Source organism: Callorhinchus milii, unplaced genomic scaffold (assembly GCF_018977255.1).
Source record: "Callorhinchus milii isolate IMCB2004 unplaced genomic scaffold, IMCB_Cmil_1.0 Scaffold28, whole genome shotgun sequence".
Lineage (NCBI taxonomy): Eukaryota > Metazoa > Chordata > Chondrichthyes > Chimaeriformes > Callorhinchidae > Callorhinchus > Callorhinchus milii.
In genome coordinates this window covers 438,992-582,554 of record NW_024704769.1, presented here as the reverse complement: position 1 = coordinate 582,554, position 143,563 = coordinate 438,992, and the positions used below count along the sequence as shown (strand labels likewise).

General features: G+C 48.7%; 5 protein-coding genes across 5 annotated transcripts in view; 4 read left to right on the top strand and 1 right to left on the bottom strand.

The window, feature by feature from the left end:
* Positions 1-1,607: 1,607 nt before the first annotated feature.
* LOC103191301 (deoxycytidine kinase 2) lies at positions 1,608-9,703 on the top strand. Its single transcript, XM_007912288.2, has 7 exons — positions 1,608-1,953; positions 4,489-4,601; positions 5,020-5,216; positions 6,192-6,339; positions 6,901-7,016; positions 7,511-7,610; positions 8,140-9,703. Exons 1-7 carry the CDS (start codon positions 1,683-1,685, stop codon positions 8,185-8,187), a joined length of 993 nt encoding a protein of 330 aa, XP_007910479.1. The 5' UTR covers positions 1,608-1,682; the 3' UTR covers positions 8,188-9,703.
* Positions 9,704-34,981: 25,278 nt separating this feature from the next.
* Positions 34,982-96,817, top strand: LOC103191015 (methylcytosine dioxygenase TET3). Its single transcript, XM_042344413.1, has 12 exons — positions 34,982-35,195; positions 35,713-35,769; positions 71,510-73,237; positions 73,380-73,917; positions 79,624-79,714; positions 85,093-85,186; positions 88,745-88,953; positions 89,828-89,978; positions 90,327-90,416; positions 92,621-92,758; positions 93,372-93,705; positions 95,069-96,817. The coding sequence occupies exons 3-12, from the start codon at positions 71,555-71,557 to the stop codon at positions 96,763-96,765; spliced, it is 5,025 nt and encodes a 1,674-aa protein (XP_042200347.1). The 5' UTR covers positions 34,982-35,195; positions 35,713-35,769; positions 71,510-71,554; the 3' UTR covers positions 96,766-96,817.
* Positions 96,818-107,793: 10,976 nt separating this feature from the next.
* On the bottom strand, positions 107,794-124,411 carry LOC103191014 (MOB kinase activator 1A). The gene is made up of 6 exons (XM_042344480.1): positions 124,178-124,411; positions 118,806-118,972; positions 116,878-116,971; positions 115,265-115,398; positions 114,737-114,900; positions 107,794-110,848 (listed from the first exon to the last, which is right to left on the bottom strand). Exons 1-6 carry the CDS (start codon positions 124,189-124,191, stop codon positions 110,771-110,773), a joined length of 651 nt encoding a protein of 216 aa, XP_042200414.1. The 5' UTR covers positions 124,192-124,411; the 3' UTR covers positions 107,794-110,770.
* A 716-nt stretch (positions 124,412-125,127) lies between these two features.
* Positions 125,128-138,784, top strand: LOC103191013 (heterogeneous nuclear ribonucleoprotein H3-like). The gene is made up of 12 exons (XM_007911943.2): positions 125,128-125,478; positions 127,834-127,944; positions 128,374-128,529; positions 128,741-128,884; positions 132,070-132,208; positions 134,827-135,011; positions 135,409-135,504; positions 135,787-135,908; positions 136,038-136,173; positions 136,706-136,801; positions 136,907-137,008; positions 137,364-138,784. The coding sequence occupies exons 2-12, from the start codon at positions 127,866-127,868 to the stop codon at positions 137,465-137,467; spliced, it is 1,359 nt and encodes a 452-aa protein (XP_007910134.1). The 5' UTR covers positions 125,128-125,478; positions 127,834-127,865; the 3' UTR covers positions 137,468-138,784.
* Positions 138,785-141,933: 3,149 nt separating this feature from the next.
* Positions 141,934-143,563, top strand: part of mthfd2 (methylenetetrahydrofolate dehydrogenase (NADP+ dependent) 2, methenyltetrahydrofolate cyclohydrolase) — a 9,821-nt gene continuing 8,191 nt past the window's right edge. Inside the window, exon 1 of the mRNA XM_042344591.1 lies at positions 141,934-142,108. Coding sequence (XP_042200525.1) covers positions 142,038-142,108 — 71 coding nt within the window. The 5' untranslated portion in view covers positions 141,934-142,037. The remainder of the gene's footprint in view (positions 142,109-143,563) is intronic.

Genomic DNA, 143,563 nt, shown 5'->3' with positions numbered 1-143,563 from the left:
AGCTTCAAAGTCTGGTCTTGTGTTTCTTTAGCTGTGTCTGTGTGCGTGAGGGGGATGTGGGGTGGGCATTACTTATGAAGGAATCCCTGTAGCTCAGTGGTTAGAGCACTCGCTTTGCAAGTGAGAGACCTGAGTTCAATTCCAGGCAGAGGGCGAAACCTCGGGCAAGTTTCCTTACTCCACACAGAGCCTAATAATAATCCCTCCAAAACCAAAACAATAATAAATTGGTCATTTTCAATCCACGACTGTTTGTGGGACATTGCTGTGCGCAATTGGCTGCCGCGTTCGCCCACAAATATACAGTCAATTCACTTTACAGTGTGTTCTGTGAAGCGCTTTGGGACGTCCTCCCGACGTGAAAAGCGCTGTATCAAATGCAAGGATTATTATTATTATTATTATTATTAGTGCTGGCTGCCGAATTCTTAACAAAGAGACCAAATAGTGCAGAACCAAGGTCAGAATTGCTGGTATGAGCACCACCAGCCACTGTTACTGTCAACCAGAGTCTGGCTTGACTGGAAAATACCAGCCGGCGTAGTGGTTAGAGCGCTCGCCTCACAAGCGAGTGGACCCAGGTTTGATTCCCGGGCGGGCGAAACCTTAGGCAAGTTTCCTTACTCCACAAACATGCCTCTGTTTACCAAGCAGTAAGTTGCTGGTTGCTGGTCGATTGGTGGATCACTTTCTGGAGGTAATAATCCCCTAATAATAATTATCCACAACTTTCGTGGGACATTGCTATGCGTAATTGGCTGCTATACTTTACACTCTATTCTGTGAAGTGCTCTGAGACATCTCGAAGATGTGATAAGGTGCTATACCGAATGCAAGGATTATTATTATTATAATTTTCTTCCTGCTTTTACTCCCAAGTTCTTAATCAAAATAATCAAAGGCGAAACCTGATTTTCTTGTTTAATAATAATAATAATCCTTGCATTTGCTATAGCGCTTTTCACGTCTTCTCGACGTCCCAAAGTGCTTCACAGAATACACTGTAAAGTGAATTGACTGTATATTTGTGGGCGAACGCGACAGCCAATTGCGCACAGCAATGTCCCACAAACAGTCGTGGATTGAAAATGACCAATTTATTATTGTTTTGTTTGTCTGGAATCCAATTTTCATCAGCTTTTGAATATAAATGTAACGGAGATCATTTTGACCTCTCGCCCCAAAAAACAACTCTCTTCGAAATTTATTGTCGCTTTTTTTTAAAAAAGATATTTAAAATATATATTTTAAAAAATTGCAAATGTCATTCATCCTGAAATGCTTCATTATAAAGTTTAAATCCAACGAGTGGTACTTCTCTTAATATATATTTATCCTACATTTTAAGACTTGTGCTTTACAGTAAAGTGGTAAAGAGATCTTAACCCGGAACGGGTTGGGCCGATTCTCAGGGGTTTGGCTTCCACACCGCACACACACACACACACACACACATGCGGTTCAGCAGAGCGCGGAGCGGTGTGTCTGTGCGGGGGTCCGTTTAACCGCGTGTACCTGTGTGTGTGTGTGTGTGTGTGTGTGACCGTTTAACCGCGTGTACCTGTGTGTGTGTGTGTGTGACCGTGTAACCGCGTGTACCTGTGTGTGTGACCGTGTAACCGCGTGTACCTGTGTGTGTGTAGTGAAGCTGTTGCTGTGACTATGTCGGAGGCTCTGTGGCGATGGGACCCCCTCTCTGCGGTGTGACGCCGCCTTCCCTCCCGCACCACCTCCCGCAGATGCTGAAGACGGTTCGCTTTCTGGTGCGCGGCTCCGCAGACGTGCGGCCGACCCGCACTCCGAGCCGCAGCGGGTGTGCGGCGGTCCCCTGGGCCCGGGGGGTGGGGATGGGGTCTCGGCCGAGACCCAAACGCCTGTGTCCAGCCGCCGCCTCTGTGCAGAACCCCCTCCACACCCCCAGACTGACCCGAGTGGCCATCGAAGGAAATATCGGTACGGATTTCAGGTGATGGTTAATCGCTGCGATTTCTCGGGACAGCGACTGATCCTCACAGCGCTTCACCGAATAATAATAATAATTCGATATAGTGCTTTTCACGTCGGGAGGACGTTCCAAAGCGCTTCACGGAACACACTGTAAAGTGAATTGACTGTATATTTTGTGGGCGAACGCGGCCGCCGATTGCGCACAGCAATGTCCCCACGAACGGCCGTGGGACTGAGGGACCGAAAGACAAAAATAAGTCTTTTTTAAAAAAGGGGCTGATGGACGGTGTCTTTTTGAGACGTCTCAAAGCGATTCACAGAATATACCGTAAAGTTATAGGAATTGACGGTATTTTGGGGGTGAAAAAAATACATTGATCAGTTTGTGAGAGAGAAATTTGTGTGTGTGTGAACCTGCGTTTGCAAATAATGCCTAATAATATATATATATATACAATATATATAAAACAACTCTGTTTTATTTATTTTGCTGTTAATGCGTCTGTTATAGAGTGTTAGCTAAGATTCCAGCACAGCGTGCGAGCCTTGTTTGTGGCATAAGGTGTTGGCTGAAATAATAATAATAATAATAATCCTCGCATTTGATATAGCGCTTTTCACGTCGGGAGGACGTCCCAAAGCGCTTCACAGAACACACTGTAAAGTGAATTGACTGTATATATTTGTGGGCGAACGCGGCAGCCAATTGCGCACAGCAATGTCCCACAAACAGTCGTGGATTGAAAATGACCAATTTATTATTGTTTTTGGTTTGGAGGATTATTATTAGGCTCTGTGTGGAGTAAGGAAACTTGCCCGAGGTTTCGCCCTCTGCCTGGGATTGAACTCAGGTCTCTCACTTGCAAAGCGAGTGCTCTAACCACTGAGCTACAGGACTCCACGGTTTACAAGGTGCTTTTATTTTTTCCAAACCCATTTCAGAGTTAGGGCGAACCCTGGATTAAATTAATAATTTCTTTGCGGAGTGTCCATTATCTTTGCGCCTGGGTAATTAGTTAACTCACTCTCCCTCCCTGACCAGAGTGTGTGTGTCTGTGTGTGAATCCATCAGTGGTTGAAGCTGGAGTCTTGAGCAAAGCCAAGAGTTGTGGCGAACACGTGTTACTAACGCTACTTCTGGGGCAGAGTGTTTATTGTTAATCATTGTTAATCGCGGAGCAAAGGTGGGATACCAATAGCAAAGGGTTGGATTCTGGGGAATGATATTTGGGTAAGCGAATGCCATTCAAATACTTTTTGCATTTGATCCTAGAAGTTCCAAAGCGCTTCACAGGGAATTACCGCAAAGTGGAGTGGCTCTGTTTGTGGGTGAACACAACAGCCAGTTTGAGCACAAACCCACTTAAGGGAAATCCTCCCGACGTGAAAGGCCCTATACAAATGTAATTTGTTGTTGCGAAGGATTGCGGAAAACCGGTTTCTAATTCAAGGCAAAGTGATGCTACGGGGTGTGTGGGTTCAACTTTACAGACCCCGTAAATACTACCTTACGTTTGTGGAAGGGAAACAAAAACATTGCTTGTGCAGCCCCCTGGACATTTTTCTGAAATAGAGCATCCGGCCCTCAGCAAATAAAACTTTGGACCCCCTGCAATAGGGTAATAAGGATCTTTATTGGTTGCACAGTGTGGGGCTGTTAGCATTGCTATTGTCATGCCAACTCTGCCAACGGAACCTCACAGGTGCTTCCTGTCACCGGTAACTCAGGAAATTCTGGGGAATCGCTCAGCCCTTCGTATCACAGTGTTAGATCATAACAGGCCATTACAAAGCAACAATAACTGGCATTTATATAGCCGCCCTTCACACGGGCAGCGACCCGGAGCTTAACAGAGCTTGGCGAAGCCTAACGCCGAGCTGTGGGGAGGCAGGAGGTGACTGTAAGCACGGTCGAAGAGGAAGATCTTCAGTTGGGATGTAAAAGAGAGGAAGGAGAGAGCAAGATGAAGGGATTGGGGGAGAGAGTTCCAAAGTTTGGGGAAGTAGTGGCATTACAATAGAGAAGGAGTGTCACTGAGACAAAGGCCTGTGCTCACACTTTCACTGGAGCCAACAGTGCCTTTAGCCACAGTCTCCCTTACCCTCTGTAGATCCCTCCCTAAATGCCCTGCACCCCCACCTTTGAAACCTCCTAAGACTTTCCCTCTTGATGATGTCTGGAGTCACCTCCCCCTCTCCATGCTCGGGGTTTGGTACGTTTTCTATAGTGCATTTCCTGCCCTCTCCCCATAAGCCTCTCTTTTCACATGCCTGGCAACCTCCCGGCAATGGACTCCACCTGTACCACCCTACTTAGCAGAGCATTCCACATCCCAACAATTATCTGGGTGTAAAAAAAAATTCTCCCACGCTCCTTTGGCTGTTCTTGTGGCTATCTTATAACTATGTCAGTGCTTTGGGGCGTCCTTCTGATGTGAAAAGCGCTGTACAAATATAATTAGTTGTTTGCCGTTATGTCCCCTAGTTGTTGTCTCCCCCAGCCAATGGAAATAATGCCTCCCTACTTACTCTTTCTTTCAGCTGTTGGTAAGTCCACGTTTGCTAAAATGCTGGAGATGTCTACCGCCGCGTGCGAGGTGGTCCATGAGCCCATCGCCAAGTGGCAGAACATCAGGGCTTCCAACCACAGTGAGGTGAGTGTCAGCGCGCTCCAATGTATGTAACCAAATCTGCCCGGAAGTGCTAAATCCTCACTTCATAGAAAAGTGTGATGAAATGGGCCCAACAACAACAAATGACATTTACGCAGCGCCTTTCATGTCGGGAGGACGTCCCAAGGCGCTGGACAGTCAGGGATTTGGACCCGAGCTGGGATCAGGAGGGGTGGAGGGCAGGGAGGGTGGAGGTAGCAGGATGACCGAAGGTGCAGTTGGTCGAAGAGGAGGGTCTTGATATGTACCTTGAAGGAGGCAAGAGAGGGGGCGAGGCAAAGGGACTGTGGGATGGAGTTCCAAAGGGTGGGAGAGGTTGAAGGGAGCTGAAGGTCGATATTGCAAACAGGGAATAATGGTCACGGGGGCTTGTTTCTCTTTCCCTCCCCTCCCCCTGCAGGACTCTTCGTCCTCCGCACTGAAAAGCACGGGCAACTTGCTTCAGATGATGTATGAAGATCCCCAACGATGGTCCTACACATTCCAGTCCTACTCTTGCATGAGCCGGATAGAGGCACAGCTAAAGCCAGTCTCCGCCAGGCTGCTGAACACTGAGAACTCGGTGCAGATATTCGAGAGATCGGTGTACAGTGATAGGTAACTTTAGGCATGGGCTTTGTGGGCTCCAGCCAACATGGTCATACGGGCAAAGACAGCAGCAGCTTAAAACTGTACTGGGAGCTTTTTGCATCTCACCCACACTGTATGTATCACTCTCAGTGTCTCTCACATACATAGTGTGTCTCGTGGGGTCGTGTAGCATATTGGTTAGACCACTGACCTCGCAAGAGCGGGAGAACCTGGTTCGATTCTTGGATAGGGCAAAACCGTAGGCAAGTTACCTTACGCCACATGCAACAATTATTATTTTATTAAACTCAGAGCTGAACAGCTAAGTGGGTGATGTAAGTTTGTCACAAAGATGTTGGCCAAAGGCATGATCATGGGTGGTTTCGGATGGTCAAAGGGGTTTATTCTGACAGATAATTGAGTCATCGGTGGAGCAAAGCAAGTTGGTCCTAAGCAGCAATAACAATAACAACAAAATTGCATGTGTTTAGCACCTTTCACGTCGGGAGGACAACCCAAGGCGCTGGACAATCAGTGTTTCGGATCTGAGCTGGAGGTCGGGATCAGGGAGGGTGGAGAGCAGTGGGGGAACAACAACAACAAGATTCCATTTATAGAGCGCCTTTCACGTCGGAAGGTGACTGAAGGCACAGTGGAAGAGGAGGATCTTCAGACTGATCTTGAAGGAGGCAATGGAGGGGGCGAGGTGGAGGGACTGCGGAATGGAGTTCCAGAGGGTGGGGGCAGAGTGGCTGAATGGTGGAATAATAATCAAAGTACTGCAAATAATAATAAACAAAATACTGTAGGTGCTGGAAATCTGAATAAAAACAGAAGTCGCTAGGCACACTCAGCAGGTCAGGTAGCATCTATGGAGAGAGGAAAGTGGGTTAATGCTTCAGGTCGAGGACCTTCAGAATTATAATTAGAATCCTTACGTTTGATGTTGGGCCAATCACACTGTCGTGGGAAGTGGATTAATGGCAATAATTCTCATTCTAGGTATATCTTTGCCTCTAACATGTATGATCTGGGCTACTTGAATGAAACCGAATGGACTATCTACCAGGATTGGCACACTTATCTGATCAACCAGTTTGGCAACAGAATAGCACTGGAAGGAATTATCTACCTTCAAGCATCTCCGGAGGTGATTGTGTGTGTGTGTGGGGGTGGGGAAGGGCATTCAGTAAAACTGGTTAGGCTTTGTTGTTAAATAACACACCACCTGACCCTCTTTCCCCTTCCTCCCCACCATTTCGATCTGGGAATTAAAGCTTGACTTTGCCCTTTCCCCGCACCAAACTCCGCTCCCCGACCCCCCCAGTCCTGGCCAGACTGCACTGGCTGCCTGTCCCAGAGAGGATCGATTTCAAGATCCTCACCCTTGTCTTCAAATCCCTCTACTCCTCTGCCTCTACCTCTCTGACCTCTCTCCTCAAAACAGTACCCGTTGCCTTCGTTCCTCCAGGTCTGGCCTCCTCCTTGTCCCCCAAATCCTCCGCTCCACCCTCGGCGGCTGTGCCTTCAGCCACTATGCCCCGAGGCTCTGGAACTCCCTTCCTCACTCCCTTCACCTCGCTCCCTCTTCTTATTTTCAGGTCTCTGCTGAAGACCTTTTTTTTCGACCGCACCTTTGGTCATCTTCCTCCCCCTCCCCCCGGACCTTGGTTGTGGATGTGAAGGAAGCCTTTTTTTTTGTCCCACTTAGAAATGCCTGGAGCGCATCCAGCAGAGAGCCAGGGTTGAGGAGAAGGAGATTCAGGTTAACTACTTACAGCAGCTGCATGACAAACATGAAGACTGGCTGGTCAAACGCACCATGGAGTAAGTCACATTGTGTGTGCTTGTGGTGGAGAGTGGGGTGGGGGGGTGTGCATGTGGGGTTGGGGGGAGGGGTCAAGATTCTGTGCTGTTTCTTAATGAAGAAACCTGCACTTGGTTGACACCAACTTGTATGTTTGGACGATGGATATGTTTTGGATCGGTGTGATGTTGTATTATAGTGACATTCTTATCCCCACCCCCCATGCGAGGTGGGGAGGGTGTGGGGTGGAGAAGGGGGAGGGATGGAGGTGTGGTGAGGTGGCTCAGAAACACACTCCCTCTATCCCTCCGCCTTGCCCCCTCCTTCCCGATCCTCAGGCCGTGACTGAAGACTTGCCTCTTCAACCATGCCTACGGTCACCTCCCCCCGGCTCGGGGTCATGCTCACCCACTGTCAAACGCTCTGGGGCGCTGCCCTGCGTGAGGCGTGCAAGAAAGAAAGATAATTGTTGGGCTGTTTTGCCTCCTTTTGACTTCTTTCTCTTTTTGATTAGAGTCCACTTTGACCATCTGAAGAATGTTCCCATGTTGGTGCTGGATATGAACGAAGATTTTGAAGAGGACAAGTTGAAACAGAACAAGCTCCTGGAGCAGGTGGGGTGTGCTGTGCTTGCTATGCAAATGTAATTGTTGTTGTTGTTTATCGCCGTCACACACGCGCGCATGGCCTCCTGAATGACAGAACCTGTGAGCCTCACAATACGCACAGGGAACCTGCCACACAGAACAACAAACACATGGCAACTTATGTTTGCACAGCTCAGCTGGCCTTTCAAGTCGGGAGGACATCTCAAAGCACTTCATTTTTAGACTGCTAACCAGGGATCCGAGCTGGGGATGGGTGAGGGGAGGGGAAAGGGCCGAAAGCGCAGTCAAAGGAAATAATATTGTGATACGCTGTATAGTTTGGCCTGTGCAAGCGACGGCCAGGATGGTGGAAGGCGAACTGGGTGGTCTTTTGTTTAGCGATTGTTATACTCTTAAAAGGGTCAATCTTAAACTGGGCTTTAAAAGTGGGCAGGCAGAGAGGGAGTAAGAGGTGAAGAAATGTGCGTGTGCATGTGTGTATATATATTTTCTTGATTAAAGCACCTTAATGCTTACACTGTCTCTCCCCTCCCAGGTGAAGAACTTCATGCACAGTCTGCGTTTGGATGGACGAAGCCTTTAGTTGATTTATGTTCAGCCTTATAATTTATTCGTCCTCCAAAGAAGTGTAGTTGCAGAGTCTAACCTAGGAGCTGTGCTGAGAGCACGAGAAAGAGAGAAAGAGAGAGCTAATGCAGAATCACTGGAATTCCCTGTGACCAGGTGGGCTGTGTCCAATTCAGTTGCGAGTAAGTAGAGCTTAGTATAGACACAGTGACTTAGGTGAGTCAGGCTGATAGTTCTCAGAGTTTATCTTTAATCTGTTATGTTGCTATAACATATTCTGTGTGTGTGTGTGAGAGTTGTGTGGCATCTTATTTAACACAAAAGCGTTGAGTGTCTAACAGCCTTGAAGTCTGAGCTTGTGTTGGGTAACTTACCTTGTGTGCGGTCCTTGTTGCGTGTCTGGCTGGTGGGCACAAAAAGCGCTGTGACCGAGTGCCTCACCTTGTGTTCTGTAAGTGAAGTAATTGCCTCTCTGTTAATGTGAAGAGCGTTATTTATGACTAGGAGATTAAATGTAATGTATTCTTCACTGTCGCGAGTTGTTTGCGTTGTGTACCCACCACTCGCTCCAGTGGGACTGGGGCGCCATTGTGACGCCAAATGTTATGAAGGGTACGATGACATAATAATAATAATAATCCTTACATTAGATACAGTGCCTTTCACTTAGGGAGAACATCCCAAAGAGCTTCATAGGACACAACTGTAAAATGCAGTGACTGAGTGTTTTACGGGTGAAACACGGTTGCACTTTTACAGTGATGCCCCCGCAAACATTTGTGAAGTTGGGGAGAGTTTGGTCTGGTGAGCAGCTTCATGAGTGAGGTTCCTGGGCACTGTAGGACTGTTCAAGTAACCTCAGAAAATGTTTGAAACTGAGTGAAAAATAAGGACCTTTCAGTGTTTTTGTGGCCCTTGTTGTTGGGGCATTGCTAGCTGTTTTTCTGTGTGCCCTTGACTGTCTTTGACTTGTATAATGTTGGGTTTGGTTTCAAATGTAGGAAATGTCTTCAGTGTCTCTCGCGCTCTCTCTCCAGCAGAAGTTGCGACTCAAGAGCAAGTTCAAAAGCTGCTGCCTCATTGCCTCCCAGGTTGAAGCGCTCCGAGACGCTGCCCCATATGAAGGCCGCTATATAAAGGTGTTGTCATAGGGAAATGAGTGTGTGGCTGCCAGACCAGGAGAGAACAACTTCACAGTGTGTTTCTCCCTCAATGCCACCAGAGGGTGCGATCTCTCTCCTCCTTGTAATAATGTTTGACAATGATGGCGATGGTAGAAACTATGGCCATTCTGAATTAAATTATTCATGTCTCTAATTATTCTGTGATACAATTAGCAAATCTTCAGCTTTTTTAAAAAAAAATTAATGTATTTTCCTGAACTTTCTATGATCAATATTTGGAAAAAGGAGCGAGGAGTTGCACGTGAAGGGGGGGAGTTTGTTGATGAATTGAGTCAATTGAAGCAATTGTACAATTGAAATCATTGGGAATAAATGGTTGGAAATGAGGTTTCTTTTATAAAATAAAAATGGAAAGATCTTGAGTGGGATTTCAACCCAGAAACCTCTGATTCCTAGTCAGTGACTCTCCCTCTGAGCCACCAGCCAGCGCTGGGTTGGGCCCTCTCCATATAGATTTGTCCTGGATATTACATGCCCCTGGAATTGAAGGATAAGTATAATAATTATAATAATAATCCTTGCATTTCATATACCACCTTAAGTTCCACATTGTCCGAGCATGAATCCTCTGGTGGCACAGTGTGTACAATGCAATGCATTCTGTGGGTTCAAATCCCCAGTTGCCTATCTATCACTCTGTGCCTATCTGGAAGAGGTTTTAATTTGCCATTTTTTTTCCTTGTTGGAAAAAGTAATAAAACCCCCACCTCTCTCTCTCTCTCTCTCTTGTGGCACTCTTTATCAAACTTGGACTCAGCCACCATTACCTCTCCTATTTCTGTCCTAACTCTTGCCTTGCTTGGGTTTGAACCCAGTACCTTTCCTCTCCAGGACATATTCTCTAACCATTAGAGAAACTAGAGAAACAGGTTCTCAAAAGTCAAAAGCTGAGCAGGATTTGAACCCTGGTATCTGGGCGCCAAGCCAAGTGCTCTAACCAATTGGTCACCATGTACCACAGGGTTGAAGAGTTTTTTTGGGGACTCTTGTCTTTTACAATTGGAAGCCAAAGTCAAAAGAATCAGACAATTTCTCTCTGTTGGAAAGAGCAGGATTTGAGCCCAAGCTCCTGGTCCAGCGCTCTAATCACTGGGCCACCAGCTCCTACAGGTAACCAGTGACCTTCTGTTCTCACTCTTATTCTCCAGAGTCTCACCATCAAATCTATTCTGACATCACGTCAACTAATGCAAAGACTTGACTCAATCCAAGTCCATTCACATCAGCAGCTTCTCAAACAGTAACCAAAACACACTCTGCCCCTGATCCTTTCACGCCTTTACCTTTTGCACCTTTATTCCAGGCTCGTCTAACGCCAGCTCCCTGCTTTTCAGCCTTCCCAACTCTTCCCTCCACAAGCTGCAGATCATCCAGAACTCTGCAGCTCGTGTCCTCTCCCGCACCAGACTCCGTGACCCTATCGTGCTCACTGTCGCCCGGCTCCATTGGCTCCCCATCCACCAGAGGATAGAGTTGCAGGCCCTCCACAACCTTGCTCCTTCCTATCTCTGTGACCCATATCAACCTGTCTGCTTCTTCCTCTACGCTCCAGCCTGCTCCACCATCGGCAGTCAGGTTTTCAGACTCTCTGTCCCCATCCTTTGGAACTCCATCCCACATTCCCTTCGCCTTGCTCTCCACCCCCCCAACCCCCCCCCCCCTTACCCCATTGCCTCTTTGACCACACCCTTGGTCACTCTCCTATCCCAGCCATCCTTGATCCCAACCCCAAGCTCGGGTCGAAATCCCTGACTGTTCAGCGCCTTAGGACGTCCTCCCGAAATGAAAGGTGCTGTACAAATATAATTTTGTATTGTATTTATTCACAGCTACTCCTGTCCAGTCTCTTCTTTTACCCCATCTCTCATTTACAAAGTCAAAGCCTTGATCTATATACAGTAAATATGGGACCAGAAATTCCAGACACAAAACGTGATTGGCAGCTTGGCTCAGTTGGTAACTCGCTCTCCTCCGAGAGAGGGGTTGTGAGTTTAAATCCCCGCTGGGGGATTTAAAGGGCCAGGCTGATGCTCCAATACACAGATGAATTGCCACAGCAAAGGACAGTTCCACCTGGTTGAGTGGACGGTAAAGATGCCATGACACTGACTGACCCTCAAGAGAGCGAACACAAGCTCAGTGTCATGGTAGCCATTTCCCCGGCCAAACCACAAGTTGCCTGTGACACCTGCTGTGTGTAAAATGGATCCTAATGAATTTTCAGCCATTTCCTGGGAAATACTTTTTTTTACATTTGTAGGCACAATAACAAATATTGTGACTGTGTGTATTTAAGCGTTCCGAGACACCGTCCAGCATGGAGGGCACTATATAAATGCAAGTTTTGTGTTTGAGTGTGTACAACATGTCAAGAGGATGTTCCAAGGCGCAGGTCAGTCAGGGATTTGGACCCGAGCTAGGGTTTGGGAACAGAAGAGGTGGAGGGCAGTGAGGGTGGGGATAGCAGGGTGACCGAAGGTGCGGATGGTCGATGAGAGGGTTTTGAGACGGGCATGGAATGAGGTGAGAGAGGGAGTAATGCAAAGAGACTGTGGATTGAAGTTTCAAAAGGGTGGGAGCAGAGGCTGAAGGTGGGGTGGGGTGGTCTGGGTGTGGGACATGGATGGAGGAGGGAGTAAACAGTTTGATATGGGGTTAGTAGGTCACAGAGGTAGGAAGGAGCAAGGCCTTGGAGAGCTTTGAAGGTGAGGACAAGCATTTTGAACTCTATCCTCTGGGGGATGTGGAGCCAGTGGGGTGAGGAGAGGGGTGATCGGATCACGGAGCCTGGTCAGCATAATGATATTGATTAGTAAGGAGTTACTGATGGTCATGAGATTTTATAACTAAACACAAATTATTGTAGATGGTAATATTTTATTAACACTTAATATTAGGCATTGTATGTACCTCACTACATGGGGACATGTTCCCCCATCCTTGGGGAGGACAAGTTTGCAGGACTATGGGGAGAGAGCAGGGAAGCGGGGTTGATTTGGACACCTCTTTTCAAAGAGTTGGCACAGTCACGATGAGCCGAATGATCTCCTTCTGTGCTGGATAATTCTATGATTCTATGATCCACAGAATCACCAGCACGTCATTGTGAGTAACTGTGGTCTTATATAGTGCCCAGTAGATGAATAACAGCCAGCTGGTAAAGAGAGAGCGTAAGACATCCATCTAACGCAGAATTTAGTGTAAATAACTAGAAAAAAAAGTATAATGATAATTCACCGGGTTAATAAATCTCATAAGGTGTTCAAAATTATGAGGGGTTTTTATAGAGTGAATAGGAAGAAACTGTTTCCTCTGGTGGGCTTGATTTAAGATAATTGGCAAAAGAACCGGAGGGGAGACGATGAGATTTTTTTTACCCAGAGAGTTGTTATGGTCCTGAACGCACGGCCTGAAAAGCTGGCGGAAGCAGATTTGATAGCTTTCAAAGCAAATTGGATAGGTACTTGAAAAGGGAGTATGTGTAGGGTCTATGGGGTAAGAGTGGGGGAGTGGGACTAGTTGGTAGCTCTTTGCGTGACACGGGACCTGAGGGTGGGAGCTGAGGAGAGGAAAGATGACTGAAAAGGTGGTCAAAGACATACGATGTGTGGCTTTAAGAGTGGAGGGAGGGGAGGGAGGGAGGAAGCAAGTCAGAGGGACCTGGGAACGCAATAATAATCACAATAATAATCCATGCGTTTGATGTCACGTCTCAAAACGCGCTCTGCTGTAAAGTGTAGTGACTGTGTTGCATAGGCAGATTGCCAGTGTTTGATGCGGAGTGCAAAAGTCCTGAGATGTTTGCAACAGAAACAAATCCCAGCTGGGCTGTGGTTTTACACACATCAGTGAATAGGAACAATATAAATGATCTCCTCATTCTGACAGAGAGAGAGAGAGAGGACTCAAAGGGCATTTACTGCAACACCCCTCAAGATGTTCCAAATGTTATTTGAATATAATAATAATCCTTGCATTTGATATAGCGCCTTACCATATTGTTATACGTCTCAAAGCTCTTTACTGTAAAGTGAATTGACTATATTTTGTGGGCGAAATGTGGAAGCCAATTGCACACCGCAGTGTCCCACAAACAGTCGTGGATTGAGTGACGAAATTTTTATTATAATCTTGTTTGTAATCTTTTCCCCCAAAACAAAGTGGGAAGAGTTTCAACAACAACAGCTTGAGTTTATGTAGCAATCTTCATAGCAATCTTCATAATCTTCATAAAAATATATCAGAGACTCCCGAGAGAACATAGTTTTACTAATTTTATGTCAGTTTGTATTAAACAATGGTGAACATCTAGAGGGATTTAGAGAGAAAGACTGTGCAGTTGTTATCATACCATCACATAATGCAACCAACATTTATTTTAGTTAAACCTGTCCGGCCTGTTTATGTATCTCTCTCTCTACTTCTCTGGCACTATTTTGGTTTCAAGGTTCGTTCTTCCCCTCGTTCAAGATCCGTCTCAAGACCTTATCTCTTTGACCGCGCTTTTGGTCACCTTTCCTCTCCCCGCCCTAACTCGGGCCCCACCCCCAGCTCAGGTGCCAAGAGCCAGCACTGTTAAGAAGAGCCTTGGGATGTCTGCCGGCATTAATAATAATAATAGCCCTTGCATTTGATTATAGAACCTTATCCCATCTTTGAAAGCGTCTCAAATGGCTTCACAGAATATACTGTAAAGTGAATTGACTGTGTTTTGTGAGCGAAACTGTATATAAATGTCAATTTATAGTGGATTAAAATGGTATTTTGTTCAGTAATTATGAAGATGCTGTGGGAAATAAGGGATTGTTCTACACAAAGCTAAAAGAAAGTCCTAATTTAGTGGCTGGTTTGAGCTGGAAATGTCCTGTGCTTTATGCAACACAACCTCAACGTCCAAAGTGTGTTTCACCACATGGAGCCCTCAACCTTGGGAAGACTTCTCTGCTAAGCTGCCCTTGCCGGCCTTCTCCGTATGACTCAATATGCATATACACATCTTGTTAATTTTTTTTAGCAGTCAAAAAGCTTGCGATTGTCTTCCGCTTATCTACAGTTCCTATTGTTTTCACTAACTGACTGAAGATTACATTGTGAGTTCAGATTGAATATTAGTTTCTAAACTGTGTTCCTCTGATTTGATCCTGGGAAAGCCAGGATCAAATCATGTATGATTTCACTTTTTATGGAGGCGAGTGGAGGAACACAGGAACCAACCTGACATGGCGAGGCTGGAAAATTCTAAGCCAGCTCCCCACTTAACGCAGCCACGCCAATGTGTTTAACCTTGTATCTCCCTACCCAATTTTTCATCCAATTTAGCTCCGATCAGTGCTTTGGGCCTCCTGAAGTGAAAGGCACTATACAAATGTAATTTGTTGTCGTAGTTCCTTGTTCCTGCTTCTTTAACCCTTTCCTATACCTGTTCAATGCCATCCTTCCCCTTTCTTCACCCCTCTCCCACTCTCTCCAACTCCTCTCCATCCCTTCCCCCTCCCTGCGCTCTCCTCTCTGCAGAGGGTAAGCTCGACAGACAAGGGGATGAAAAGGACCAAGCCTTGAAGACCTGCTCAAACTGTAGCACTGACTCCAGAGAGTGTTTCTTTGCACAGAGAACAGGCAGCTAGAACTGAGTACTCCATGGAGGACAGGACACTGGATTCCTTTAAGAAACAACAGCACACTTCAATGCTAAGATAGTAAGGTGGGTACATGAGAAATGGGGGAACAAATGGGAAAAGGCTTTTCTTCACCTGAACCTCTCTTGTGATCCCAGGGACTGGACAATAATAATCCTCGCCATGGATACAGTGCCTTATCGCATCGAGAGGACGTCTCAAAGCGCTTCATATTTCCGCACCGTGTCACTACGTAATCATATTAATAATAATACTTGCATTTGATATAGCACTTTTCACGTCTTCAAGACGTCTCAAAGAGCTTCACAGAATGCGCTGTAAAGTGAATTGACTGTATATTTGTGGGCGAAACGCGGCAGCCAATTGCACACAGCAATGTCCCACAAACAGTCGTGGATTGAAGTGACCAATTTATTACTTTTTTTCTTGAGGGATTATTATCGGGTGTAAGGAAACTTGCCCAAGGTTTTGCCAGGTGGGATCTTTGGTGACCTACATTATGTAACTTCAGAAATAAACTCTTGGGGGATGGGGGGGGGGGAGTTGTCTAGCCTCAGGGCAGTGGAAGACATAATAAGAATAATCCTTGCATTTGATATACCATCTTATCACGTCGTTGAAATGTCTCAAAGCTCTTTACAGGATATACTGTAAAGTGAATTGCCATGGTTTAACAAAATTAACAATGAAGAACAGCTGGGATGATTTACACTATCATCCAGCAATAGTGACACAAAATTACATGGCAGTGTGTATGTGCGCGGGTGAGAAAGAAAGTGTGTGTGTATGTGTGAGAGAGAGAGGGAGAGGGAGCCTGTGTGTGTGTGCATGCACGCGAGCGAGGGAGCGCGCGCATTGTGTGAGTATGTCATGTGCCTTTGACTACTGTACACACACAATATTGCCTGGAGCTACAGAGTGAAATAGCAATGATGTTCCCCTCCCCCACCATCTGTCTGTCTGTCTGTCAGTCACACACTGATGTTACGGTTGCTTGGTTCATCGGTCCTGCCTTTGTCTGCCCAGAGGAAGCTCAGCACTAGGTGCACCCAAATGCCTTTAAAATGCCGTTCGACCCCCTTTTCCCCCTTAAAACGAATACAGCCGCGTGTTCAGGAAGGCTGGAGGGAGAATGTCCTGCTCATTACTGAATGCAAGATAAAGAACTAGCAGGAATCTTGTTTGTGATGTGATTATTATTCTGTCAAGAACCAGGTTACAAGAACAGCTGTGTTCCTGACAGCAGAGGTCGGGAGGTGTGTATATATACACACACACATATAATAAAATGATATAGTCTCTTTCTGTGCTGTATAGTTCTATGATTCTAGTGATTCTCTAGTCATCACATCATTGAGATGTCTCAAGGCGCTTCACAGGATACATTGTAAAGTGTAGTGACTGTGTATTTTGTGGGAAAACCGCGGCAGCCAATTGCGCACCGCAGCGTCCCCACAAACAGTCATGGGTGGAGCAACCAAATTCTTTTTTTTGGGGGGTGGGGAGGGATTATTATCCCCTCTCCCCCCAGGAAAACAATCACCAATCAACTAACAACCGGTTTGCTACCTGCCGCTAGTTAAACAGAGGTGTGCGGAGTAAGGAAACCTCCCTAAGGTTTCTCCCCACCCAGGAATCAAACCCAGGTCCTCTCGCTTGGGAGGCGAGAGCTCTAACCACAAAACTGCCGGACTCCTATGTTTCAAGGGGAGGGGAAAGCTCAGCCAATTTAGCTCTTAAGTGAAATAAGTAACTATGTATTTCTAGCCAGTGTTTCCTGTAAAAGTTGCACATAGTGTAAGATTTGGTTACTGCGTAGCTGTTGGAGATAACTATGTGTAACTCACTGACAAGGTTAACTCCGAAAAACGTCCTATACAATGTGTCACACCAGATAAAACACAGACCACAATTTTAGCTGCAAGATTCATTGTCCATCTCAGTGTCAGAAAAGGTCTTGAGGACAACAACTTGCATTTACAGTAAAAATTCCTGATAACTCAACCCTCCAGGGAAAAGAGCTCAGTGAAGAGTTATCAGGCGGGCTGAGTTAGTCATGTGTATAAACACGTGAATAAATAATAATAATAATAATCCTTGCATTTGATATAGCGCTTTTCACGTCGGGAGGACGTCCCAAAGCGCTTCACAGAACACACTGTAAAGTGAATTGACTGTATATTTGTGGGCGAACGTGGCGGCCGATTGCGCACAGCAATGTCCCACAAACAGTCGTAGATTGAAAATGACCAATTTATTATTGTTTTGTTTTGGAGGGATTATTATTAGGCTCTGTGTGGAGTAAGGAAACTTGCCCGAGGTTTCGCCCTCTGCCTGGGATTGAACTCAGGTCTCTCACTTGCAAAGCGAGTGCTCTAACCACTGAGCTACAGGACTCCCAACTGCGGTCAACTGGGATATTGCGGAGTCTTGTAGCTCAGTGGTTAGGGCGCTCGCCTTGCAAGCGAGAGGACCTGGGTTCAATTCCCGGCAGAGGGCGAAATGTTGAGCAAGTTTCCTTACTCCACACGCCTCTGTGTATCCAGCAGTTGGCAGCTGAGTGACAGATAGGGATAACAGTTCCTTCAAAAATAATAATAATAAATTGGAAACCTCAGTCCAGGACTGTTTGTGGAATGCTGCTGTGCGCAATTAATTGGCTTTTCGCTCACAAAATATACAGTCAGTTCATTTTACAGTGTATCCTATGAAGCTGCTGTATCAAATGCAAGGATTATTTTTATATTGATATTGACAGCACGATGACTTAAGAGGTAACAAGTTAAGCCAGGGTTGAGTTATCAGGAGTTTCCTATATATATATATACATATATAGTGCCCTTCAGGTTGGGTGAGCTCAGAGCATTTATATGGACATACGTGCACTGTTTACAAAAGTATATACTCTTCTTACAAAAAATGAAATAACATTTAATTTGAAATCCAATTATTTGAATTATATATACACTCAATTCCCTTTACACTATATTCTTTAGGGTTTTTTTTTAACCAAGAAATATTTTCAAAAAAAGTATTAATATCTAATCCAATTATCTGAAATTTATATTACATATATATATATATATGCACTTTACAGTATATCCTGTGAAGCGCTTTGAGACGTCTCAATGACATAAGGTACTATATCAAATGCAAGAAATATATATATGTGTGTGTGTGTGTGAGAGAGAGGTAGAAATGTACTGAATCAATGAAAAGGGCGGTTTATATACAGATATATATATCTATATATAAACATTGGTTTATGTGTTCCAGAAGCCAAAGTAAACAGGGGATGATTTGTCAGCACTATGGAGTGGGGTTGGCAGGACATGGAGGTGAGCAGCTCCTACTCCCTCTAACTCACTGACTCACTCCTACAACTAACTCTCTGGACAGAAGTCTACTCCATGTCACAGTTTCCCAGTGACGGGTTAACCTCCACATACACTTTGCTTTGCTCACACCGGTCATGGGGGGGGGGGGGGGGGGGGGGGGGGGACATGGGGGGGGGGGGGAGTGAGGGGGGGGACATGGGGGGGGGGGAGTGAGGGGCGGGAGCGGGAGCGTGCCTACCCTCACATACACAGCCACACACACCCACACACCCCCCCTCATACACACTCACCCCCCCCCCACAACACACCCCCTCACATACACACTCACACCCCCACACACCCCCCCTCATACACACTCACACACCCCCCCTCACATACACACTCACACACCCCCTCACACCCCCCCACACATACACCCCCCACACCCCCCCCACATACACACTCACACACACCCCCCACACACCCCCCCTCATACACACTCACACCCCCCACACACCCCCCCTCATACACACTCACACCCCCCATACACACTCACACACACCCCCCCATACACACTCACACTCCCCCATACACACTCACACCCCCCATACACACTCACACACACCCCCCCTTACACACTCACCCCCCCCTTACACACTCACACCCCCCCATACACACTCACACACACCCCCCCATACACACTCACACCCCCCCATACACACTCACACCCCCCCATACACACTCACACACACCCCCCCATACACACTCACACCCCCCCATACACACTCACACCCCCCCATACACACTCACCCCCCCATACACACTCACACCCCACCATACGCACTCACACACACCCCCCCATACACACTCACATCCCCCCATACACACTACCACCCCCCCATACACACTCACACCCCCCACATACACACTCACACCCCCCCATACACACTCACACCCCCCCATACACACTCACACCCCCCACATACACACTCACACCCATACACACTCACTCCCCCCCCATACACACTCACATCCCCCCATACACACTACCACCCCCCCATACACACTCACACCCCCCCACATACACACTCACACCCCCCCATACACACTCACACCCCCCCATACACACTCACACCCCCCCACATACACACTCACACCCCCCCACACACACTCACACCCCCCCATACACACTCACACCCCCCCACATACACACTCACACCCCCCCACATACACACTCACACCCCCCCCATACACACTCACACCCCCCCATACACACTCACACCCCCCCACATACACACTCACACCCCCCCATACACACTCACACCCCCCCACATACACACTCACACCCCCCCACATACACACTCACACCCATACACACTCACTCCCCCCATACACACTCACACCCCCCCACATACACACTCACACCCCCCCCATACACACTCACACACCCCCATACACACTCACACCCCCCACACATACACACTCACACCCATACACACTCACCCCCCCCATACACACTCACACCCCCCCACATACACACTCACACCCCCCATACACACTCACACCCCCCCCACATACACACTCACACCCCCCCATACACACTCACACCCCCCCCCATACACACTCACACCCCCCATACACACTCACACCCCCACATACACACTCACACCCCCACATACACTCACACCCCCCACATACACCCCCACACCCCCCCCCATACACCCCCCAATACCCCCCCCCACATACACACAATCTGTTTCACTCTTTTTCACGTTTCACACGTCCCCTTCTCCCCATTTCTTTGCTCTCTCCCTCTCTTCGCGTTTCTATTTAAAAAAACCCTCTTTATGTCCATCCTCCACTCACACTCCCCATCAGTCTCTCTCCATCCCTTTCGTTCTCAGTTGCACATTCACAAGTGATCTGTAAACCCCCAAAAATTCGAAATGTGAAGTGTGTGTGGATTTAGTTACCAGAATATTACACACATTTATATAATCCACACAGTGGACGTGTCGCAGCTCTGGTAAGTCCCAAAGCTTTGTTACCTTCAAACTTCCAATCCCCCCCAAAAAACCTTCATTTCTTTCTCAGTGATATGAGCCCTCCTTCTCCCCATCTATTCTAAAAGACTTAAAACATCTTAACAGGAAAACCGACCATCCAGGAGTCAACTCTGCCCAATGCTTCCAACCCTCTCCCCTCTGCAAACACAGTGCGCTGTGGGTTTGGCACATTGGGAGTGTGTGGTGTTGGTTTATCTGCATTTACATTTGCGAAGATGTCTATTTTGTGTGTGTGGGAGAGAGAGAGAGAGAGAGACTAAGAGTCTCTTATAGCCGTTGGTTTGGTGTCTGTGTTTGGGGTCTTGTGTTTAGGGTTTGTTGTCTCTCTCTCTCTCTCTCTCTCACACACTGACCTCTTATCCGCACATCTCACTGGAGTTTCAGGGCTGTGGACTCGGGTTGTGTTTTCTAAGAAGCTGAGGTTTAAAGTTTAAAAGGCTTCACTCTCTCTCCCCCACAACCCCCTTCCCCTTCCCCCCCCCCCCCACCCCATCACACAAACCCCGGGCCACGTGCCCTGTTTGAATGAAGGCTTAGGATCTTTGTAAAGCAAATCATTGCAACTTTCCTCTCTCTCTCTCCTTTCCCTACCGGTGAGCAGTGATCAGGGGATGCGGTGCTGGTGAGAAATTTTACTTTTTTTTTAATCTTAAATGACTCCCTCTCTTCCCCCAAACTCCCCAAAAAGCAACAACATATGGTGCAGAATCCTCTCTGCAGTAAAACTCTTTGAGACTGAAGTGAGTGAGTTCAGGGAATCAATCGTTGGGTCGATTGGGATTTGGGATCATACGTTGGTTTTGGGGCTTTGTTACTCCTACACCTTGTGTTGGCTCGTGAGAGAGGGTGGAGGAGGTGTCTGTGTCAGGGGGGAGATGTGTGGTGAGGGGCTGTGTGAGTGGGGGTGTGGGGGGTGTGTGTAGGGTGTGTGTAGGAGGGGGAGATATGAGTGTGTGTGGGGGGTGTGGGCTGTATGATTGTGTGTGTGTGTCGGGGGGAGATGTGTTTGGAGGGGTGTATGTGTGTGTGTATGGTGTGATGGGGTAGGAGATGTGTGTGTGTGTAGAGTGTGTGTTGGGGAGATATCAAGAGTGTGTATAGGGTGTGTGTGAAGGTATAACAATGTAATATACTACACACGTGTTGATGGGAAGGAACAAAGACAGTTGTTAGCTTTGTTGCTGCTGTTGTTGTTTAGTTTGGCTATTTGCTAGTGGGCAGATGTTCTTAGGAGAGAGTGCGGTGAGGACCCGGGACTCGGGCCACCAGCTTTTATTTGCATTTCGGGAGGAGTTGGCGAGTTCTCCACGCACACACACACACACCACACACACATACACACCATACACATACACAACATACACATAGACACTACACAAACACTACACACAAACAAAGAAAACCTATGAAAACTATAAGAGAGAGAAGGAATTGTTCAGAAAATATCTGGCCGGGCTGTTATAATATATAATAATACTCCTTGCATTTGATAGAGCGCATTTCACGTCTTATCGACGTCTCAAAGCGCTTCACAGAATAGACTGTAAAGTGAATTGACTGTATATTTGTGGGCGAAACGCGGCAGCCAATTGTGCACCGCAGCGTCCCACAAACAGTCGTGGGTTGAAAATGACCGATTTATTATTGTTTTTGTTTTTTGGAGGGATTTTTTTGGAATAAGGAAACTTGCCCAAGGTTTCGCTCTGCCTGGAATTGAACCCAGTGACTCGCTTGCAAGGCGAGTGCTCTAACCACTGAGCGACAGGACTGTTGTGCCTTAATAATAATACTTGCATTTGATACAGCGCCTTATCACTTCTTTGAGACGTCTCAAAGCGCTTCACAGGATATGCTGTAAACTGTAGTACCTCTTATTTTGCGAGCGAAGCACGGCAGCCACTTGCACACGATAGTGACCCATGAACCTTCGTGGATTGAGGGACCAAATTATTATTATTTTAAGGGTTTATTACTCCTAGGAAGAGCGATCTGCCAATCGACTAACAACCAAGTTCCTACTCACTGCTGGGAAAACCAAGGCATGTGGAGTAAGGAAACTTGCCACACATTTTGTCCCGCCCAGGAATCAAACCCGGGTCCTCTTGTTTGCACGGAGCGCACTAACCACTTCACACCTTGGATTTGAGGAGGACGACCTCACATTTTGTGACTGTTTGCGGAACAGCCTGAAATAGGATTGAACTGATACCTGGCTGTTCAGCATGCCACGTTACAAACGCTTTATGACATTACTGGTGTCGCAGAGTGCATGACGGCAGTTATTGTCAGGTGTAGTGACTTTTTTTTCGCGAACGCAACAGTCATTTGGGCCAGCAAGGTTCCCACAAACAGCTGTATCTGTCAGCCAACTCTGCTCCGTCAGAAGGCTGTGGGTGTGAGCTCCACCTCAGTCAAGACTTTGAACTCACAGAGTCTGGGCTGAGGCTGTGAGGCACAGCTGGGTTGTAAACTCTCCTGAGGTGCAATCGGTAAAGACGAGGGAGTTTCTCCTGGTCAGTATCCTGGCTGACTATCCACCACCACTGCTCCAGATAAAATCAGTCACTTGCTTGCTTCACAGTTGTTGTGAGGGGCTGTGGCTGTTTGCAAATTAGCTCCTGCTTTTCTCTACACGAAACCACAGTCATTATTACACTTTACAGATTATTCCTGTGAAGCACTTTGGGGCTTCTTTACAACATGACATGAAAGACGCTGTTAGGATTATTATTATTAATATTTTTTTATTTCTTTCAGAGTTTCATGACTCTGCATTTAATGAGGCCGTTGGTAAAGTCCGGAGTGACTATGGTCAGGGAGAGTATTGGCTGCGGAGATCGGAGGCATATCTAACCCCGGGTGATTTCTGAGGTGGTTCAGATGATGAAAAGAGTCTCCGAACATGTCGAATCCAACAGAATCCCCTAGAGGTCCAGTGGCCAAGGCAGAGGGTGCTGAGCGGGCAGAGACAGAGTCACTGACCCTTCCCCGCACAAACCAGGGCAAATCCTCCCACGCCAGGTTTGACAGACTGAACGGGAAGCCAGCGCGCGGGCGCGGGCGGGTCAGCCAGACCTCACTGCTGTTACACTCTCTGCTGGGTCAGCCCGAAGGTCCGCTCAGCACCAAGCCCGGCCGAGGGCGTGCTGCGGACCGCCATAACCAGCGCCGGAGGCACGGGGGCAAGCCAGGGAGAAAGCGGCCGCTCACCCCCTCCCTGGCTCTGCTCTTCCCCAAGGCCAAGAAGGCGGTCATGAAGAAGCTAAGACACGGTGAGCGCCGTGAGGGACAGACCGACGGCATCTGCAAGTCCGGTTGCCAGTGGTTTGAGGCCGGCACGGTGGATCAGCCACAGGCACTGGTGCTCTGCCAGAAGAAGAAGCGCAGACGGTGTGGGGAGTGCGTGCCCTGCACCAGAAGAGAGAACTGCGGGCAGTGCAGCAACTGCCGTAATCGCAAGACAGGACACCAGATCTGCAAGCAGAGGAAGTGTGAGGTGCTCAAGACTAAATCCTGGCTGTGTGCCGAGGTCAGTGAGTGAGTGAGGGAGGGGAGGGAGGGAGGGACTATAATAAGAACCTAGGAATTTGTTAAGCAAAAGAAGACCGAGGTCCATCTAGTTCACCTTCCACCAACGTGGGAGTTGATTGACATGTCGTGGCCCAAACTATATACTATTTCCCCAGATATTATTTCCTAACAGAAATCAATCTCAATTTTTCTTGAAAGTAATAAAAATCCTTGCATTTGAGATGTCTCAAAGTGCTTCACAGAACATATTGTAAAGTGCAGTGACTGTGTATTTTGTGGACGAAACATGGCAGCCAATGGCGCACAGCAGTGTCGTGGATTGAGTGATCAAATAATTATTATTTTAAAAAAAATTTGAGGGATTATTACGCTCTGCCAATTGACTAACCACCAGGTTCCTGGGTAAACAGAGGTATGTGGAGTAACAAAACTTGCCTAATGTTTCGCCAAGGCTAGCGTGCGACCCACTACACAAAGTGTAGTGACTGCATGTCTTTCGGGAAGGAAAGGAGGTGCAGAAAGCGGGGCGGTGGAATTGAATGGGCTCCGAGAGCTCCATGCCCACTCATTGGGCCGAATGGCCTCCTTCCATTCTGTAGATTTCAATACCGAAGGGAATCGGGTAATTCAATTCTGTGCGATAATAGCAACAAGAAATACCGCAAACTGGAGCCCAGAGTTTCATTCTCAAAGTTTCTGGTGAAGCAATAAAAAGGTGTGTGTGTGTGTGTGTGTGTGTGAGAGAGAGAGAGAGAGAGAAAGAGACGCACAATCCATGGAAGATTCTATTATTATTTTATTGAATCAACAATCTCCCACCTTAGTTATGCTGAAACCCCCCACAGCCCCACAGCCCCACAGCCCCTTGCCGTTAAAATGACAGTTACTGTGGCCTCTTTGTAGCTTTGCAACTCTTGGTCACAATGATATAAATCCTTGTGGTGCTTTCAGAATCAGCCCTCATTCCTTCCTGGTCCCAAATGCTTGTGAGGTTATTCTAAAAGGGACTCGCTTCCCTCTCTCTCTCTCCCTCCCTCCCTCTCTCTCTCTCTCCCTCCATCCATCCATCCCTCCCTCTTTGAATTCAGGAATTTACCTAAGTTCTGGTCGCTATGAAATGTTGTGTCAACAGAATGAAAGTAGACCTGGTAATGGGATCAAAGACGTGAAAAGGCACTACAGTATATCAAATACAAGGATTATTATTATTACTTTACGGTGAAAACTCCTATGAAGAGCTTTGAGGTATGCAGCACAATGGCAGCTGTATTGAAAGCAAAAATGATTATAATTATCAGTAATTATTGTTTAGCCTTTCCTAGTCACTCTGAGACACTGCCCAAGGGATGGCGCTGTATAAATGTATGTTGTTGTTGTTGTAGCTAACTACACTGGACCTTCATCCTACCTGGCAGAATGCACACCGTGCTATCGAATCTTTAGCCCACCTGAGGGTTAATCCCCACATTGTGTGCTCTCTCTCTCTCTCTCTCCCCACAGCTTTGATCCATGGCTTTTTGGTGAAAATTCCCTGTTGAGAGCTGGCCTCTTGTGCAATAATAATAGTCCTCGCATTTGATATGGCGCCTTATCACATCTTTGAGACCTCTCAAAATGCTTCACACTGTAAAGTGAATTGACTGTATATTTTGTACATGCTGTATGTGTGTATATATATATATATTGATTGTATATACAACAACAACTTGCATTTATACAGCGCCTTTCATGTGGGGTAAAGTCTGCGAGAGCTTAACAGTAGCAGAGCCTGATGCAGAGTCAGGGGGGAGGATGTGATCCTGCCTCAGAATCGCCCGCAGTCCCCCAGCTGATCGCACACTGATCTCGCTCACTCGCTCGTGGCACGGATTTTCATTCCAGATCCTGAGTGTGGCCTTCACACTGCAGCTCAGTCGGTGTCAGCTTCCTGACTGCGGACTCGAAGTGTATTTACAAGAACAACAAATTAGATTTTAAAGCGCCTTTCATGTCAGGAGGACATCCCAGAAACCCACATCCTGTCCCTCACATCACATGGTCACAGGACACAACGGACGGACAGTCTGTGTCCATTAGTAAACTCAGTTTCAGTAAATTCAATTGTAGATAATTATTTGGGGAGGGCAAGTTTGCAGCGCTACGGGGAGAGAGCGAGGGAGTGGGGTTGATCCGGGTAATTGGGGAGAGAGCGCGGGGGAGTGGGGTTGATTTGGAAGCTCTTTTCAAAGAGCCGACACAGACACGATGGGCCAAATGACCTCCTTTTGTGCTGTATGATTCTATGTGTGTGCATGCAGGGGGGTGTATGTGTGTGCTCATGTGTGTTATGCGTGTGCATGTGTGTCTGTGAATGTTTGTGTGTGTGGTAGTGTGTCTACATGAGTGAGTGACACAAAAAGTCAACCATGGTTTGTTTAAAGCTGAGGTCAGAGTAGTGCAATGGTGTAGGCGTCAGCTTGTGTGACAAAGTTTATGTATAATACTGCTTCCCCTCTTGCCAGACTGAGCCAGCTATTAGCAGTACCGACCGGGCTGAGAAACGAGACTGTCCCACCCCTTTACAACCGAGCACAGCCCATAATAAACTCCAGATGGTGCATCAATCATAATGGTTTATTACTTCTGCGTTTAGGAACTACACTATATACCATTTTCCAGCCTCAGTCTGTACAGACATCATAAAGCACCTAACCTGGTCGTTTGGCTTGTCAGAGACTGTATATTCTCTCTCCGCCGAGTCTGACTAACTCACTTACACACGGCTCACACTCCGGCAGCTAGACTGGTCCTGGCTAACCAACACTCCAGCCAGAACCCACCGGGTCATTATATGAGTCCTGTAGCACAGTGGTTAAAGCACTCTCCTCACAAGCGAGAGGACCTGGGTTTGATTCCCGGGCGGGTCGGGGCGAAACATTAGGCAAGTTTCCTTACTCCACACATTTCCGTCTCTGCACACGGGTGTTAGTCAATTGTGGGCTCACTGCTGTGTCCAGTTGCCTGCTGCGATTTGCCCACAAAATGTACAGTCAATTCACTTTACAGTATATTCTGTGAAGAGCTTTGTGACGTCTCGAAGACTTGATAAGGTGCTGTATCAAATGCGAGGATTATTATCATCAGTTGTACAAGCTGTTAGTCCCACCGCAATCCTGTCTCCCCGCACCCCCCAAACACACGCCCTACCTCCGCCACATCCTTCAACCTCGCCCACCATGAGGGTGTGGAGTCCTGTAGCTCAGTGGTTAGAGCACTCGCTTTGCAAGCGAGAGACCTGAGTTCAATTCCAGGCAGAGGGCGAAACCTTGGGCAAGTTTCCTTACTCCACACAGAGCCTAATAATAATCCCTCCAAAACCAAAACAATAATAAATTGGTCATTTTCAATCCACGACTGTTTGTGGGACATTGCTGTGCGCAATTGGCTGCCGCGTTCGCCCACAAATATACAGTCAATTCACTTTACAGCATATTCTGTGAAGCGCTTTGGGACGTCCTCCCGACGTGAAAAGCGCTATATCAAATGCAAGGATTATTATTATTATTATTATTATTATGGCTCAGACCCTAGCGGCACGCTTCATGTCATTTTCCTCCCCTCCCTCTCCGCTGCCTAATCCAGCCCAACATTGGGAGGCGGGGGGGTGGTCTCCATCCATTCTGCCCCCACACTCTCTCTGGGATTCCATCGGACTGGGACTCCATCCGACTTGAACTCCCATCTTCCTTCTTCCCTCCCTTCAAGGCCAGTACCTCTCAACATGTACCTCTTTTGACCTCACTTTTGGTCATCATCCCCCAACCCCCACCCAACCCTTCCAACGGTTCCTACCATCTCAAACCATCTCTGGTGCACAGTCAGGGGTCTAAGAGTCTCAAGCCCCTCAAGGCATCCTCTGGATGTGAAAGGTGCTGTGTGAATGACAATCGCGTTGTGTGTTCTACAATACCTGTTATTTCGGATGGCGTTGTGATCATAAACATCTCACAAGGTACAGAAGTGCAGAGAGAAAGAGACAGACAGAGAGGCAGACAGAGAGTAAAGATTCAGTGGCGAGGAGTTCTATTCTTAACCTGTGCCTCTTAACTTTTTAAAGCTTGTTAAGTCTAAAGAAAAGAGGCTTGTGTTTTTACGTTTTTTTCACACAATGAGACGACTCGCAGTTAATTACCATCCAGGGTAATAATGATCCTTGCCTTTAGTTCAGTATCTCGTTCATCATGTCGTCAAGACGTCTCAAAGCACCTCACACCGAACGCACTGTAAAGTGGTGTGACTGTGTTGTAATAATAATAATCCTTGCATTTAATATAGCGCCTTATCAGTTGTTTCCAACCTGTATAGTCTTTGAAAATCTTTGCAAACCCTCCCCTCTTGAACCTCGTAACAGGTAACAAGGACGTCAGCAAGGTGGTGAGTGCACGGGGAAAATCACTTTATATATATATATATATATATATATATACGCACACAGAGTAAATGAACAAGGCACTTCTGATAAAGGCCGGACATTAAACCCAATCAGATGTGTTCAGGCACAGGATCGAAACAGGGCAGACCTCCTGTATGTAGAGAGCTTACTTCCCTTCCCATCTGTAATACTCTAGCAACCTTCTGAACAACACGCAGACTAGACTGTGCGTCTGCACTTCCCAGCTTTAGGAATGCCAGCAGCTAGGTGGCAGGAGAAGGCGGGTAATTCGGCACGAGTTGCTCAGCGCAATATCAAATCCACCCGTGTGGAGCTGTCAGCAAAGGCTAACAATCCTGCTGTTTGTTATGACTGAGAGACTGTGTAGTTTATCAACAATAAAACTCGCATAAATCTGATCTATGTAAAATGTATAATCTGCCCAAATTCCGTTGAATTTCGTATGAACTTGTGCAAGTTTCACATAACTCATACATTGCATAAGTCATATTAAATGTATGGTGATCCGACTTAAGTGAGGTTTACTTTATATAGAGGTCTCACTGTTAATATCAGATTATATAGAGTTGTCACTATTAATATCAGACTATATATCTGCTGTGTGCAATTGGCTGCTGCGTTTCGCCCACAAATATACAGTCAATTCACTCTACAGCATATTCTGTGAAGCGCTTTGAGATGTCTAGATGACGTGAAAAGCGCTATATCAAATGCAAGGATTATTATACAGAGGTGTCATTGTTAATATCAGATTAAATAGAGGTGTCACTGTTAATATCGGACTATATAGAGGAGAAACTATTAATATCAGACTATATACAGGTATCAATGTTAATATCAGACTATATAGAGGTGACACTGTTAATATCAGACTATATAGAGGTGACACTGTTAATATCAGACTATATAGAGGTGACACTGTTAATATCAGACTAAATGGAAGGAAATTCCATTGTGTAGGCAGTATATATAAGTGGAAACTTTCATTCTGGATTGGATACTCTTAAGCATGGCAATGGGTTTCCGCTTGTGTCAGACTCCTGCTGGGTTTCCAGGTGATGAATAAAGATTTCTCTGAGGTGCCTAATCTGCCCCCTGCATAGCTCTGTGTAAACAAGGCTTTTATTTTACACCAATTAACAATGTGAAGATAACAAGCACTTTGCACTTGAGAGGGAAGGGAAGCAACTGAGAAGTGAAGGTGAGAAGGAGTGAACAAGGGGGAGATGGCTGACCAACCCCGGTGATGATCTGGGCTCTAATCACTGGGATAAGCAGTAATGAGGCATTCCTGGCGGGGGAAGGGGAGCTTGCATGGTAATACACGTCCATCCACTCTCCAAGGTTTCCTTGTGCTTAGCTTGCTCAGTCAACAGGCATGCTTTTTCCCAGCTTTCTCCTCACTCCGAATTCCAAGGAGAACATGGTGCAGATCCTCCTGGGGGGTGGGGGGAGAGGTAAGCGAGGTCTACTTTGAGCTGAACTGACTCCAAGGTGACTTGCCTGGCATCAGAATGTCAAAATTGAGCCCTCTCCTCTGTGGTTCCTGAGCCAGGAGGGTCCGCAGTATCCAGGGCACTCACTGATGGCAGCACAGCCTGGCCCGGACATCGCAGGAAGGGCTGACCAGTCACTGGGGGCAGAGAATCCTCCCACTCAGCTCCTGTTAACCCTCAGCCAAACCCCTATGCGTAGGGTGGTCCAGGCTAGACAAGCAGCGGTAAAGATTGTCAGGCAGAGATATCAATGGCCAAGCTATGTAGTTTTAGCTGGTTAGGCTCCAGCAGTTACCCCCAACACACATCTCCCTAAGCCTTGGCTCTTGCACCTAATACTTCCTGAATTAGGTAAGCAAGATATGTTCCTCCAGAGAGAGCGAGAGAGAGAGACCATTCCGTTCCAACAATCTATCTCTGAGTTTTCCATGGGTGGAACTCTTAAGCATCATGATGGGTGCTGACCCCAAACAATTACAAGAAACTCTTGATTATGTCCCTCATGCCCTCGGTCCACCTTCCTCTTCGACAGTGCCTGCGGTCACCTCCCCTTCCCCCCCGGCTAGGTGTCGTGCTCCGCTCCGCCACTGCTGCTTGATGGCTTATTATTTATTATTATCGCTCTGCTTCTGAACTGGTGAAAAGCAAGGTTCAGCTGACTCTGCCCTGAGTGCAACCTGCTGTCTGTCCTATTTACTAAATGCTGGGACCAAAAATCAGTTCCCATCAATCACCGGCTGGACAATTAAACTCTTCCCTTTTTTATTCATGAGGTTTTTTTCTTTCTGCTGCCGGGGGCTCTGGTGGTGGGGGCACACAGGATGAACTGCGGGGAATGGGGAGGGGGAGCTCTGACCTAAGAACAAAAACTGTTTGTGACCAGTCATTAAGGAGTCTGATTACTGTTTAGGTAAAGGCAGATTAACAACCTGCTGAGGAAGGCTGACACGTCTGTGTGGGGGCGGGGGGCTGGGGGCGGGGGTGGGCAGGGTGCCATTTCGAGCAGGATAACCCCGACCATTTAATATTAATTGTTGCACTTGTTACAGCGCCTTATCATGTCGTTCAGACGTCTCACAGCGCTTCACAGAATACATTGTAAAGTGGAGTGACTGTATTTTGTGGGCAGCCAGTTGTGCCCAACACAGTGTTCCACAAACAGTCATGGATTGAGTCACCAAATTATTTTTTTTGGAGGGATTATTACTCCCGGAAAGCGATCCAACAATCAAATAACATCCGTGTTCCTTACTTACATTCTGATAGTAAACAGAGGCAAGTGTGAAGTTAGAAAGGTTGCTTAGGTTTCGCTCTGACCGCCCGGGAATTGAACCCGGGTCCTCTCGCTTGTGAATCGGGTGGTGTAACCATGAAGGTACAGGACTCTGAAATATCCACATTTTACTGCTGGGTTTAACTGCCGAGACAGACGCTGTGTTGAGTTGTCTCGGTGCAGTACCAATGCTGGGGCGTTGGGACAAGCCCCACTGTGGATCTCACACTGACTGATGGCTGACTGACTGGCCGGCTGGCCGGCTGACTGACTGATGGCTGGCTGACTGGCCGACTGACCGGCTGACTGACTGATGGCTGGCTGAGTGGCTGGCTGGCTGAGTGGCCGGCTGGCTGACTGATGGCTGGCTGAGTGGCCGGCTGGCCGGCTGACTGACTGATGGCTGGCTGAGTGGCCGGCTGGCTGACTGACTGGCCGGCTGGCTGCTGGCCGGCTGACTGACTGGCCGGCTGACTGACTGGCCGGCTGACTGACTGACTGGCTGACTGACTGGCTGGCTGACTGACTGACTGGCTGACTGGCTGGCTGACTGACTGGCTGACTGACTGGCTGACTGACTGACTGGCTGACTGACTGACTGACTGACTGGCTGACTGGCTGACTGACTGATGGCTGGCTGAGTGGCCGGCTGGCTGAGTGGCCGGCTGGCTGACTGACTGGCCGGCTGACTGACTGACTGGCTGACTGACTGACTGACTGACTGGCTGACTGGCTGACTGGCTGGCTGACTGACTGGCTGACTGACTGACTGGCCGGCTGACTGACTGACTGACTGGCTGGCTGGCTGGCTGGCTGACTGGCTGACTGACTGACTGACTGGCCGGCTGGCTGGCTGGTTGACTGGCTGACTGACTGATGTCTGGCTGGCAGACTGACTGACTGACTGATGGCTGGCTCGCTGGCAGACTGACTGATGTCTGACTGGCTGACTGACTGATGTCTGGCTGGTTGACTGGCTGACGATGTCTGGCTGGTTGACTGGCTGACTCGCTGGCTGGCTGGCTGGCAGACTGACTGATGGCTGGCTCGCTGGCAGACTGACTGATGTCTGGCTGGTTGACTGGCTGACTGATGTCTGGCTGGCTGGCTGACTGACTGGCTGGCTGGCAGACTGACTGATGTCTGGCTGGCAGACTGACTGACTGACTGATGGCTGGCTGGCTGGCTGGCAGACTGACTGATGTCTGGCTGGCAGACTGACTGACTGACTGATGGCTGGCTCGCTGGCAGACTGACTGATGTCTGGCTGGTTGACTGGCTGACTGACTGATGGCTGGCTGGCAGACTGACTGACTGATGTCTGGCTGGTTGACTGGCTGACTGACTGATGTCTGGCTGGTTGACTGGCTGACTGACTGATGTCTGGCTGGCAGACTGACTGACTGATGTCTGGCTGGTTGACTGGCTGACTGATGTCTGGCTGGCTGGCTGACTGACTGGCTGGCTGGCAGACTGACTGACTGACTGATGGCTGGCTCGCTGGCAGACTGACTGATGTCTGGCTGGCAGACTGACTGACTGATGTCTGGCTGGTTGACTGGCTGACTCGCTGGCTGAGCGCTTTAGGTGCTGTGTCGCTGTGCCGGGAAGGATGACTTAGTGCAGTAGAAACACAGGATTTTGGGGCAGTCATTGCTCTGTCTATGACGTGTAGACTGAGTTGCCGACAAGGTCTCTTAACCAGGGAAGCCCGGGTTTGTATCAGGAAAGCACAGTTTGGTAACTAAGGAAGGAGGAAAGTTTAGAGGAATTTCGTTTGTACACACGCCGAGAGGGTTGTTAGGAAGTGGAACGCCTGACCAAAAACACCAGGTGGAAGCAGAATCCGTGATTTTTAAGCTTTCAAACAAGAATTAGACCCAATATTTGAGGGAAATATATATAATTTACATACAACAGCTTCCCCGCACAAACAGCCGTGATGTTAATGACTGATTGTGACCGATTTGGGGGTGGGGGGGGGTTCAATTTCTCTGGCACAAAATACCTTTTGTGCTTTATTTTTTCAATCCAGGATTATTATTATTGTTGTGAGGGTTGTGTGTGCATGTGTGTGTGACGTGGGAGCGAGGAGCGAGGAATAGTAGCTCTAGCCATCAATTACCTGCTGTACAGACAGTGTGATTTCTAACTTTTGATTCCTTGACCCATGACCAACGCACTCCAGGGATGTAAAGCTCTGTGAAGACACACAGAGAACACAGGCAAAACAACTGGAGTGTAGGTGGCTCTGTGCCTTTAGGTTGTTTGAGGTGCCACTCAGCACCGGGGAGGGGAGCGATGGGGGCAGGCGAAAATATTTCATTACAGAAAAATAATAAGCAGTAAAAATAAAATAATTTACTTTTTGCCCACAAAATACAGTCAAATCCACTTTAGAGCGTATCCTTGAAGCGCTTTGAGACGTCTCGAAGACGTGATAAGACACTATTTCAAATGCAAGGATTATTATCATTAGCAGCATCTCCGCCTTCAGCATCGGTGCCTTTCACGTTGGGAGGATGTCTCAAAGATCATCGCAGGCTTTGCCAGTAAAATGCAGCGACTGTGTGTTTCGCAGGCAGACACGGATGTTGCTTTAGTGTGTTTGTGGGACAATGCGCTGCGCAATTGGCTGCCGTGTTTAGTCCATAAAACACACAGTCGATTCACTTTACAATATATCCTGAGAAGCGCTTTGAGACGTCTCAACGACGTGATAAGGTGCTGTATCAAATGCATTATTATCTGTAAACTGAATTTTAAATGTATATATAGTTTTGTCTTTCTGCTGGATAATTTTTTAAAGATTTATTTTTAATGGTATGTTTTTGGACTGATTTGGAATAGCAAAAAAAAACTTTGCAAAGAGTGAGGTGCTCAGTGAACTTTGTCTGTACTGTTCCATAAACCATCCTTTTCACCTTCGCAACTTTCCTCCTCGCCTCCTTTCCCCCCGCCACCATTCCCGTCTTCGCTCGGCCCCTGTATAAATAATAATAATAATCCTGGCATTTGACACAGCGCCTTATCACATCCTTGAGACGTCTCAAAGCGCTTCACAGGATCCACTGTGAAGCGGAATTAAACGCGGGCAAAAAAAAAAAGCAGCCAGACGAGTTGCTTAAAATAAATAAATGTATTCAAAATAAATTTCAGTTTAAATCAAAATGAAAGTTATTTCTTTGCAGCGCGACGGATATCAGGCGGAGTGGCTCCTGGTTGGGAGCGGGTTTGCAATCCCGAGACAGGCTCCAGTCCACAGTTTAGCGCTACTATTAGGGCTGAAGGCTTTGCAACACGAGGGGGTGGAATTGTTTAGGAGTCTGAATGAGGAAGATAATTGACGAGTTGCTGACATAACCAAAGCCCTATCCCCCTCCCCCACCCGCCGCCACCCCCTCCCCCCATCTCTCCTCCCGCGCCCCCCCCCCCACACGCACACACACACACATTGCCTCCCTGACAACCGATCTCCCCGATTGGCTGCCGCAGATAGAGTCTGACGAGGCAGTGGGCATTCACATCACGTTTCTGAAGCTTTGCTACTGGAAAGGGAGAGAGAGAGAGAGAGAGAGAGGGAGGGAGGGAGGGGGGAAGGGTTGAGCGAGCGAGAGTGAGCGAGAGGGGGGGAGAGAGAGAGAGAGAGTGAGCGAGAGAGAGAGAGAGAGAGAGAGAGCGTGAGGGAGAGCGTGAGAGAGAGAACAAGTGAGTGAGACGGGGGTGGAGAGAGAGAGGGAGAGGGGGAGAGAGAGAGAGAGAGAGAGAGAGAAGGGGAGAGACCGAGTGAGCGAGAGGGAGCAACCGGGAAAGAGAGAGAGAGAGCGAGAGACAGAAAGAGAGCGCGAGAGAGAGGGGGAGCAACAGAGAGAAAGAGAGAGAGAGAGAGCGTGAGCGTGTGTGCGAGAGAGAAAGAGAGAGATCAGCAATATGATAATGATGTAGGAGTCTGGCTTCAAAAAAACCCACACCAAATGTACCAGTGAGTGTGTAACATTGCTCAAGGAGAAATCAGTAAGATGGCTGCCTCGTAGGGTCTTCCCCTGATGGAGAGAGCTGTTACAGAGACTGCAAGACAGAGGGTGTTGTGTAGGTACATTTCTGAAGAGCCTTTTTTTAGTAAAACGAATTGTGTTTTTTGTGGAGAAGCCTTTTTTTTTATTGTTGGGGAAACAAAGGGTTTGACCTCCTAGTTTCAGCTTGACAATATTTTTTGGAGGGGTTTAAAAATATCTCTCTCTCTATATATATATATATAATATATATTTTTTACTTATAATAATTATTTTTGGGGGGGAGGGAATAGAAATTCACATGAATGAGCATACAACGTATGCAACGTTTTATATTTTTTAGACAGGTTATATGAAAAAAAACAATTAACCTTTTTTGTGTGTTAAAAAATATATAATTTTCTATCTCGGTGACCGTGATAAGATATTAATTTCATCGTATGTTTTATGGTGGGGGTGGGAACGTGCTGGGGGTGGGGGGGTTAGTCTGTCTGCCATCTCCTTTGGGGTGGATATGTGTGTCTCTGTTGCAATCCTTAATTGATTTTTTTTGTGTGTGTGTATTTGTGTCTGTTCGTTTTTCTTCCCTGCAGGTGGGAATATCGAACAGCGCAAACGCTCAGGGAACGACGGAGACTTCGGTTGGAAAGGTACCTGTGCCTTGTTTGGGAATTGGGGGGGTGGAGGGTGCATGTGTGATCAGTGACAGAAAGTGTGTCAAAGGCAGGAGGGGGAAAGACAGCTTTAGATTTCACAAGAAATGTCTCCTCCTCTGTCGTCGGGGAAGGCGTGAGAGAGGGCATGTTTCCCAGACTGGCAGCAAGATCTAGTCATTAAGTGATGATATGCCGGTGAGGATATTGTGCATCAACAAAGGGGCGAGCGCAGAGGCAAGTGAGCCATGGTTGTGTTTGTGGTCAGCGTGTGGTGGACAGTCTGACCCCCCCCTCCCGCGCACACATATACACACACCCACACACGCATGAGGGTATGTTAACAACCGCCAGGCAGTGTGTCAGACGTGTGGCCACCTGACGGAAACCCAGCACTCTGGCATCTCCGCTCGATGAGTGAGCGAGTGAGTGAGTGAACCAGTGAGTGAGCGAGTGAGTGAGTGAGCGAGCCAGTGAGTGAGCGAGTGAGTGAGTGAGCCAGTGAGTGAGCGAATGAGTGAGTGAGTGAGCGAGCCAGTGAGTGAGCGAGTGAGTGAGCGAGTCAGTGAGTGAGTGAGCGAGCCAGTGAGTGAGTGAGCGAGTGAGTGAGTGAGCGAGCCAGTGAGTGAGTGAGCGAGTGAGTAAGTGAGCGAGCCAGTGAGTGAGTGAGCGAGTGAGTGAGTGAGTGAGTGAGTGAGTGAGCGAGCGAGTGAGTGAGTGAGTGAGTGAGTGAGTGAGCGAGCGAGCCAGTGAGTGAGTGAGTGAGTGTCTAGTGGTGATTCTTTGGTGGGTTAACTCTTGGCTTGCTGGATGTCACAGGTTGGGGTTGGTGTGGGGTTGAGGAAGGGGGGAGGAGGAGGGTTGAGGAGCAGCCGGTCTGGCTGATGTTCTCTGGTCTGTGGGCACTGGTGGGATCACTATAGGATTGGGAGACACGGGGCAAAGGATAAAGTTTCAAAGCATCTTTCTGCACGTGGTGAGAGACAAGCGAGTGACGCGATGCCAGAGCCATACTCTGGGCCAAGGTCTCAAAACATCCTTTGTGTGTGTGTGTGTGTGTGTGAGTGTGTGTGTGTGTGTCCTTGCCCCCTCCTCCCACAACTTCAGGTCGCCCCTGAAGACCTTCTCTTCGACCGTGCCCACTCCCCGTAGCTTGTGCTCTGCCACTGTCAAGCGTTCTGGGACGCTACCCTGTGTGAGTGAGGGGGCAAGTTGTTGTATCAAACCCAAGGATTATTATGATTATGATTATTATAATAACAAGCGAGCGAGTGAGGGATTGATCGCTCAGGAGTTCTCGCGACAGAATTCCTGGCATTTTCTCCCCCATTGCCAGTCTCAACATGACTCTTAATGGGGTTAAAAGGCCAGGGTGCTGTCAGAGTGTGAAGCTTGGAGCTCCTCCACATGATATATTTGTGGAGGGAGGGGAGGGGAAGTGGGAGAGGAGCGAGGGGAGGGGAGGGGAATGGGGGAAGTGAAGGCCATCGACTCCCACGTTTGTTTTTTTTTGCTCAGATAAGGCACTTCCAGAACGCAGCTTGTTACAGAGTTGAATCCATCTCCGCGACCACAGCTCTCCTTAATTCTTTCGGAGTTTAAGTCACTGTCGGGTTGGCGGTGCCTGGGCGATGTCACGAGCTTCGCCCAGCCCCACCCCCTACCCCACACCCCCCACCCACCACCCACCACCCACCACCGTGCTCCACATTTAGTTTGATTCACTGAGCCAACCGTTAGTCACCTCTTTTGCCTGTTCATTTGTGGGCGTCACTCACTGACAAACTCCCTGCGTTCCGATCACTCGCTCTCTCTCACTCCGAGCTGCCTTGACTCCTACCCCGGCCTACATTCGGACTGACAGGTGACATCGCAGGAATAAGCGTGGGCGGTTCGGGGGGATAGGATGGGGTGGGGAGGGGGGGGTGAAAAGCAACCGCCTGTCTTGGTCGCTGACCTGAAACACTGCCGGCTCTGACTGCTCACTCCTTTCTCTCCCTCTCTGCGAGTTGTCTCCAGTGCAGAGGTAAATGGTTTTGAGGCCACGGGTGCTGGTTTGTGCTATTTCTTGGCCGGGTTCCATAGCGAGACATCCTCAGACTGTGCCAATGGAGAGAGGGACTCCTTCCGGCATTCCCACACAATCCAGCCAACTCCCAGTACATTCCCTTCCCATGAATATTCCTGTGGCCTGACCGACCGACCGACCGACCAACAGACAGACAGGAATTGTAACTGGATATTAAAGAATCCGTTTAGGAAATAGTGTAAATTAGACAAGGCGTTCACAAGGCTGTAAGGTGCCGGCAGGCAGGCAGACAGGCAAGAAACAGTCTCGGTCAGTTGTTAATGTCACCGTAATCTTTGCGACCGGGCAAACAATTTTGCTTTTCTTTTTTACTGAATCGAACAAAGAAAATAATCCCATTCTCCTTATTGGTAAAAGGCAGGATTAACGTCCGTCCTGTGTTTTTTTCCAACGATCCTTCAAATCAGCCAGGCTCTCGCTTTGAGTTGGAAACTTTTGGGTTCGAGCCCCCTGTGAGTTCACGCAGTTTAGGCTGGATTTCCATTACAGTCCTGGGTGGGGGGAGCACCACATTGTCGGAGGCAGCGTCCTTTGGATGAAATGTTAAACCGAGCTCCCCACTCTGCCCTGTTCAGGCAGACCTTTAAGATCTCCGCTGTGCTACTGAAAAGAGAGAAGGGAGGTTCTCCCAGGCATTGTCCTGCTGACAATTCTCCCCCAAAGGGAGTTTCGGCCACAAAATATACAGTCCATTCACTTTACAGTATATTTTGTATATTATGTGGGCGAAACGCGGCAACCAATTGTGCCCAGCAGTGACCCATAAACAGTCGTGAGTTATTATTATTATTATTAATTCTCCTGGCGTGACAGATGCCTTGTGACAAATTGTTCAGGGCAAAGATCACTTTCTCTATTGCAAGTGGGAAGGAGCTGGGTGTTGGGGAAGGTGACTGTAAACGTCACAGAAGCCTGTTTATATATAGCTGTTCCGCTCACATGTTGAGGAGGCCCTGTGGAAAGGTTAGGGAAATGGCATGCTGACGGCTTGGCAAGCAGACTTGGCACGTCACACTGGCTGTACACACATGGACTGGAGGTTTACAAACATAGCTTGTCTATACGTCATCCGTGAGTCACCAGCAGTGTAAAGATCGGAGCGGGCGGGAGAAGGAGAGGCGGAGGTGGGGAGCGATGCACAGGGATAACTTTTTGATTGCAGACAGGATTTAAAGTTCTGCAGCTCAGTGGATAGAGCGCTCGCTTCGCAAGTGAGAGAACCCGGGTTCAATTCCCGGGCAGATCGAAACGTTGGCCAAGTTTCCTTACTCCACACACAAGCCTCTGTTTACCTACAACAACAACAACTTGCATTTGTATTGCACCTTTCATGCGGGGTATTGCCCCAGGGTGCTTAAAACCTATCAGTGCGCAGGAACCCACTTATTAGGCGATTTGCAGATCGCTTTTCAGGGGGTTATAGTCCCTTAAAACAAAAATAATAATAATTTGGTCACTCAATCCATGACTGTTTGTGGGACGCTAATTGGCTGCCGTGTTTCACCCACAAAATATACAGTATATTCTGTCAAGCGCTTTGAATCACCTCAACAGCGTGATAAGAAGCTATATCAAATGAGAGGATAATTATTATTGTTATTATTATAGATTTGCTTAAGAAACAACCAAGTCCCTGTACTTTTAACATATTGACCATCGAACCTTCTGTTCGGGTGACTGCCTGACAGACAGACTCCGCATTTGAAAGGCAATACGATGTGTTTGAAGAGGAGCGCTGTAGAGGACAGTGGTTAGGGGGTAGCACTCTCCCCCTCTGAGGCAGAAGGTCATGGGTTCAAGCCCCCCAGATCGGGATTTAGAATCACACCGTCTAAGCTGACACCCCAGTATGGTGCTGGGGGGAGGGTTGCATTGGATGAGTGGCTGTCCTTCGGATGAGACATCAAACCTGGTTCCCCGTCTGCCTGATCGGGTGGACGTTAAAGATCCCGCAGTGCTATTCGTGAACAGAAGGGAGTTTCTCTCTCTCTCCGGTGTCCTGGCCAACAATCCCCCAAATAAAATTCATGGCTGTTTGTGGGATATTGCTGTGTGCAATTGTGCTTGTGTGTGCGCGTGTATGTGTGTGTATGCATGTGTATGCATGTGTGCATGTATGCGCGTGCGTTTATGTGCGCGCGCGTGTGTTTGTGTGGTGCTGCCTGGTGAGAGAATTGATTCCCGAGTTTACCTGTTCCCCACTCTCAATGAGTCGCTTGTAATAATAATAATATAATCATCCTTGTATTTGATGCAGCGCCTTATCACGTCTTCTAGACGTCTCAAAGTGCTTCACATAATACACTGTAGAGTGAATTGGCCGTGTATTTGTGGGTGAAACCAATTGTGTACAGCAAAGTGTCCCACAAGCAGTCATGGATTGAAGTGACCAATTCATTATTTTTTTCTTGAGGGATTATTATCAGACTTGTGTGTGTGCGTGTGTGTGAGTGTGTGACTCTCACTGTGGGTGTGTGACTCACTGTGTGTGTGGGTGTGTGTGTGTCTCACTGTGTGTGTATGTGAGACTCACTGTGTGTGTGTAACTCACTGTGTGTGTGTGGGTGTCTCACTGTGTGTGTGTATGTGAGACTCTCACTGTGTGTGTGTAACTCACTGTGTGTGTGTGGGTGTGGGTGTGTGTGTCTCACTGTGTGTGTATGTGAGACTCACTGTGTGTGTAACTCACTGTGTGTGTGGGTGTCTCACTGTGTGTGTGTATGTGAGACTCTCACTGTGTGTGTGACTCACTGTGTGTGTGGGTGTGTGTGTGGGTGTCTCACTGTGTGTGTGTATGTGAGACTCTCACTGTGTGTGTAACTCACTGTGTGTGTGTGGGTGTGGGTGTGGGTGTGTGACTCACTGTGTGTGTGGGTGTGTGTGTGTCTCACTGTGTGTCTGTGTATGTGAGACTCCTGTGTGTGTGTAACTCACTGTGTGTGTGTGAATGTATGTGACTCGCTGTGTGTGAGTGTTTGTGTGTGTGACTCTCATTTTGTGTGTGAGTGTGTGTTGTGTGAGGGTTTTAGTGTGTGAGTATATGTGAGTGTCCCTTTGTCAGAGTTGTTGCCTCTGGATGACGTGCCCATTCTCGTTAGAAAGATCCTGTAAGTTTTATTGGCAAAGAGAGATTCTTTTGCACTCTGTGTGTGTGTGTGTGTGTGTGTGTGTGTGTGTGCCTCCTGGCCATCAATCCTCTTGTCCAGATAAGTTGGTCCTTCGCTTACTGGCTGTTTGTGGGACGTTGCAACATTTGCTATCACTGTGTGATAATAATTACCTCGGAGGTGTTTGGAGGTTACAGACATTGTATCACACACGAGCCTTGTTATACTGTTCCCGTGAAATATTTATCAAACTGCCTTTGAAATGTGATATCAATATTGTAGCAAATGTGACCGTCCCGCTGACCATTTGAATTCTTTTCTTCTGCCCGGCCGGGTGTCCAACACACACAGAAACCCATCGCCGTCCTTAAGGGTCTCCAAACCCAACTGAGAATTTCCTGAATCCCACCGACACCTGGAAATCCCAGAGATAGATTGTTGGAATGGAATGCGCTCTCTCTCTCTCTCTCTCTCTCTTGCTTAATTGCTTAATTGCTTGCTTAATTCCGGAAAGTATTAGGCGCAGGTCGGCGAGAGCCAAGGCTTGGGGGTGGCGGGGTGGGGCGGGGGGGGGGGAGCCCAGAGCGTGTGGTGCGTTGGGGTCACTGCTGGCCTCTATCCGGCTAAAACCTTCGTTCTCTCTCTCTCTGCGTTGGACGGCGTTTGTAGGTTTATTGCTGAAAATGTTCCCGAGTTAAAGCAAATGTAACACATGTTGAACGATACAATTGTAAACTGGAAAATGTAACTCTTGAAAAATGGTATGTGCAGATCAAAGGCCCAATTCCAGGGACCCTATCGGCCTTGTAACTAACTCTGTCCATGGCAGTTTGATACAATAATCCTTTATTTACGAGGAGATGGGAACACGTACAGATTCATTCTCTCTGGATTCGGAATCCCTCTCAGTCTCCCGTAGCGTATTGGAGTCCTTTGGTGTGGTGGTTGGAGCGCTCGCCTGACGCGCGAGAGCGTCTGGGTTCGGTTTCCAGGCAGCGCGGAACGTTGGGCAGTCTCTGCTCCACACGCCTCCGTTTACCTGGTAGTAAGTAGGAATCCGGTTGTTAGGCGATTGACGGATCACTTTCCGGGCTAATGATCCCGTCAAAAAAAAATAATTTGGTCACTCAATCTATGATTGCTTGTGGGCAATTGGCTAACACGTTTCGCCCACAAATAATCCAGAGTCACTGCACTTTACAGGACGACTCAACGACGCTGAACGCTATATCAAATGCAACGATTATTATTATTATTATGGAGTACAAGAAAAGGCAGTTCAGCCCACACGCTCTTATTTACTATATTGACAAAGGTGTGTCAGTCTGGCTCAGTTGCTGGTGCTCATATCTCTCAAGTCAGAAGTTTTTTTCTCCCCCAGCCGGGTGTCTGACCCATTCGGAAACCCATCACCATTCCTTAAGAGTCTCCAAACTAAGCTAAGAATTCCTCACATCCCACCTGCACATGGAAATCCCAGAGATAGATTGTTAGGGTGGAATGCGCTCTCTCTCCCTCTCTGGTGGGAGGCATCCTGCTTCTCTAATTCCGGAGAGTATTAGGCATAGGTTGGCAAGAGCCAAGGCTTGGGGGGAGCCCAGAGTGTGTGTTGGGGTAACTGCTGGGGTCTATCCAGCTAAACCCACAGGGTCAGAAGATTGTGGGTTAAAGCCCCATGTTGGGGGCTTGGATCTCACAGTCCATGGTGACGCCTCAGTTCAGTTCTGGTGGGTGGGGGGGGGGGGGTGGGATGCGGAGGGGAGTGTTACATTGGAGGTGCTGTCCTTTGGCTGATGCATCAACCCAAATTCTCCCCCTCCCCCCCCCCCCGCCACCCCGTGCCCTGTTCAGGTTGGTATTAAAGATCTTCCACAGCGCAGCTCAACAGAATGGAGTTTCTCCGAGTTGGCATTTTGGCCAATACCCCCAAACCCAGATACAACTGGTCACTCATTTCACATCACTGCACCTCTCAACCACATCTATGCTCACTTTCCCTTCCACCCACCCACCCCCCCCTCGCTTGGCACGTGACTCCAACACCATGCAGCGCTCTGAGACATTTCCCCAAGCGAAGGCTGCTGTGTAAATACAAGCTGTTTTTTGTTGTTAATAATAGTAATAATCCTTGTATCTGATATAGCACCTTATCACGTTGTTGAGACGTCTCAAAGAGCTTCACAGGATACTATGTAAAGCCCACTGACTGTGTATTTTGAGGGCGAAACGCAGCAGGAGGTTGCGCACAGCAGTCCCACAAACAGTTGTGGAGTGGGTGACCAATTTTATTTGGGAGGATTGTTGGCCAGGACACCCGGAGAGAGAGAGAGAGAGAAAAACTCTTCTCTTCCGTGGTTTAACTTCTCAATGACAGACGCTGCTGAGACACTGGCTCAGGGCTGTGACTCTACCATAAATCCATGACTGTTTGTGGGACGTTGCTTTTGCACAATTGGCTACTGTTTTTCACCCACAAAACACACAGTCACTCCACTTTATAGTATGTTGTGTGAGGCGCTTTAGACGTCTCATCGATGTGATAATTATTATTATTATTCCCTGACTGCAGTGGAGTGTGAGGGAGCAGGTGGGAGCACTGACCTTCAGGCTGCTCTCCTCACACACTGATATTGTGAGTCCTGTAGCTCAGTGGGTAGAGCGCTCACCCCGCAAGCGGACCCGGGTTCGATTCCCGGGCAGAGCAAAACATTGGGAAAGTTTCCTCACCCCACACACAGGCCTCTGTTTACCTACAACAACAACTTGCGCTTTTCACACGGGGTAGTGCCCCAGAGTGCTTAAAACTTAGCAGTACGCAGGAACCCACTTGTTAGGCGATTTGCGGATCCTTTTTCAGGGGGTAATAGTCCCTTAAAACAAAAATAATAATAATTTGGTCACTCAATCCATGACTGTTTATAGGGACGCTGCTGTGTGCAATTGGCTGCCGCGTTTCACCCACAAAATATACAGTCAATTCACTTTACAATATTTTCTGTGAAGCGCTTTGAGACGTCTGGAAGACGTGATCAGGCACTGTATCAAATGAAAGGATTATTATTATTGTTAAATATTCAGCCTTTCAGGTAACCATGTGGATCACACACAAGAGGTTAGTGAACCTCCCACAGGCCCTCTGCTCCCCTTGCAGGGTCTCGCTGTTTATCTTAAACACGTGCCAGTGTCCCGGCCTCAACCACCCTTCCTGGCAACCCTGTTTCTAGTCGTTAAGTTAGTAATATTCTAATAATAATAATCCTTGCATTTGATATAGCGCCTTATCAGGTCTTCGAGACGTCTCAGATCACTTCGCAAGATATTCTGTAAAGTGACTTTGACTGTGATTCCTCTTTAGATTCCCCTCAACATTCCCCTTAGAGCAGCTTTCGGCTTTGCTCCCACTTTCTCTCCAACCTTCTAACCCCCTAACAACCTACCCACTGTGTCTGCCCAGCGGGCTCCGGCCTGCTTCCCTGTCCCGCCTCACTCGCCACCATTGGCGGACAGGCCTTCTGCCACTCTACCTCCACCCTCTGGAATTCCATCTCGCAGTCCCTCCAGCTCGTCCCCTCCTTTGCCTCCTTCAAGACACTTCTCAAGACCCTCCTCATTAACCATACCTTCGGTCATCCTCCCTCCCCCGTTGCCCTCCACTCTCTTCGATCCTGATTCCCAGCTCAGATCCGAAACACTGAATGTCCAGCACTTTGGGACATTCTCCTGACGTGAAAGGCGCTATACAACTGTATTTTGTTACTGTTGTTGTTGGACACCAGGAAGAAATGCTTCCCAGTGTCTGTCCCGAAATCGCTCGCTCTGCGTCTCTGTTTGCACTTGTTTCCAGCACTTTGAAGGGGCGCGACATAAATGCAGCTTGTTGTTGGTGTTTTGCTGACTTGGGGATCCAGGCTAACAAAAATGATAATAATCCTTGCGTTTGGTATCGCACCTCATCACGTTGTTGAGACGTCTCAAAGCGCTTCACAATATATATTGCAAACTGTAGTGACTTTATGTTTTGTGGGTGAAAGGCAGCAGTCAATTGTGAACAGCAGAGTCCCACAAACAGTCGTTGATCGAGTGACCACAACCTTTTTTTGGAGGGATTATTATTCCTGGAAAGCGATCCACTAATCGACTAACAACCAGGTTCCTACTTACTGCTGGTAAACAGAGGCGCGTGTGCGTGCGTGCGTGTGTGCGTGTGTGTGCTTTAGCCCTGGCTGGGATTCAAGCCCACGTGTCTCGCTTGCGAGGTGAGTACTCTAACCACTGAGCTAAAGGACTCCCTTAAAATTCTGTGAAGCACTTTGAGCTGTCATTCTCAACGCGACAGTCAGCAGCACTCCACGTGTACCCAGCCTCTGGTGCCGTGAGTGCAGACCGCAAGGGGTGTCTCGCTCGAGATTTTGAATGCAGCGCTGAGGCTGGGAAGGGAGTGGGTGGAGTGGAGGTGGAGGGGAAGGAGGGGGGGAATCCCCCGGCTGTGCTGTGGTGAATGATCAGCGGAGGAAATTGCTGACAGACCGACCGACAGCCACGCTGCGTGGGCGTTCGGTGAGGGGAGATATCACTGAGCCTCAGTGATGCCTCTCGCTCTTGCTCCCGCTCTCATGTCGTCAGTGACCCGGGGGGAAGTGGAACCCAACTCGTCATTTTCCTCTCTGAGCTGAAAGGCACGAGCGGGGGCGGTACCTTCAAGTAAGTCACAGGCCCGGGCCGGAGAGAGAGCACATGGCTGATGCTTACTGTAAGCCGAGGTGGGGGGGGCAGTTGAGTAAGAGGGGGTGGGAGAGTTCCCCTTCCCCTCGCTGACCTCCTCCCCACGGCATGACTCTCACTCGCAGCCTTGCAGAACCTTCTCTCCCCCACCGCCCCCCCAGTGCCAAGTGTGGAGCAAGCCAGTCACCCAGCGGCACAGAGTTCCGACCACCTTGTACGTCACAACCCGCGCACTCGGGGGAAACCCCCCGCTCCCCCGCCCCGCCTCACCCTGCCCCGCCTCGCCCTGACCCGCCTCGCTCCCTTGGCTTAATGAAAGGCAGCGAAAAGAGTCTCAGTGACTTGAGGGCAGCTCAGAGCCGACCACTGCACACGGTGTTTGGGATAAAGTGATCTTCTCCCCCTGTTCTGGGTAAGTTCCTGCCCTGGTAATGGGGTGGGGCGGTGGTGGGGGGCAGGTGTGGGTGTGCGTGGTGTGTTTGTGTTGTGTGTGCGCACACATGTGTTGTGTGCGTGTGTGTTGTGTGTGTTGGAAACCGACTCAGATGAGGGAGTTGAGTGTTGTGTTTTTGTCTCGAACTTTGATCAGTTTTCTCCCTGGTTACTTTCTGCCTCGGGAATTAAATGGGGAAAATAATTTGCTCGTTTCTCAATGCGGGCGGTGGGCGAGAAAGGGGTTGGTGGGGGAGGCTGCGTCCCTTTACAGTCAGGTCCTATAGCCAGCTTTCAGCCATTCTTGAGGAATCACCGTATTAAACGAGAAGATTTGTTATCATCATTGAGTAGATTTGCACAGGCTGTTACAGCGCGAAAACAGGCCATTCAGCCCAACTAGTCCGTGCTGGTGTTTAATAATAATAATAATAATAATCCTTGCATTTGATATAGTGCTTTATTATGTCTTTGGGACGTCTCAAAGCGCTACACACGCTACACAGAATATACGTGAATTCAAATGAATTCACTGTATATTTTGTGGGCAAAATGTGTACTCAATCCACGACTGTTTGTGGGACGCTGCTGTGAGCAATTGGCTGCTGTGTTTCGCCCACAAAATATACAGTCAATTCACTTTACAGTATATTCTGTGAAGCGCTTTGAGACATCTCGAAACGTGATAAGGCGCTGCATCAAATGCCAGGATTATTATTATTATTATCTTTCCCCCTCCCCAGCTCAGGCACCAAACCATTATTAAGTATCTTGGGAATAGGGTGGTTTCCACCCCGAATCTCTGGAACTCCGTCCTGCCCCCTCTTTGTGCCCTCCTGAAGACATTCATCTTCAACCGTGCCTTCGGTCACCTTCCTCCCCCCCCCCCCCCACCTTCCGGATCAGCGTGATACCCCGTTGCTGTTAAGCACGTCAGGATACTCCCCATGTGAGGGGGACACTGTGTAAATACAAGTTATTGTGATTGTTGCTGCTTTTGTGCTTACGACGTGAAAGGCGCAGTGTGATAATCAGGAAAATTAGAGCACTCGTCTCGCAAGTGAGAGGACGCGGGGGAAACCTCAGGCCACTTTCCTTACTCCACACGCCTGTTTGCCTCGCGGTGTAGGTTGTTAGTTGATTGTTGGATTACTCTGAGTGGAATAATAATCCCTTCAAAAATAACGATAATAATGTGGTCACTCAATCCACAACTGTTTGTGGGGACACTGCTTTGCACAATTGACTGTCGCGTTTCGTCCACAAAATCGACAGTCAATTCACTTCCCTGTATATTCTGCGAAGTTCTTTGTGACGACTCAGCGATGTGATAAGGCGCTGTATCAGATGCAAGGGTTATTATTATGGATTATTGTTACTGTGTATGTAGTGATGTGAACTTGTGTTGCGTTGATGCGAGAGTTACGAGAGTGCGGGGAGAGCTGGTGCTGATGTGAGAAGCTGTGAGGTTGCTGTCTGGGTTCAGAGGGTTCTCGGCTGGAATACTTTATGGAGAGAGAGAGAGAGAGAGAGAGAGAAGCAGGAGGCCCTTTAAATCGTGAGACTGACTTTGTAGGCGTTACTAAGCTCCGCGTGGGGAATAGTGAACACGATGTAATGGTAAATTCTCTCCGGCTCTGTATGACTCAGTTACACTTCATGCCTGTTCGTTCTCCCAATGACGTCAGCAGCTATTTATTACTCAACATCAAGCCCTCTCCTCCCCTCCTCCTCATTTTTGCACCCCCTTGCAGATCATCCAGAGCTCTGCAACTCGTGTCCTCTCACCATCAGGCTCCGTGACCCCATCAGCCGCACACTCGCCCGCCCGGCTCCACTGGCTCCCCATCTGCCAGAGGATACAGTTCAAAATCCTCGTCCTCAGCTTCAAAGCCCTCCACAGCCTCATCCCCTCCTTACACCTGTGCTAACCCCATATCAACCTGTCTGCTCCTTCCACTCAGCAGGCTCCAGCCTGCCCCATGTCCCCCTCTCACCCCACAACAACAACAACAACAATAACAACAACAACTTATAGCGCCCTCCACCCCGGAGGGCGTCTCAGAGCGCTTTACACTAACGGATGCCAGGGGGAGGAGCCGGGGGGAGGAGGGGAAGGTGACCAAAGGTGCGGTCGAACAGAAAGGACATCAGCAGAGACCTGAAAATGGGGAGTGAGGGAGTGAGACGAAGGGAGTGAGGAAGGGAGTTCCAGAGCCTTGGGGCACAGTGGTTGAAGGCACAGCCGCCGAGGGTGGAGCGGAGGACTCGGGGGACGAGGAGGAGGCCAGACCCGGAGGAACGAAGGCAACGGGTACTGTGCTGAGGCGAGAGGAGGTCAGAGAGGTCGGGGGTGCAGAGGAGTGGAGGGATTTGAAGACAAGGTGAGGATCTTGAAGTCGATCCTCTCTGGGACAGGAGCCAGTGCAGTCTGGCCAGGACTGGGGGGATCGGGCACGGAGTTTGGTGCGGGTGAGAATGTGGGCGGCAGAGTTTTGTATGACGTGGATTTCATGGATGGTACTGGAGGGGAGGCCGGCGAGGAGGGCATTAGGATAGTCCCACTGAGAGGTGACAAAGGCCTGGACCAGGGTTTCAGCGGCTTTTGGAGTGAGGTATTGGCGGAGACGGGCGATGTGTTGGAGGTGGAAGAAAGCGGTGCTGGTGAGGGACCGGATGTGGGGGAGGAAGGATAATTGGGGGTCGAACCTGACGTCTACGGTTGCGTACGGGTTCGGAGAATTTTAGGGGCAAGTCACCACCATCAGAAGTCGGGGCTTCAGCCTCTCTGCTCCCACTCTTTGGAACCCCATCCCACAGTCCCTTAGCCTCACTCCCTCCCTTTGATTCCTTCAAGGCCTGTCTCAAGATCCTCTTCTTTGGCCGCGCCTTCAGTCTTTCTAGCCCCATCCTCCCTTCCCTCCACCCTCCTGATCCCAACCCCAGTTTGGGTCCAAATGGGACGTCCTCCTGGCATGAAATGCGCTGCATAAATGCATAAATGCCATTTATTGTTTATAGTGCGCACTATGGCTGCCGCTTTGACCCGAGCCCCCTCACCCCCTCCCTCCCTCCGCCCTCCTCTCTCCCCCCAAACCCTCCCCCCTCTGCATCTCTCCCGCTCTCTCCTCCTCTCTCTCCGTCCCTCTCGTCTTCTATCCCCACTTGACCCTCCCACAACCTCCCTCTGTTCCAGTCTGGGAATCCTCCGCCGGGCTCACCGCGGCACTCGGCGTTGGCTGTCCAGCAGCAGCCACACCGACTGCCCCATTCCCCACCACACTCGCCACCCACCCCGGACACAGACCCGGGGAGTCAACCTCTCCTCCCTCATCCCCATCCCCCCACCCCTGCCTCACAACCTGGACCCCCCTCCCCTCCCACACACCCTTCTGTCAACCGCTCCCTCCACATCGGACTGCAAAATGTCCGCTCCCTCTGCAACAAGGCCCTGGTCATCAACGATCTCATCCTTGATGAGAACGTTGATATCATGGCCTTAACAGAAACCTGGCTCACCCCAGGCGACACCTTCCCCCTCACGGAGGCCACGCCACCCGGCTACACCTCCCACCACATCCCCCGCCCCAACCGCCGTGGCGGTGGTGTTGCCCTTATCTCAAGGACACCACTTGCCCTATCCCCTTACTCCACTGGCTCTTTCCCCTCCTTTGAGCACCTCACCCTCTCCCACCCCTCATTCCTCTCCCTTAAAATCCTCCTCCTCTACCGGCCCCCTAAAACCTCTCCCACCTTCATCTCTGACATTTCAACACTCCTCACATCTCTTTGCCTCTGCTCTGATCGCCTCATCATCCTGGGCGACTTTAACCTACACTTCACCCCCTCCTGCTCCATCTCCACAGACTTCTCTTCCCTGCTCTCCTCACTCAACCTCTCCTTACACATAAACTCCCCCACTCACAGTCACGGCCACCCACTCGATTTGGTGATCACCCGGGGCCTCAGTGTCTCGGATGTCACTATTACCGACAAGGCCATCTCTGACCACTACTTCATCTCCTTCACCACCTCCACCCCCCTCCCCACCTCCACCAGACCCACCACCATCTTCTACCGCCCTTGGAAGAAGTTACCCCCACAATCCCTAACCGATGCCTTGGAGTCCTCTGAACTCCTCTCCCTCTGGCCTTCAACCCTCACCGACCCCTCTTCTCCTCTCTCCCTCCTCCACAATACCCTCTCCTCCACACTCGATACTCTTGCCCCCATCACTTCCCGCACTGTCTCCTACTCCCGCTCCTCCCCCTGGTACACCACCCACCTCCGCTCACTGAAAAGCCAGGTGCGGGCTGCTGAACGCACCTGTGTCAAATCTGGCCTAACGGTCCACCGACAAATCTGGCTGGACCTCCTCAAAATTTACCGCTCCACTCTAGCCTCGGCCAAGTCGTCCTTCTACTCCAGGATAATCCTGGAGGCGAAGAACAACCCCAGGCTACTGTTTTCCACCACAACCCGACTCCTCCGTCCCCCCCGCCACCCCGCGCAGGTCATCTCCTCCAACCTTCACTGCGAGGAGATGCTGGATTTCCTTGAATCCAAGATCAAGGGAATCCGCTCCGCGGTCACTTCCCCTCCAACTTCCACCCACCACCCACCCCTTCCCTCCCACACTCCGACTCCTACACACCTTCGTACCCGTTTCCCCACCCTCTGTCACTGAACTCATCCTATCCCTAAAACCAACCACCTGCTCCCTTGACCCCATCCCCACTCCACTCCTTATCTCCCAGCTCCACTTTCTTGCCCCACATATCACTGACATCATCAACCTGTCCCTCTCCTCTGGCTCTGTCCCCATTCCATTAAAAACTGCCATCATCACGCCCACCCTGAAAAAACCCTCCCTTGATGCGTCGCAGCTATCAAGCTACCGGCCCATCTCCAACCTCCCCTTTCTCTCCAAGGTCTTGGAAAGAGTTGTCGCCTCCCAACTGCGCTCTTTCCTTTCCACCCATTCTCTTTTCGAACCCCTTCAGTCAGGTTTCCGTGCTGCCCATAGCACAGAAACTGCCCTGGTCAAGGTCACCAATGATATCCTGACCATCTGTGACCAGGGCTCCCTCTGTCTCCTCGTCCTCCTCGACCTATCGGCAGCATTCGATACGGTCGACCACGCTATCCTACTCCACCGCTTGTCCTCCCACCTCAACCTTCAAGGCACTGTCCTTGAATGGTTTAGGTCGTACCTTTCTCACCGTCTTCACTTTGTCTCGACGAATGGCTTCTCCTCCACCCCCCGTACTGTCTCATGTGGTGTCCCTCAGGGCTCTGTCCTCGGTCCCCTCCTCTTCACCCTCTATATGCTCCCCCTGTGGTGACATCATCCGCAGACATGGAGTTAACTTCCACATGTATGCGGATGACACCCAACTCTACCTTTCCTCCTCTACTCTCAACTCCACGACCACCGATGTCCTGACAGCTGCCTGTCCGACATCGAGTCCTGGACGAGAGACAACTTTCTTCAGCTCAACGTGCGAAAAACCGAGGCCCTCCTGATTGGCTCACGTCAGCGCCTCCGCACCTCAGGCGCTGACACCATCAGCATCCAAGGCTGCACTCTCCACCTCTCAAAGCCAGTCAGGAACCTCGGCGTTTTGTTCGACCCTGAGCTGTCCTTTCTCCCTCACATCCGCACCACAACTGGCACCGCCTTCCATCACCTCCGGAACATCGCCAGACTACGGCACTACCTCACCCCTCACGCTGCTGAAACCCTGGTTCACGCCTTTGTCACCTCAAGGCTGGACTATGGGAACTCTCTCCTCGCCGGCCTTCCCGCCACCTCCCTCCACAAGCTGCAGGTCATTCAGAACTCTGCAGCTCGTGTACTGTCCCGCACCAGACACCGCGACCACATCACTCCCACCCTCGCTCGCCTCCACTGGCTCCCCATCCCCCAGAGGATTGATTTCAAGATCCTCATCCTCACCTACAAGGCCATTCACGGCCTCGCTCCCTCCTACCTCTCCAACCTACTATCCCCCTACCTACCTGCCCGTACCCTCCGTTCCTCTGGCTCCGGTCTGCTCCACGTCCCCCGCCCCAACCGCCCTACCATCGGTGGTCGGGCCTTCAGCCTCTCAGCCCCGAGGCTCTGGAACTCCATCCCCCAGTGCCTTCGCCGCTTCCTCCCTTTCCTCCTTCAAGGCCGGTCTCAAAACCTTTCTCTTTGACCTTCAGCCTTCAGCTCCCCTCTCGACTCTCTACCCCCTCCTCGCTCCCTCCCCTCACCCTGACCATTTCCCCCTCCTCGCTCCCTCCCTTCCCTCCCCTCACCCTGACCATTTCCCCCTCCTCGCTCCCTCCCTTCCCTCCCCTCACCCTGACCATTTCCCCCCCAATGCTCGGGTCATGACCCAACTGTGCAGTGCCTTGGGACGTCCTCCTGACGTGAAAGGCGCTTTATAAATGGAATCTTGTTGTTGTTGTATTGTTGTTAAGCAGGAGCTGGTGTGTAGTGTAGTGTGTGTAGTGTAGTCTGTATGTAGTGTTTGTGTGTGTGTAAGGCGTGTATAGTGTGTGTGCAATGTGTGTGGTGTGTGTATGTGTGTGATGACGCTGTGAGCAGACACTTTCTTTGCTGACAGTGCATATGGTTAGAGATCAGAAATCACCCTTGAGCTACAGGATGTATCACACGTGGAAAGCGAATAGTGCTTTGCTGGTGGTTGGCTATAATAATAATAATAAAGCTTGCATTTGATATAGGGACTTCGAGAAGTCTCAAAGCGCCTCAGAGGATATATTGTAAAGTGTAGTGACTGTGCATTTTGTGGGCGAAATGCGGCAGCGAATTGCGCACATCAGCGTCCCCACAAGGGATTACTAGCCTTTATATATAGATTCGCTGTCCACAATAAACCCAATAGGTTAAAAGCAAAGGCAACAATAATTGGTGTTTACACAGCGCCCTTCACGCAGGGTGTCATGCTGCACAGTAGTGGGGTTGGAATGAGTGAGGGAGCGAATGAGTGAGTTCACGAGCAAGCGAGCGATCAGTACTGTATCAATAAGCGCTGAAAGCTAACCTCACTAAAGAGATTAAAGGATTCCCCCTGGCTGGGAACTGGGTGGAGAGGGGGGAGGGCAGGGGGCGTCTGTGTAACTCGATCACCTTAAATAGGAGACGAGCCAAAATCCCGAACTGACATGTAAACAACACACAAACGTGGAATGGATCTGGAGGGAGGGACGGACGCACTCTGCTCACCTGCTTCGGGAGTGAGAGAGGATTAGGCGTGGGTTGGCAAGAGACAAGGCTTGAGAGTCCCCATAGGAACAGGAGGAGGCCATTCAACCCCTCAAGCCTGTTCCGCCATTCTAGTAGATCGTGGCTGATCTGTACCTCAACTCCAATTACCTGTCTTTGCCCCATATCCCTGGATACCCCGACCTAACAACTAACTATCCACCGGAGTCTTGAAAATTTGAATGGATCCAGCTTTGTCTGGCAACCATCCAGCTTAGACCTCCCTACTCTCAGAGCTTTGAGCTAGAGAGAGAGAGAGTGCACATTCCTCATCCAGACGAGGAAATTTCCGTGTACAGGTGGCGCACACACATATACACACACACACACACACACACACATATACAACGTGTGTATCTCTCAGTCCGCTTTGGATATGCTTAAGCACTGTCACTGATTCGTTTCCGTGTCACTGATCAAAAATAAAAGTTCTCCTGAACTGGGCAGGACTTCAGCTCATCCAAAAGACAACGCCTCCGACAATCAACAACAACAAAGGAGGCGAGAGGAAAGGGAGCGAGGCGAAGGGACCAAAGAGTGGGGGCAGTAGAGGCTGGAGGCCAGACCCCCGATGGTGGGCTGGGGCGGGGGATATGGAGCAGGTCAGAGCTCACTGAGCAGAGGGAGTGGACAGGTTGATATGGAATGCAATAGTGTGTTGGACAGTCAGCCTGGACTGTGAGATACTGCTGTGGGGAGGGACTTGCACTCATGGCCTATCGAGCCGGAGGTGATGTGCTCCCCACTGAGACTGACCAGCCGGTGTGAAGCTGATGTGTGGAGTCATTGAGTGAAATGAAGGTGACTGATGAGGTGAGAAGACTGATGATCATTGAGCTGATAAAACTCCTGTCACCCAGTACACAGAGCAAGCACTAGAGCATGACACTGATAAACTGGCTCCTGCTGTCAACCTGGCAGGATTAACAACGATAATAATAATACTTACATTTGATACAGTGCGTTATCACATCTTCGAGACGTCTCAAAGCGCTTCACAGGATACATACACTGTAAAGTGAATTGACCGTGTACTTTGTGGGTGAAACACGTCAAGCCAATCGCACACAGCAGCGTCTGACACACACTGGCGATTGAGTGACCAAATTATGTTTTTTTTAAGGATTATTATCCCTGGAAAAGCGCTCCACCAATCGGCTAACAACTGGGTTCCTATTTACTGCTCGGTAAACAGAGGCGTGTGGAGTAAGGAAACTTGCCCAACGTTTCACCCTGCCCGCCCAGGAATCAAACACCCAGGTCCTCTCGCTTGCGAGGCGAGTGCTCGGACTAAGATACCTAACACCCTTTACGTTTCGCTCACATAGTATACAGTCACTACACTTTACAATATATTCTGCCAAGAGCTTTGAGAGGTGATCCGGCGCTGTATGAAATACAAGGCTTATTATTACTACGTCTGTCTCCCCCTCCCTGCACCCCACTTCTCAATTACAGGTAAGTACCTGACGCACACAAGGCATCATATTCCTGACGGGATTCCTTATCCGAGTCGGATAACTTAAACGAAACACTTATCGGAACTTATCCCGCAGCGCTACTCGATTAGAGAAGGGAGTTTCTCCCAGCCGGGTCCTGGCTGACAGCTCGCTCCCTCCACCCCCTCCCCCAATAAAATCAGTCACTCACTTCACGGCTGCTTGCGGGGATATCATTGTGTACAAATCAGCTGCTGCAGTCACCCACGAAATACACAGTCACCACACTTTACAGTAAAATCCTGTGAAGTGCTTTGATGACACAATAAGCCGCTGTATCCAATGCAAGTGTTATTATTACGATGATTAGGAAAGGAGGACGGGGCCAAGGACTGTGGGACTGACTTATTGTGGAGTCCTGTAGCGTAATGGATAGTGCACTCACCTTGCAATCAAGTTTGATTCCTGGAAGGGGGTGAAACCTTAGACAAGTTTCCTTACTCCACACGCCTCTGTTTATCCAGCAGTAAGTAGGAACCCGGTATGTTAGTCAATTAGCAGATCGCTTTCCGGGGTCATAATCCCTCCTCCCAAAAAACGATAAGAATAATTTGGTCACTCAATCCACGACTGTTTGTGGGGACGCTGCTGTGCGTAAATGGCTGCCCTGTTTCACCCACAAAATACACAGTCACTACACTTTACAATATATCCTATGAAGCGCTTTGAGACGCCTCAACGATGTGATAAGGCACTGTATCAAATGGAAGGATTATTATTGTCATTTAATAAAGGGCTGGGATGGGAAGCTGGCTTTGTTGGGACAGGGTGAGATGCTGCAAATAATCCCTCCAAAACCAAAAACAATAATAAATTGGTCATTTTCAATCCCCGACTGTTTGTGGGACATTGCTGTGCGCAATTGGCTGCTGCGTTCGCCCACAAATATACAGTCAATTCACTTTACAGTGTGTTCTGTGAAGCGCTTTGGGACGTCCTCCCGACGTGAAAAGTGCTATATCAAATGCAAGGATTATTATTATTATTGCTGTGTAAATAAATAAAGTTGTTGTTGCCGGTGACAGCGTCGCTATGCTTCTCTCCCACCATGTACATTCCTGCTTTACAGCCACTCAGCCTCCATTATTCCAGGGATGAACTCCCGGAAGCCTGGGCAGGCAGGTGTCCCTTTGTCTTCCTGTAAAAGCACGTTGGCAGCGTAATAGTGGGGGATTGTAGGGAAGCTGTGTTTCCCATCCTCACATTGTTGTCTGTGTATCTGTAAGAGTATGTGTGCGTGAGTGCGTCTGTGTGTTTGCTGTGTGTCTGTACCAGAGTGTATATGTGTGAGTGTGTTTTTGAGTGAGTGTGTGTAAGAGAGTATTTGCCCTCTGCGTTTGCTGTGTACCTGCGTTTCCACTTCCTGTGACCCTGCCCTCCGATCCCAGTGCACTCACTGATATCAGTGGGGATTGTAACCTTGTTCCCTGGCATTGTCACGGAACAGAGGATTCCTGACATATCCAGAGGATTCCTTCATAGGATATATTGTAAAGTGTAGTGACTGTGTATTTTGTGGGTGAAACAGGAACAGAGTTCCTGTAGCTCAGTGGTTAGAGCCCTCGCCTCGCAAGCGAGAGGACCTGAGTTCAACTTCCCGGCAGGACGAAATGTTGGGGAAGTTTCAATTCACTTTATAGTGTATTCTGTTAAGCGATTTAAGGCGTCTCAACAACGTTATAAGGCTCTGTATCTAATACAAGGATTATTATTAAAACGAATAATGTAAATTTGTGTATTGTAAAATGGGGACGAGGGGGGAACGCCTCTTAGAGAGGTGTGTAAGATTTTAATGGAGGCTGAGAGAGCAATCCAGGAACAACACTGTTGACAGCAGAACGGGAGGGCACAGGCTTAGAGTTGCAAAGGAGAATTTTAAGATTGACACCAGGAAGTCTCTCTTATACCCAGAGGGTAATTGACAACTGGAACAGTCTGGTGTTGGAGGCCAGGACGCTGCGATAAGGGGTGCGGAGGTTGGCAGTGCAATAATGAACATCCCGTGGGAAGTTAGACACAGAGTGAAAGAGTGAGCACCAGTCACGATGGGTAAACAGCAGGGGGATGGGATGAGAGCAGAGCTCCAGTGTGGGAGGCGAGCGCCAGCATGGAGACAATGTGGAGTCCTGTAGCATATTGGTTAGAGCACTCGCCTCGCAAGCCAGAGGACCCAGGTTCGATTCCTGGGCAGGGTGAAGCCTTAGGCAGGTTTCTTTACTCCACACCTCTCTGTTTACCCAGCAGTAAGTAAGAATTGGTTGTTAGTTGATTAGCAGATCGCTTTCTGGGGGTAAAAGCTATACCCCCCCAAACAAATGTGATCACTCAAACCATGACTGTTTGTGGGACACTGGGCGCAATTGGCTGCCACGGTTACCCACAAAATATACAGTCACTACACTTTACAGTATATCCTGTGAAGCGCTTTGAGACGTCTCAATGACGTGATAAGGCGCTGTATCAAATTGACGAATTATATTATCATTATGAAGAGCTAAGGGCATGGGGTTTCAGTGGAGCGCTCCAGTGGGGGAGTGAGCAGCAGCACAGACATGACCATTGTCCCACTCTGTGCTGTAAACTTTGTACAGTTGGAACGACTTTTCCTGACCTGCAAAACTCGTCTCATCTGCTCTCCACCCACACAAACCGGCACTTCCAGTTCTGAGGCAATCTCTGAGCACATGACAGAGAGAAAGATAGAGAGCTGGTGCCAGCGGCAATCATTAGTTAGATCTACAGTCAGGACAACACCCAACTCCAGCAAACACAGGCTGCTCTTGCAACACATGGGGAACAACACAGCAAGAAGGGTGATAGAGAAGTTAGTTAAACTCATTGGGCTACTGTAGTGAGGTGGTTAGCATGTTCGCCTCACAAGCAAAAAGACGGGGCGAAACCTTAGGCAAGTTTGCCAACAGTACACAGAAACCTGATTCTCAGTAGTCGATTGTCGGTAATAATCCCTCAAAAAAATGTAATCACTCAATCCACGACTGTTTGTGCTGTGCGCAATTGGCTGCCACGTTTCGTCCACAAAATATACAGTCAATTCACTTCCCCGCAAATGCAAGGATATCAAGAATGCAAATGCAAAATGCAAGGATTATTGTTAAGCGCTTTGAGATGACTCAGCGATGTGATAAGGCGCTGTATCAGATGCAAGGGTTATTATTATGGATTATTATTACTGTGTATGTAGTGATGTGAATTTGTATTGCGTTGATGCGAGAGTTACGAGAGTGCGGGGAGAGTTGGTGCTGATGTGAGAAGCTGTGAGGTTGCTGTCTGGGTTCAAAGTATATCCTATGAAGCGCTTTGAGATGTGATAAGGCACTGCATCAAATAAATAATACATTTATTATTATACAGAGTAACTTGTTTAAGGTGTTGTGGTGGGTGGGAGGATGGTTGGAAAGAGGAAATCAAATTTGCCAACAATTACCCCCCCCCCCCATACAATCAGTCAATCACTCCCGAGCCAACAATCCCCCTCTCCCGACCCCGATTAAAAAAAATTAGCTGTTCGCTTCATGGAAGTCACTATGTTCCGTACAAAAATACACAGGTCACTTCAAATCCTGTGAAGTGCTTGTAAGTGCTTTCTCCCCCTACACCCATTCCCCCCCCCACCCCCTTTCGGTGTCATAATACGTGATCGAAGTGCAAATAATCCTCACATCATTGACATGGCCCCCATTCACGTCACCGAGACATCTAAAAGTGGGATTTACTATTAAGTGTAGTGACTGTGTGTTTTGTAGTGAACGAAGCAGCAGATTTGCCTGAACAGCCATGAAAGTGATTGAATTAATTTATATGTGAGGGTGGGGGGGGGGTGAGTGGGGGAAGGGGGCTGTCAGCCGGGCACTACAGGAACTTTTAACATCCACTTCATTAAGAACAGAAGATCTCAATCACGCGTCAGGAGGTCCCACCTTCCAATAATGCAGTCATCGCCCCACACCCACCGCACTGGAACATCAGTCCAGACCATATGGGCGTGGGACTTGAGCACACAACCTTATGACCCAGAAGCATGAGAACTATTTAAGTCCTCGCAGTGTTGAAATCAAGTCTCAATGCCCTTACTTAGCTTAACTCATTCCTCCCCAGGATCTTTTTTTGAGCAGGTCGGAAAACCCATCACCTTTGCTTAAGAGTCTCCAAACCAAACTGAGAATTCCCCACATCCCACCTATATCTGGAAACCCCCAAGATAGATTGTTGGAATGGAATACACTCTCTCTCTCTTTCCCTGGAGGGACGAATCCTGATTACGTAATGCCGGAAATTATTAGGCACACGTTGGCGAGAGTCAAGGTTTGGGGGGAGCCCAGAGTGTGCGTAGTGGGGTAACTGCTGGAATCTAACCAGTTAAAACCACACGGCTTGGTCAAGGATATCACCAGGAGCTAATAGTAATGATGTAACCCACGCATTTGATAACAGCGCCTTTCACCTCGGGAGGACGTCCCAAAAGATTTCTCAGGATTCAGTGTAACATGTAGTGTAAAATGTGAATATTGTAGGTGATTGCGGAAGCCACATCCCAGCAAACAGCCGGGAAATAAACAAACAATCTTTATAAAATGGAGTTCATAGAATCCACAATAACAAATTGACATTTGTATAGCGTCTTTCACGTCAGAAGGAGACCATTCGGCCCATCGTGTCTTTGTCGGCTCTTTTAAAAGAGTATCCAAATCAACCCCACCCCCCCGCGCTCTCCCCATAGCCCTGACCACCTCCCCCCCTCTCTCTCCCCATTGCCCTGATCAACCCCACTCCCCCGCTCTCTCCCCATAGCCCTGATCAACCCCACTCCCCCGCTCTCTCCCCATTGCCCTGATCAACCCCACTCCCCCGCTCTCTCCCCATTGCCCTGCAAACTTGTCCTCCCCAAATAATGACCTCCTTCTCTATTAGATAAGGGCTGGGTTTTGGTGGGGTTTGTCGGTCAGGATACTGAACAGGAGAAACTCGCTTCAATTTTTCAAAAAGTGCCTGCGGGGAAGATTTTTAGTGTCCGCCCAAACGGGATGTGGTGGGGGAGCATCTCACCTGAAGTGGGTGAACCACCGATAATAATAATAATAATCCTTGCAACAAAAACAGAAGTCGCTGGGAACACTCAGCAGGTCAGGCAGCATCTATGGAGAAAGGAAAGTGAGTCAACATTTCGGTCAGACACTAAAAATTTTACCCGCAGGTACTTTTTGAAAAAGAGAAACAAGTTTCTCCTGTTCAGTATCCTGACCGACAAACCGCACCAAAACCCAGAGGCTGGTACTGAAAGTAAAGAAAGCGGGAATCAGTGGAGGTTTATTACAATGGAATTGCAATTGGTTGACTGGAAGAACGCAGAGGGTGGTGGTACAGGGAATGTCATCAGACTGGGAAATGTTACCAGTGGAGTTCCACAAGGTTCTGTTTTGGGACCTTATTTGTTTAATAATTTTACAAATGATCTGGAACTAGGAGTCGCAATGGCAATAGCTAAGTTTGCAGATGACGCCAAGCTGATGAAGGTGATAGATTGCAAACAACATAGGTTACAGGAGGATTTGAACATACTTCGGAATTGGGCAGATCCGGTGGCAGATGTAATTCCAGGGTGGAGAAATGTAAAATACTTCACATGGCAACAAAATATCCTGGAAGGGGCTATTATTTGAACGGAAGAATAATGATATGTATGGAAAATGCAATGGACTTGGGGGTCCTGATTGACAATAAATTGAAGCTCTCCCAACAATACCCTGGCAGTGAGGAAAGCAAACCAGATGTTGGGATGTATCAGACGATCAATAGCCAAAATAGTGGGGGAATTCTGCCACTGTATAAATCATTGGTGAGACCAAACTTAGAGACTATACAGTTCTGGTCACCGCAGTACAAAATGAATATGGGAGAAATCGAGGAGATACAGAGGAGGGCAACCAAAATGACTGAGGGAATGGAAGGACTGGACTATGAGGAGTGACTAAGTAAATTGGACATGTTCACGCTGGAGAAGAGAAGATTGAGAGGTGACATGATCGCTGTCTTTAAGATTCTAAAGGGGCAAAACAATATAGATCATTAGAGGCTGTTTCAACTTGTCCAGGATAGTAAAACCAGAGGCCACGGCCTGAGATTGAAGGGGACAAATTCAGAACAAATCTACGCAAACACTATTTCAGTGAACGAATAGTGAACTTGTGGAGACGGTTGGAGCAGGAAATGTTGATTCTTTCAAACACAGATTAGATTGTTTTCTTTTAGGAAATAACATATAGAATCTCCCTAAACTGTGAGTTCATGACCAAAATAGTCCTTGACAGTCAGCACGCTTCACCCTGACAGCTGACTGCAAAGGCTCGCTGGTGGCGAGGATGGGGTTAACGTTGGGAACTCCTGACTATACAGTGCTGCCGAGGGTTACAGCTTTGCCTTTGGCCACTTGTGGAGGGAGAGTGGGAGGGAGAGCAGTGACCGGGTTAGTGTGTAGTGGACAGACAGTGTGTAGTGTGTAGTGATGCCAGCGGTCCCGCGCTCTCCCACGCTCTCTCCCGCGCTCTCCCTGCTCTCTCCTGCGCTCTCCCTGCTCTCTCCCGCTCTCTCCCATCGCGTTCCCGCGCTTCCCGTGATGAAGAGTCTGCGAGTGTAGTGACTGTTTTCTTGGACGAGAGTCGCTAACTTCCCATTCCACATCCACGTACGATAAATATTAAGACTCTCAGCATTTCCATCGCTGTGCCTCATCACATCGTCAGGGTGTCTCAAAGCGCTTCATGGGGTTTTGCCTCCAGTGTTTTGTGAGGGAACACAGCAACATCCCCACAAACAGTGAGGGGAACAAATAACTTTACTGTGTGTTTGAGGGACTGTTGGTCACTCGTGGCTCAGAGCGGATTCTGTTGAGAAGTGTTTGTACATCAAGTGCGAGAGAAAGAGAAAATGGGGCAAAGAGAAGTGAGCGGATGGGGAGAGAGAGGAGGAACAGAGAGGGAGGAAGAGGGGAGAGGGGTATAGAAAAAGAAGTGGGGAGAAAGGGAGGAGGAGGTAGGGAGCGACAGAGCAGAGAGGGGGAGAAAGAGAGAGGGAGAAGAGGAGGGGAAAAGGACGAGAGCGAGCAAGAGAGAAGGGGGAAAGGGACAGAGAGGGATTGGAGGAAGGGGCTGATGTTCACCTCTTTACGTCAGAAGCTCCAGAGCAAGAGAGCGCACCTAAAGGATTCCCTTCACTGGTGGAAGCGTCAGTCTCTCTCTCTCTCTCTCTCTCTCTCTCACACTCTCTCTCACGAAAGGGCAGAGCCTCACTTTCACATTCGCTCGTCTCTTTAAACGCCGCCTTTAAAGCCCTTTTTTTTTTGGTCAGGCAGAGCGGGCGGGCGGGCGGGCGGCCGTCTGACACGTGCGGAAACCCATCACCGTTGCTTAAGAGTCTCCGAACCAAACTGAGAATGCCACACATCCCACCTCGCCTTTAAAAGCTCCGCGATCCGTTTGACACGCAAATAAAAAACAGGGGGGTGTGGGCGCGGGAGGGGAATGAGGGAGGTGCAGGGAGTACAGCTGGTAAAGATAATAAAGTCTTGTCACTGGCCATCTCTGTCCCTCAGTAGTTTCTGTCTCACGCGAGTCCGACAGGGAGTGAGAGGCACTTTTTGTTTGGATTCCGTACGTGCAGTGTGTGAGATGGATAATGGCCCCTACAGCTGTTAGCACGGGGTGGGGGAGGTGTGGAGAGACTGAGTAACACATTGCTTCCTGCTTTCTGCTGCCCGCACTCAGTAGTGTAGTAGTTATTCACCCGGGGACTCTATGTTACAACTTCCTTTCACTTCTCTACTTTGCCTCTATACCGCGTGGACTTGTCATATGTAAGTGGCCCCTTTTACGGTGTCCTTTTTTTATTGCGGGGGGTGGGTGTGGGTGGGGTGTGTGTGTGCGTGTGAGTGAACGGACTGACAAGCTCTGAGCTACACCGTGGGTCTGTGTCGCGAGAGAGAGAGAGAGAGGGAGAGAGACAGACAGTCAGACAGACCTATTGTTATATAGCCGGTGCACTGTGGGATCCAGAGTCGATTTAAAAGGCTTTGCCATGTTGAGCAGAGAGCCTTCCTCCCAACCCCCCTCCCCCGCCCCCGGCCCCCCGGCCCCCTTCCCCCCTCCTCTCCACTTGCTATTTTCCCAGTAATCTTTAAGAGCGCACTTTGCACTTTGCTATTTTAGCCAATGATCTCTGATTCCAATCTCAGTGACAGCTTCCAGTGAGAGGAATTCAGACATTGTAATAAATAATAATAATCCTGACATATGATACAGCGACTATCACGTCGTTGAGACGTCTCAAAGCTCTTCACAGAATATACTGCAAAATGAATTGACTGTATATTTGTGGGCGAAACACGGCGGCCGATTTCACACAGCAGCGTCCCCACAAACAGTCGTGGATTGAGTGACCAAATTTTTTTTCTTGAGGGAATAATTTTTTAATGTATATATTTATATATACTACACACATACATTATTTTAATGTACATATTTTATTGTACTATTATTTTTTAATGTATATATTTATATATACTATACACATACATTGTTTTAATGTACATATCATTTCATTTCACTATTATTTTATTGTATAAATTTATACACATTAAAATAATTTGTATAAGTATATAAATTAAAATAATAGCAATCCACACCCACCCTTCCATCTAACTGCAGAAACTGCCTCACTGGAGGCTAAAAGCCATGATTTTGAAGCATGATAATCGAGGAAATTCACACCACCCTCTGTACCTTTATCAGTAATGTCATTGTCTCTCTAAATATGTTCTGTATATATATATTTTTGTGGTGAAGTTTCTTATTGGATAATGTCAAGTGTCTTAAAATGCATTGCAAGTTGGTGGAATATTTCTCCCTCCCTCCCCCTCGCTCTCCCCTCCTCCCTCCCTCTCTTCCCTCCTAAACCCTCCCTCCTTCACCCACACAATATGCAGTCACTTCGCTTTACAGTGTATCCTGTGATGCGCTTTAGACGTCTTGAAGACGTGATAAGGTGCTGTGTCAAATGCCAGGATTATTATATTAATTTTCAAGTTCGTCCCCGGTGTTTTTTATTATTATTAATAAGCTGCTGGGAACGGAGGGAGGGTAGAGTCTGTGTGTAATGCAGTCTGCTGATGGACAACGTCAGAAATAGACAGGGTCCTCATTAAACATGCATGCTGACAACCGCACTCTCGCTCCCTCTCTTCCTTCCTTCCTTCCTTCCTTCCTTCCTTCCTCCCCCTCCCTTTTTCTCTTCCTCTTCCCTCTCTCCCTCCTTCCTGCCTCCCTCCTCCCCACCCCCTCCCTCTCTCCCCCACCCCCCTCCATCCCTCCTCCACTTCCCTCCCTCTCTCCCCACCCCCTCCCTCTCTCCCCCACCCCTCTCCCTTTCTCCCCCCCCCGTCCTCCTGCTCTCCCCACCCCCCCTCACTCTCTTCCCACCCCCTTATTCTCTTCCCACCCCCCTCCCTCTCTCCCCCTCCCTACATCTCTCCCCCTCTCTCCCTCCCTCCCTCCCTCTCTCCTCTCTCCCCCGCGCTCTCCCCCTCTCTCTGTCCTTCCCTTTCCGTTACCCCTCCCTCGCTGCGTTCCCCCCCCCCCTCTCTCTAGACCAGCCCTCAGTGCTGTGTGTTAACCCTGGCTATCCTGGTGAGGCACTTTGCTCTCTGTGATCTGGAGCTGATCTGCCGCTGTGGGTTGGGAGAGGGTTAAACACGCGAATGGCTTCCTTGCTTTTTTCCCTCCTGTGATCTGACCAAACAAAGGAACTGAAGACACACAGACCATCTGTCCAATATTTTCACATGTGTTAACCCTGTGAGTCCGGCTTGCAGCTCACCATAAAAAACTTTTTAGATATATGTTTATTTTCAATTTTATTTAGGAGACAGCCTGGCCTTGCTGTCTCCCCTGCTTCCAACCCCAATCGCACCCTCCCTCGCTCGCTAGCTCACACCGACCCACCCACCCACTGCCTAAAGAAATGATCATTCAGAGAAATAATCACCTCCCGTGTCAAGCTGTCTGACAACACTGCACTGCCCAGCGAGGCTCTGCCAACACACCAACAACAAATGGCATTCACACAGCGCCTGTCAGGTCAGGAGGACGTCTCAAGGCACTCGACTGTCATGAGACAGACCGGAGACTTGTCTTAACTGGAACAGGGAAAATAGAAAGTGGTCACAGTGCTCCGTGTGAAATGGGAGCTGTGCGCTCACTCACTCGCTCACTGACACACCGAGGGAGAGAGAACGATGACTTTGTTTAGCTGTGGAGGGGGGTGTTGGGGATCAGGAGGTGGGTTTGGGGGTGGGGGTGAAGAGGGTTTGGGTGGGGGGAGGGTTGGGGTGGGGGGAGGTGAACGCTAGCCTGGCTCCTCAGCTGTCTGTTGACAAGAGTCACAATGTAGGGATTAGACTGGAGAATGCGCTGCTCAGACCTTTTCTATGTGGAAAATCCCTTTTAAACACGATGGGGATTTTCTCCTCAAAGAAGAAGAAATTAAGAGGGATTAGAGAGCGAGAGAGAAAATATCATCCTGTCCGGCCCACTGCCTAAATCACAGCCAGGATCCAGTCTTGCCTTTCCCTACCCCTGCCTTGCCCCCTGCCCTACCCCTGCCTTGCCCCCTGCCCTACCCCTGCCTTGCCTCCTGCCCTACCCCTGCCTTGCCCCCTGCCCTACCCCTGCCTTGCCCCTGCCCTACCCCTGCCTTGCCCCCTGCCCTACCCCTGCCTTGCCCCCTGCCCTACCCCTGCCTTGCCCCTGCCCTACCCCTGCCTTGCCCCCTGCCCTACCCCTGCCTTGCCCCCTGCCCTACCCCTGCCTTGCCTCTTGCTCATTCTCAAGCTTGCTCGTGTTTGAAGGGAGAGGAGGGCTGAGGGCCGGAGGGAAGGAAGGCAGGAGAGGAGGAAAGGAGGAAAGGTTCTGTAGCATCATCATTGCCTTGGCCCCTGCACTCCGAGACGCTGCCCTGCGTGGAGGGTGCTGTACAAATGCAAGTTGTTGTTGTTCCTCCCCCCATCTTCAGATCACCCCAGAAGAACTTCCTCTTTGACCGTGATCTACGGTCACCTCCTCCCTCCCCCCATCGTCATGTCGCCACTGTCAAGCGCTCTGGGACGCTGCCCTGCGTGAGGGGCGCTGTGTTGTTAGTGATGGGGGGGCAGTGGGTGTGAGTGGGGTGGTTCGAAGCTATAAGCTGGAGGTGATGGTGTTGCCCGCCAGGCCGTGCCGGGCCAACACACGAACATGACATCGTTGCTGTATCAAACCATCAGGCCTTTGATATGTGCGTTCCATTGTGTGAGGACTGCGAGTGTGTCACCACTACAAACAGATCACATACAATGGGTCCCGTGTGTTGCCAAAACCCCCACTTGACTCCTCTCTTGGCTTCTCTCGCTACGGTACTGGTCTGGTTTGATCTGAACAAAAAAACACACCCCTGACTCAGTCTGGAGTAAATCCGCTTCCAGGATGTGATGTGAACACAGGATGGAATATAATAATAATAATAATAGTAATCCTGGCATTTGATACAGCGCCGCATCACGTTGTTGAGATATCTCACGAGTGCTTCACACAATATACTGTAAAGAGTAGTGACTATATTTTGTGGGCAAAACATGGCAGCCAATTGCACACAGCAGTGTCCCACAAACAGTCGTGGATTGAGTGACCATTTTTTTTTAGGGATTATTACCCCAGAAAGCGATCCACAAATCGACTAACAATGGGCTTCCTACTTATTGCCGGGTAAACCGAGCAATCAAACCCCGTCCTCTCGCTTGCAAGGCGAGCGCTCCACCCACTACGCTACAGGTCTCCGTACCTGGAATCCACACACAAAGTGGGTTTTCACCTCCCACCCCCACTGTCACCTTTCGTGTCGGGAAGACGTCTGTCTCAAAGCACTTCATAGGATCTTACTGTGAAGTGTAGTAACTGTGTGTTTTTCATGCAACCCTGTAAATTGCTCACGGTCTCAGTCTCGACCATCCATTGCCTCGACTTAAATTGCTCACTACGTTCCACTGTAATGTCCTCACGACATGAAAGGCGCTATAGCAAATGCACGGATTATTATTATTATTATTGCTGCTGAACACTCTCACTTCCTGAATAGCCGCCGACTTCCTTTTTCCTTGTAAAACCACGCCCGGAGCAGGCGTCAGCAATAAAATAATAACCTTTGCATTTATAGAGCCTCATCCCGTCACGAGATAGCGCAGCGCAGGGGCCTGGGGGCTGAGCTCGATCTCAGGCTCACTCGTGTTTGGAGGGAGAGGAGGGCTGAGGGAGGAGAGCGAGCGAGAGAGAGAGAGAGAGTTCTGAGGCGTTATTGGCTTCGGTTATTTTAGGAATGTAAGAAAATAGGCATTTCCTGTTCATTGGTGGTCAGAGTTAGCTGCTCAGGCTCCCCTCCTCCCCTACCCCTCCCACCTCTCCTGCCCCTCTACCCTGGCACAACCCCAAGCCGGGGGGAGGTGACCGTAGGCACAGCCGAAGAGGAAGGAGTGCCAATACACTTTATAGTAGCTTCTGTGATGAGCTTTCTATCAGATGCGAGGATTATTACATATTAAACCTGGAATCCTGTAGCGCAGTGGTTAGAGCACTCGCCAAATGTAATTTTGTTGTTGGGTTCGATTCCTGGTCGGGACAAAACCTTAGGCAAGTCCTTACTCCACACCCTCCCCTCTGTTTACCGGCAGGAAGTAGGAACCCGGTTGTTAGTTGATTGGGGATCGCTTTTCCGGGGGTAATAATCCCTTCAAAAAAAAACTACTAATAATTTGGTCACTCAATCCACCACTGTTTGTGGGACGCTGCTGTGCCCAATTGGCTTCCGTGTTTCGCCCACAAATTATACAGTCAATTCACTATGAAGTGCTTTAAGATGTCTGAACGATGTGATAAGTTATATATATATATCAAATGCAAGGATTATTACTTTTATACGAGGGGGACAGAGGGGCAGAAGGATAAAGCTGGGAACTACCGGCCAGTCAGCCTAACGTCAGTAGTGTGGAAACTTCTAGAGACTATAATCTGGTACAAAATAAATTTTCACTTAGAAAAATATGGGTTAATAAAGGACAGCCAACGTGGATCTATTACAGGCAAATCGTGTCTAACAAACCAGACAGAGTTTTTTGATGAAGTAACGGAGAGGGTGGATGAAGGTAGTGCAGTTGATGTAGTTTATGTGGATTTTCAAAAGGCGTTTGATAAAGTGCCACAAAAAAGACTTGTCAGCAAAATAGAAGCCCATGGTATTAAAGGGACAGTGGCAGCGGATACAGAACTGTCTGGGAGACAGAGAGCAGAGAGTGGTGGTGAACAGTTGTTTTTCTGACTGGAGGGAAGTGCAGTGGTGTCCCTCAGGTGTCAGTATTGGGACCACTGCTGTTTTTGATCTATATAAATGACTTGGACTTGGGTATAGGTACAATTTCCAAGTTTGCAGATGATACTAAGCTGGAAAAGTAGTAAACAGTGAGGAGGACAGTAACAGACTGCAAGAGGACATAGACAGACTGGTAACATGGGCCGACACGGGGCAGATGAAGTTTAATGTGGAGAAATGCAAAGTGAAGCATTTTGGAGGAAGAATGAGGAGCAATATAAGCTGATGGGACAAACTTAAAGGGGGTGAAGGAACAGAGAGACCTGGGGGTCATATAAGGAAATCTTTGAAGGTGGCCGGACAGGAAGATAAAGCTGTTAAAGAGCATCCGGGATACAAGGCTTTATAAATAGGGCCATAGAATACACAAGTCAGGAAGTTATGATGAACCTTTATATAACATAACATGTAGGAGCAGGAGGAGGCCATTCGGCCCTTCGAGCTTGCCCCGCCATTCAATCATGGCTGATCTTCTAATCTAACTCCAGATAATAACCTGACCCTGCCTTATCCCCATATCCCCCCCCCCACTCCCCAGCCTCCACCCCCCCTGCCTTATCCCCATATCCCTTAATCCCTTTTGCAATAAGAAACCTATCTATCTCAGTCTTGAATATGTTCAAGGACTGAGCGTCAACAGTCCTTTGGGGTAGTGAGTTCCATATATTCACTGCCCTTTGAGTGAAGAAGTTCTTCCTCAACTCAGTGCGAAAGGGCTGCCTCTGATTTTAAGGTTGTGACCACTGGTTTTAGTTTTCCAACTGGGGACACAGTCTCCCACTATCCACTCTATCATGCCCTTTGGTGATCTTATAGGTTTCTATAAGATCCCCTCTAACAAAACACTGGTTAGGTCTCAGCTCGAGACTGTGTTCAGTTCTGGGCCCCAACTTTAGGAAGGATGTCAAGGCATTGGAGAAGGTGCAAAGGAGATTGACCAGGATGGTACCAGGAATGAGGGACTTCAGTTATCAGGAGAGGCCGGAGAAGCGAGGATTATTCTCCCTGGAGCAGAGAAGGTTAAGAGGAGACGTAATAGAAGTTTTCAAAATTATGAAGGGATTCGATAGAGTGAACAAGGAGAACTATTCCCACTGGCGGGTGGGTCGGTAACCGATGTAAAATAGTTGTTAAAAGAAACAGAGGGGAGGTGAGGAGAACTTTTTTCACACAACGAGTTGTTGGGATATGGAAGCCATTGCCTGAAAGGCCGGTGGAAGCCAATTCGATTAAAAACTTTTAAGAGAGAAGTAGATAATTATTTGGGGAGGACAAGTTTGCAGGGCTATGGGGAGAGAGTGGGGAGTGGGGTTGATCCGGGCTATGTGGGGAGAGAGCGGGGAGTGGGGTTGATCAGGGCTATGGGGAGAGAGCGGGGGGAGTGGGGTTGATCAGGGCTATGTGGGGAGAGCGGGGGAGTGGTGTTGATTTGGAAGCTCTTTTCAAAGAGTTGGCACAGACACGATGGGCCGAATGGCCTCCTTCTGTGCTGTATGATTCTATGATTCTATGAGAGAGGGTGAAGGATAGTGCGTATTCCTTTCCAGACTGGGGGAAAGTCGTGTGTGTGGGTGGCATACATACCTGGAATACAGGATAAACTGTAAAGTGAATTGACTGTAATTTGTGGGCGAGTTACATCAGCCAATTGCACACAAGTGTCCCACAAACAGTCGTGGATTGAATGTCCAAATTCCTATTTTTTTAAGGGATTATTATCCCTGGAAAAGCGATCCGCCAATTGACTAACAACCGAGTTCCTACTTACTGCGAGGTAAACAGAGGATTGTGGAGTGAGTAATTTGCCCAACATTTTGCCCTGCCGGGAATCGAACCGGGTCCTCTCGTTTGCAAGGCGAGTGCTGTAACCACTAATCTATTGGACTCCGCATGATTTCAGACTGCCTGATCAAAAATAAAACAGTATTTTTTTTGACAGTCTCTCTCTCTCAGTCTCGCGTGTTCTGACTCGCCATGTTGTGACTATATGTCCTACCGACGTCTACAAATGTAAATTTGTTGTTTATACTATAATAATCCAAACCAACTCTTTGAGAATCAGTTTGACACGTGTGGAAACCCGTCACTTAAGACTCTCCAAACCAAGCTGAAGATTCCTTGCATCTCACCTACACGTGGAAATGCCAGAGATAGATTGTTGGAATGGAATGGGCTCTCTCTCTCTCTCCCTAGAGGGACGTATCCTGATTACCTAATTCCAGAAAGCATTAGGCGCAGATTGGCGAGAGCCAAGGCTTTGTGGGGAGCCCAGAGTGTGCGTTGGGGTAACTGCTGGAGTTTATCTAACCAGCTAAAGCCACACACAGCTTAGCCATTGATAGCGCTATCTGGCCAGCTTTGCCCCAAGATAATACAAACCTCCCCGTGCATGCGAGGGCTGAGTAACCTCTCTTTGCGAGGGAGGGGGGGGGTGTAGTGGGGGGCGGGGGAACGTGTGCCTTGTTTTGTGACTGTCTATTTGATACTTCGCACTGTTACTGGTAAGAGTGAGTATTGATTGTCAGGTTCCTTTGCTGACTCTGGAGCTGTGTAACTCATTGATTTTAAGCCAAGGACAGCATGTCCTGCTCTGGCCTATTCCTCCACAGTACGGTATCGGGCAGTTTTTCTTATCCTGCCTCCCTTTGCTCTTTCTCTCCGGTTCCCCCCCATTCCCCACCCTCCGTCTTCCCCTCCACCCACCACCATCCCTCCTGCTCAACTCAATCTGAGTAAGACCGACTGCCACTGAGGAAAAGGGAGTTCCTGTAGCTCAGTGGTTAGAGAACTCGCCTCACAAGCGAGAGAGCCCGGGTTTGATTCCCGGGCGGGACAAGGCGAAACATTGGGAAAGTTTCTTTACTCCACACACACACACACGCACTCCTCTGTTTACAGCAGTCAGTAGGAACCCGGTTGTTAGTCAATTGGCGGATCGCTTTTCTTTCAGTAATAATCCCTCCAAAACAATATAATAAATTGGTCACTTCAATCCATGACTGTTTGTGGGGACCCTGCTGTGCGCAATTAGCTGCCGCATTTCGCCCACAAAATAGTCACTGTATTCCGTGAAGCACTTTGAGCAAAGCCAGGGAATCAGACAGATGTGTAAGGCACAGCCCTAACCTCTTTCTTTCTCTCTTCTCAGACGGGGTCAGAGGGCAGCGCGGTGGATGGCCCCAAAACAGGCCCAATGGAAGAAGGAACGAGCAACGCGGCTGAAGAGAGTGGGCTGAGGCTGACCATGGCTCCCAGCCTGGCCAACGGCGTTTACTGTCACCAGGGGGCATGCGGCGCAGCTGCGGAGAGCGGCGAGTGGACTGCGGGGGTCTCGGGGCTACCTCAACACCTCAACGGCGGCACCGACTGGGAACCGGAAGCGATCAGTCAGAGTACCGGCCCCCCAGGGGAGGAGAGGAGGCCCACCCCGTACCACGAGGCTCTGTACAACTCCCCGGTGTCGGTCATGCGAGGCGAGCGTTCATGGCGGAGGGTCTCACCCGGAGAGAAAGGTGACACCGAGCTGCTGCTGACCACCAACGGGGAGTGTCCGGAGCTCAGCACCCTGACCACCGCCTGGACCCTGGCCAAGAGGCATGGCCGCAAGCCCCCCAACTGTAACTGTGACGGACCCCAATGTCCTGACTACCTGGAGTGGCTGGAGAAGAAAATCAAAACGGCGATGGGTGGGGGGCAAGGGCAGGGCCGGGCGGGCGAGGGTCTCGCTGAGCCCCTGGCTCACAACGGCTCACCCCAGCTCCAGCCCCAGCTCCAGCCCCAGTCTCAGCTCCAGCTCCAGCCCCAGCTCCAGCCCCAGCCTCAGCCGGTTGCCCTCAGCCCCCCCGAACCCACCCACTACTCTCAGAGCGTTCTGAGTATCGCCAAGGAGAAGAACATCAGCCTCCAGACAGCCATGGCCATCGAGGCCCTCACACAGCTCTCCTCCCGCCTCCCCTTCCCCCAGGACGCCGGGCTGGGTGGGGGGGGCAACAACTCCCCAGCCCCTGGGGAGACCTGCTCCTGCCCCAACACGTCTCAGGGCCCTCAACCCGAACACCCCCAGGAGCAGCAGGGCCATCCACAGCCACCTGTTCAGCCGGTCTCGGCCTACCCTGCCCCAGTCCAGTCACCGTGGTCAGAGCTGGCTGACCGCTACGTGCCGACCGTCACCAGGCTCCCCGATGGCTTCCCGAGCCCCAAGCCTCCCGTGGAGACCCCCTGCCTGGCCACCAGCGGTGCCCAGCTCAGCCAGGTTGCCTACAGCTCCAGCCAGTCTGGCCCCTCGCTCGGAGACCCCATGCTGGAACTCCGGCAGCTACTAGACAAGAACAGCGCCAAATTCCCGCTGCCCGTCTTCAAGCTGCCGCGCTCCAGCCCCGGCCCCGGTCCTGGCCCGGCTCCCGGGATCGGCTATTACGGAATTCCGCAGCAGCCAGCAACGCCACAAACCCAACCAACGCAGCAAGTGACCGTGCATCAGCGAGCGCAAGAGGCCCTGCAGCAACACCTCCACCACAGACGCAACCTCTTCAAGGAGCAGAGTCTGTCGCCAGCCAGTCAACCTCCAGACTGGTGGTCACATCACCAGCTCCTCAAGAGGCCCAAACCCAAGAAGCTGGGACAGGAGAAGAAGAAGAAAGTCCAACCCATGCAGAAACAGCGAAGAGAAAGCCCCATCCCCAAGCCTGCACTGGGAGGCCCCCCACAGCAACAACAACAACACCTCCAGCTCCGCCCGTTCCTTTCCCACCATCAACACCAGCACCGGACCACCCTGGACCCCTACCCGCGGATACCGAGCGGGCTGCAGGCCCAACTCCTTCCCCAACGCCAACTGGTCAGACCCCAGCCCGACCCCTGGGCTCCCCCCGGCCCGGCAACGAGATAGTGCACGATCCTCGGGGTTTCCTGATAGAACCCTACCTGTGTGGCCACCCCCCGTCGGCCCCCGCCACCCCCACTCCAGCCCCAGGCCCCTCTCCCTCCCAGCCCCCACAACCCCCACCCCCACCCCCACCCCAGCTCCGGGGCAGGACGGCGGCTCCCCCGCCCCTCACAGCCCCCGCACGTTCGAGGAGAAGATTGAGGAGTTGCTGAGGCAGTTCGAGGCAGAGTTCGAGTCCGGCTCGGCCCCTTTCCCGGCCTCGCAGACCCCCACCCTCGCAGAGGAGAGCAGCTTTGAATCTCAGGCACAACCTCAAGCCCCCCACCCTGCGTTCTCGTTCTTCAACCACGACAGTCGGGGGAGCTCCCCCCAGCCCCAGCCCGGGGAAAGCTATCCCAAACTCCTCAACAATTCCTTCGTACCTGGCTCCTCCAAGCACATGAAGGTGGAGAGTTCGGGCGGCATCACCGTGCTGTCCACCGTGTATTCGGGTGAGAACACGGAGGGATCGTCGGAAGAGGCCACCCCCACGAAAGATGGCATGCCCCTCACCCCCTCCCTCAGCGGCTTCCTGGAGTCTCCTCTCAGATACCTGGATACCCCGACCAAGAACCTGCTGGACACCCCCTCCAAACGGGCGCAAATGGAGTTCCCGTTGTGCGACTGCGTGGGTGAGTTTGCAAACCCAAGTCATTAAGAGTCATTTAAACGACTTGCGCAATTGGCTGCTGTGTTTCACCCACAAATTTACACAGTCAATTCACTCTACAGTATATTCTGTGAAGTGCTTTGAGATGCCTCAGTATGATAAGGCACTGGATCAAATGTTAGGTTTATTATCATTTATATTATTTGTGGAATTCTATAGCTTATTGGTTACAGCACTCACCTCGGAAGCGAGAGGACTTGGGTTCCATTCCCGGGCGGGGAGAAATCTTAGGCAAGTTTCCTTACTCCACACATACGCCTCTGTTTACTTAGTAGTAAGTAGGAACCTGGTTGTTAGTCGATTGACGGATCACTTTCCAGGGATAATAATCCCTTCCCCCAAATAATACTAATTTGGTTACGCAACCCACGACTGTTTGTGGGGACGCTGCTGTGCGCTATTGGCTGCCACATTTCGCCCACAAAATACACAGTCAACTAACTTTACAGTGTATCCTGTGAAGCGCTTTGAGACGCCTTGAAGATAGATAAGGCGCTGGGTCAAATGCCAGGATTATTATTTGTGTTTTGGGATCCCCAACCCCACCCCCACCCCCAGCCCCAGCCCGGGCCCTGCTCTCTCTCTCTCTCTCTCTCGCACCACATTGTCGGGCGAGCCTTCCTTTCGCTGAGATGTTGATCCCAACTCCCTGTCTGTCTGTCTGTCTGTCTATGGTCTGATTGGGTGAGTGTTAGAAGTCCCTCTTCGAGTTATTAGCAAGGAGTAGGGAGTTTCTCCTGGTCAGGTTGTGTCCTGGCCAACAATCACCCCCACAGATAAAATTGCTCCCTCTCTTCCCGGCCGTTTGTGGCGTCGTCACGACACAAAATCGTCTTCCGCATTCGGACACAAAAGCAACACAGTCGCCTTAACGGACCTTTAGCACTTATTAGCAGCCCCTGTTACTGACCTGCGACTGACCCACTACAGTTTGGAAACCCAATCTGTCCATAGCCCCATTGCTCTGCTCCGTGTCTGATTCCCACAGACTGATGGATGGCGTCGCTAACAGCTGTACAATCTGACTCCCAGTGACACACACGGCAGCACAGCCCTCAAACACCTCCGGGGAACAGCCACAAGTCAGGCCTAAATATTCTCTCCAACCTGTCCTCCCTCCCTCCATCTCTCCCTCCCTCCTTCCATCCCTGTCTCCATCTCTCCTTCCTTCCATCTCTCCCTCACTACCTCCCTCCATCTCCCCCTCCCTCCCTTCCTCCATCTCCGCCTCCCTCCATCCATCCATCTCCTCCTCCCTCTCTCGATCTCTCTCTCCCTCCCGCCCTCCCTCCCTGCCTTCCTGCCTCTCTCCCTACCTCCCTCCCTCTTTCCCTGCCTCTCTCCCTCCCTCCCTCCCTCCTCTCCCTCCTTTCTGAAGCAAATGAGATAGATTTCTGTTATGAAATAACATGTGAGGACACAGTACAGTAGGACCCGGTTTGCTGCCACTTCAGTAATCCACGTCTCACAATTACAAACATATTCTCACAGTCTCCTTCGTTGTCCATGTTAAAAGGTTGTCTGTCTGCTTCAGTAAACCGGGCATCTCACTAATCAGGACAACGGTCATTGATTTCAGCCGCCAAGAGTGCCCCCCCCACCCCACCCCAGTACAGACGCTGCCTGTATTTTAATGATTTACTATTGCCAAGTGTGATTGTTGAATGATCATCCTCCTCCCCCCTCCCCATTACCAATGCCCTTAACATTACATCAGTGACCTGTCTCAGTAATCAGGTCACCTCACCAGGTCGGTCACTTTTGCTCAGTCCCTTGAGGGTCCGGATTAGTGAGGTTCCACTGTATATAGTTTGGGACACAACAAGTGAAGTGACGGCCAGGAAGGTGGAAGGAGAACTCGATGGACCTTGGTCTTCTTTTGTCCAGCAAATTCCTACGTTCTTATGTTTATGTTCTTCCTCCATCTCCTTCACACGCTTTCCATCACACTCTCTCTCCTTCATACACTTTCTCTCCTTCAAACACTCTTTCTTTCACATATTCTGTTTTTCCACGCTCTCTCCATTCTCTCCTTCACTCTCTCTCACGTCCACTTTCTCCTTTATACTCTCTCCTCTTTCTCTAATTCTCACACACACACTCTCTCTCTCTCTCCGCTAAAACAGACACCCTCTCTCTCCTTTCTCTCTCCACAATCCTTCACTCTCTCACACATTTTCTCCTTCATACTCCTTCCTCTCTCCCTCTCTAATTCTCACACACACTTTCCCCTCCCTCTCTCTCTCTCTCTCTCTCTCCTGTCTCTCTCCACCAACGCCCTCTCCCCTCCTCTTCTCTCCCCCTCTCGCCACCACCCTCCGCTGGCTGGTTGCTGTGGGGTTGACAAAGAGCCAAGGAACGAGACAGCAGCGAGTCGGAGGGATAAAAGTTCTGATTTTAACACTTTACCAGTGTCTCAAGTAACAGATGCCTAAATTAAATCAGACGACTCCCTTTTGTGGAGTATTGATGTCCATCTGCCTGCATGGCAGACGTCCAGCTGGGATTACTTTTCATCCTGCGATTGGCTTGTTGCCAAAGAGACGTGCGGAGCATGAGAAACGCCGGGAGGGGGGGGATGAGGTGAGGGGGGGTGGGCTTGTGAACCACAGCATTCCTGACTAATCGTCGGTCAAGACCTGTCGGCATCTCTTCCCCACTTCCCCCGCCCCCCGCCCGCCCGCAACAGCAACAACAGTCAATTCACTTGAGACGTTTGGAGACATCTCGAAGACGTGATAAGACGCTGTATCAAATGCAAGGAATATTATTATATTATCACATTTACACAGCCCTTTCATGTCGGAAAGAGGTCCCAGGGCGCTGGGCAGTCAAGGGTTTGCACCTGAGCTGTGGTCTATTAAAAGGGTGGTGGAAAGATGACCCAAGGCACGGTCAAAGAGGAAGGTCTTGAGATGGGCCTTGAAGGAGAGGAGGGAGGATGCGAGGCGGAGGGGCTGAATTGTTTTGACCGTTTGCCTCACGCCTCAGGTGACGGACTGTCTTACATCCACCTGTCGCAAAGGCTCAGACACAGTAGCCATGGGAGGCTGTGGAATCTCCCAGCCCAGCCTGGCCCAGCCCTCCCTACCTCTACGACCTGCTCACTCCACTGCTCGCTGCCTCCACTCGACTGGCTCCGGCCTCCTGCTTGTCCCTCGTGTCCTCCGTTCCACCGTCAGTGGCCGCACTTCCAGCCACTGTGCCCCGAAACTCTGAAGCTCTCTCTCTCTATCCCTCCGTCTCGCCCCCTTCCTTCCCCATCTTCAGGTCGCGCCTGAAGACCTTCTTCTTCGTCCGTGTCTACGGTCACCTCCCCCCTCCCCCCGGCTCGGTGTCATGCTCTGCCACTGGCAAGCGCTCTGGGACGCTGCCTGCATGAGGGGACATGCGGAAATGCAAGTTGTTGTTGCTCCGCCTGTGAGACTCTGCCCTCACTGCCAGTCGGAAACCTTGCCCTTCATTGATTATTCAATCAGGGCAACAGTTAGTTGTTTTCTCTCTCTCTCTCTCTCTCTCTCTCTCCTGCTGAAGAACGCAGTTCACAGGGGAGAGATGCTGAGACCAAGCTCCCCACCTATTAGACTCACTCACTGGACAGACAGAGAGAGAGAGAGAGAGACGTGCACTTTTTCCCCCCCCACCCCCACCCCCAACCTGCCACACCTACTAACAATCCGTGCTTTCAATACAGCATCTTCCTTACTCCACACAGAGCCCTAATAATAATCCCTCCAAAAAAACAAAACAATAATAAATTGGTCATTTTCAATCTACGACTGTTTGTGGGACATTGCTGTGCGCAATTGGCCGCCGCGTTCACCCACAAATATACAGTCAATTCACTTTACAGTATATTCTGTGAAGCGCTTTGGGACGTCGAGAAGACGTGAAAAGCGCTATATCAAATGCAAGGATTATTATTATTATTATTATCTCTTACCCCGGGAGGATGTCTCACAGCGTTCACAGGATTTCATTGTAAAATGTAGTGACTGTGTGTTTTGGAGGTGAATGTGACGGCTGATTTGTGACAGCCTCTCTCTCTCTGTAACAACTACTCTCTCTCTCTCTCTGTCACTCACTTTCCCATATCCTCTCCTCCTGTGTTGAATAGTTATCACATTTTAAGACTTGAGGAATGTCGTGTAGGAACAGATGGTGCCTTCCCAAACTCAGCTACGCTGTGAACTCTGCCGGGATCAGCCTGATCTCACAGCCCGTCTCTGAACTCACAGACAGTGTGACTGTCAGCGGGGAAGGGTGTGTGTCTTACACAAGTGAACCTTCAATAGGCTGAGCCAAGCTTGCTCCGTGCTGCAATAACATAAACCTTTGTGTTCAATACAGCGCCTTATCACATCATCAGCACGTCTCAAAGTGTTTTATAGGTTTTATTGTAAAGTGGTGCAACTGGGGCTATTTTGTGCAATAATAACAATTATTATAATAATAAAATGATGTTTGTGGGACGCTGCTGTGCGTAATTGGCTGCCTGTTCGTCTACAAAATACACAGTCAATTCTCTTTACAGTATATTCTGTAAAGCACTAAGAGACGTCTCGAAGGTGTGATCAGGCGCTTTAACAAATGCAAGTATTATTATTATTGTTGTAACCATCTAATTTGATATAGCACTTTATCAGGAACATGGGAATATAAGAATTACTAGATGAAAAAAGACCAAGGTTCACCCAATTTGCCTTCCACCTCGTCCTCCTGATGTGACCCAAGATATTATTTCCTATTTTACCTAATTTGTATTTGAAAGAATCGACACTTTCTGCTTCCACCATTATTGTGAAGGGAGGACATCTCCACACACTTCACAGCGTATAGTGTGTGTAGTGACTGTATGTGTTGCAATAATAACGTTGCATTTGATACAGCGCCTGATCTCTTCTTTGAGAGGTGTCAAAGCACTTCACAGAATAAACTGTAAAGTGAATTGACTGCGTATTTTATGGGCGAAATGCGGCAGCCAATTACGTACAACGGCGTCCCACAAACATTCGTGAATGAAGTAATAAAAATTATTATTATTTATTTTTGAAGGAATTATTATCCCCGGAAAAGCGATCCGCCAATTGATTAACGACCGGGTTCCTACTTACTGCTCGGTAAACAAGAGGCGTGTGGAGTTTGTAGGGCAGTCTCAGCTTGGCACTAACTGACCGGATTACCAGTCTCTCGTTTCATTAGGAAGTTAGTGTCGCTCAGTGGTTAGCGCACAAGTGAGAGGACCTGGGTTTGATTCCTGGTCTGTGCGAAACTTGAGACAAATTTCCCTACTCCACACGCCTCTGTTTACCTCGCGGTCAGCAGGAACCCAGCTGCTCGTCGATTTACCGATCACTTTTCCGGGGGTAAAAACCCTTAAAAATATAAATAAATAATAATAATAATTTGGTCACTTCAATCCACCACTGTTTGTGGGGACGCTGCTGTGTTGGATGCCGGGTTTCGCCCACAAAATATACAGTCATTGACTTTACAGTATATCCTGTGAAGCGCTTTGAGACGTCTTGAAGACGTGATGAGGCGCTGTATCAAGTGCAAGGATTATTATTATGGTCAGGGAGTTACTGAGCCTTCCTGACTGGTGACATGGAGAGACAGTGTCTCTCTCCTCACACTGACTAACTTTTTCTACTGGTTTCTGTTGCAGAGCAAATCATAGAGAAAGATGAGGGTCCGTATTACACCCACCTGGGCTCTGGTCCCACCGTGGCATCGATCCGGGAGCTCATGGAAGAGAGGTACTTATTAACCTGTCTGTTCCCTACCCCCAACGGGCTCCACCCTTGTCCGCGCCCCTCCCCCACTATGAACTCCGCCCCACCATCCCTTCGCTTCGCCCCCTCCCTCGCTTCCTTCAAGGCCCATCTCAAGACCCTCCTCTTCGACCAACCGCGCCTTTGGTCACCTTCCTACCTCCACCCTCCCTGCCCTCCACCCCCTCCTGATCCCAAACCCCAGCTCGGGTCCAAACCCCTGACTGTCCAGCATTTTGAGACGTCCTCATGATGTGAGAGGCGCTGTGTAAATGTCATGTGTTGTGGTACGGGTTTAAGCTCAGCCCCAAACAGGCAGCAAAGAGCAGCTCTGACCAGGTCGGCGGGTGTGTGGGAGGGGGAGGGGGGGAGTGGGGAGGGGGGAGAGGACACCAACTGGGAGAGAAACTTCCATCTGGTTTAGAGTAGCGTCTTCGAGGGCGGCAGGAGATGGATTTGACTCTCGTCCAAAGGACAATGCATTGGATTAGGATCACCTGTGATCTCACAGCCCACACCGGAGTGAGTCAGACCCCTAACCTCACCTCTCCTCTCCGCAGTGGCCAGTGTGGGGGATTGTTAGCCACACTGCTCTGTAACCAGTGAGTCAGTCTCCATCATTGGGAGAGTGCGAGTGAGTGAGCGAGTGAGTGAGTGAGTGAGCGACACACAAAACCTGGATGTCTGGATCCAGTTTGGGAAATGCATGTGGGGAGAAAGCCTGTCTTGGCGTCGTTACACTCTCACGGACAGACGGACGGACGGGTTGGGGTCAGCCTGAGCTTTTTTTTTGGTTTTGTTTGACACGAGCAACAGCATCGTCGACCCCAGGGTGAACTTTGTCGAGAGGGTCTTGGGGGAAGAGTGCGGGGGTGGGGAGAAGGTTACGGGGGAAGTGGTCAATGGGAAGGGTCAGGGGCCAGGGGTGGGGGTTGGGGTTGGGGGTGTTGGCGGAGGGGGGGGGGGGGCAGGGGTAGAAAACAAAATAAGGGCTAAGCCGGATGAACGCGGGTGGAGTGAGCAGCTTTGTATCCAGCAGAGGAAGGGTTAAAGGCGTGTATGTGTGTGTGTGTTTGTGTGTGTGTGTGTTGTGGGCGCACACACACACACACGTGTGTACACGTTGAGGTCTGTCATGGCTTTAAATCACCCCGGCAGCAACACGGAGTCTGGGATTAGGCTGCGTGTGAAAGTCAGACCTTTCAAGTCTCCCGACGGCAGAGTGGGAGCTGCCGGGAGCGGGAGCCGACCTCCCGGCCTCCGGCTGCTCCGTGTTGTGATATGATTATCCTCAGCAGCTGATAAGGCTGTGGTGTGAAGGGGAAGGTCTGCGGCCAACAGAGCGCGGACTGTATCAGTTAATTACCGCTGTGCTGCAGGAGCCACAGCGCTCCATCCAGAAGGTGGGGACTCGCTCACTCGCTCACTCACTCACTCACTCCTCAGTACCTCACGCACTCGCTCACTCACGCACTCGCTCACTCACGCACTCGCTCACTCACGCACTCGCTCACTCACTCACTCACTCACTCACTCGCTCCCTCAGTACCTCACGCACTCGCTCACTCACGCACTCGCTCACTCACGCACTCGCTCACTCACGCACTCGCTCACTCAGTACCTCACGCACTCGCTCACTCACGCACTCGCTCACTCACGCACTCGCTCACTCACGCACTCGCTCACTCAGTACCTCACGCACTCGCTCACTCAGTACCTCACGCACTCGCTCACTCACTCACGCACTCACTCAGTACCTCACGCACCCGCTCACTCACTCACGCACTCACTCGCTCACTCACGCACTCGCTCACTCACGCCCTCGCTCACTCACGCCCTCGCTCACTCACGCCCTCGCTCACTCACGCCCTCGCTCACTCACGCACTCGCTCACTCACGCACTCACTCGCTCACTCACGCACTCACTCACTCACGCACTCGCTCAGTCAGTACCTCACGCACTCGCTCACTCACTCACGCACTCACTCAGTACCTCACGCACCCGCTCACTCACTCACTCGCTCACTCACGCACTCACTCACTCACGCCCTCGCTCACTCACGCCCTCGCTCACTCACGCACTCGCTCACTCACGCACTCGCTCACTCACGCACTCACTCGCTCACTCACTCACTCGCTCACTCACGCACTCGCTCACTCACGCACTCGCTCACTCACGGACTCGCTCACTCACTCACTCGCTCACTCACGCACTCGCTCACTCACACACTCGCTCACACACTCGCTCACTCACTCGCTCACTCACACACTCGCTCACTCACGCACTCACTCAGTCATTCACTCACACACTCACTCATTCACTTACTCACTCAGGCACTCGCTCATTCACACACTCACTTCCTCATTCACTCACGCACTCACTCGCTCACTCACTCCCTCATTCACTCATGCACTCACTCGCTCACTCACTCACACACTCACTCATTCACTTGCTCACTCACGCACTCACGCACCACCTCACGCACTCACTCACTCATTCACTCACTCATGCACTCACTCATTACTCACTCACACACTCACTCATTAAGTCACTTATGCACTCACTCACTCACTCACTCACGCACTCGCTCACTAACTCACCCACCCACCCACTCACCCACTCACTCACTCACTCACTCACTCATTCACTCACTCACTCACTCACTCACTCACTCACTCACTCACTCACTCACGGACTCAGTCTGGCCCTCGCAGCCTCCACCTCTTCCTGAGCTTTAGAGATTCTTCTTGTGCGGTCACTCAGTTCTGTCTGTGGGACTCTGTTGTGCGCAATTGGCTCCCGGGTTTCACCCACAAAATATATAGTCACTATACTTTACTGTATATTCTGTGAAGCGCTTTGAGATGTGTCAAAGAGGCGCTGTATCAAATGCAAGGATTATTATTATTATTCTATGTTTTGTAAATACCGCTGAGTGTGTGTTCTGGGGCTGACATGGAACCTTTGTAAAAAGTTTAACTCAACTTTGGTAAACGTTCGGTAACTCCCAGTGAAACTTTTTTTGTGTGAAGCTAAATTAAGTGGCGGGAAGATTCCTCCAAAAACTCCCTCTGATTTGCTGGGGAGACCTTCCATTATATTTATGTACTTTATCTCTCTGAACACACTTTTGGTCATCTCCCCCCCCTCCCCCTCCACCCCCCCCACCCCCCCCCCCAGCCTATCTGCAGCTCAGCCAGTACTGTTAAACACTTTGGGATGTTTCTGCCCCCCCATCCCCTCCGAGGTCAAATAGTTCCTTAAAATTTAAATGTAAATTGCATTGTTAAATTTATACCATCTCTGTATAAAGGGACACTTCCTGGTCTCTTGTTTTGAAGTGCTCTGAGTCGAAGGCGCTGTATAAATGCATGTTGTTGTTGCTGCTGCTGCTGCCCTAACAGATGAGAGTGCAAGAGAGCGAGATAGGAGAGGAGAGCAGAGGAGAAAGTGATCAATAACAATCCTATAATATAAAAATAATTCTTGCATTTAATCCTTGCATTGATCAATAAAGAGAGAGAGAGAGCAGCGAGGAGAGAGGAGAGACAGCAGCGAGGAGAGAGGAGAGAGAGAGCAGCGAGGAGAGAGAGCAGCGAGGAGAGAGAGGAGAGAGAGCAGCGAGGAGAGACAGCAGCGAGGAGAGAGAAGAGAGAGCAGCGACGGGAGAGAGCAGCGAGAGCAGCGAGGAGAGAGGAGAGAGAGAGCAGCGAGGAGAGAGAGCAGCGAGGAGCGAGAGCAGCGAGGAGCGAGAGCAGCGAGGAGCGAGAGCAGCGAGGAGAGAGGAGAGAGAGCAGCGAGGAGAGAGGAGAGAGAGCAGCGAGGAGCGAGAGCAGCGAGGAGCGAGAGCAGCGAGGAGCGAGAGCAGCGAGGAGCGAGAGCAGCGAGGAGAGAGGAGAGAGAGCAGCGAGGAGAGAGGAGAGAGAGCAGCGAGGAGAGAGAGCAGCGAGGAGAGAGAGCAGCGAGGAGCGAGAGCAGCGAGGAGAGAGGAGAGAGAGCAGCGAGGAGCGAGAGCAGCGAGGAGCGAGAGCAGCGAGGAGAGACGAGAGAGAGCAGCGAGGAGAGTGGAGAAAGAGCAGCGAGGAGAGAGGAGAGAGAGCAGCGAGGAGAGAAGAGAGCGCAGCGAGGAGAGAGGAGAAAGAGAGCAGCGAGGAGAGAGAGCAGCGAGGAGAGACGAGAGAGAGCAGCGAGGAGAGAGGAGAGAGAGCAGCGAGGAGAGACGAGAGAGAGCAGCGAGGAGAGAGGAGAGAGAGCAGCGAGGAGAGAGGAGAAAGAGAGCAGCGAGGAGAGAGAGCAAAGAGGAGAGAGGAGAAAGAGAGCAGCGAGGAGAGAGAGCAGAGAGGAGAGAGGAGAAAGAGAGCAGCGAGGAGAGAGAGCAGAGAGGAGAGAGGAGAAAGAGAGCAGCGAGGAGAGAGGAGAAAGAGAGCAGCGAGGAGAGAGAGCAGAGAGGAGAGAGGAGAAAGAGAGCAGCGAGGAGAGAGAGAGCAGAGAGGAGAGAGGAGAGAGGAGAAAGAGAGCAGCGAGGAGAGAGAGCAGAGAGGAGAGAGGAGAAAGAGAGCAGCGAGGAGAGAGGAGAGAGAGAGCAGCGAGGAGAGAGGAGAAAGAGAGCAGCGAGGAGAGAGGAGAGAGAGAGCAGCGAGGAGAGAGAGCAGCGAGGAGCGAGAGCAGCGAGGAGCGAGAGCAGCGAGGAGAGAGAGCAGCGAGGAGCGAGAGCAGCGAGGAGCGAGAGCAGCGAGGAGCGAGAGCAACGAGGAGCGAGAGCAGCGAGGAGAGAGGAGAGAGAGCAGCGAGGAGAGAGGAGAAAGAACAGCGAGGAGAGAGAGCAGCGAGGAGAGAGAAGAGAGAGAGCAGCGAGGAGCGAGAGAAGCGAGGAGCGAGAGCAGCGAGGAGCGAGAGCAGCGAGGAGCGAGAGCAGCGAGGAGCGAGAGCAGCGAGGAGAGACGAGAGAGAGCAGCGAGGAGAGTGGAGAGAGAGCAGCGAGGAGAGAGAGCAGCGAGGAGAGAGAAGAGAGAGAGCAGCGAGGAGCGAGAGCAGCGAGGAGCGAGAGCTGCGAGGAGCGAGAGCAGCGAGGAGAGACGAGAGAGAGCAGCGAGGAGAGTGGAGAGAGAGCAGCGAGGAGAGTGGAGAGAGAGCAGCGAGGAGAGAGGAGAGAGAGCAGAGAGGAGAGACGAGAGAGCGCAGCGAGGAGAGAGGAGAAAGAGAGCAGCGAGGAGAGGAGAGAGAGCAGCGAGGAGAGAGAGCAGCGAGGAGAGACGAGAGAGAGCAGCGAGGAGAGAGGAGAGGAGAGAGATGGTGGGGCAATGGCTGCCTGTGTGAATGTTTAGCCCATCCCCTGTATCTCACCGTGAAACTCCCTTTTCAGGTACGGGGAAAAAGGGAACGCAATAAGGATCGAGAAGGTTATTTTCACCGGTAAAGAAGGGAAAAGCTCCCAGGGCTGCCCCATCGCCAAGTGGGTAAGTTCTCACATGTGACGTTTCCCACCATACACACTACCCCCCCTTACACCCACTCACACACACACACACACTACCCCCCCTTACACCCACTCACACACACACACTACCCCCCTTACACCCACTCACACACACACACACACTACCCCCCTTATACCCACTCACACACACACACACACTACCCCCTTACACCCACTCACACACACACACAACCCCCCCTTACACCCACTCACACACACACACACACACACTACCCCCCCTTACACCCACTCACACACACACACACACTACCCCCCTTACACCCACTCACACACACACACAACCCCCCTTACACCCACTCACACACACACACACACTACCCCCCTTAACCCACTCACACACACACACACCCCCCCTTACACCCACTCACACCACACACCCCCCTTACACCCACTCACACACACACACACACACACTACCCCCCTTACACCCACTCACACACACACACACACTACCCCCCTTACACCCACTCACACACACACACAACCCCCCTTACACCCACTCACACACACACACACACCCCCCTTCACCCACTCACACACACACACACACTACCCCCCTTACACCCACTCACACACACACACACACCCCCTTACACCACTCACACACACACCCCCCCTTACACCCACTCACACACACACACACACTACCCCCTTACACCCACTCACACACACACACACACTACCCCCCTTACACCCACTCACACACACACACACACTACCCCCCTTACACCCACTCACACACACACACACACTACCCCCCTTACACCCACTCACACACACACACACACTACCCCCCTTACACCCACTCACACACACACACACTACCCCCCTTACACCCACTCACACACACACACTACCCCCCCTTATACCCACTCACACACACACTACCCCCCTTACACCCACTCACACACACACACACTACCCTTACACCCACTCACACACACACACACACAACCCCCCTTACACCCACTCACACACACACACTACCCCCCCTTACACCCACTCACACACACACACTACCCCCCTTACACCCACTCACACACACACACACACTACCCCCCTTACACCCACTCACACACACACACTACCCCCCCTTACACCCACTCACACACACACACACTACCCCCCTTACACCCACTCACACACACACACACACACTACCCCCTACACCCACTCACACACACACACACTACCCCCCTTACACCCACTCACACACACACACACACTACCCCCCTTACACCCACTCACACACACACACACCCCCCCTTACACCCACTCACACACACACACACACTACCCCCCTACACCCACTCACACACACACACACACCCCCCCTTACACCCACTCACACACACACCACACCCCCCTTACACCCACTCACACACACACACACACCCCCCCTTCACCCACTCACACACACACACACACTACCCCCCCTTACACCCACTCACACACACACACAACCCCCCCTTACACCCACTCACACACACACACACACTACCCCCCTTACACCCACTCACACACACACACCCCCCCTTACACCCACTCACACACACACACACACACCCCCCCTTACACCCACTCACACACACACTACCCCCCCTACACCCACTCACACACACACACACACTACCCCCCCTTACACCCACTCACACAACCCCCCCTTATACCCACTCACACACACACACACACTACCCCCCACTTACACCCACTCACACAACCCCCCCTTACACCCACTCACACACACACACACACTACCCCCCTTACACCCACTCACACACACACACACTACCCCCCCTTACACCCACTCACACACACACACACACTACCCCCCTTACACCCACTCACACACACACACAACCCCCCCTTACACCCACTCACACACACACACACACTACTCCCCTTACACCCACTCACACACACACACACTACCCCCCCCTTACACCCACTCACACACACACACAACCCCCCCCTTACACCCACTCACACACACACACACACTACCCCCCCTTACACCCACTCACACACACACAACCCCCCCTTACACCCACTCACACACACACACACACTGTACCCCACATCTCACCCACTCACACACACACTGTACCCCACATCTCACCCACTCACACACACACACACACTACCCCACATCTCACCCACTCACACACACACTACCCCCACCTTACACCCACTCACCCACACACACACACTACCCCCCTTACACCCACTCACACACACACTACCCCCACCTTACACCCACTCACACACACACACACACTACCCCCCTTACACCCACTCACACAACCCCCCTTATACCCACTCACACACACACACACACTACCCCCCACTTACACCCACTCACACAACCCCCCCTTACACCCACTCACACACACACTACCCCCCCTTACACCCACTCACACACACACACACACTACCCCCCCCTTACACCCACTCACACACACACTACCTCCCCCTTACACCCACTCACACACAACCTTCCCTTACACCCACTCACACACAACTCTCTCTTACACCCACTCACTCACACTACACCCCTTACACCCACGCTCACACACACTACCCCTCCTTACACCCACGCTCACACACACTACCCCCCTTACACCAACTTACACACACTACCCCCCTTACACTCACTCCCCCTCCCCCCACATACACTCACACACCAACCTCTCCTCACACACTGCACCCCACACACTGCCCCCTCCACACACAAATTCGTCCACGCTGCACCCTCTCACACGTACATACTGCTCCACACACATTCGCACACACTCCCCCTCCACACACACTCACCCACTGCTCCCCCCTCACATGCTGCTCCCCCCACCACACACTCACACTCATGTTAGCATGTTAACTTAATATAAAATAGTCACCAATAGATCAAATAGGGAAGTAAGAAGACATTTCTTCACACAGAGAGTAGTGGGAATGTGGAATTTGCGACCACAAGGGGACAAGGGGTTGTGGAGGCAAATAACACAGATGTATTTAAGGGGAAACTGGAGAGGTACATGAGGGAGAAAGGAATAGAAGGTTATTCTTGAAGGCTTAGTTGAGGAAAGGCAGGAAGAGGCTCATGTGGAGCATAAACACCGGCACAGACCAGTTGGGCCGAATGGCCTGTTTCTGTGCTGTATATTCTAATGTATACTGCCCCCACTCACACACACATGCTCCCCCTCCCCCTACACACTCCCCTTCCCCACACACACTCATACACTGTCTCCCCCCCCCACACACACACACTCACACAGTGTCTACCCACCCATACACACTGTCTCCACCCCCACACACACACACATATACTGCCCCTACACACAAACACCCTCCTCCCCCTCCCGCACATGCTCCCCCGACACACATACACCCGACACAACCACACACTGCCCTTACACACAAACACCCCCACCCTAGCTGCTCCAGGAGTGGGGGAGGGAGGGAGGGGTGTTGGGAGCGAGCTGACCCTCTGTTCGCTGTCTCTCCCTGTGGCCAGATCATCAGAAGGTCCAGTGAGGAGGAGAAGCTGCTGTGCCTGGTGAGGGAACGAGCCGGCCATCACTGTGCCAACGCTGTGGTGATCATCCTGATCCTGGCCTGGGAGGGCATCCCCCGCGCCCTGGGTGACCAGCTGTACACTGAGCTGACCGAGACCCTCACCAAGTATGGCAACCCCACCTGCCGGCGCTGCGGCCTCAACGATGAGTAGGTGTCTCTCCCCGCTTCGTGGAAATGGGGAATCAGGGGATTTGGGGATCAAGGGAATCGAGGATTGGGGATCATGGGAATTGGGGATCAGAGGGAATTGGGGATCAGGGGGAATTGGGGATCAGGGGGAATTGGGGATCAGGGGAATTGGGGATCAGGGGAATTGGGGATCAGGGAATTGGGGATTAGGAATTGGGGATTAGGGGAATTGGGGATTAGGGGAATTGGGGATTAGGGAATTGGGGATTAGGGGAATTGGGGATTAGGGGAATTGGGGATCAGGGGAATTGGGGATTAGGGGATCTGGGGAATTGGGGATTAGGGGATCAGGGGAATTGGGAATTTGGGAATCGGGATTGTGGGGGGTGTAGAGGATGTGGGAAAGAGGTGGAAAGTGTGATTGATAGTAAAGGCAATTCAGAAAAGCAGGTCACATGGGGGGGTGGGGGTGGAGTGGGTAAATGCTCTCCTGAGCTGAGAAGTTTCCTCATCTCACATTGTTGCGACATCTCAAAGCGCTTCACAGAATATAATAATAGAATAAAGTGAATTGACTGGACATGTTGTGGGCGAAACACGGCAGCCAATTGCACACAGCAGTGTTTTTAGAGGGTGAACTGTCAGAGGAACTGGTGAGTGAGGGCGTTGACGCTGGGAATGTGGAAGAACGGCCGGGGCAGAATTAGAAGCTGGGTGGGGAGGGCGAAGCAGGGCAGAGCAGAGCTAGGAGGGGTGGGGCAGAGCCAGGAGGAGCCGACCAGGGGAGGGCTGGGCAGAGCGAGGCTTGGCAAGGGAAGGTGGGAACAGGAGCCTGAGGGCTTGTATTCCCCTGTGACCTGATCCCCTGCCCTGATTTGTGTTGTGAATCCAGCCGGACGTGTGCCTGCCAGGGGAAGGACCCGGAGACCTGTGGAGCTTCCTTCTCCTTCGGCTGCTCCTGGAGCATGTACTTCAACGGGTGCAAATACGCTCGCAGCAAGATCCCACGCAAGTTCAGGCTGATCGGAGATAACCCGAAAGAGGTCAGGAAGCTTATGTGTACCCACTCTGTACAGCGACGGGTTTCCGTGTGTGTCAGACACCCGGCTGGTCACGGTGACGGGTTTCCGTGTGTGTCAGACACCCGGCTGGTCACGGTGACGGGTTTCCGTGTGTGTCAGACACCGGCTGGTCACGGTGACGGGTCGTGTGTGTCAGACACCGGCTGGTCACGGGGACGGGTTTCCGTGTGTGTCAGACACCCGGCTGGTCACGGTGACGGGTTAAATGCAAGAGGCGGTTGGGAATGTCCTCTCGTGGTGAAAGGCTGGAAAAGTGGTCGCTGTATTTAATCTGTTGCTAATTATTGCTTGGTTTCTTCCCCATCACAGGAAGATTTGTTGAAGGAACGATTACAGAAGCTAGCTACAAGAATTGCTCCACTCTATAAGAAACTTGCCCCTCAAGCTTACAAAAATCAGGTACATCAAAGATTTATTTTCCTCCCCCCAAAATTTCTACCCTTCTCTCTGAACTGAGGAGAGCTCTGTGAGGTCAATGTTCCGGGGTGATGGTGGGGAAGGATTGCACGCTGTTAAACTGAGCTCCCTGTCTGTGCTGTTTGGGTGGACGTTAAAGCTCTCCGCACAGTGTTCTGGACGCTTATTCCCCCCCCTCTGTTTGCGGGCAGTCGCTGTGCGCAAATTGGTTGCAGTTCTACAAATACAGTGGTGGCACTTCACTGTAAATCCTGTGGTGCGTTTTGAGATGTCCGATTATGTGATGATACTGTATTGAATGCAAATATTATTACACTCAGCGCTGTGAGTTAAAAGTACTACACCGTGCCTTATTAGTACACTGTGCCACTTTTTAAAAATTAACCCATTCCCCAGCACTTTCCCACATAATGATTTCAGCTCCCAGATAAGTGAAGCAAATTGATTGTCACACAATGCCGATCTGGGGTTTTATCCTCAGCTTCTCTGGCCGTGGGCAGACCCTCGTCTTCAGTGGTTTGCTGAGTGTCTGCACTGAGGGTCTGAGTGAGTGTGAAGCCAGTGATGGTGGAGGGTGTATGACCGTGTTTACGAAGGCAAAGACCTGAGTGTGATTAAATGACAACAAGTTGATGCAACCCAAGACATCAGGTCAATGGGACTCCACCACCATCCTTGGTCTGATAAGTCATTGGTGAGCGAGGAGTTGCACACGAGGCTGGTTGTTGACGAATTGAATCAATTGTACAATTGAAATAATTGGGAAATAAATGATTTGAAATGAGGTTTATTTTCAAAAATAAAGATGGAAAGATCTTGAGTGGGATTTGAGCCCCAATCCTGATTCCCAGATAGTGACCCTCCCTCTGAGCCACCAACAAGCTTTGGGATGGGTTCTCTCTGTAGTATATTTGTCCTGGATAGTACCTGCACCTGGGATTGAAGGATAAGTACAAGTTCCAAATTGTCCCAACACAAATCCTCTGATGGTACAATTGAATGGCTTCAGTCTACAATGTGATGCTCTCTAAGATCTGTGGGTTCAAATTCCCAGCTGCCAGGGAATTCGTTTTCTCATGGGGAACGGGGATCAGGGGGAATAGGATAATTCTCTTACTTGTTGGAAAATTTAATAAAATTACTGCCTCTCTTTCTGGTGGCTCCCTAACCCTAACCTCTTGCAGCACTCAGCTCACTAACCCCCACTGAATGACCTCTCCCATAGCTGTCTTATTGGGCTTGATCCCAGCACTGTTCCTCTCGAAGAGACATTCTTTAACCGTTAGGCCACCGTGATTGTCGGCTTGACTCAGTTGTTACCTCGCTCTCCTCTGAGAGAGAGATCGTGAGTTTAAATCCCCGCTGGGACTCTGAGCTCACAGGCCAGGCTGACGCTCCAATACACAGATGAAATGCCACAGCAAAGGACAGGTCCACCTGATTGAGTGGACGGTAAAGATGTCATGACACTGACTGACCCACAAGAGAGCGGACACAAGCTCAGTGTCATGGTAGCTATTCCCCCGGCCAAACCACAAGTTGCCTGTGAGGGTCATGCTGTATGTGTAAAAAAATTAACCAAAATTTACAGTTTTTCTGTAAATTTCTGAGAGTTTTCCCATTTATAATCGCTGTTATCATTTATAAATATTATTTTATTATAATTAATAATTGCAATAATAAAATATCAATAGTGGCATCACCAATCAGCCTCCATGAATCAAATACAAAGATTATATTAGGTAGTCTAGTATATACATTTACTGTTTTGGGCTGTTTGCTGACGTGAAAGGCACTACACAAAAGTAATTTTGTTGTTCTTGTTATGTCCAAAGCAACTGCCACGTTCACCTACAAAATACAGTCACTATACTTTACAGCACAGTAAACTTCACATAGGTCATATCAGTTGGGACCATATATTTATTATGACTTATGCAAAGTACAAGTTCTGTTAAACTTGCATACAATACAGTAAAATATATAAACTCTTGAAGGTGTCGTAGGAAGGTGTACGACTTGGCGATTACACGATTTATACAGATCGGACTTATGTGAGATTTACAGTAAATCCTGTGAAGCGCTTTGGGATGTCCTCCTGGTGAGAAAGGCTCTGTGTCAGATGTAAGGGTTATTAATAATAAGCCGCTAGAATGGAGCTAAGCCTGTTTTGTGTTGACCTGCAGGTAGCACAAGAACAAGCGGGTCCAGATTGCCGCCTCGGGTTGCAGGAGGGGAAACCATTCTCCGGGGTGACTGCCTGCATGGACTTCTGTGCCCACGCTCACAAGGACCAACACAACATGTACAATGGCTGCACTGTGGTGAGTCAGTGAGCAAGTGAGTGTGAGAGCGAACAAGGGACAGAGAGAGAGCGAGGGAGGGAGGGAGTGAGCGGGGAGTGATCGAGCGAAGGAGAGAGTGAGGGTTGTTTGAATGAGGGTGGGAGTGAGCAAACAAGCCCACAAGAGAACGAGCAAATTAACGAACGAATGAACACTCTTGGAACAAATGGGGAGTTTAGGAGAATGTTTCTCACACACAGAGCAGTAAAGATATGGATCGCTGTCGGGAGCAATGGTTTCTAGAGGCACATTTCTAGAAACCGAAAAATGAGTCAATTGCCGAGGTGTGAGTGGATGTGTGTGTGTGTGAGGTGGGGGTATAATGGCAGATAAATAGGCCTGCAAGGATCACACTTTAAAGGAGTGGCACAGACAGGATGGGCTCCTTCTGTGCCATAAATATCTAGGATTCTGTGGAACGTTTGTCAGGGGGTGGGTGGGGGGTGGATGACCACAGGCACGGTTGAAAAGGTGTGGGGGGCAAGGCAGACGGATAAAGGGAGAGTGTTCCAGAGTTTCGGGGCGTAGGTTAGGTTTAGAGGTACAGGGCTGTGCTGGTTGTGACGTGCGCTGGCTCTCTCTCTCCGGGCAGGTCTGCACGCTCACCAAGGAGGACAATCGTAAGGTGGGGACCATCCCCGAGGACGAGCAGCTCCACGTGCTGCCGCTCTACAAGGTGTCGCCCACGGACGAGTTCGGCTGTGCGGAAAAGCAGAGCGAGAAGATCAAAGCGGGAGCTATCCAGGTGCTCAATGCCTTCCCCAGGGAGGTCAGGATGCTCCCGGAACGTGTCAAGTCCGCCCGCCAGAAGAAAATGGAGGCCAAGAGGGCAGCCGAGAAACAGAGGAACCAAGAGAAGAAGCTGCTAGCGGGCAAACTCAAACAGGAAGCAGGCGAGATGAAGTGCCCGACTCCACAAAGCCAAGGTACTGGCAGCTTTTGTCAAAACAGTGTGTGGCAATGTTTATGTTATGTGAGTGGGTCTCTCACACACACACACACACACACACACACAGGCTGTATGTTACTGACAGTGTGAGTATCCTGTAGCTCTCTGGAGTCCTGTAGCCAAGTGGTTAGAGCGCTCGGCTCATCAGCAAAAGGAACTGGGTTCGATTCCCAGGCAAAATGTTCGGCAAGTTTCCTTACTCCACACGCCTGTTTACTTAGCAGTCAGTAGGAACCCAGGTGTTTGTGGATTGCTTTTTTGGGGTTAATAATTCCTTGATTATACATAAAAATAATTTGGTCACTCAATCCATGACTGTTTGTGCGCAATTAGCTGCTGTGTATATTCTGTGAAGCGCTTTGAGACTTCTCAAAGACGTGATAAGGCGCTATATCAAATGCAAGATTTATTATTATTATTATTACTCACAGTATGACACTGTGTGTGTGTCTGTATGTTACTGACTGTCAGTTCCTGTTCCTGTTCGCTGTAGCTCCCAAATCTACTTCCTACTTCCAACTGTCCTCCAGCTGCTCCTGTGTTCTGTCCCCTCTTCTCTAATTGTTTACACGTTTAGTGTATTCACAACTATTGGAAGCATTAAAACTAGCGCTGCTCTCCTCCCCGTCCCCAGCACTGCACTGGAACACCAGCCTAACCCCCTCCCACCGACAGTCATAATCTTTGCAATTGATATAGCGCCATATCACGTCGTCGAGGCTGAACTGGCACCAAAGGTGACTTGCCTGGCATTGGAATGTGGGAACCGAGCCAACCCCGTGACGGTCTCTAGTCCGGTTCCTGAGCCAGGAGGGTCCGCAGGATCCCAAGGCACTGCTGATGACAGCACAGCCCAGTCTGGCTCATCGGCACGACCTGTAAGGGTTGACCAGTCACTTGGGGCAGGGAGTCATCCCCCTCAGCTCCTGATAACCCCACAGCCAAAGGCCTAACCAATGGGTAGGGTGGTCCAAGCCGGACAAGCAGCGGGACAGTTTGGCCAGACAGTGACATCAATGATAATAATAATAATAATAATAATTCTTGCATTTGATACAGTGCCTAATCACGTCTTCGAGACGTCTCGATACTCTCACAGATCGTACTGCAAAGTGTAGTGACCGTGTATTTTTGCGGGCGAAACCCGGCGGCGGCGGTGGCAGCCGCGGGGGTTGAAGTGACCCACGAAACGCGCATTCGCTCCACTTTCCGGTGTAGTCTTGCGAAGCTCCGCAGAATGGAAGGCGATGTGCGCTCACCGCGGAGTGTAGTGACTGTGGCGTTTTTCGTTTAACCTCCCGCTGTTTCCCCCCCATCCCCCCCCACCCCACCCCCCACAGACCTGGCGCTGGGCAGTGCGCCGCCCCAACACCAGATCGCCCCGACCATCAAACTGGAGCCTCAGAGCCACTACAACTCGTTCAAGCACAGCGGGAACAGTGTGGTGGAGAGCTATACGGTGCTCGGCAACTGCCGACCCTCCGACCCCTACAGTCTGGGCAGCGTTTACCCGTATCATTCCTACTATGCAAGGCCGGGCCTCCCGGCCCTCAGCGCCTACCGCCACCCCGGGTACTCCTTCTCCTACGGATACTACGGCTACGCCAGTAACCCGCTCTTCCCGCCGCCGTTCCTCAAGTACGGGAGCAGCTTCGACCAGAAGCCCGACGTGCAGGAGCTGTGCTCCAGCTACAGCCTGGCCCTGCGGCCCGGGCGGACCGACTGCGCCGAGCCCGGCCTGGGCCCCACGCCCCCGCCCCCCGGCCCGGCCCGGGCCCGGCCTCAGCCTTACGACCAGCCGTGCGAGCACCACCACCAGGTCCAGGGCCTCCCGCGCCCGGTGACGGCCCTCGGCCGCCTGGTCAAGCAGGAGCCCGAGGAGCCCCTCCCGCTGGCGGTGACCTCCTACCCGCAGCCCCCGCCCCCCGGGCCCCTGGCGGCCCTGCCCGGGCCTCTGCCTCTGCTCAGCCACGGCGACAAGCCCTGGGACGTCTACAAAGCCAACGGGAACCTGCTGTCGCCACCGCCGCCCGGGGGGTCCGGCCACGAGAGGCCGTGGAGCCTGTTCGGGGGGTCGGACGGTTGCGGGCCCGAGCGGTGGGGGTCACTGAGGGTCAGCCCGAGGCTCCCGCCTTCCGCCCCCCTCACCCCGGGGCCGGACACCAGGACACGCAGCCCCGCCGGCGGCTTCCCGCCCAAACTCTGGGATTCCTTCAAAGCCGCCGCCGCCGCCGCTGGGGGGGGCGACGCCATGTTGTTCACACCTCCCCCCCCTCCCGCCGCCGCCGCCGCCGCCCCTCCTCCCGCCGCCCACAGGCCTCAGGAGAAGCCGTGGGACCTGTTCGCGTCTGGGAAGCCGGTGCCAGGGTCGGGGTCGGGGTCGAAGCCCTGGGAGGACGGGGTGGCGGCCGCCTCGCCGGGCGGCGCCGTGTCCGAGGCCCTGTGGGAGCCGTACTGCGTGGGGGCCGAGGCCATGGACGAGCTGCCGCCGGAGTCGGGCTCCGGGTCCGGGTCCGGGTCGGTGAAGGAGGAGGAGGAGGAGGTCTGGTCGGACAGTGAGCACAACTTCCTGGACGAGAACATCGGCGGCGTGGCCGTGGCTCCGGCTCACGGCTCCATCCTGATCGAGTGCGCGAGGCGGGAGCTGCACGCCACCACCCCCCTGGCCAAGCCCAACCGCTGCCACCCCACCCGCATCTCCCTGGTCTTCTACCAGCACAAGAACCTGAACGAGCCGAGTCACGGCGTGGCCCTGTGGGAGGCCAAGATGAAGCTCCTGGCCGAGAGGGCCCGGCAGCGGCAGGAGGAGGCCGCCCGGCTGGGCCTCCCGCTGCCCGGCACTGCCAAGCTGCTCGGCAAGAAGCGCAAGTGGGGCGGCGGCGGCCTGGCCTCCTCCGCCGCCCCCGACTCCCCGCCGCCGGGCGGGGCCGACCGCGTGCCCGTCAACCGGGCCCTGTCCATCACCACGAACACTCTGATCACTGTGTCCTCATACGCGTACACCCAGGTAACCGGGCCCTACAGCCGCTGGATATGACCCCAACACACACACACACACACAGGGACGGTCTGTCTCTCTCTCTCTCTCAGTGACCCTCACTCACAGCACAGCCCTGTGGTTTGGTTTTGCTGAAAGTGGTGCTTTTTTTAAAAAAAAAATTAAAAAATTCTTCTTTTCTTTCAAAATTCCCTCCTCTCTCCCCTCCCCTCTCCCCTGTCCACCTCTCCCCTTCCTCTCCTCTCTCTCTCCCTCTCCCCTCTCTCCCTCTCCTCTCCCTCTCTCCTCTCACCCCTCTCCTCTTCCCTCTGAACAAAGAAGAAACTAATTTACACTGTTTATTATGTAAGGAAAAAAGAATTGGGGAGAGGGGAAATGTTTTTTTTGTGATGCTTTTTAAACGTCCTGCTCAAGAGTCAAGTGCAAATCATCTCAAAACAAACACAACAAAAAGCTAAACTGTTGGGTTCTTAACGATTTGGGTGACAAGCAACAGACAGACAGACAGACAGAGAGAGAGAGAGAGAGAGAGACAGAGGGAAAGAAAGAAATTCTGGGATTTTAAATCTAATTTATATCTGCGTGTTATCGTGTGTGGAAACTTACAGTTGCACATCTTGGAGAGATGGGGTGAGGGAGGGAGGGAGGAGGGCAAAAAATGAACAGAAAGGTGGAACTAAAGATTTTTTAATGTCGAAAAATTAGAAGATATTAGTATTTATTGTACAATTTTTTTTCTTATGTTTTGTCGTTTGGAAAAGCGGCTGCTGTTTATTATGTGGGGCTGGGTTAATCCTGACTGACCTCTCAGTCAGCCAACACCTGAACTCAAACTAAGCAAAACTGGTGCTTTTTTTAAATATATATAAATATATATATATATATAATAATACGTTTACAGCACAGAAAACAGTTTTTTTTTAAAAAAAACAATAGTGGTAGTTTAAAAAAAAATCAACTACGAAAGACCTTGGTGATTAACCCAGTTACTTAAATTTATAAACTATGAGACCACTGTTTTGGCTGCAGGTGCTTTTAAACCTTAATAGCCTGGCGTTTCACGTAAAAACGTCTTTCAATGCACTTATCCATTGGGTTGTGCCGTGTGCAGTTACATTTCGGTGGCAATTTAAAATTGTGGTGCTCACCCAGACTTACTTACCCCCCCATCCCCAATCCCCCCCCCCCCATACACACACTCTCCAGCCCCCGACCCCCAGCTCATTCTTCGAACACTGTAAAAAAACAGAGAGTGTTAACTCCCAGAGGAGCTCGCTCGGCATGTGGTGAGCCATATCTTGCACTGCGCTGTACTGAGCTGTGCGTTTCGTGTGTCTGTGCGTTTCGTGCGCGTGTGTGTGTGTGTGTGTGTGTGTGTGAGTCTATGCGTTTCGGTGTGTGTGTCTGCGTTTTGCGTGCGTGCATGGGTGCGTGTACAAAAAATATACAACCGTTCGTCTTAAAAAGTTGCACATTTTTACTGGAAGGGAGGGGGTAAAAAAAATGAGAAAAATAATACAGATTTGAATTGGAAGCTGGATTTTTTCGTGGATTTTGCACGGGAAAAAACTAGGAAACAGCTTCTTGATTTAAGACTGGATTACCAGAAGTTTATCTCAATCGATTTCTCTACGCAACGAATCTACGTGAACGTACACTTCAAGTGGCTCTTAAGGGCTAAGATAGGGGAGATAGAGGTGTTGGACGTCCTGAGCTGTCATTCACAGTAAAAGGTGCTACAACTATGTACCAACATCTTCATTGGCCCCCCCACACACAGACCCTCCTCCCCCCCCCCCCAAACACACAACATCCAACCCCAGTAAAAGGCAGACCCCCAAAACACACACACACAGTCTATTAAAGATTCCTTTTAAAAAAGAGAGAAAAAAGCACTTTCTTCCCCCCCTCCATGATTTTAAGGCAACAACTTGAAGTAGCTTATTTAAGATGATTGATGACGATGAGGAGTTTTGTGTGTGGGGGGGGGGTGGTTTATGTTCGTTTTCTCGGGAGGAACTGTTGTAAATAGTCTTTAGGGGGGAAAACAAAGGAATGGTTCTCTCCTCCCCCCCCAACCCCCGACCCCCCTTCACACTCTCTCCTGCTCGGTGTCTAAGGCTAAGTTAGCCTTCTGCTCTCCCGCCTGTTACTGTCACACTAAAGAGCTTTGGTCATCTGAGTGTCTGACATCCGCGGAACCCCATGGCCATGTTTTAAGAGTATTCAAACCAGCTTGATCATTGAGAGAAAAACCAGCACTCAGCAGGTCAGGCAGCATCTATGGAGAGAGGAAAGTGAATCAACCATGACCCGAAACGTTGAATCACTTTCCTCTTTCCATAGACGCTGCCTGACCTGCTGAGCGTTCCCAGCGAATTCTATTTTTGTTTCAGATTTACAGCATCTCAGTATTTTGCGTTTTGCTCATCGAGAGCACTGTCTGGCGAGGCACCCACCCCTTTATCCGGCTGGGACCACCCTACCCGTTAGGGCTTTGGCTAGCGGGGTTAACAGGAGCTGAGTGGGAAGATTCCCCCACTCACTGCATTGACTGTGAACTACACTGTAACAGCCACTTTGTGTGAACTTATCCCTCCTGCATCTCTGAACCGTCCTCTCAATCCTCACCCCTTCTCTTCCCTCTCTAACTGGGGGGAGGGGGGAATGTCCTCCCCCCCTCCCACCATGGTGCGGGTTTTACCCAGATTTATGTCAAAGAATCTCTCCTTGTGGTCCAGATTTTTACTCTGCACTTAAAATTGCTTTTTAACGTTGAAACCAGCCGACGGTTGCCTGACTTCACATCTCAGGACCATCGCTTCTCTATGAGCACCCCCTCCTCCACTTTCCTCTCCCCTCCCCCACTTTCTTCTCCCCTCCGCGCCTCCTCTCCCCACCTCCTCCCCCGAAGGAAGTTATATTACTTCCTAATTCTGCTCACCTTCCCTCAAAGCCACAAAAACAAACACAAACAAAAACAAAAGGTTTAAAAATGCCGTTGATTAAAGACACCGTTTAACCCTGGAGTGTCAACAACAACAACAACAACAACAAATGACCTTTGTTTAGCTCCTTACACGTCGGGAGGACGTCCCAAGGCGCAGGACACAGTTTGACACTGTTAACACAACGCAAACTACTGCAGGTGCTGGAAATCTGAAACAGAAGCCGCCGCGAACACTTAGAAGGTCAGGTCAGGCAGCATCTATGGAGAAAGGAAAGTGAGTCAACGTTTCGGGCCAAAGCAGCCTGACCTGCCGAGTGCTCCCGATTTCCAGCATCTGCAGTATTTTGCGTTTCGTTTCAGATTGACACTGTTACACGACTCTGGGCAATGTCAGACTTAAACTGAGCCCATGGTGTTGGTGAGAGGAGGTTAGAGCCCACTACCCTCCCCCCTCCCCCCCCTTCCCCCCCACAATGTCCCAGTTCTCAGGACTAATTGCAGTATTAAGAGGCACTGAATTCACTGAGGGTCTGTGTGGGGTGGGAGCGGGTTACAGTGTCTCCGGGTACATCATCTTGGAATGTCTGGCCAGATTTCAGCCTTGTTCCATTCCGTGTACGTTCTGCTCAACATGTTGGTCAGGTAGAGTGGATTGGTCAGAGCTGACCCGATCTTACCAACTTACCTCTTCCCCATTCCCTCTCTCTCCCTCCCCTCTCCCTTCCTCCCACAATCCCCCCCCCCCCCCCCGAGTCCTGAGTACCCCCCAAACCATCAAAGACTCAGCAGTTTTGTGCTGTAAACATGGACGGTTTGCGTTGTACAGGAGAGAAAGAGAGAGTTCAGAGGAAGATGTTGTCTGAAATGTAGCAATGTAGCCCTCAGAGGCCGAGTGTGTCTCGTACTGTAACCCAGGGTGCAGGGTATCAGCGGGGTGTCGGGGGCCAGGCTGGGGTGGGGGGGGTGGCCTGGTGCTGATGTACTCTCAGGTCCCAGTCTGGCTATGCTTTTACCTTTGTTTCGAGTTGCGTTTGTTTTTGCTGTTTAAAACAAATGACAGTATAAATTTTTGAGCAAAAAAATCCCCCTCCCTGTTTGATTGCTGATCCCTATTGCCTCAGGAACGGTCTCTGTCTGCAGACTAAGTGAAAGGTGCAAAGGTGGATTGTGAATTGTCTGGATTTTACTCACTATTAACAGCCTGGCTTGACTTGAATCGGAGGTGCCAGTAACTCGACTCTTCATTTCTTAACTAACTCAGAAACTAAGTAACTTACTAACTAACTAACTAACTAGGGATTCAGAGCCTTGACCGACCGGCTGGTCATTGTGTAGGAGGTTAATGTGGCCGGGACAGTGTTTTTTTGGCTCTGAATTGCTTTGCAAACAGTGTAAATTGTCCCATTGTGGCCCAGTGCCAGTCGGGGTTCATCCCCACAAACACTCTCCCTTCCCCACCCCACATTCAGGCCAACTCCCCTGACCGGTCCAGGGATGAGGTGCTCGCTGACCCCCAACAAGCCAAACCAGCTCCATATCCCCACCCCCACCCCGTGGCTTTCTGAACTACCTCTGCGTGTTTGGTTGGTGCTTTGGCCATGACGTGATTGAACCATTGTCTCCTTCTCAGGGGATATAAAACCCCCCTCTCCCGATCCAAACAAATCCCTTGCAACATACTAGAGACCATGTCTGCAGCCTCCCAGCCATGGGGATGGGGGCGGATTGACGTGAGGAGAGGGGCTGACACGTGCAGTGTGAGAAATTATTCTGTGGAGTTGCTGACAACATCCTCAAGTGTTAGTTAGTTCTGTGAACTGTATGAGCAGGTTTTACAGCGGTAGCAAATGCACTGAAACCCACTCAGCCTACCGCCTGCTCGCTCAGACATTAACCCTGAGCCTCGGTGCTAACGCAACATTGAAGTACCTCATTACACGTCTAGGGAGATCTCAGAGCAACAAATCCTGTGGTGATTGACTCCAGCGGGCAAGACACACAGGCACTCAACACTCAAACACAGAGACATAGGCACACACACAGCAAACACAGGCACACAACACACAAACACAGAGACACACACGCACACACACAGCAAACACAGGCACACACACACAAATGCACACACACACACACACACACACACACGTACAGGCACACACACCAGCAAGCACAAAGGGATATTTCTCTGTCACAGCCCCCCCCCCCCCCCCACACACACACAGATGCACAGAGAAGCTTGCTGAGCGTGAGATCTATTTACAGTAAGAGTACTTTACTGTAGGGTGCTACGATACTCTCAGCGTATATTATTACCTTCCTCCAGTCAAGCCCAAGGGCTTACACTATCCTTAGGGAGGTGTTGAGAGAGACAGACAGAGGGCAAAAGGCAGAGAGAAAAAATATCACATTTGCCTTTTTGACACTTACATTCAGGTGACTAGCTCAAGGGTCAGTTTCCAAACCCAATGACATTCCTGTCACCATTTGCCATGATCTGAGAAACACACGTGTGGGACAGGTCTGACCATCCTCAAGCTCACCGCACTTTTTTTAAGGTTAAAAAAATATAGAGCGTCCACACGTGTCCTCAGTATCACAGCTTGCTCGCAATGCACATGCAACGCACACATACTCACACACGCACATAAATGTACACACAGAATCGTGCACACAGGCAAACATATGCACGTACCCTCATGAGTGAGATATTTAACCCACCCGAATGCTCTTAATGTTAAGTTGAAGTCTCTTGCACTGAATGTGCAACACTTTGTAAAGGGATGTGAACAAATCAGTTAAATCCGGACCTTTGGTTCAACTCTGTTAAGGCAAACCCTGGTTTAAATTAAGGCAGATCAACTCTCTGATCCTTTCAGACATGAAACGTTAGCCTTTCTAACAACTCTGCATCGCCTGTGCTCCGAATGTCTTTCTGTGACACGTTTGTACTTTATAATCGCGGCTTTCTCTGTGTCTCTGTAAATGCTGAGGATGACTTTAATACCCCTCAGAGTCGCTTCACTTCATTTCCTTTTTTTAATATAACATTTGATTTCTGTTTCAAAGTGCTATTCATGTTCTTTTTTAAAAAAAAGTAATCGAATACTGTGTGCGCGTCTGTATATTTCTGAGTGTGCATGTGTGTGTGTATTTGTGTATTTGTGTGTATTTGTGTGTGCGTGTGTGTGCGCGTTCACTGTACAGTAATAATTATAACTATCTTACCCTCAATTCCCTTCAGATCCACCTGGTGTTTCTTCCCCTCCACAGTCTGCAGCGATCAGGACAAACGTGTGTAAAAAAAATCTACATTTTGTAATCGAGATGCAGGTTTTTATTTAAAACAGCCCCCGACTGTGGTCAGTTTCAAAGGGAAAAGCTTGTTTTTTTNAAACAAAAAAAATGTGATTAAAGTAAATAAATGAAATACAAAGTAAATGTTAACACCAGGCAGGGGAGGGAGGGGAGGGGGAGGGCAGGGTGGAAAGGGGATGTCTCAGGGTTTGAACCAGCATCAACACACGTGCAGTCAAACCTTCACCCTGGAGAGATCGCAGGGTAGTGTGTGAGTGAGTGAGTGAGACAGAGGGTTAAACAGTGGCTACAGATCGGGTGTTTTAATCCTGTGGCAGAGGTGCTAACGTTTGTAACAAAACAAAAAGATCTGGTGGGTGAAGACCCTCACTGGCCAGGGGGCTGTGCTGGCCTGACGGCAGAGCAGAGAGGTCTATTGCTGGGCAGAGTGAGGGGCTGGGACAGGGTGTATGTTTGTGCAGGTCGGGTTTAGGGGCTTGGCGTTTAACTGCTTCGATGAAGCCACTGACTCAATGACAACAACTTGTGTTTATGTAGCGCCTTTCGCGTGCTGAGCGAGTGGCAATTACTGCGGTTCAGGGATGGGCAGCTGGCAGGGGAGCATGGCACCAGTCAGTGATCAGGATTCCCACAGGCGGTGGTGACCGGGGTCCGGGTGTGTCAGGGAGTGTGTGGCGGGGAGCAGACTGTGTATATAAGCTTCTATTTTTTATTGTAAATTCCCAGTAACTGTGCAGCACTCGGGAGATTCCCATCTCCAGTCCTTATAGTAAGTAGCGAGAACCCATTCCCTTCCTGATGCAGTCAAGTGCATGATGCACAATCATGTCACTGGCAGAAGGCGATTGCCAGGGCTGCTGTGGGCACAATGCCTCGTGTGCTGTGTTCCTCACTGCTCTGTATATATAAATATATATAGTGTTGTATAGAGGATCATTCTGGTCTCCTTTTTAATCTTTGCAATGGATTTGAGCTTCCCAGGTCTTCATTGTCTATTGACAAGTGAGCCATGGGGGTGGGGGGGGGGAGGGAAAGGAGGGGGGAGGGGTGGGGGAGGGTAAGGTGGTGGGGGGGGCAAAAAAACTCCAAGACAAATGATTTTTTAAAAAAATGTATACTCGCGGAGTGAGGTTTTTCTCAACTCTTCCTAATCACTGAGGGGAGGGGGCGCGGAGTGGGGTGGGGGGGGGGGGGGGGCGATGGGGGGATGAGAGGGGTGAACGCCTGGGTCTTCACTTGTCTGATTTTATGTTTTTGTAAAGAGAGGGTCAAAAAAAAATAATAATAATAATTCTATAGAAATTGTACGGATGGTAAATAGCAAGAAGTAACTCAGCATCAATGTGTAAACCTCAAACTATCCACGTCAGGGTGTGTGTCCACGTCACACCTCCTGTGAGCGGGTTTAAAGAGACCTTCCTTTTTGTTGGTTTCCACCCAGTGTGCTTTGGAATCAGCCATTCCCCCCCACCCCACCCCCCCTTCCCCCCACCCCTCTCTCTCTCTCTCTCTCTCGCCTATTTTCCTTGTCATACTTTCCAAGCCGACTGCTGTTAATATGCATCCCTTGGATGGGAGGTGCTGTGTTTTCTCTCCCCACCCCCCCACCCCCCACCCACCTCTCACAGGGGGTGTTTAAGGTGCTCATTTTTCACAGTGCAGCTAATGGGATTTCAGCACTGAGTATTTGTTGTCTTATTATAAAAGGCAGCATTTTTCTCTCTCTCTTTCTCCCTTTCTCCCCACCTCTCTCTCTCTCTCTCTCTGTCTGTGGGTGTAACTATTGCTTTGACAAGTCGAGGCTGGTTAATACGCACATGTCTCTCCACAATGTCTCACAGCAAAGGGGAGTCGGGCCTTGTGACCCATCGTGCCTGTGATCTTCTCTGTTACACTCTTCTCTTCCCCCTCCACACTCTGGTTTATGTCCCTGAGCTCAGACAGAGGCTTTTATAGAAGAGCAGTGAGCGGCACAGTCCGAGTGATGTGTCTTGTTAGGGTGGGACCAAAGCCTTCATCCACCTGCCCTGAGTGGCCGGACAACGTGTGACTGACCACAGCTCTCTGATCTCACCAACGCTGCCCGAGACACAGAAAGACTCGCTCAGCCCTCTTTACTCAGTGTCAAACCTCTGATCTCCGTTTATTGCATTAGATGTTCTCTTCTTCTCTTCCTTCCCCCCCCCTCCCTCCCCCCCACCTTCCCAATCCAGCTTCGCTTCCTACAATTAAAGGGATGGCATCTCTTTAAACCATTCCCCTCGCTCGCAAGGTCTCGTGCCCTCACGGCCAGTTGTAAATAGTAAACGCGGGCAGCTCTTTTATCCGGTTCCGGTGTTTGGAATTTTATTCGTGTTTTGAGACGGGAATCACTTTCACTCGTAAAAAAATCTCACAAAGGCGAGACGAGATGACGTACGTTTGGTTGTGTTTTCAAGCCACAAAAGTGTACATTTGTTTTTGAGGGAAAAAATAAGAAAAAGTTTCTCCCTCTTTTCCGTGTTGAAAAAGCTAATTTCTGTTGTTCTGTTTGTTTGAAAGGGGGGGTGGGGGGGGGGGTCGGGGGGGTGAGGAACCCATACAAATCTCAGTTAATTCCATCCCACATTAATTTTAAAGAATTTGCCCGGGAATCCACAGGATTGGAGAGAGCGGCCTGACTTTCGCTTTACCTTTTCTCTCGATATCAGGGATATTTTGTCTTTGCTACTTACTGTACGTCATCTCCGCTTGTCCTTAATTAACATCCAGTGAATATTCCGTGTGATTTTAGTTTTTAACCTTGTAATATTTCTGCCCACGCGCTGTAAATGTTGGAGACTCGAACTTGTTCTGTTTTTTTTTTGCTCTTTGTTTTTTTTTGGGGGGGATAACTTAAAATAGAAAAAAACACAAAACTTTGTATAATAAAGTCCACACGGTCGTGTATAATGTTCTGAAAGCTCTATTTGTCCCGTCCGTTTCCCCCCCAACCCCCGTTTTTAATTATTATTTTCTAATGTATTTAAATAATGAGGAATGAAAATAAGAAATGGATTGTGAAAGAATTAAAAAAACAATTACACAGAAGAATATTGTTCCACGTTTGTTTTAATGTGTATTTTTTTCCTGTTCGCTGGGCTGTGTAAACGGACCGATCTGTTGTTATATATATTTTAGGTAGCAAGTCCCTCGGTCACTGAGGTCCAACTTGTGAACCATACTTGAAAAAGAATCTTGTTTTAAAAAGTTGTCACTGTTTTGCTACTTGAACTAAAGTTTGCAGCTTGATGGATGGAAAGTAGAATTAAAACAAAAAAAATCCAGAGGGAAATAGGATCAATGTGTACTTTACTGCAGATATTAGGACAGTAAATACTTTGCTGATTTTTTTTATTTCGGTGTGTTTTTTTTACAATTTGATTTTGTTTGTTTTTATCCTCAGTGGTCTTTGGTTTGCGGTTTACCGTAACTCTTATTATTAGGGCCCCGCTGATTCACGGAGCCCCGTGAATTTTGATTTGACTGTATTGTAATTGTACACAATGAGGTCGTTTGCTTAGAACTTCCTTGTAAATGTATTATTCCTGATCATTTTGAAATATTGTGGGTGTTTTAATAAATTTTATATTTATTTTTTGCACTCAAAAAAAGCCTCGTCTCTCGTCCCTGTTTGTGATGATTCTGAAAGTCGTGCAACAACAACAAATGATATTTACACAGCGCCTTTCACGTCGAGAGGACGTCCCAAGGCCCTGGACAGTCAACTATTTGGACCCGAGCTGGAGATTAGGATTAGGAGTGGAAAGCAGGGTTGGAGGGTGACCGGAGAAGAGGAGGGTCTTGAAGGAGCGAGGCAAAGGGACTGGGATAAAGCAACTGACGCAGCCCATCAGCAAAGGTGTAAATCAGGTTACGTTATATTCTATTTGGGTAATCAACAATACAGGACACATTTACAGTGTCCTTTACACGGTGTTGCACCTCAGAGCGGTGGACAGTGTTGGAGCCGACGCTGAGCCAGGGAGATGACCGCAGACAAGAGCGAAGAGGAAAGTTTGATCGAGGGGCAACGCGGAGGGATTAAGGCAAAGAGTTCCCATATTTCAGGGTGACTGAAAGCTCAGCCGCCAATGGTGGAGCAGAAGGGATGTGTAGGATGCTGAGTGAAGTGGGTGGGTAAAGGAGTTGGTTATTTTATTGCACTAACACACTTGCAAACTTCAATTCAAACACAACTCTAGACCCTGAGTTTGGGTAAACTCCTTATTAATCGGCGCTGGCTGAGGATTTGCTTGTTTATGCTATTTGGATTCAATGCAGATTCCGCCAAGATTTGGGCGATTAAAGGAAGGATTGCCTCTGCGCCCACATCAAACAGGGAATGGCTTAGGAAAATTTTGTTACAGAAAAACAAACCTCCCTGGAGCTCAACTGGCACTGAGGAGAAGCGTCTGACAAACACTTGGCAGGAATCCAAAGCTTTGCTTTTCCAGCCCACTCCTGGGGCACAGGGTGTCAAATCAAGTTCAGAACGACAGCGAAGACTCGACCTGTCAGCCGGTTTGGACCATTAGCCACACTTGGGGTAAGATGAGGAGTTATATCAGGTCACCCTCAGCAGTGGTTTCACACGTGTGTTAATGTACAAGAAGGATGGAAAGGGGCTAATAACTGGCAGGTTTGCAGGGCAGGTGGGTGGGAGGGAGTGTGTGGCGTCCCCCCTCTCGTGTAGAACACGTGCCAAACCTCAGTCTCTTCTGTTCCCGGTCAAGGAGCAAAAATCGAACAGGACAAAAAGTAGACATGGAGCGACAACGGTGGCTTCAAACATTTTATTTGCAGAAATTTTTTTTCTCCAAATCTTACGTCTTGACAAATTGTGCACATAAAAATAAACAAAGTAAAACGAGCACGGCTGGTCTCTATAGTATACAAGCGCGCGGTGGAAATAGAGAAAAGAAAAAAAAACTATCGCTGACTACAATCCTAGCTCCTCGACTGAGAAGTTTAGTCGAGAGAATCTGCTGCTTGGTGGGCACTGACAGGTTGGTCACAACACATTGTCCAGCTCCTCTCCTGGGCACAGCGCAGTTATACATTCAGCACATCTCAAGCCCACCTGAGGAAGCTGCATAGCCCAATCTGAGTTACCTGTCGCCATCGACCTGCTTTTAACTCGACTCAATGAGGAACTGGCCATAACTCTCCAAGAGAACAGTTGAAAGCAGATGATTTCAGTGCTTAGTTGAAAAAAAGCCCTTTATCCCCATAAGCAAACCCTCTCCCGCCCGAAACCCTAACAAACAAACAAAAAAGTTTACAATTAAAATTTGTAAGAATAGGTAAACGTACTATATAGCATTTAACTTTTTTTTTATACTTACTATAAACAATCTGGAAAGAATTCGCCAACATTTTTCAAGTCACTTGTGCCCAGAAGCAAAAGGCGAGGGTTTGTCTCTGCCACCACCTGTCGATATCTCTGCCACCTCTGCCAATGTTAGTCTCCAAACCCGCAGTGGAACCTCAATGAGCCGCCGCTTATTCAAGGCATAACGAGGTTCCTCAGAACGCAATACCTGATGCTAGTTTCTATTGCATTTTATTACATCTTCAATGTTGAGTTAGTTTGGTATTTATCCTCCCCTTTGAGAAGTTTCAACACTGAAACTAAACCCCCCCCAACCCTCCGCCCCACCACACACAGACAAACGGGACATCTTAAAGCACAGCAAAAATCCAACACAAAAGCAAATTGCCGTGAAAAGCCCTTTGTTGTATCATAGTAAAAATACACAACTCAAACATTTGCGGTATTTGAATTCAAGAGTAAAATTGTCATTCTATTAAAATATATTTTCTTATAAAATTGCAATTTCCCCCAAAACAGGAAGACCGCAATGGGGTTGGTTCCCCCCAACGCCCCCCACCCCTCAGAAATGTTGGTTTGGTGGGTTTCACAGTGAACTGCTGAGCTCTACAGAGAAACCTGCTGTGCTGTCATTCCACCTGGTCCTCAGCCCTGAGAGGAAGGTGGTTAGAGACGGACAAACGTCAGCTTGTGGTCGCACAGAGTTTATATATCTCCTGACTGGTGCCAGGATGTGGAAGGACTATGTTACAATACTGAACAATGAAAGGACTTTCCTTACAATTTAGATTCTCCTTAAAAAGCATTAGCGAGCGACGACTAAGGCAGCCTGTCGTCTCCCTCAGGGTCCCAGAAAGTGGCTGAGAGCCTGCTGATACAGAAACCCTGTCACATTCACAGCCTTCCAACGCAGCAAAAAGAGCCAATTAAAAGCCCCTGAAAAGCCAGCGGACAGTTCGTTGTCAATGCTCTGATGGCAAGATTCAGGAGAAGACACTGTTGGTCACTTCTTTTAGCTACTTATTATTGCTAGATTCTTTTGTACATTTTCCCCCCGTCCTTCTGCCCGTTTAGTTGTCCCCAACGGGCAGAAGGAAGAGAAACAACCTCCTGCAAAGTTGCCTGATAAACTTTTCTTATAGACATGGGAGACAATGAGAGTGGGACTAACTAACTTATGTTAAAAATACGTTTTACTTAAGGCAATTGGGTGCATTCCCCCAAAGTGCATCTAATCAAGTTTACAAAAGAGAAAGGCATCGGTGACAATAGGCAGTGGTGCGAGCTCTGTGTCAGAATCCAGATCAGTAATACCAGGGCCCCCCAGCGCTGGGTGTCGGCTTTCAGCCATCAGTAAAGTCAACACGTGGGAATAGTTTAAAAAAAATAACATTTAGTCACCAACGAATGAATAACCCCCTTCCCCCCCACCCTGAGACACCAGGACACAGAGCCCCATTCAAGCCACAGCCAAACCTGCTGTGTGCAAGTCAAACAATTTGAGAATAACGGAGACTTCTTTGCAGTTTTCTTATTCTACAATACACACAAATCCCTCAGTGAGATACTCAGTGTTGACAAGGTTTAAACAAAGCACAAGCTGGCAGATTAAAAGACGGGCTGGAAAGGCTCAGAGCCAGTCAGGTGGGTGACATTAATACCAACCTCACATCACACTGAAGCAGGAGAAAGTCGCATTAGCTTTACAACCTACAAAAAACTACAAGCCGTTAGCAAAGCCGAGACAGACTGGTTAATGATTGGTGCTGACATTCACCCCGGGCGTCCCTGCGCTTGGGAAGGCAACACCTTCAAAAGTTTTTTTTTAAAACAAACATAATTCTTTTGCAAAATTTAAGAAGTCGTTGCTATTTGGCTTCTTAGTCAAACCCAGAAATCCCTTCAATTCCCTCCCTCGAGCAGGTCAAACATTCAGACTCTGGCGGCTATTCAGGCTGCCATGTCTTACTGTCAGGAGTCCAAGTGCTGAGAGCTGGCAGTTAAAGCTTTCCTCCCACAAGCTATTTTTAGCGAACTTTCTGAACACAATGTGACTGGGTGTGGGTATCCATTAGACATGCTAGTGACACCTTGTGGCCGACAACAAACCTTTCTTGTTATATCAAAGAATGACAGCATTTTAACACTTATGATCCCATTTTAGGCTATTCACTAAAGTCTTTGTCAGAATTAAAAAAACTATGGACATTTTATAAAAGAAATTAAAAGTTATTCCTGTTTTCAGAAGGAATTGGCACAGCAAAGCTGGTGAGAGGGTGGATTTTTACACAGAGCGAGCACACTCACAGCGGTCGATCACACGTGACTGACGTGTGCAGGGAACACAGACGTTTAAGGTAGAGATATGAGAGGGAGTAAGATCGCACTGATGTGGAATGAAAGGTTTCAATCCCTTGTGAACCTCATCTGTCTTTTGATCCGAGCTTTTCAATTAAATCCTGGAGTGGAGCGAGCTCTCTCCTGTCGATCAGATTAAATTCCTGAAAGGGGGAGAAGAGAAGTTTAGCCACGAAACAACAACATGACATTTGTATAGCGCCTTTCACGTCGGGAGGATGTCCCAAGGCGCTGGACAGACCCGAGCTGGGGGGAAGGGAAGTGGCCGGCTGTATAATCGAAGAGGAAGGTCTTGAGGCAAGATTTGAAGGAGGATAAGGAGGGGAGAGGCGGAGTGACTGGGGGATGGAATTCCAGAGGTTGGGGGCAGAGTGGCTGAAGGCTCTCCCTCCAATGTTAGGATGGGTGGGTTGGGGGACGTGGAGCAGCCAGAGCCAGCTGAGCGGAGGGAACGGGCGTGTTGGTAGGGGTTAGGAGGTCGCAGAGGTAGGGTGGGGCGAGGCCATGGAGGGCTTTGTATGTGAGGACCAGGATCTGGAACTGGATCCTCTGAAGGATAGGTAGGCAGTGGAGTCGGGCGAGAGTGGGGGAGATGGGGTCATGGAGTTTGGTGCAGCAGAGGACATGGGCTGCAGAGTTCTGGATTATCTGCAGCTGTGGAGGGAGGGGTTGGGAAGGCCGACACGCAGGCGTTTGCATAGTCGAGCCTGGAGGTGATCAAGGCATGAACAAGAGCTTCAGTGGCCTGAGGGGTGAGGTAGTGGCGGGGTCGGGCGATGTTACAGAGGTGAGGGAAGGCAGAGCGGGTCATGGCTTGTGGGGAGAAAAGACAGTTGAGGGTCAAAGAAGACACCCAGGTTCCTGACTGGCGGTGAGTTGAAGTGTGTAACTATGGAGGGTGATGCTCCCAGAGCCTGAGGTGCGGAGGCGCTGGCGTGAGCCAATCAGGAGGACCTCAGTCTTGTTCACATTCAACTGTAGGAAAGTTGCCCTCATCCAGGACTTGATGTCCGACAGACAGTCTGTCAGGACAGCAGTGGTTCTGGAGTTGAGGGTGGGGGCAGAGAGATAGAGTTGGGTGTCACCGCGTACATGTGGAAGTTGACCCTATGTCTGCAGATGATGTCACCGAGGGGGAGCATATAGATATTAAGGAGACAAGGACAGAGCCCTGGGGGACGCCAGACGTGGCAGTGCGGGGGCTGGAGGAGAAACCGTTAGAGACAACGAAGTGGAGACAGTGAGAGAGATAGGAATCGAACCAGGCAACGGCAGGTCCATGAAGATCGAGTAAGGTGAGAAGCGGTGTATGAGGATGGAGTGGTCGACAGTGTCGAAGGCGGCAGAGAGTTCGAGGAGGACAAGGAGGCAGAGGGAGCCCTGATCACAGATGTTCAGAATGTCATTAGTGACTTTGACCAGGGCTGTTTCCGTGCTGTGGGCAGTGCGGAAGCTGGATTGGAGGGGTTCAAAGAGGGAATGGTGGGAGAGAAAGGAGCGGAGCTGGGATACGACGACTCGTTTCAGGACCTTGGAGAGGAATGGGAGATTAGAGATGGGGCGGTAGGAGGGATGGATCCAGGGAAGGTTTTTTTCAGGATGGGGGTGATGACGGCTGTTTTTAGGGGAGTGGGAACTGAACCGGTTGTCTCCACACAATGGCCGGAGTTCACAATTTAACGCCACTCACTGAAACATGCCCTTCACCCTGCCTGGCCATTGTGTCCCTATTCACACTGGGGAGCATTCAGTTTTCCCATCACATCACCAAGCTGCTTATGAAGTGAGCCCTTCCTACCCACTAACCTGTCCTGAGTCTCGCTGTAAAGAAACACTGCCAGTGTCTGCCATTCACAGCGCAGAGCCTAACACCTACAAGTGGATGTCACAGAGCCATGGAGGGGAGGGAAAAGGAAAACATGACAAGTTTCCGCTGCCAACCCAAGAGGAGGAAAGGGTCAGATTGTGGCTGTCCTGGCACCAGACTGGCATATGGAGTCTGTGCCAGTGTGCCACAGTGGCACAAACAACAACAACAAGAAGATTCCATTTATAGAGCACCTTTCACGTCGGGAGGGCGTCCCAAGGCGCTGGACAGTTGGGTCAGGACCCGAGCATTGGGGGGAAATGGTCAGGGTGAGGGGAGGGAAGGGAGGGAGCGAGGAGGGGGTAGAGAGTCGAGAGGGGAGCTGAAGGTACGGTCAAAGACAAAGGTCTTGAGACCGGCCTTGAAGGAGGAAAGGGAGGAAGCGGCGAAGGCACTGGGGATGGAGTTCCAGAGCCTCGGGGCTGAAGGCCCGGCCACCCATGGGGCGGGGGTTGTGGAGCAGACCGGAGCCAGAGGAACGGAGGGTACGGGCAGGTAGGTAGGGGGATAGTAGTTCGGAGAGGTAGGAGGGAGTGAGGCCGTGAATGGCCTTGTAGGTGAGGATGAGGATCTTGAAATCGATCCTCTGGGGGATGGGGAGCCAGTGGAGGCGAGCGAGGGCGAGGGCGAGGGTGAGGGCGAGGGTGGGAGTGATGTGGTCGCGAATCCTGGTGCGGCACAGTACACGAGCTGCAGAGTTCTGAATGACCTGCAGTGTGGAGGGAGGGGCGGGAAGGCCGACGAGGAGAGAGATAAAGCCTTGAGGTGATAAAGGTGTGGACCAGAGTTTCAGCCGCGTGAGGGGTGAGGTAGTGCCGTAGTCTGGCGATGTTCCGGAGGTGATGGAAGGCGGTGCCGGTTGTGGTGCGGATATGAGGAAGAAAGGACAGCTCAGGGTCGAACAGAACCCCGAGGTTCCTGACCGGCTTTGAGAGGTGGAGAGTGCAGCCTTGGATACTGATGCTGTCAGCGCCTGAGGTGCGGAGGCGCTGACGTGAGCCAATCAGGAGGGCCTCAGTTTTATCCACGTTGAGCTGAAGAAAGTTATCTCTCGTCCAGGACTCGATGTCGGACAGACAGCTGTCAGGACATCGGGGGTCGTGGAGTTGAGGGTAGAGGAGGAAAAGTAGAGTTGGGTGTCATTCGCATACATGTGGAAGTTAACCCCATGTCTGCGGATGATGTCACCACAGGGGGAGCATATAGAGGGTGAAGAGGAAGGGACCGAGGACAGAGCCCTGAGGGACACCGCACGAGACAGTGCGGGGGGTGGAGGAAAAGCCGTTTGTGGAAACAAAATGAAGACGGTGGGAGAGGTACGACCTAAACCACTCAAGTACAGGGCCTTGAAGGTTGAGGTGGGAGGACAGGCGGTGGAGAAGGATAGCGTGGTCGATCGTATCGAATGCTGCTGATAGGTCGAGGAGGACGAGGAGGCAGAGGGAGCCCTGGTCGCAGATGGTCAAAATGTCATTGGTGACCTTGACCACGGCAGTTTTTGTGCTATGGGCAGCACCGAAACCCGACTGAAGGGGTTCGAATAATGCATGGGTGGAGAGGAAAGAGCGTGGCTGGGAGGCTAACCCTAACCCTAAGACTGTGGCACACTGGCAGAGACTCCATGTACCAGTCTGGCACATGGTGTACAGCACTGTGTCCAGGTTTTCTAGATAGGCACAGACTCAAGATTGCAAGGGCAAAGTCTGATCGTGGTTTTCTTGTTCTGCTGTAAAGCTCCTGAATCCTTTCAGGCTGTGTATTTTTATGACACAAAACAAGGTGTAGGGTGAGGTCCCCAGCAAGATGAACAGTGGCGAGGCAATGCATGCAGTTGGGAAACTGTATGTTTGGTCTTTAAAAGTCTGTGTGTGGTTTGCTGCCCTTCACAAAAATCACAAAATGGAGTGTTTAACTGCAGTACTGGTCTGTGACCGCTGGGTTAGTGAAGCCCAGAGATCAGTAACTCAAGTCACTGTACAGCACCACCCGGTGACTGCACAGCCAACATACACACTCACTCAAACAGCAACGCCCACTGCTAGCTTGACACAACTACTCCCTGGGGCTTCAGGGAGAATGTTCAATGTAATCAAAGGCAGAGGGGAAAGAGGGTTGGGGGGGATCTTACTTGCCAGTGTTGGGGGCGCGGGGGAGGGGGTCTTACCTGGACAAAGAAGATGAAGTGCTTGAAGGAAGTGTTGAGGTGGGCTTCCTCCTGCAGCTGCATGACGGAGTCAAAGTGCTGGTGGTAGATGTGTGCATAAACCCGGAACAACCGCTTCAGGATGGTCTTGGCCACAGACATGAAGTTCTTGGGGAACGGCACTCCTGTAACAAAGGAACATGGTCAGCACCAAGAAACAGAGGGTCTTCTGCAAGGCCAGGCTGTGCTTCAAGACATGCCGTCCCCAGTGTCAGCGCTGTGTCGGTCGCCTCCCCTCTACACTGAGAAGGGACTCACAAAGCCAGGAGAAGGGAGGAACAGTAGCTCAGCATGAATTAGTGCCCTCAGCAGAGGATGTGGGGAGATCAGTGGCCGTCACCCCGCCCACATACACCCAATCTGTGCTGAGTCGCATGCCCTCCCACCTCCTTGCATTCCTGGTTGCTGGTGGGGCTGAGAGCAGCCCGTGGCTCCTTTTGGTATGGTCTGGCACAGCCCAGCCCACGCAGGGAGGGACACGGCTCTCACCTATCTTTGAGGGGAAGAGGGTCTCATCGTCTAACTGATCTTGAACCCAGGTCATAAGGTAGTCGATGTACTTTGGAGCTGAACACTTGATTGGCTTTTTGATATTCGTGCCATCAGCCCAGTGATATTCATATCTGCAAGGGAAGAGATAGACAGCTTGAGGAGCAGAACCATGTAGGAGTGATCTACAACGCTCCCGATAACACACCGCTCATACATCTCATGTTACAACAACATCAATTGGCTACGCGTTTCACCCACAAAATACAGTCAATCCACTTCAGTCTATCCTGTGAAACGAGATGTGTTGAAGGTGTGATAAGGCACTGTATCAAATGCAAGGATTAATAATATCATTGTAGTAGAACCTAACGAACCCGGTCACTCAAGTGACTGGGCAAACGTGACCAGATTACTGAAACGAGATTATATGAACATAGTGACCTTTAAAATTACATTGGATAAATATTCAATAACCATAAAGGCATTGTCACATTTAAAACAGATCTTGGGTTTCCTTATTCAAAGTTCACGAGAAGTTAACATCACACAAAATGTTCATTACTTGAAGAAAGAGTCCAGTGTTGTTTGCCTGGCTGCGCTGCCACACACTGAATCTATGATTAAGACAAAAGCCCTTCACTGGTCCCAGCATACCCAGTGCATCAGCATAAGTGAGAGGTGTCTTTGATGTTGCTCTTCCTATTCCTTCTCCTGTGGATCTTGTTCCTCAGTTCCCCTGGCCCCTGGTAGAAACTCCTCCACAGGAGCTCAGGTTAGGCCGCGAGCGCCAAGTGTAGTCGATATCCTGCTCGCGCCACTGCCGCAATCTCAACTCCCTACGCCGCACATGCGCGACCGGAATCCATCCGCCCACAGTAGCAGAGTCGAGCAAACAGCATGAGCAGGCCGAGGCCTAGGTTAGTAGCAGTTTGTATGGCATTTGTGCTGGAGGGGGGCAAATGTAGCGGCCGCAAACAACGACCGTTGTCCTGAATAGTGAGATGCCCGGTTTACTGAAGCAGACAGACTACCTTTTACATAGGCAACAAAAGAGTGTGTGAAAATGTGCCCACAATTGTGAGGTGGCTGATTACTGAGGTGACAGCAAACCAGGTTTTTACTGTATAGTATTATATAACGTGACACATTCTCTTCCCCTGCCATTTGCTTTCTCCTACTGCTAACAGCATGTCTGAGCCTCACAGGAACCCATCACCATGCTTAAGACTGAGGTACTGAACCCATTGGCTGAGTTGTCACAAGGTTCTCCCGTGTTGCCTTACACACTGGCTTTCACTAAACCAAACAAGGCCAGACCGACAGTTAATCCAGCAATCTCAGCGCATCACTACCCTGCACCAACCAGATCAAGCACCAAAGATTACAATACATTTCACTTTGATACAGCAGCCTTCAAGCGCTTCACGACAATAATAATCATCCTTACATTTGATACAGAGCCTTATCACATCATTGAAATGTCTTAAAGCGCTCACAGAATATACGTTAAAATGAATTGACTGTGTATTTTGTGGGATAAACAATAGATTACACCAAGCATGTGTACATCACCAGCTTTGCTCTATGTCATATCCGGGTCACTCTCCTACCTGGGTCCTGCTGACATGACACTGCAGCTCTGCTCAGTGCAGAACTCGGTTATCGTGCCATACAGCATGTTGATTTGATTGAAGAAATCCACACCTGAAAGGAAAGAAACACAAAGTATTATTTTGACCATCATTTCACAGGCAATAAAATAGTTGTGATGGAGACTGGAGCACAAGCGTATGACTGTAAATCAGCCTCATCTCCTCACACAAGTCAGGACAAAGCAAACCCCCGGTATAATAAATGTTTTTTTTTNGAGATGTAGATAAAAAAATGACTTCAGCACTTCTCAGAAATGGTTTCTAAATGTGCTTTAATCTAAACCTCTTGCACAATTTCCTTTCTTCCATTTTGATGCTGGTTCTGATGTCCCTTTTGACCATATTATCTCTCTACTGCTCTTTCACACCACCTCCCACCCCCAAAAAAACCCTCGCTGATCACCCATCACACAGCGATATTGATCACAAAGGAAACAGACACAAAGCCAAACAGAATCTGTCCACAGCAGCCAATGATGGCAGGAAAGGAGAGTAAACAAAGAGAATCAAACCCAGCACAATGTAACTCACTGGAACTGAGTGATCAGGGCTCAATACACACTTTCATCAATATACTCCACACAACAAATGATCAACACTGGGCAAATGATTTTGGCGAATAAACAATTCGCTGCCAGTTTTTAACGTTTGTGAAATCTAATTTCAATTTTTATTTGTTTGCAACATTCACAAAGGACCCTCTTCCCCCAACCTCTCAGCCTTCTTCTACTCTTAGATCACGACTGAAGACCTTCTTTTCGATAATCTTATGGTCACCTCCTCCCTCCCCCCGGCTCGGTGTCATGCTCCGACACTGTTGTTAATGTTTAATAGCAATGTATGGTCACAGACAAAAACACAAAATCCTCAAACACCAAACTTGGGCTTCTAAAATGGAACAGTTATGAAAACGGGAAGCAGCCTGCCAGCGAGCTGAGCTAAGCTACTGGCCCTGGTCAGGCAGACAGCCCAGCTCTCTGTCTCCTCCTTTCTCTCGGTTGCCGAGGTGATTTAGTTTCTGGAAACCAGTCTTATCAGAAAAAGGAAACAAGGAGTTCAGAACAGCTATAAATAGGAATGTGCTGATATTGTGGTGTTCAACAATGGTGGTTCTCTTGTCCATTACCTTCAAATAAAAAAAATCACATTGGAGCTATATTTGCACGCCTTGTGCAAACAACAACTTACATTTATTTAGCGGATTTCAAGAGGGGTAGTGTCCCCAAACACCTATTCCCCGTGCACCTGAGATGGATTCTGTCTGAAAACTGATGAGCTGGATACTGTAGCTTCCCATAGTGGAAGGCAAAACTTGCCTTTATTTATTGCCCCTCATGCAGGATAGTGTCTGCTATTTTACTTGCAAATCCTTCAACTGCTGCTCCCCTCCCTCCCTCCCATGTCTTGCTTCAGGTCAATTACTGTGTCACAAGCTATTCCACCAGTTAGAAAAAAGAAAGCTCTGACTATGTAGCTTCCCCATTGCAACAGTAAAATCATCCCTCTTCCCCCACCCACCCCCTCAAGAAAGCTCTCTGCCTTCCCTCCCCTGAGACTCTACCTCACCCCCCATCCTTCCCCCAGTCACAATCCAAAAACTATACCCTTTGGGGTCAAAATGGTACCTGGTGAATTGACGCACCTCTGACCACAACTCACCACAGGCTAATCATCTGCAGAACAGAAACATGAGGTCCAGGCTATCAAACAGATATATAAATAGTGCGATCACATCTTCACAGGGAGATTTACAGTACATCATCAGAGAAGGGATAGAGGCATGCAACCACCAGGACGGTGGAACTAGATGGGCTTTGATCTCTTTTCACCTAGCATTTCTTATGTTCTTATGTTAACAGATCTCATGGCCTTTCTCTTAAACTTACTGTTGACTGCAATCCATTCATTGAGGTCCTCTCCCTCTGGTAACATAACAGCCTGGCGGAGGTTCCCACTGCCCAGGGTGGCTTCTGCATGTTTGAGAAGCTCATATTGATGAGAACCTTCAGGAATGTTCTTCTTTGGTTTAAAAGTTTTCGAGTGACGAGTGGAGCTGTAGACGAAGCAAATATCAGTCACTCGCCAGCAACCTCAACAGGCACCAATAGCCACTGCCAAACTGACAGGCAGGGCCAGAACAGACACCAGAAACTACAGGTGATCAATACAGTGCAGCAAGTGGTTCAATAAACCTGTAACTCTATAAGGGGCTGTGTGACAGTATCATGCACCAGAAAAGACCTCACCACCCCACCTGAGGTCCAAATTAAAAATGTTACACCTCCCTGGTGTTATTTCAGAGAATTTCAGCAAATAGTGTAAACGTGGATAGCATGTCAGGGGGTGATTTTAGGCCTTGAAGGCAGAGTACAATGAAAAGTGCTCTGAGACGCTCACTATCCTGTGTGATAGTGAGCTATATAAATGCAGGTTGTTGAAAGCTTTTCAGGTTCACCACGGGGTTGTCTTTCACACAGGCATATGGCCCTTTAAGTCTGTCCACCTTCAGCACTGTGACAATGATGTTCCACTTCCCTTTCTGCACAGGATATACGGACATTTAGCTACAGTATGTGGTGAGCTCTCTTTTTAAACGCCTGAGGTTAGAGCTGTTGCAAAACAGCAGACAAGCAAAACTTATTTCTGGTGGAGTGCTCACCTCATAGATTTAACTCGCTGCTAATTGTAAGTGTGAAAAGTAACTTTAAAAGGAATCATAGTAGCCAGCTGTCTTCTCTCACCCTGTCCCCATCACCCCACCACACTGTGCAAATGTCAGATAAGCAATGTTAACTCTGCCCAAGGGTGATCTTTGCATTTCTATGAATTATTAAATGTTTTCTGAAAATGATCGATGTGGGATCAATGTGAGCAGATGATATTCTGTGTGTGTGTGTATATATTATATATATAATATCTCTCCTGTGTGTGTTCTGGTCAACCGTCCCCATGAGAAAGAAATTCACTCATTCACCTCTCAGCTGATTGTAGGACATTGTACAAAGTGGCTGTTGTATTTGCCTATCAATACAGTTATTACACTTTACAGAAAAACTCTGCGAAGCAAAATTAAGACATGATAAGATCAAATGTCCAGCTTATTATTATTGCGGTGTGTGCACACTCACATGGTCACCATGATCATTTGGGCGAGGCATCTTGTGATTGCACTTGTGGAACCATAGCTGTTATGAATCACTCTCTCCAAGGGGAAGATTCACACACCGCATAATGAGTTCATTCAGCACAAGTAATCAGGCTGGTTTCTGAGTAGTTTCCTTCACTACAGTGTGCTTTCTGACAATGCCAGTATTAAACTGTCGTGTTATTGTGGAACCAAACTGTAAAAACATTTTATTTTGTGGGGAGAGGAGAAGGAAGTGAGTGTTTAAAAGCACAGACATAATGATGACACCAAGGAGATCAGTGTCAGGAAATTAGACGTTATGGGCAAAAAGGGTTTGGCTGACAATACCTACAACTAAAGATAGGCAGTTCCGTTGCCGCAGCCTAAGCCCAGCGAGAGCAAGGGCTAAAGTCAATAATTCCTGCTTGTTCCAAACCTCCTCCAGAAGATCTAAAGTGTTCCGTGGTCACTGGCCGGGTATATTGTGGGAGTGTTAAAGCACTTGTATACATAGCATCCAAATGGTGATAGGATGCGAGGTAGGTTCTGGGATATTTTAAAAGTCTAGATTACCATAAAGGGCTCTTCCCTGTCACAGGTAAGTCAGTTGATAGTGCAGCTCTGTCATGACAGACACTGTCTCGTTGCTTCTCTGTGAACTGTTCCTGGACTGTTATGATGGCAGCAATGGGGTATCGTTTGGCGAAACTGGTTAATAATGTTTTTGTAGCTTTTTTTTTAAATGGAAACCTCTTAACAATTTCTGCCCACTTCCTCCCAATGTAGATCAGACGTGGACAATTTTCATACCATAGGGGGGTTTTGCAGGGGGGATGAAATAAGTAATTACAAGCTATTTTTGGTGCACGTGATATAGAAATGTGTTGATGGAATGGAAATTAGTTGATGTCTGGAAAGAAGGCTGAGGTGATTAGTTTCTTAATGACTCTAAGTTACCGAGACTGATATGGCATAAAAATGGTCCATTTGGCCCAACTGGTGACAAAATACAGCTGAGATGTTTCATTCATACCCCCCACCCCCCCCCCCAGTTGAATACAAATTCAACATTTCCTTTACCACAAATTATGCTTAAAAGAAATACTCCAGAGATTTGATTCAAATGTTATAAACTATAAGGGCCAATTATTGTGGGCTTTAGTAAACCTTGTGTTATAGTTCTAATTAAGGACTGAGACAAACTGTTGGAATACGCTCCTCTTGCTTAAATCTAGCCTCTTCTAGAAACTCAAAACTGACCCCAAAGTTGCAATAAATTTTCATTTGGAAGTTTCAAATGGCAAAATTGCTGTATGACACCTGACCTACCAGTGATTAATGTAACAACTGAGTATCTGTATATTATCCTCACCCTGAGAGCACAACTTTAATTTGTACTGTATTACTTTATTCTTATATTAAAACTTTAATTTGATTCAACAGCTACAATATGACACTTCACAGGAATTGCTGTTTGATGTAGTGAACAACAACAACTTATGGCCCTTCACGCCGGGGAGCACCCTGGAGCGCTTAACAGTGGCGGTGGCCAAATGGACCTCAAGCCAGGGGGAGAGGGAGGTAACCATAAGCACGATCAAAAAGGAAGGTCTTTAGTTGGGATTTGAACGTGGGGAGGGGGCAAGGCAGAAGGATTGGGGGAGAATGTTCCAGAGTGTCGGGGTATTGTGACTGAAAGCACAGCTGGCAATGGTGGAACGGAGGGACGAACAGGAGGCCGGAGCCAGCCGAGCGGAGGCAGTGGGTGGTGAGCAAGTCAGAAAGGTAGGGAGGGCGAGAGCATGAAGAAATTTGAAATTGAGAGAATCTTGAAGTTGATCCGTTCGTAAATTGGGAGCTAGTGAGGCCTGGCAAGAACTGGTGTGATGGGATCCAGAGTTTTGCGTAGGTTAGTATCCGGGCGGCGGAGTTCTGAATTCATTGTATTTTATCAATGGTGGAACTGGGGAGGCCAGCACGGAGGGCATTTGAAGTCCAGCCAGGAAGTGACAAAGACATGGACGAGGGTTTAGGCTGCTGTGGGTGTGAGGTACGGATGGAGGTGAGCAATGTGGCGGAGGTGGGCAATGTGGTAGAGGTGGAAAAAAGCGAATATCTGTGGGCAAATACAGCAGGCATGTTGAGTCTGGTAAGGTGCCACAAATAGTTGTTAAATGAGATTGTTGGTGGTTCCAGTATTGACAATGTCTTACTACTGTCATTATAAATTAACTCGGAGAGCAGTATGGGTGGAAATTTCTTGCAATCCCCCAAGCTCAGCAACCTAATCAATAACATTTTGTTAAAAAAAACTTTTCCTGTTCTCCTTCTAGGTTTCGTTACCCCATCAAGAAGCTGGGTAAACCCTGAAGCAATACAGATTTCACTTCCTCCATTTGAGCCTACACGCCAGTAAAGTCATGAGTTCCGAGCATGTAGGATCACGAAGGCAAACCCATATCCTATTACCACCCAAGCATGTCATCACAAAAGGAGCAGCTGGCACAATGTGCTGGGTTTCATTTAGCAGCAATATAACTGGGCACCTAGTAGCAACAAGACGGCAACAAAGCAACACAGATTAGTGTTGTCATGGGTGTTTCGTTAATTTAGTGTGTCCAACTGCCCATCACTCATGTCCTTGCCAAGCTCCACTATCTGCCATCAGATTGATTTCAAGATCCTCACTCTCCTTTTTTGTGTGGGGGTGTGGGGTGTCAACCTGGTGCCTGTCATATGCAGAAACCCATCACCATGGTTGAGAGTATACAAACCAAATTGAGAATCCCCAACCTCTTCCAGAGAAGAGAAAAACAATTCACCACAAGGCTGATCACCAAAATCTCTAGATTAATACTCAGAAAGTCTGACCCATAAACGGGCTGATTGTATGAAAAAAAATACAATGCTGGGAGAGATTTTGTTTTTAAAGGCGTGAGTGACACCACAAAATATTCCTTTTTTTGAAAAAAAGCTTGATTCAATAGTAGGTTTCAAAAGGTACTTGAAAAGGAAAAATGTGCAGGTAAGAGCAGAGTATTGGGACTAGTTAGAAAGTTCTTTCGAACAAGAGTGGAACAGGCACAATGGGCCAAATCGCCTCCTTCTGGGCTGTAAGATTTTAAGTCTCAGATCGATCAACATGCAGACTTATAGATTACGTGTGCAGGAGAGGAGAACATTGCACGATAATAGAAGCCTATATAAACTGGGTGGGGGGGAAACACACACTATAGCGCAATAGCCAATATAATCACCCCGAAAAAGAAAGATTTAATGGGTCATAATAATAATAATCCTTGCATTTGATACAGCATCTTATTACATCTTCGAAATGTCTGAAAGCGCTTCATAGGATGCATTGTAAAGTGCAGTGACTGTACATTTTGTGGACAACGTGCGGCAGCCACTTGCACACAGCAGTGACCCACAAACAGTCGTGGATTGAAACGGCCAAGTTATTATTGTTATTACTTTTGGGGAGCAACGGAAACTTAAGAGAATGGAGGAAGAGACATAGAGAAAGAGGCTGAGATAGAGAGGAGCGATAGAGAGATAATGAGAGAGGAAGGTAAAGTCTTTGATCCGGCGATGAGCAAAAGCAGAGATCGCTGGCGAGCTGTGTGAGGGTGAAGGTTACGGAATTGGAAGCGCTTGAGAAATGGAAATAATAATAATAATAATCCTTGCATTTGGTGCAGCGCCTCACTGCATCATCGAGACGTCTCAAAGCGCTTCACAGAATATACTATAAAGTGCAGTCAGTATATTTTGTGGGCAAAAGGCGGAGGCCGACTGCACGCAGCTGCGTCCCACAGACAGTCGGGGACGGACCGGGTGACCCAAATGCTTATGATTATTTTTTCTCTCTTCTTCCTTTTTTTTTAAAAAAAATGGTATTATTGTCAACCCCTGAAAAGCGATCCGCCCAATCGACTCACAGCAGAGCTCCGAGTGACTGCCGCGGGGTCACCCAACACAGGTCAACCCGGGAAGAAAGGAGAGGCTGAAGAGAAAAATAAAAAAGAAATAAAACGAGCTGAGACGGGGCCTGTGAAGCCTGACTGAGCCCAACAGGAAACGGGGGGAGGGGGGGGGGGGGGGAGGGGGGGAGAAGCCGCTGTTACTCACAAGAAGAAGCTCATTTTCCTCCGCTCTCGTCGTGTCGCTCGGGCGGGTGAAGCGGGCGAGGTCCTGGTGCGGCGTGTGCCAGGCCGGGCCGACCGGACATTTACGCTCCAGAGGCCGTGACCGGGAAACGGGAGGACGAAGGAATCAAAACGGCTTCTTCAGCGGAGAAAAGTCGAGAAGTTGTCGTCGCGCTCCCGCTCCGCGCGCGCAGCCTCCCGTCCCCTCCCCCCCCCCCCCCGCGCGGGCCAGCGGCGCTCCGCGTCTCGCGAGGCTACGCAAATCACTCCCCCCCCCCACACACCCCTCACCGGTGATTGACAGCAGGCTGCGACCAACCACTGGCCGGAATCACCCCTTCTCTCCCGCCCCCTTGCTCACCGACAGACCAATAGGACGGCGGCACATGCAATATCACGGTCCAGCGGCGCTCGGAGTCTCGCGAGGCTATGCAAATCAGCCACCACCCCTCCTGTAACTGACTGAGTGCTCGCTGCGGCCAATCAATGGCCAAAATCACCCCTCTGGCTCCCCCCCAACCAGACCAATAGGACGGGCTAGCAGGCGGCAGGTGCGATATTACTCCGCCCCCACCCCGTGTCTCTCTGCACAGGCTCGAATCCCGCTTCGTATTTTTATCTAATATCTCCCAAATTACACCCACACAAAAAAAAATCGGTGCTTTCTTCGCAGCAGTTTCAGCCGTGGGCGGCCATCAGAGGTAAACGGGTTATGGATTTAATTGACTTAATTTTTTAAAAAAACCCGGCTCGGCGGTTGGAGAGGAGCCGAGGGGGGGGCGGGATGTTTCTTTGCCCTTCACCTCCCTCTCCCCCTTTTCATTGGTCGCTTTCTTTGATGCACGTGCGCCGCGGCCAATGGGGAACGCGGGATTCGAAAAAAATAAAAGGGGCGGTGTCGGCGGTTGGAGCCAACGGTCGTTGGGGGGGGGGGTGGCGGTGCGCATGCGGCACGAGGGGAAAAGACCGGGAACCTGAGGCGGTCGGTAGGGGAGACGCGGACTCACTCCCTGTCCCTGAGGAGAATCTCGAGTTTACAACCTATTACTTTTTTTAAAATAAAACGTTGTATTGTGTACACGATATAAAAAGAGATTGCGAGGCGGGCGGGCGGGGCGGGGAGAGGTAAAGGGCGCGCTACCGAGAGGATTAACGACGGTGTAGTCCTGTATATATTTTTTTAAAAATAACGTCTGCAGCTCTGACGGTGTGAAAGCGCCGTTTGTTTCACCCACAATCCGGCGTCGCGGCGGCAGCAGCAGCGGAGCGGAGTTGGGCTGTGAGGTAAGTGCCGATTCCTTCCCCCCCGGTCTTCTCTCTTAAAAAGAAAAAGGTCTTTTTTTGTTGTTTTATTTTCAGGACGGGACGGTGTATCTAAACAATCCTCTCAGGTTTACCACCGACCAGAGAGGGCCTTTCCCTCCCCGCGCACACGTCTCTCTCTCTCTCCTTCTTTCCTCCCCTCGTATGAGGGGAATCGCTTTTATACCGAGTGATTTATTTTTATATATATATATAATATTTGGGTAAATTGTTTTTTCATGTAAAAAGAGAGGAGAGTTGGCGGGGGGGGGGTGGAGGTTGTTTATGTGTGGTGTGTGTGCCCGCGGTGGTGGGGGGTTAATGCTTATTTACTTTAGTTACTGACTGGTAAAAAAATGGAGAGGGCAGAGAGGCGAATGCACTTTTTTAAAATCTCGATCGACGTGTTAATAAAATAAAGTGAACGCATGGAATTCACGCCTACAAACGAGAAAGTGGGGTGGGGGGGGAAGAGGCTGAAAAAAGTTCTCTCCTCCACCCACACCCCCCCCCCCCCACACACACACACACACTTACTCCTCTCCCTCTCCAATTTATGTTACATTGTTTTATCTTTTAATGTCAGGGGAGGAAGGAGGGGAAGAGTGAGTGAGTGGGGCATAAGTTTAATTATGATTTGTTTATACAAAGGACCCGGGACCCAAATCGTCTCCATATGTTGTTTGGTACTAATAGAGGCTCCTTTGCCCCCCCCCCCCCCCCCCCGTTGTATACTTACAGTAGACGAATACAGTCTTCATTTATTAGACGGGGAGAGTGGGAGACGCGTGTCTGTGTGTCTGTGTGTGTGTGTATGTATGACGTGTGTGGGTGTTGAAGGCCGGGGGTAAATGGTGTCCCTGCTCTCGCTTCCTCCTGTTGCGATGCCGCCATTTTCCTTTGAGTCTCTCTGTGGGGATTAATTCCAGTTTTATTTAAGCTGCTGGAGGGAGGGATGGAGCTGTGTGGGGATAGGGGTTCGGTGTGGCTTTCTTTGCCTCGTGTTTCTGGCTCCACCTCACTTTGTTCCACGAGGGTTTCTTCATTCTTTCTCTTTCTTTCCTGCTTTCTACTTTAATCCCCAGGCCCAATGCTTCTCTCTTTCTCTCCACCTTCCTATCCATCCCCGTGCGTTTCTTCCCTAACCTCCCTCCTCCATTCCCTCCTAGCAGGCCCATGCCAGCCCAAGGCCCTACCATTGTCTTCCACGTGGATAACATTTTTTTCGTTTTAAACCTTCCCCTACACTCCTGGGGAGAAAAATCCTTTGAAATTGAGATTTGGTGGAATACAGTTTTGGAACGAATTATCCAGGGAGTAAAATATTATTCTTTATCCCAGAGAGACTTGAGACCATTAAATTGCCCCCTCCCCCTTTTTTGCTCCTTTCCTCCCTCCATTTGACCCCATCCCCTGCTGAAGGAGTGATTTTTATTCAGGAATATTATTTCCAACAGTGCTCGTCTTTTGCAGTTGATGCTTCTAAGTTAGTTGGGAGAAGTGGGGACATTAAAGACCTATCCCTTTCTCTCCCCCACACCTGTCCAAAAAAAGACTTCATGCACATTTAGGAATGGGATCAGAAGACATTTTTTGAAAATGCACACGCTACACCTAGCATGCTTATTTGTCATTTGTAGTATGTTCCCTTCATCTCTTCTCCCCCTCCCTCCCCAAGATCAACCCACTGGTTCACATCAGGTCCCTTTATGACCTGTATGCCACAGTATGACATCACACAGTGCGGTTGATCAGACACAGTGAAGTTTGTGCCCATTTCATCTTGAAATACTTGAATAGACCTTGGTTTTCTTTATCGAAAGTCAAATCTCAATCACTTCAATCCTTTTTTTACCAGCAGTGTTTTGTCATAAATATAGGATTCCATTAGGAAAGTATCCCCCTTCCAATTCAGTACTGAATTAGTTGTAGCTTGTTTTTTGTCCTGTTGTAGCTACCTAGCACGGGAATAGGTGCAGGACAAGACCTGGATTGAATTCCTGGACTGATTCCTGGATTGAATCAGGATCTTTGCTCAAAAAAGGGTGTGTGTTTATGTGCCATACTAGTAAGGACACTAGAGTAAAATTTCGTAGGGAACTTAGTTGTTTGATGTAATATCAAGAAAATAGAATATTGGCGCAAGCATTTGTTTAGTAGTTGTTAGGACTTTACAATTTTGTACAGTCACACAGCTTAACCGCACGGGTGGATATCTGGGTTTTGAGTATGTATTCCTATTTGTTGCATAGTTGGACAATATTTCTTTTAAGAATACAAAGATTATGTAATTGAGCTGCCGTAAGTAATTAATCACATGTGTATCCTTCTTCTCAGGATTTATTCATTTGAGAAACTTCGTTCCTGAAATGGAAGAACATTTTGTTGTCAGAGTTCGCGGGCTTCCATGGTCCTGCACTGTCGATGAAGTACTAAACTTCTTTTCAGGTTGCGTGACTTTATTTTAAAGTTTACCATTACACTGAAGATGGTTGAATTGTTAATTATTCTGTTAAAACTGGTCTAATGTGCCAGGACATAATCTGAGGACATGTAGAACTGTATCAGTTAAGGACTGTCATTATTATTGTGGGTGGGGCGCAGACAGAGAGGAGTCTGGAAACAAAGTTGTCTTACACACATAGACATTTTGACTGAAATCCTAAAAAGTGTATGTGTGATTTTAATGTTGGGTTATGGTTTAATAAGATGTTAGTATCAGTTGATGTAACTGCTTTTGCAGAGAGAAATATGATTTGTGAATTTTTTTGTGCTATTCAATGATGGCAATACTTGCTTTTATTCTCTCCCTTTACTCCCATACAAATAAGCTGAGAAGAAAAGAAATCAATGACTGTGTATATTTTCTCATTTTAGATTGTAAAATTGTGAATGGAACTTCTGGGATACATTTCACTTATTTAAAAGAAGGCCGCCCAAGTGGTGAAGCCTTTATTCAGCTGGAAACTGAGGATGATGTGAAAAATGCTCTTGCAAAAGATAGGGAAAGCATGGGCCATAGGTACATTGAAGGTAACTTTTTGTTTTTATGCGATATTTCATCTTGTTGCTTAGTTTATTCCTGCAAATCAACTGTATCAACGTTTGGCAAGTTGCATATGTAAATGTATAAAATGTTACACCTATTTATGGTTCGATCTATTAATTTGTAGCCAACAGAAAGTGTTTGGGAGTTGGAGTGAGGTTGACCTTTATTTTTGTTAATGTTTTAACGTGCTTACAGTGTTTGAAACTAAAGCCACTGAAATGGACTGGGTATTAAAACACAATAGTCCAACTCAAACTGAGACAACGAGTGATGGAACAGTGCGGCTTCGAGGCTTGCCGTTTGGCTGCAGCAAAGAAGAGATTTTGCAGTTCTTTACAGGTATTTTATTTCCTTACTTAATTCAGTTTGTGGAGAAATTCCGAATGGGTGGGCCTGGTGAGATTGTTGGTCAGAGTAAGTTAGTATGAAAGAAACTTCTAACATTTTTCTGTTAGGGCAACTTTTAAGTTTGGTTCACAACCTAATTCTGTTCAGGACATTGTTGCAGGATGATCAACATCCAGGTTTTATGGGTGAGGGTTGGGAGGGGATATTCCGAGTTATTGTTTGACTGCCAAATGCTTGTGCCCAATCTTGTGCCCAATTCTATGTTCCAAACTCCAGGTAGTAACCAGTAGTGTGGAACATAGTATTGGGAACAAGATTATTTTTTAAAAACATGAAAAGGGCATTGACGTGGCAACAAACTGTTGGCCTTATCCCTCTACTGTTGCTTTTGGTCCTAGTAACTGAATTGTATCTTGATTTCAAATCATTCTTGGTAAGTTTAAATTTTTCAAGTGATCTTCCCCCATTTTTGTGGTGGATGAAATGAATGACTCCTTAGTAAGTTTCCTGCCATCTTCTAGTGTCAGGCCACAATCCTTGTTTTTGTGATAAATTATGATATTGCTGGATCATACTTGTCATGATGAAGAATAATAGCCTTAAAATATTACCACAAAAAAGAATTAGGTTGACTTATGTAATAAAACTTCCTAGGAAGCCCCGCCCAGGAATTGAACCCGGTTCCTCTCACTTGCGAGACAAGCGCGCTAACCCCTGCATTACCTGGACTCCCCAATTCTGTTTGCCAAACTTGCTTGATGAAGGGAAGCGACCTGAGAGTTCAGTCACGTGAAGCTGATTATGGGTGGTGTAATTATTTTACAAATCATTAACTTAAGTATTCTTGCATGTTCTGCCATTCTCCATTTTTAAGATTTGCCTTAATTTTCAGTTTTATACCTACTGTACAGAATGCATCCAGTTATAAATTTAATATTGTTATATGCCAAGTGAGCAAAACTGAATTTTTTAAAATGGGATACAAGATTCTGATCCCTGCACAAGCAGCATTTGTATTTTAGAATTGGTTCTGGTGATCATATGTGACCAAAACAATCTCTGGTTGGTGGGTTACGGTTCTGATATTCTGAAATATTCCTTTATTGTGAAGGAGATTTAAATGTTTTGGTGATATATCATGGTGTTTTCCACTAGCGTGTCAAACTCGGTCTTGCCACTGTTGGAAGGTGCCCAGCACGCACCAAACTTCTTCACAGGGAGGATGTATTTCTCTGAGCTGAAGCATCTCCTGCACCTGTTACCAAAGCAGTATTGGAGGCCTCAGGGATTTAGACTGAGTGACGGTGCACAAGGTGGGGAGACCCCAAAGAAGAGGAGAGTAGAACTTTAAAAGGCACTCATTGCCTCAAATTGGGTTCTTTGGTAACAAAACAAATACGAGTTCCCATTAGTTATACAAATTATTTGCCAAGTTTTTTTGTGCTGTCCTGCTGTTGGAAAAACCCATAATTACTGTAGTTACTGGCTGTGAGGAATTGCTAGTTTCATTAACTAGATTAGGTTAACCATTAACTCATTAACTGTCAGTTAGATCTTGACAACTAAAGTGTTCACCAATGAGTACCACAAATCATAATCACAGATTCTTGGGATGTAGTTTGCTGAGCATTTCTATAAAATAAAGGAGGGTCTATTGTCTAAGGGGGTTAATAGTTGTATTTCGTATTTGAGTCAAAAATGCATTGTTCTGTAGTAACAGTTAGTAGGGGACCTGGATTCTCAAGTATTACTGTAAACATTCTGTGCATAAAACCACTTATTTGAATGTAGCATTTCTTTAATTGTGAGTTTGAAAACACGTCATACTGCTACCTAATTCAACCTTCACCTAGTGGGCAGATTCACCCAATCCTGAGCAATCATGTTTCACTCCCTCAAATGTGCTTTCTATTTCACTGACCAAGTTTCATCATCCGTGGTGATACTGCTGGAATATCCTACCCTCCCACAATGGTGTTATTACCTTCCTAGAGCCCATCGGTAGTTCCACGTGGCAATTGTCTCAGTGTGGAGTCTCTAAATTGCAAACTGATTCATTTACAGGCAGTGAAGTTCATAAGGGCATACTCTAAATAAATCATGGCAGAACAAAACTAGTGCTCATAGTCTGCTTTGGGTTTCTGTTGGTTTTACTGTATATGTTAGTTATGGTTCTTCATAGTCTAACTTGTACAAGCATCTTTAAGTGGGCACATGTATTTAAAGATCATGTTAAATTGGTGTATTAGCTCAGAGGTTGCTTTTGAGTGCAGTGGCTGCATAATGCTAATTGACTAAAGCAAAATAAAATTCCTCAATAGCTTTGATCCTTTTTATTATTGTTTTGGAGATTTGCAGTTGTTGTAAGCTTGCAACTGTTTCCAAGCCACAGGTTTGCCTGCATCCTGTAAAACTGCGGCTGGAAGTGTTTTTAACAGTTCATCGTCTAATTTGCACCAGTCTCGCTCAGTAGAAAGTGAGTCAGGTCATTGTTTATGGAGAGGAGTTTGACTAGGGTTTCCCTTCCGTACGGCTATCCAACGACGGCTGGAAACTGTGAAAGCCAGGAGTGGGTTTGACTGCCTCATTGTCGAATTACCTGCTGACATTGCCTGGTGTGAATCGTGATTATTTGGATAAGCCACTGGTGCCAAATTATACGAGAATCAGAGAAATCTGGAGAGAGATACTTTAGAGTGTGGCCAAAATTCACTGATGTTTAAGTTGCTGCCCGTGATGTTCTCACATCAGTTAGGCTTTTGGTATCCATTTAGGTGTTCATTTGGCCTCCTGTTTTAACATTAAGATATTGGTAGGAGCTTTCCGATCCTTTCTGACCTTGAATTTCTGTAGTCTACTACAAGCTTGTGTGTTTTTATTTATGTGAATTTTGTTAATGTTGATTGTTTGGAAGATAAATTCATGCTATTGTTGAATACCAACAATATTCAATTGTCAATTTGTTGTCAGAGTAAAATACAGTTTTACAGAATCAGCTTTGTTCCATATTGGATGTTTGCTTTATTTAAACAGCATTCTGCAGCTTCTTGCCTCCTGAAGTAATTCTGATGGTAATACTCTCAACATAATATGCTATATAGTATGTGTATACGAGTAGGAATGTCACAATTTTTAATATTGTTCCCCTTGATGGGGTATTTGTCCTTGGGTTGAAGGGTTGGAAATCGTGCCAAATGGGATAACATTGCCGGTGGACTACCAGGGGAGAAGCACGGGGGAAGCCTTCGTGCAGTTTGCATCAAAGGAGATAGCTGAAAAAGCACTGGGGAAACACAAGGACAGAATAGGGCACAGGTGGGATGGACGGAAGGGTGGGTCGTACATTTTTAAGCCCACTTGTTCAGGTTCCAGAACTCAGCCATTCTTGCAAAAGAAAATAGTCGAACCTCCCACGAGCCATTGGAAAACAGTGGGGACTCAACTGAATTTTCTAAAATGTATAAATGTGCCATATGCTGTAGGCCCTCTGAAAAACTATTGTAATAATTGATGAACAGATCTCAACAAAGCTGTAATTTGGATATGGGGTACTGGGTTGGACTCCCAGTCATTATTTAGTATGAATGAGACGCTGAGCATTCATTGCTCCAAAAGTTATCTAAACAGTAAAAACTTAACGTAGCTGCAGTATTTAACTACACGTAAAGAGGGCTCTACAGCATCGGCTTGTAGCCATTGTGGACACTTAACTCCATAATCTTGAAATTTGAACCAATTTTTGTTTAGTGAAAAGTCCTAACAGAAAAAATAACGAGAATATTTGTTTGCAGTTAAATTTGGATTTAAACCAATTAGGTGCATGAATTGTTACCAAACACAAATTTATAGATCAAAGTGAATTTTAAACAAAATTAAGCAATGTCAGCTTTTTTTAAAAGAAACATGCCATATCATGCTGACAGTAAATTAAGGGCGCTGTGGAAGCCGGTCCAGCCTTGTACAAAGACATTGATAGGTGGACTGTGCGCTGTTGCATATTGCTATATATTTCTTCTTCCATGTGAAATTTTACAGTGAAATCGGCTTGATTGATTTGCAATTAGCATAGCTACCTAACGGTAGTTCAATAATGTTTAATACAAAAGAGAAATTGTGCCTAAATGTTGATGTTTTAGTTCATCAGATGCCTTTCATGAAGCTATCTATGTTTTAAGAAAGAAGCAATGTCTGACTTAATGCATTATTCCACATCTTCTTTGCTGATCTAGACCACTGTCTTCCTCCTCTTCTCCTCCCCACATCCCATTGGTACCATTAGATAAAATTTAAAGTGATGCTCTGAAAACCGGCCTTTAACACTGATACTTGCAAACCCCTCAGAGAGAGGCTAATGTATTCCTAACCAAAGCCATAGACTTAGTTTGTGTAGTGAGTATGTAACCTTTGAGGATAATATTTTTTCTGGGTGGGTGATCTATCTTTCTCTCCTATTTTTTTTTCCTGCCCCAGCCATTCTCTGCTGATATGTGGTGTTGGAGAATCCCAAATTGTTCCCGTATTAAATAGTAACATAACTGAAGGGGATGGTGGACATAATGTCTTGTCTTGCCAATCTGGTCCTGAATGGTGTACTGCGACCTTTAGAAATAAGACCTGTGCCATTCCTGACGTTGGGATTCCCTTAGTTAGCATAATATATATTAATAAATAAGTAAACCGTATCTTTCAATTCAGTTTTTCTGAATGATAATAAATAACAATTCTGTCTCTTCCACTACTCCAACCTATGCTACTACTCCAATATGCTACTACTCCAACCTATGCTACAAGTCAGACATTCTTTTTTTTGCCCCCCTCCCCTCCTCCTATGCATCAATTGTGTTGACTTTTTTAAAAAAAATTATGTTGCCACTTTTGAATCAACTTAGTTAATGTAGTCAATGTTATCAGTCAAATGTTAAAGATGCTAAGGCAATTAGTTTATTTGTGGAAAAAAAACTTGCGAATCGAGTTGCTCTGGTCACAAGTTAATTTGCTGTATAACGTAGACTTAAAACTGTTCATTAATTGACTTACATGTTTAAACCTGCCGAAGCCACTTCTGTTTTACTTTTATTCCATGAGCTCAATTTTAAAAGGGTTTGTGAAAACAAAGCAAAGGTATACTGCCTTGCCAGGTTAGGACAAGAAGCTGTATGTGGCTCATAAGTAATTGTCTCCCTTAGCCCATGCTCGGATTTAAATCCAGGTTCCACAGGGCCATTGTACCTTTCTCTCTCCTGGCCCTTTTTAAAATGTTCGAAATGGTGCTCAAATGTAAACCATTCCCTGAAGAGGAGTATTTTTCTATTGGGGTACGGATCTCCCTCTACCACGTCTTCACATGTGATCCTTGATGGAGAGGGTTGGCAGAGTATTCAACCCAGGGGCATCACAGCCAAGTACAGTCCTATCTTCACCTGACACCCAGCACCTTCCAAGTATCTCTGGATAGTAATTCACATCTCTGACTGCCCCTTCTCTCTGTATCTGACTAATGAAGGCAGCTAACTACACACGCTTATACCCTTCTGTTCTAGTCACATTGCTTCTCTTATCACTAGCTTCTTATTCTGAAATTGGAGAAAGTTGTGGCTGTCAACTTTTTTAAGTCTCTGAATATGATTTTTTTAACATGTTTGTTTTGCGGCTCGTATTTAATTTGCCTTATTTCAGATAATAAATTGCATTCCAGTACCTTGTCAGATAATGTTGCAAGTCTAATTCTGCCTACTTTTGCTTTTCAAAGAAATCCAATTAAAAGTGGGCTTGGGAACAAAGATAATACAGAAATGCCTATAAATTTAGAGCCAGTTTAACTGAAGTTGCAAATGGAGTCCTATAAATCTACTCTTCCCAAGAGCAATCTGCACTAGTTGTGTGACTTTCCAGTTTGGGAACATGAGGTAAATATGTTTATTGTGCTTGTCCAGGTACATTGAAATCTTCAGGAGTAGTAGAGGTGAGATTCGGGCTTTCCACGACCCTCCGAGGAGACTGATGGGGCAGCGTCCAGGACCATATGACCGACCAATGAGTGGAAGAAGTGGCTATGGTGGTCCTGGGCCTATGCGAGATATGTTTGACCGTGCCCGGCGTGGATCTGGATATAGTGGAGGTGAGGAGATGGATTTTACTATTATATGCAAGGATGAAAGCTAAGATCTCCATCTGAACGACAATGGGTAGCATCTTGGAGCGCTTACAAGTCTGATTCCATACAGGAAACTCCCTATTTCCACCTGAAATAAAATAACTTGAATTACTGTTAGCAACTGTGCTGATCTGCGATTGTTTAACCCAAGACCTCAGGCGGGTGGATTAGAACAACGACATGCAGAATAGTTTGATGGCATTACCAGCAGATCACAATTGGTGACTGCTCCCCTTTGCACTTCCTGCCATATTGTAAGTCAGACTGATCTTATGCAAGGTAAGTTCTCCAGTTATTTGGTGAGATTATCCAGAATGCAGTGCTTTCGAAAACCAAATAAATTCTTTGATCTTTACCCAAGGTTACGGCGGCTTTGAGGATTATGGCTACGATAACTATGGTTATGGACGCGATGGTTTTGGTCACAATTCCAGAGCAGGTGGAATGATGGACAGAGGTACATTATCTAGGAAGCAGTATTCCTCACAGTGCTGTCGGGTGAAATGTGTGGCTTGCATGTTGTGTTAACACAATAAGAACACAAATGGTAATCTGATTGGGGTGGGGTGGCCTTCATTGATTTTTTTTTACACTATGCTGTGGTGCGAGCGAGTGCATGAACATGAATATCAAGGGTTGTGGTTGAGGTTTGACTTGGTGCACGTTCTGAAGGGGACAGAGCCACGTGCTGATGGCTCAGCTTTACACTGATGGCTTCATCTCTGTTTGACCTTTGCAGGAATGGGGAGTCGTGGTTATGGCGGAGCAGGGGATGCCAGCCCAGTGTTTCAGAACGGCACTGGTCATTGCGTACACATGCGTGGGCTGCCTTTCAGGGCATCTGAAGCAGATATTGCCAATGTAAGCATCGTCTCTCCCATCAATTGATTTTGTGTGCGTCTCCTTGTTTGTGGGTTTTGTGTGGTAAATGGTTAAGCAATTGAATGGAGCGTGTTTTTTCTCTTCCTGATGTTTCAACTTTCACTGCAGTTTTTCTCGCCACTGATCCCTGTGAAGATCAACTTTGAATATGGTTCTGACGGGCGGCTGACTGGTGAGGCTGACGTTGAGTTTGCTACTCATGAAGATGCAGTCGCTGCCATGTCCAAAGACAAAGCGCATATGCGTAAGTATTTTGCCCCAGTTTAAGAGAAAGATGACTGCGATAAGTCAGTTATTTGGAATATTGCATTGTTGCCTCATTTAAATCAAACTCTTTCGCCCTAAGACGTTATATCAAGTGCAGGATTGTTTTCAGCACCTTGGGATATCCTCCCGAGGTGAAAGACGCTACACAAATGTAAGTTTATTGTTTTGAGCACTGAAGATAAATGGAATGCAATGATCTTGCAAAATGTTTGCAAGCGAGTGCCCCCACTCTCTGAAACACCATCCCGGAGTGTCTTCACCTCTTCCCCTTCAAGGTCCATCTCACGACCTTCTTCTTTGATCGCGCTTTGGTCATGGCCCCACCCCACTCGGCTCCAACCCGCAGTTCTGGTACAAACCTTTGGCTGTCCAGTTCCTTGGAACATCCTCCCAATGTGAAACAGGCTGTATAACTGCAATTTGTTGTCTGCACTTGGGCTTTTTGAAAGTTTTAAGTATTGTGATAAATATGAATTTCTACATCACTAAGTTAAGACTTCTCCTTCCAGAACACCGATATATTGAATTGTTTCTGGATTCAACTGCCAGTGTGGGAAGTGGCTATGGAAACCACAGAATGGGAGGCATTGGTAACGATCAATATGGTATTATAACTAGTTCTTATCATGAATTATCAGACATGTATACTTTGTCATAACTATTTACTGTATTCATTGTTCCACACATAAATAAAAACATTTGTCACGCAGGCAGTCAAGGCGGCTATGGGCACAACAGCCAGGGAATGGGGAATAGCTATGGCGGTGTGAGTAATAGCTATGGATATGGAAGTCCAGGAAACTCGCGATTTGGTAAGTGCACTTCTGTAGATCCTGTAGGAAAGCTCCATTTGTGCTTCACATGAGCATCAAACTGGATCTCCATCTCTTAAGTGAACAACGGTAACTGAGGCAATTTTGTAAACTAATTGTGAAATCTTGCCCTGATCCATTAAGCTATATAAAAACGAGGGTAAAAATAATGGTGTAAACATGTAAAGAGCAAACGGCTAGAGGGAGAAAATGGTTTCAGGATGGTTTAAGTCTTCCTCAGAACTTTGTCTAAATGTATGGAGTCATTTTAAAGGTAGAGGAAGATGTTTTCAAAATGAAGGAAAGTTGATTTTTTTTTTAATGGTTGGTTAATTGTATTCTTTTTATTCTCCAGGCTATGGTGGTATGGGTGGAGGTGGCTACTACAGCAGCCAGGATAGCATGGGGATGGGCAACTTGGGAGATGCCAGTCTAGGAGGCAGTGGATGGAGAATGTGACCTGTTACTGTGACCACAACTGGGCCAGAAGCTTCAAGAACCCAAACCGGATATCGCGATCTCTAACGGATGACCAATGCAAAATTAATGCTGTTAAAATTAATCTTTAATATAGCTACTTTGCCAGTTTTTTTACACATGTTTTGGTATGGATTTTTTTGGGGCCTGACCATCTTACAAAACAAGTGAGCAGGTTTTTGAAGCTTCAGGTCACAGCCTAATAGAAGAATAGATTTGTTCTGAAAGATAAATATTTGGACTCTACTTCAGTGACTATGTGGTGAATCAAGGTAAATATCTAGTACAACAGCCTTGTTTTTGGTTAACTTTCTCTCTTTTTGTTGTATTTTATTTTAACTAAATGGGAATTTAGACCTGTGTGAGTGTGCTGAGATGAACAAATGTGTGTGTTTTCTACTTTTGCTCTTGATACCACTTCAAACTGGGCACATGGTGAACTGTTCCCTTTCTGTGATTTTGATACTTGATGCGTGTCAAGCCAGAAACTGCTGAACCACCAACCAAACACTAACTCCATGGTTTGCTGAACAGCTTTATATGGTGAAGCACAGGCAAAGATGTGCTGTTAGAGATCTACTAGAGTATCCTTTGGCTGGTCTCTCCCAAGAGCCTTACTGAAGTCAGTTATGCACCAACCCATCATTGGGATTTTGTTCCACTGCTAGCTGGATTCTACCTTATTTTATAGTTTTCCTTTTGCTCCCTTCTGACCTTCCCCAATTCCCACCCTTCCTGTAAATTCAGGAGTTGCTGGATTGGTTTTAGATGGAATACTCTTCTTGTCAGCCCACTTCAGGTCTGATCAGTTACAATCTTGTTTTGACTTGCTCGTGGATTGTGTAACGATGGGACACTGAGCTGTCACAAAGCCACGGTGTGGTGCAGACAAATTGTTATATTTCCTTCCTGCATTTAATGAGTATTGTCAACATTTGGCGTTGGATATCTTGATGGTCATCCTTTATTTTGACTTGCTATGTTGAATTTTTTTTATATAAAAGTGTCTAGTTCTTGTGGTATTTTAACTTTGATTATTTTCGTACCCTTTAGCAATGTAGTTCTGAAAATGGGGGGAGGGGAATTAATTCCTGACACCCTTTCTTCCACTTTGGGTGCATAGTTTCTCTCCTGAGTAACTTGCCTTTGAGTTACTATGCTTCGTTCTGTGAGAACAATAGACCTGAACTTTATTATGCAGTTTTTTTTAATCTGCACATTTTTCTGTCGTAACATCTTCAAGAGGAATTGTTTCCTGTACATTTCTAATGGTGAATATAATAAAGTGGAGTTTCAGAACTTTGTAGTGAAGAAGTGACTTCGTGTTCTGATGATTATAAAAGAGAGACTGCTGGACTGGTAGGTACTATGAGGCAGTAGTTTTATTTTGGAAGATTTGAACACTAAGTTTCTTTTTCCTCTAGCCTGGCACATCTGACTACAGTTGCCTAACTCAGCAGCTGCTGCTCTTAACTTTATTGTGTTACTACTAAGCTACTGCTTAGTGCTCGCTTCCTAACAACTTGCATTTACACAGCGCCCCTCACGCAGAGCAGTGTCCCACAGCGCTTGACAGTGGTGGACACGAGTCGGGGGAGGGGGAAGTGACCGTAGGGATGGTCGAATAGGAATGTCTTCAGGCGTGATAGCGTGGACAAGGTGGGGAGCACAATGCAGCAATTTGATTTCCACACTCTAGTGGATAACAAGGCCTTCCCTTCCAAATGGATCAATATTGATCACTTACAAGTGCCACAAGTTGGCACTTAATATTTATTTTCTTGATACTACACATAAACCAGGACTCAATTGGTGTGAATATTTTGCTAATCTTGTTAAGGATTGTGAAAGTTCATCACAGGAAATTGGTATGAAGTACTCATCGCAGTTCTTTAGGGATCTGCACATCCCTAACAGCTCAATAAAAAGTTCAGGGAAGTCAAGTAAACTTACACATTGCTTGTTTTTGTGATTGTTATAATAATCCTTGAATTTGATAAAGCACCTTATGTCGTCGAGATGTCTCAAAGCTCTTCATAGAATATATTGTGAAGTGTAGTGACTATTTTGTGGGTAGCCATTTGTACACCGCAGTGTCCCACAAACCGTCATGGATTGCATGACACATTATTTGGATATGATCCTATATTGCAGCAGCCACTCGCACAAGTGCTGTTGGATTCAGACCAGTTCCAGGCATGGCCAGCAAATGGTACAGGATCACTGTGTAGTGTTAAGTGGTATGTAACCTCTCCATTCTGTAGGCTGGATATTTATATTGGTGTTGACTGAATGTTATAACAACAAAATTACATGTATTTATAGATGTGTCTTTTTATATGGAAAACTTGACCACCTGCTTGACTTGCCTCTGAAAAGCTAAATAGAGGGTACAAGAACTTCCATCGCAGAAAGTTTGGAGTGGGACTGGTTGGAAGCTCTTTCAAAGCACAGGCACGATGGGCAGAATGATCTGTACTGTAGGATTCTATGATTCTAGCCCTGGTGGCTCAGTGGGCAAATGGTCCTGTGGAATGAGAGGTTATATTAAGGTCCCCGTTGCCTGTTTGCATGGCTCAGATTAGTTATGATCTCATGGTACTATTGGAGAGGAGTTTCTCCAGGTATCCTCGTCAAGGCATGAGGAAGTTACTGAAGACGTGCCTAGTTAATAAAGAATAATGCAAGTTCATCCTCATCAGGGAAGTAATTCAGCAGCTAAAAGTAAGTGTTAAATGCAAAGTATTTTCTACTCCAAACTTAATTAGAACAGAAGTGGCAGACAAAATTTTGACCAAACCAGAGTAATCGGTAATAAAATAATTCTTGCGTTTAATAGTCTTATCACGTTGTTGAAGTCTCAAAGCGCTTCACAGAATACACTGAAAATTGATTGTATTTTGTGGGTGAATCTATACAAACAAAATACCATTTTGTGTGTGTATTAGCCAAAATCTCAATAATTGATTGACAAAGACATGATTTATATCTCATCGGAAAGGTCTTGGAAGCACAAGCGTCATGAGCATATTTTTTTTCAGGGATCCCCTATTGTTGATGAGCTGTAGTTAACAAATGCTTTAATTAAGCCCCAAAATATGAGGTACGCACGCAACAGGAAATCACACACTGCTTTAGAGCGATACCTCGCAATAATACATTCTGCACAGAGTTGTGACAAAACCATGAGCATATTTTGGAGGATTTATTATATAAAGTATAATGGTGTAATATAAAATATTATAATTAATATAAAATATGTGATCTATAGTAAATTATGATGTAATGTGAAATATAATACTGAAATCTATTTTTCCACACTGGATCCTTCAGTTGCAAGTTATGACGGGTACAGCAAGTAATATATAATGTAAACTAAAATTCAAATGAGCTACAGCCAGCGCTCTCAGGAGAATTTTCTCAGGAAAGTGAAGATACTTTTAAGGGGATGAATAAAGTAGACACCAGAATTAAACTGACAGATTCAGGGTGTATGTAACGTACAATAAAAAAAATTATTTGTGTAGCCCCTTTCACGTTGGGAGGATGTCCCAGGATGCTGGAAACCTGTGGACAGTCAGCGGGAAGGATGATGATAATCCTTGCATTTAATATAGTGCTTTATCACAGCCGTGAGGCATCTCACAGTGCTTCACAGAATTGGCTAAAATGAATTGACTGTATATTTTGTGGGTGAAATGCGGCAAAGCAGTGTCCAACAGACAGCGAGGATTGAGTGACCAATTTAGGACGGTTGAAGGGGAAGAAAAAGCATTAAATAATAATAATCTTTGCATTTTGATGTAGTGCCTTATGAATATCAGAATTAACTAAAGTAAAATGACGGTGTTTTGTGGGTGAAACCAACATTGTGAGAAACCGTGTAATCGGGAAGGAAGGTGGTAACTAACGGTTGGCATTTCCCTCCAGTGGTCATTGGGGGAAAAAATCACCGGTATGAAAATGATTGAAATTGTGGGGACATTGCTGTGTGCGATCGGCCGCCGCGTTCGCCCACAAATACACAGTCAATTCACTTTATAGTATAGTCTGTGAAGCGCTTTGAGACGTCTGGAAGACGTGATGAGGCGCTGTGCCAAATGCCGCGGTGCTGTGGTCTGTTGTGTGGGGACAGTAATCCATGACTGTCCGGGACGCTGTTGTGCCAATCGGCCGCTGCCCTTCGCCCGCGGTTTACAGCCGCTTCCTCTTACAGTGTATCCCGTGAAGCGCTCTGAGACGTCTCGAAGATGCGATGAAGCGCTGCACCAAACGCCAGGAATAGGAGTAATTATTATTATTATTATTATTATTATTATTAGCGCCGAATTGAAGTCGGTGTTCGCTGCTTTGGCTCCGGGAGGGGGTGGGAGTGAGCGCGGCCCCCGGTGCAGGATGTGGGGGCAGTGCCGGAGTGAGTGACGGGCGCCTGTACCAACCCCGGGGACGGCAGGAGGAAGGCAGTGTAGGGGACGGCCACTGCCGCGCCGCGTGGCTGCTCTGTGCTGTGGGGCAGTGCGGTCTCAGCCTCAGCCTCAGCCTCAGCCCCGCAATGGCTCACATCTCCTCTCCTCTGCACCGGGTCGGCGCTCTCCTCCGCCATCTGCACCTCTCAGCCCACAGGTAAAGCTCTTTAGTCGGTCACTGGCGGTGGTCTGGACCTTCATCCCGTGGGTGGGTCTGTGTCTCTGTGTGTGTGTGTGTGTGTGTCTCTGTGTGTGTGTGTGTGTGTGTGTGTGTCTCTGTGTGGGTGTGTGTGTCTCTGTGTGTGTGTGTGTGTCTCTGCCCCTCTCTGTGTGTGTGTGTCTCTGCCCCTCTGTGTGTGTGTGTGTGTGTGTGTGTCTCTGCCCCTCTCTATGTGTGTGTGTGTCTCTGCCCCTCTGTGTGTGTGTGTCTCTGCCCCTCTGTGTGTGTGTGTCTCTGCCCCTCTGTGTGTGTGTGTCTCTGCCCCTCTGTGTGTGTGTGTCTCTGCCCCTCTGTGTGTGTGTGTCTCTGCCCCTCTGTGTGTGTGTGTCTCTGCCCCTCTGTGTGTGTGTGTGTGTCTCTGCCCCTCTCTATGTGTGTGTGTGTGTGTGTCTCTGCCCCTCTCTATGTGTGTGTGTGTGTGTCTCTGCCCCTCTGTGTGTGTGTGTGTCTCTGCCTCTCTTTGTGTCTCTGCCCCTCTGTGTGTGTGTGTCTCTGCCTCTCTGTGTGTCTCTGCCCCTGTGTCTCTCTCTCTCTCTCTCTCTGTGTCTCTGCCCCTGTGTGTGTGTGTCTCTCTCTCTCTCTCTCTGTGTCTCTGCCCCTGTGTGTGTGTGTCTCTCTCTCTCTGTGTGTCTCTGCCCCTGTGTGTGTGTCTCTCTCTCTCTCTCTCTCTCTCTGTGTCTCTGCCCCTGTGTGTGTGTCTCTCTCTCTCTCTCTCTCTCTGTGTCTCTGCCCCTGTGTGTGTGTGTCTCTCTCTCTCTCTCTCTGTGTGTCTCTGCCCCTGTGTGTGTGTCTCTCTCTCTCTCTGTGTGTCTCTGCCCCTGTGTGTGTGTGTCTCTCTCTCTCTCTCTCTCTCTCTCTGTGTCTCTGCCCCTGTGTGTGTGTCTCTCTCTCTCTCTCTCTCTCTGTGTCTCTGCCCCTGTGTGTGTGTCTCTCTCTCTCTCTCTCTCTCTGTGTCTCTGCCCCTGTGTGTGTGTGTGTCTCTCTCTCTCTCTCTGTGTGTCTCTGCCCCTGTGTGTGTCTCTCTCTCTCTCTCTCTCTGTGTCCCCCTGTGTGTGTGTGTCTCTCTCTCTCTCTCTCTCTCTCTCTGTGTCTCTGCCCCTGTGTGTGTGTGTGTGTCTCTCTCTCTCTCTCTGTGTGTCTCTGTCTCTCTCCCTCACATACCCACAGATCTCTGAGTGCAGATTAACTCCTCTCCCCATTCCCCTCTGTCACCTCCCGCACTGCCTGAATGATGAAATCCGCACTGCTGTTACACTATATGGCACTGAGAGCAGCGGCGGAGTGTGGGCTGTGCTGTGGATGGCTTTGTTGGTACAGATTCCCAGATATAACCCACAAACTGCTTCTATGTCTGTGTCCCCGACCAAATGTCTGCAAACTGTGATTGAGAGA

Coding starts and splice junctions, on each gene's coding strand:
- LOC103191301 (XM_007912288.2), top strand. CDS start 1,683: ATGGGACCCCCTCTCTGCGGTGTGACGCCGCCTTCCCTCCCGCACCAC. Junction 1,954..4,488: donor GGCCATCGAAGGAAATATCG/GTACGGATTTCA, acceptor TCTTTCTTTCAG/CTGTTGGTAAGTCCACGTTT. Junction 4,602..5,019: donor GGGCTTCCAACCACAGTGAG/GTGAGTGTCAGC, acceptor CTCCCCCTGCAG/GACTCTTCGTCCTCCGCACT.
- LOC103191015 (XM_042344413.1), top strand. CDS start 71,555: ATGGAAGAAGGAACGAGCAACGCGGCTGAAGAGAGTGGGCTGAGGCTG. Junction 85,187..88,744: donor GCTGCCCCATCGCCAAGTGG/GTAAGTTCTCAC, acceptor CCCTGTGGCCAG/ATCATCAGAAGGTCCAGTGA. Junction 89,979..90,326: donor TCGGAGATAACCCGAAAGAG/GTCAGGAAGCTT, acceptor TCCCCATCACAG/GAAGATTTGTTGAAGGAACG.
- LOC103191014 (XM_042344480.1), bottom strand. Junction 114,901..115,264: donor CCTCTTCCCCTCAAAGATAG/GTGAGAGCCGTG, acceptor CCTTTGTTACAG/GAGTGCCGTTCCCCAAGAAC. Junction 110,849..114,736: donor ACTTCATCTTCTTTGTCCAG/GTAAGACCCCCT, acceptor TCCCCCTTTCAG/GAATTTAATCTGATCGACAG.
- LOC103191013 (XM_007911943.2), top strand. CDS start 127,866: ATGGAAGAACATTTTGTTGTCAGAGTTCGCGGGCTTCCATGGTCCTGC. Junction 135,505..135,786: donor AGGTGGAATGATGGACAGAG/GTACATTATCTA, acceptor TGACCTTTGCAG/GAATGGGGAGTCGTGGTTAT. Junction 135,909..136,037: donor CTGAAGCAGATATTGCCAAT/GTAAGCATCGTC, acceptor CTTTCACTGCAG/TTTTTCTCGCCACTGATCCC.